At 39.7% G+C, this 144,179-nt stretch overlaps 1 protein-coding gene and 3 long non-coding RNA genes across 4 annotated transcripts in view; all 4 read left to right on the top strand.

Annotated features, from left to right (window-relative positions):
* The window catches only part of DTWD2 (DTW domain containing 2), a 372,028-nt gene extending 352,139 nt beyond the window's left edge, over positions 1-19,889 (top strand). Inside the window, exon 22 of the mRNA XM_042982627.1 lies at positions 17,472-19,889. The gene's annotated coding sequence lies outside the window, so the exon portion shown is untranslated. The remainder of the gene's footprint in view (positions 1-17,471) is intronic.
* Positions 19,890-35,076: 15,187 nt separating this feature from the next.
* LOC122231254 lies at positions 35,077-111,144 on the top strand. Its single transcript, XR_006208442.1, has 5 exons — positions 35,077-35,162; positions 40,954-41,091; positions 105,715-105,889; positions 107,935-108,006; positions 111,107-111,144. It is a non-coding gene; the product is annotated as an uncharacterized LOC122231254 (long non-coding RNA).
* Positions 111,145-111,219: 75 nt separating this feature from the next.
* Positions 111,220-113,477, top strand: LOC122231252. The gene is made up of 4 exons (XR_006208441.1): positions 111,220-111,261; positions 112,201-112,371; positions 113,006-113,116; positions 113,387-113,477. It is a non-coding gene; the product is annotated as an uncharacterized LOC122231252 (long non-coding RNA).
* Positions 113,478-142,356: 28,879 nt separating this feature from the next.
* LOC122231249 overlaps positions 142,357-144,179 on the top strand; it is a 3,875-nt gene continuing 2,052 nt past the window's right edge. The window contains exon 1 of the long non-coding RNA XR_006208440.1: positions 142,357-142,408. This is a non-coding gene — a long non-coding RNA (uncharacterized LOC122231249). The remainder of the gene's footprint in view (positions 142,409-144,179) is intronic.

Below are 144,179 nucleotides of genomic sequence, written 5' to 3'. Positions count from 1 at the left end.
CTCGATACAAGTTAGTTGTTCCTGTATTTATCATTGTTATGGCCACAGGTCTGGGTCCTGAGTGAGGAAGGACTGCAGCTGAAGGTGGGATTCCTTCAGCTAGGCTGGGTCATTTTTTATAGATCCAAGAGGCAATGAGGGGCTGCCCTTAATCCATGTGCTAAGTGGCTGTAGCCAAGAATAGTTACTTATATAGTATGGGCTGAAATGTGTTCCTCCCACACTTAAGAAGGTACATGTGTGTTATGGAGGGAGGGAAGAGAGTCACCAGCCCAAGCAGACAGGTCAGCCTAGAGGCGTGGCAGCTGTCCTAGTTAGAGGGTCCCCCAACCCTTATCTCAACATCTAAAAACACAGCGCTCTTCCAGAGCCCCATTCAGGACCGGTGTTGAAATGTTAGTAGGTCAGAACCTTCTGGAGCCTATGATTTCCAGCTCAAGCTTCTGGCTGTTATGTCAGTGGGCAGGGGAACTTCTTTCCTCCCCATACCCTACAACCAATCTTACTATTTTTTCTTCCATTGTTTATTGTTTAAAATACGAGGAAACGAGTATACATAGATTTCTTTCCCAGCCCTTCTTGTCACATAAATGTGGTATACTGTGCACAGATTTTCACTTTGCTTTTGTTTACCTAACAATATATTCTGCAAATGTCTTGGAAAAGTATGTATCAATCTTTCCTAATCCTTTTTACCATGGATTCCATTGAGTGGATGTACCATAGTATAGTCAACTAGTCCTCCAATTGATGGATATTTGGGAGGGCACTTTCTTTAATAAATAGCAGAGTCTGGATGGCAACTTAAACATCCTGCAGGCTCTAGTACTTTCTTGTTCCCCCTTCTTGCTCCTGGGGTTGTTTGCCCTCTAATGACTTAGCGGGTCCTCCTCAGAGATGATGGTCAAAAAATATGCGCTGAATGAAAGTGAATCACAAAGGAAAAATGGGTTTGTGTCTTTGTCTTAGTTCTCCTCTCTTCTGTTCCAAACCCCTTGGATTCTTCATCTGTAGCTTCAGAAATCCTAAAAATATGACAGAGAATTAAAACCAGAGGCAGACAGTGATATATGTCAGTTGTTTCTTAATAAAACTAGAAGAAAAGAAAAAAAACACCTCAAAGGCAGAAATAGATGCATGGTGTCATAAAATTTTAAAGAATCGCATGAGTGCTCAACATTTTAAAGTAATTAAAAAAATGAAGCGATGTAGAATAGTGTGTGGCTCCAAGGAGTTAATGAAAAACTTGAAATTATAATTTTAATACCCATCTTTACTTTAATGCTCAATGTCTTCATCTGGCAAATGAAAATCATACTGGCTGTTACTTCTCTTGGGGACAGAGAGTAGTGGCCACTAGATTATCAGAAAGTATTTTGTAAATATGAAATGCAAAACCACAGTAGTAATTTGCATGGTGATGATCTTCATACCTCATTGGCATAAGTGATTAGCAAGAAGATTAGTCAGGACCATGCATTCTTGGGATCCTTCCTAACAAGGCGTGCAAATCTTCTTACCTGAGGCCGAAGTAAAGTAATCTCAGACTGTATGAACATTGTTGCATGTGGACATTGTCCCACTGGGAAGAACTTATGCTTTGATCCAATCCAGTAGCAACTTTCCTCTTTGGGGAGGCCAGGCATTGCCCCCTGACATCCCCGACCTTTGTGACTACCCTTCTTGTTTATCTGGCTCCTTCCCGCTTCTTGTGTTTGTTTATATTGTCCCCGAGCTAAGAATTGGCTCTTTTTTGTGCTCCATCATGGCAGATCTTGCACTGAGAACCCATCTTCAAACCAGTTCGACCTAGTGTTACAAACTCTTGTGTGGCATGGAGACTGGTACACCTGGCAGCGGGACCTTGGGTCCATTTTCTTAACTTCCACGAGGCTCAGCTTCATGGTCTGCAAAACACGGAGTATTGATGATATTTACATCTCCAGATTAAATTTAGTTCTACTCTGTGATACTCTCTTTGATGAGTCTGCCCTTCTAATGACACACCACTTTTGGTTAGGATGCCTGTTACATTTATGAGACTTCAGTCTCTGACACACATCTTGATACTTGACAAGAATGGCTTTGCATTGTCATCCTGCTGTGTTATAGGCATAAAAAGTTTACATCCCATAGTTTTCAGATTTCCTTCCAGAGAGCAGAGGCTAAGTTTTTATTGAGCATCTATTGAGAGTCAAAATAAGGCTTGCAGGTTTTTAGAACTAGAAAGGTTCCAAAGTCCTGACCCACAGAACCCATATGCATAGTAAAATCGTTGATGTTTTATGCCACCAAATTTAAGGTAGTTTGTTGGACCACAAAGATAATTGGAACAAGTGATCACAATTTGAGTACCTTGTTGTGGAGATTACATAGGCTTAGAGAGGTTAAATAAATCGTTTTATTCAAACAAGGGCTTAGTGGTGGGTTTCTGTCTTGAAACCCCATGCCCTCATGATTCCTTGTGTCATATACCTTTCTAGCTCTTGATGTCAGCCCCATGTATTAGCAAAGTTAAAACTTGACTTCAGGCCCCTGTCCTCCAGAGATAATACATTTTAAGATGTACTCTATTCATACAGTAAGCAATGAGGCAATGAATTACATTATAAGCCTAGCATGTAGGAGTCTATTGCAGACTTTAGGTAGTGAGACATATTGGGAGCTCCTAGAGAAGGGACAAGGACAAAGAAATGGAAAAGGAGAGGTGACACAGTCTGCTGAAGTTGGAGCCTTGCAGGGGAGGGAGTGGGAAGCAGCACAGCAGGATTACGATCACGAGGCACTGGTGGGGAAAGAAGGGTTGAAATTGCTTCAACTTTATTGAGGCAAGCAACTGTGTGCTGACAAGTTGAAGGTTGATGAGCAGCTTTAGCCAACCTCTTGCTGTCTACAGCTAGAGGGGAAGTGAGCAGGGGGCGGCACATGGAGCCAGAAGGAGCAGAAGGGGGCAGCAGGGGAGGGGAGAGAATGCTGCAGGGGGATGGGGAGATACTCAGCAAGTCTATGGAAGCAACCTGGTGAGGTCTACTGAGGAGAGACATGGGGAGCCCAAGAAAAGAATTGGGGAACAGTTGGCCCTAAGCGTGCAAAAAGAACAGGAAGAATTGGAGATGGTGGGAGATGATGAAGGGAATAAAAGCACCAATAAAAGATGTTCAAAAAGAACATTGGGAATGGAGTTCAAAGGCAGTTGAAGAGTATCTGGAAATAGATGGGAAAAATGGTGATTGAAACCTGTTTTGGGTGAAAATAGTCAGTTGATTCAGTTTTTGATAAAAGACAATAGTTTGGCTAAGAATTTAAGTGGCATGGCGTATTTTAAATACCTTGCATACAAAGAAGGCCATATTGTATTTCTAAGATGTCCCCCAAAGTGAGGTGGTACATGTTGTTTTATTATAAGAGAAATTATATGTAGGTAAAATTTTTCAGTAGATGGGCTGAGAATTGCATTTTCTTGGATTACTCGGAGAAAGAAATAACATTAAGAATAAAAGCCTATAATTGTAATGACAGAATAAAAAAATCAGTAAGAGAGAGAGTTTATTGTCTAACCAGTGCCTGTATTTGAGACTAAAGAAACAAAACCATAAGGAGGTAATTGGTCTAGTTCATACTCTGGAGTTCTTCCTAATAATCAGAGACCTTCTGGTCCTTATATATTGACTTCAACTATGAAATCTTGTTGATGACGATGATGTTGATGAGGATGGTCATTATCGATGGTGGTGGTAAGGATGATGGTGCTTCCTATATGCCAGGCACTGTTTTAACTGCTTTACATATATTAACTAATTTAACTAATTTAATATATGGATGAGTATACCAAAGCACGGTTCTCTTCTTTTTTCTTCATCCTATTCATGTCTATTTCTACCTAAGTAATTGGGTAGGATTAGAAAAAAACCCTATACATGATAAATAAAAAGCAGTTGTCTGCAAGATCCTGCTTATCTCAGAACCTTGTCAACTCCCTTCACTGAGGCTCTGCTTAGGAGTAAATCATGTGTCTCTGTGTTCCATACTGCTAAGGTATTTGCTTATCAATGGAATGACTAATATTGTCAATGGAGTGTTTGTTTTTTCTGATGGTGGGAAAGTGGAACATTATGAGACTGGGGTTTTATTCTTTACTGGCTCTCTGATATAAAGGAAATAATAGGAACTCTGGAAATGGACAAGGCTTCACATTTGAATCTTGGCTCCACTTCTCATTAACTGTTTGACTTTGGAAAATTTATTTATCGTCTTTCTATTGGCTTGTAAAATGGCAGGGTCTTTTTGAAGATTAAGTGAAATGAGATATGAAGTGCCTAGGAAGCTGCTTGAGAATTAGTAAGGGTTCAGAATTGTATTCTGCTTTTTTGCTTTTTTATATAATTGGTAAGTGGTGATTGCAGGTATCTGATATTAATCAAATCAAATGTTGCTAAGTCCTTTGTAGGTGAGGCTGAAAACTTCAAATTTTCATATGCCCAAGGATTATGTTTCTCCATTATGAAATGATCACTGAATGAAGGGCTAGAAAATAATGATGAGTTTTAGGCACATGAGAAAAGAACACCCAAGAGAGAAAATTGTAAGTGTCTTTTAATTTCAAGAACATTTCTGCAGTAGACAGAATAATGACTTCCCAAATGTGTCCACATCATAATTCAAGGACTCTGTGAATATGTTACCTTACATAGCAAGGGGAAATTTACAGATGAGATTGAGTTAAAGTCCTAGAGATGGAGAGATTATCTTGGATACTCTGAGTGGGCCCAGTCTAATCACTTGGATCTCTCGAATCAGAGAATTTTTCAGTCAGTGATCAGAGCAAGAGATGTGAGGGGAAAGATAGCCCGAGAGATGTAACATGGCCAGTGCTGAAAATGGAGAAAGGAACTATGAGTCAAGGAATGTGGGTAGCTTCTGAAAGATACACAAGGCAAGAAAATGTATCCTCCCCTAGATTCTCCTGAAAGGAACACTACCCTGCTGACACCTCAATTTTACCCTGGTGACAGCCATGTTGGACTTCTGATCTACAGAATTTTAAGGTAATAAATGTGTGTATATAAGTGGTATAGTGATGCCTACTGGAAATAATCTTAAGTATGGCAGTTTCTTAGCCTTTATAATAAGGGCCTTCCTCTGGATAGAGTCCTTTTTGAAGATATGATATATTAGACTATTAGGCCCCTTTGGAGTGACTTAATGTGACCTCCTTTTTCTGCACCCTGTCCCCTTTTGACTTAGATGAACCACTCACAGTCACGTTTGCTCTTTGGGATTGCCCACTTGATCACAGTTAATTTGAACAGAAGAGTTATGTGGCTTAACGTGGGCCAATGAGCATCGCTTTCCCAGGAGTGTGGATTGGGTTGAGGCAGGTGTTAGTCACAGCCTCTGCATGTGGCTTGGACTGAAATGATGGTGTGAACTTGGGGGCTGGGTGGTGGCTGTGGGCATGGAGAAAGGAAAAATCAGGTCTGTGGGAAGAGGAGATTGAGCCTGCTAGACAGTAAAGATGAGGGTGAGGGTATGAAGAAAAGGCCAAGAAGGTTATGGCCTTGTTCCTACTGGCTCTTAGTCAACATTTTTACCCCTACTGGGGTTCGGGTATATATCTCTGCCCCAGATTCCACAAGACAACATTTTACCATTAAACAAGAAGTCCTTTTTCTCCCCTTAACCTTGCTAAGAGGTTTTCTGTTCCTTGCAAACAAGAGCCTTGACAAAAGCACCTACTATGATAAGGATGAATCAAGACGATGGAAGGAGGTTCCATTAATGTCATTTTGGGTTCTCTTTCATGCTTTATTCCAAGGAAGCTTTATAGAAAGATTTAGAGCAGTATGATTATGCCATAAGCCAAGGAGCATTTTGCACTTCTACAGCTATAGCTGGAGCTTGTGACAGGGCTTGCCTTATAGGCTTTGAGACCCCTGGTTGTAGAGTGCTTCTTTAGTCTCTGGTCAAACACATCTGAAGTTCACATACAAAATTAATGTTGGTAGAGGGGTGTTTTTAAATCAGGATTTTGAAATTCCAGGTGACTTTCCTGCAGCAAGTTTCAACATGTAGACATAGCACTTTGAAACCCAATCTTAGTGCTTTTCTGTAGTTAACTTGATTTTGAGAACATGCCTGGAAGAGATTTTGGTTTCTTGGTGGAGAACTTGCAGCCAGAAATGGCAGTTTTCCTATTCATCATCATCAACTCATAGAATTTAAAAAGTAATCATAAAAATCAAGTTATTCAACTTTTTAGTTAGGGAGACAAGGAAATATCCTCAGAAGGGTTAAATGGCTTATTTTATGATCTTGACAGGGTCTGTACATGTATATGTATACAGAATTATGAAACTCATGATTATCCAGAGAATGAATTAAGTATCAGAGAACTCAGAAATCTTTGGACTGAAATATTTCTATGAATACCAAGTAATTTTTTGATAATGCATAGAAAATATTACCTTTCTTTTTATGAACTGGAATTATTTCTATAAACTCGAGTGTGCCCAAAGAAATACAATTTCTTTTATGAACTGCATGTTATTAACAAGAAGTTATATAGCCCTAGAGATAAAGTATCCATGCATTCATTCATCTTCCTTCTCTTTTTCCTTCCTTCCTCCCTTCCTCCCTTCTACTCTTCTTTCCTTCCTTCCTTCCTTCCTTCCTTCCCTCCTTCCTTCCTTCCTTCCTTCCCTCCCTCCTTCCTTCCTTCCTTCCTTCCTTCCCTCTTTCTTTTTTTCCTTGTAATTATTAATTATTGAGTGGCTATCATATACCTAACAATTTCTAAAATCCAAAATCTTGAGATACAACAGTAAAATAGTATGCCCTAGTGAGATTCTCTTCTCATGGAGCTCCTACCTTCATGGAGCTTACATTTGAGCTGGGGAAAATAGGCAAAAACCCACACAAATACATATATAAGATAATTTTGGATAATGATAAAGTGCTATAAGAAAATAAAAAGTAGTAATGTAATAGAAATAAATAGGCTAGGGTAACATAGGGTATGATTTTTTAGGGTGAGGAGGTAATAGTTAACTGATCTATTTATTCTATCTATCTATCTATCTATCTATCTACCTACCTTATCCTGTCCTATCCTATCCTATCCTATCCTATCCTATCCTATCCTATCCTATCCTATCCTATCTTCTCTGATTACATAAAACAACATGTTTATCTGTTGATTCTCAGTAAACAGAGATTAAGTCACCTTCTCAAATCACAGAGTTCATGATTTTAAATCTAGTTTTCTTTCCCTTGCTTCTACTGCCTCCTCAAAAGGGGACTGGCTTGAGAATCTTTTCTCAAAAATTTCAGATTCAACTTGGAGGGAAAACACAAATATGGGATGATATTTGAAAGTACCAATTGATTTCTTCCTCTTCTCTATAATCCTTGAAAAATCCCTTCCCTTGTATCCCAAGGATTTCTTCTATTATTCCCACTTGCTCCCCTAGAACCCCCAAACATAGACATGGGACAGATAAGAAGCAAATCCTACCAAGACTCAACTATTCTTTTGGAAAGCTGCTGGTCAGTGTGAAGGGAAAGATTCAGATGCACACTTTTACATTTGTTTTTCCTGATCTCAGAGTCTAGACTATAAAAACTCTACTGTTAAAAAATAATAATGATGGCAAAAATTAAAAACTCTACTGTTACTGAAGCTCTAAGGAAGCTGAATCACCACACACTTACTGCTTTCATTGCTTGACCTTGAACATCACCAGGAGTCTGCTCCAGTCATCCAGTGGGGACTTGTGGTTGCCTGTATGAGAAAGTCTTTCCTGATATGACCTGTTCTATTGACTAACCAGGAGCATGCAAACTCCACAGTTGGGACGGTAGAGGGACAGTGGTGACATGAAGGGGAAACTTCAGTTTTGACCAAGATGGGGCTAGGTAATCTCTGAAATCACTTCTTGTATTGTGATTTGCCATATTTATTGTCTGTTGCCACAATAAAGCCTTATAACAAACCACCCCGCATATCAGTGGCTAAAAACAATAAGCATTTATTTACTTAGTCTGTGGGTTGGTGATGTAGGCTGAACTTGGCTGACTTCTTCTGGTCTCAGCTAGGCCCATTCCTATTTCTGGTGTTGGGCTTTTGGCTGATCTAAGAATGCCCCTGCCTGAATGACTGGGGACACTCAGTTCTTCATATGTCTCTCAACCAGTAGGCCAGCCTATGCAAGCTGTCATGGCACTATAGAAGAGTGAGAGCAGTCAAGGCTGATTACATGAGTGCTTTTTAAAGCATCTTATTGGCTAAACAAGTCTCATGACCAAGGCCAGAGTCAGAATGGAATGGAACCACAGATTTGCATGGCAAAGAACATGACATGTAGATTCAAGGACAGGTGAAAAATTGGGATCATTAATACAATCATAATAGCATGACTTCTTCAGGATCAGAATGTTAAAGGTTACTTATTTGCCAAGTAAACCGGGCATAGTTTGAAGGGTAGATTGGAACAGGCAGATATTGGAGGTGGGAAACACAGACAGAAACCAGTGCAGGGAAACAACAGCAATGCCTGAATCTGGGGTGACTGGGACAATTGGAGGGGACTGGTGGGAGATTTTGCCCAACATGGCTGTGCTGTGGTTGTGGAAGGTGCGAAGGAGATGGAGGAAGCAAGGTGGACCTTGGAGTCACTGATCTGGAGGGTGATAGTGACCATAATAGGCAGATAACCCACTATGCCTAGTAAATGAAGGCCTGGGAATATCTTATGAAAGAAAAGGGAAGCTTGGTGACGTGAGTAGGTCGGGTATGTGAGAGACAGAGCAGCAGAAAAGCAACATGGCGGGAGGGTTGTCTGATTAGAGCTTCAAGACACGTTGAGAGAGTAATGGCCGTGAGTACTGGAGGTGTGCAGAGGCAAAGGAGTCAGGGAGCTTGAAGTTCATGGACAATAATTTGATTCATTATGTTTGAGAATTGGGAGTTTGCCAGGGCTCTGAGGATGGTGTGCATCTCTTGCTGGGTTACCCTCCAGTGTTCCTAAGATACCTTATCTAAAGGGTCACACTCAAGGAGACCCCCGAGTAGGTGGGGATGTGTACCCACATCATGACTCCCTGCTCTCCCCCGCCCACAGTTGCTGGGCTCTGCTGCAGGTCTGATCAATTACATTGGCTTAACTTTGTCCCCAGCCACCTGTCCCAGCTCACATTCAGGAGCTCCCTGAACATGTCTCTTTCTTTTATCCTATCTAGCTCAATAAACAATTGTAAAACCTGGCAATCAGGATGAAGCCAAGCATTCTAAATCTTAACTTATTTTTCTGTTTTTCCAATAAAAAGCTCTTTTCAAGACACCCAAAGTGGAAAGTATTTTGAATTACTTGCTTTGACTGACTGTTCTTGAATTCCTCAGGATCGCTGTCGATAACATTCAGAATGATTTCTGGGACACAGCACTGGGCTTAAAATAGTTTGAAGGCTTCTGGGGCAACCGCTTGATATGAGAGATGTGATTTGTTGTCCATGTTAAGGAAGAATCAGATGTCATGTTATGCAAGGTTAATGAGCAGCAACTTGGTTTCATAGCTTGAGCATGGCCCATACCACCTACCCTGGTTTTTGCCCATTCCAGAGAGAGTCCCAGTGTTGTAGGCAAAATAGAAGTTATTAAATATGGATGTTATTTTTGTCTAGGTCTTAGATCCACTCAATCAATCTTTGTCTCCTTTGCCCTTGTGAGGCAACTCCTGCCATTTAAAGGAAGAAAGTCTCTGTGAAGGGCCTGGTTGCTTTTGCATTGTCAAGGAGACCAGAAAATAGAACCTGGTTGGCAAAACAAACCCTTTGTGGGAGTGGGTGTTGCTTGGATGTGAAAATCTGAAACCACATAGTTTTCCTGCTCCTTCCCAGAGCTGACTTCTTCTGAGGTTTTGTGAGGGGGCTGTCAGAAGACTGATGCATTTCTCCTCTCTCCAATCTAACATTAAGCAGCCATTGTGTAGCCACCAGTCATGAAATAACTGTGGTTGTAAGTCGATATTTCACAGAGTATGGTCTGTGGGCCTGTGGCGTCAGAATCACTTGTGAAAATACCTCCGCATTTGGCTGTGGGAAATCTATGTATTTTTTTAGCATGCATCCTAGGTAATCTCAGACTCCTTGATGGATAAGAATCCACTGTCCTTGGGGACAAGTGCCCATTTATTTGTTATTATTCAAAAGAACACATAGTAGCAGCAAATAATTAAAAATAATAAAAAAAATACTTGTGGCTATGCAGAACAGTCTAAGTTGACCTCTGACTTTAAGGAATTATCTTACAGTTACTTACCCTTCATTGGTTGCTTTAGTAGGGTGTGATAGAGTTGACCAGTTATTCATTGACAATTCATGCTCTCCTTTCCATGCAACACAGAATTGCTCCTAGACTACTTGGCCCACTCAAATCCAGGAATGGCCTGGATGACTAGCTCAATGAGTAGGTCTTTGGTGGAATAGAGCTGACATGGTGTGGGCCTATTTCTTTCCCTTCTGCCTGGGTAACAGGATTCTGAGGCCCAAGTAAGGATGAATGGAGCCCGGATCCTTAAATTACCAGGTGCGAAGGGTACTTGGTTGGACTTTTACCTAAGTAAGAAGTAAGATTTATAGTGCTGAGTCTGAGGTTTTGAGGTATCAATAGCTTTTGTTACCCAAAGTAATTCATGGAGGTTGACCTCTTACTTAGTTTTAGCTGAAAACTGTGTTCTTTGCCAGCGCAGATTCAAAATACAAAGGGTTTCCTCAAACAAACCTAGTAATCTTCTGAAAAGTAGAGAATCATAGTAGACAGAGCACTGGTCTTAGAATTAGGAAAGTGGATCCAAATCCCACTTCTGCCACTTACTGGCTCTGCAGTTTTAGACAAATCATTCAATTACTCTGAGCCTCGGCTCCTTTCATTATTTAGTGAGAATAATAATATGGTATTATTTGCCTCTCAAGGTGTGTGTGAAGGTCATGGTTTTGTTCATGAAAACACTTCAGAAATTATAAAGCACTCTTCTACAAATGAGAGGGATGAGTTGGCTCTTGTTTTTACAGAGCTGGAGCAAAATGCTATTTTCCAGCTTTGATATTTCCAGTAGCTTCCCAAGTCTCATTTTGTTTCCTTCGGAAAATGGGGATAATAAAGCTTCCTTGGATTATTGTGAAAATAAAAATGCGATAATGTATGTGATGGTGTCTAGCACAAGATCCAGCTTATTGCAGGAATATGGGAAAATATTAGCTCCCTTCCCTGCAGCTCTATGTGCTTGAGGGAGGTGATTCAAGAAGAGTCCATTTGGCTGATGATAAATATGAGCTGAGATCTTCCATTGCTTGTATTTTACTCCCCTCTGCTAACCGGTGAGATGATTTCCACAGTATCATGTGGCTCATTCTTCCCCATGCTTGATGGTGGCCCCAGAGCAGCAGGAAAGATGGCCACAAAGGAGCCTGTAGTGTTACCTGCTTCTCTTCCTTCTCCTGCAAAGATGGAAACTCTAGTCTTTGTGAGTCTCACGGAGCACTTACTGAAGCCTCTTGCTAGTCGGACCCTGACACTCAGACCCTGCTATTCCCAAGTGCTTTCTCATGCATGGCCATTACTTGAAACTCATCCTCTTCTTTCCCTGTTTTGTCTTCAATTGGGTTATTCTTTATCCCCGAGTCCTCTTTACTTGGATTTTCTTCAAGCTAGTCTGCTTGATTAAAAGTTCACAATGCAGAAAACTGGCTCTAAGATAAGTTGTTTTGATGACAGGAATGGTAATTCTTGCAATTTATTTGTATGCCGTGTTACCATTTTCAATGTACCTTCATCTGAGTTATCTTGTTTGTTCACTGTTGGTTTTCACAGACTCATAGCAGCCTTTTATTTTTGCTTATCTCGGGTGCATTTATTGGGCAGAATACCATGGAAGACCACTGGGAGGATGGTGTGGAGGGTAGAAGGGACAGAGAGCTAATATTGATCAATTATGCTTTTGGGGGGGTCAAGTTAGTTTTAATGGAAGTTACCTAATTTAATTGTAATAATTTTGCGGAGGAATCACCAGTGCCTAGCCCAATACTCGTGAGTGTTTAAAGTTTTATCAACTGTAAAATTCCATCAGGAGGTTGAAAAACTTGTCCAAAGTCAAAAAGCAATGTGGTGATGGGGATGGGATTTAAATTCTGGTCTCACTGGTTCCAAAGTGCATGCATTCCCTGGTGTTATGATCTCTAGCAGTTGGATCAACAGAGATAAGTAGTTGCTGACCAAACAGTCCTGCGTCTAGTTACTTGGGGAACAAAGATACAAACATTTTAGTAGAAAGATAGGGGAGCATTCTTCTTGTCCTTCTTCTTCTCCCTCACTTCTGTAACATTTATTATCTGTACTGTGGCACCCAAGATTCCAGACTCTGGGGTACAACATCCCCCATCTGTAGCTACCAGTCTAATGTACAAGACAGATAAACTGATGAACGGCTAGACAAAGAATTTAATGTGTGGTAATGACAACTGCTGAGAAGAAAGCAGGGCGAGGGGGTAAACAGTGATGGAGCTTGTACATTAGATGTGGTGGTCAGGGAAGGTGACATTTGGGTAGGTGACACCTGAGTTGATGGTATTTGAGCAGACCTGCTCAAAGAGGAAGGCTTCGAGGGGCTGGGGTGGGGTGGAGAAGGGAAGAGCATGTGCGAAGCCCAAGGCAGGAGTGGGCTTCCTGTTCAGAGTTGGAGTAAGCTCAGGAGGGTGGTGGGGTGAAGCTGGAAAACTCAGGAGAGGCTTGAGGGCCTTGGTGAAGCATTTAGATTTTATGCTGAGTTAGGTGGGAAGCCTTTAGAGCTATGAACAAAGAAATGATAGGATCTGACTTAACATTTAAAAAGAAGTGCTGTGGGGGCGCCTGGGTGGCTCAGTTGGTTGAACCTATGACTTCACCTCAGGTCATGATCTCCTGGTTTGTGAGTTCCAGCCCTGCTTTGGGCTCTGTGCTGACAGCTCAGAGCCTGGAGCCTGCTTCGGATTCTGTGTCTCTCTCTCTGCCCCTTCCCCACTCGTGCTCTGTCTCTCTCTCTCTCTCAAAAAAGAAACAAACTTTAAAAAAGGTTTTTTAAAAAGAATCACTGTGGATACTGTGTGCAGATTAGATTTTAGAGACAGGGAGCACAGCTCAGTCAATGGAGGTTGACCATACTTGAGAAAACCCAACAGGAATGGTATGAAAAACAAGTATTGCAACATTTCATTCCTTCACTTCTGTTCTTATATTTGGATTTTTTATTTCAATTCTTTGTAGTTCTCTTTAAATTAAGTTCCCACTATGATCAAGGTACTGTGAAAACTGCCGTTTGTGTCTCTATCTCCTTCTTTAAACCTCTTCCTACAATCTGGATTTTTTTTTTTTTTTTTTTTTTTACCTAAACCAAATTACACATTGTTCCACTTATCTCAACAGAGGTAGAAAGAAATCAATTACTTTGGTTTTTCTGATAGCACAAACCTAGCTGCAGATCTGAAGCGAAATGAAGTCGCATCACAGATAGCAGGCCAGCCTGCCGACAGTGCCCCTTCTCAGTGACAGCAAGCTGCTGCTGCAAACGGTCAGGACAAAGGCTGGAGCTTGTAATGAACTTCACACTTGGACCATATCCCATTTGGGTAGCGCTTGCTCTCCTCCAGCTGAAGTGGGTGATTGGATTGAGACTCTCACACATCAAATGCCACAAGAGCTATTAATATGGGTGGAATAATTGAGCAGCCAGACTTATTGGAGAATGTAACTACTTTACACATCATTGCAAATTGTTTTCTAGGCCATGCTGGCCTCCCTTCAGCCATGAAGACATTCAGATGTAAAAAGGAAAAAAAAAAAAAAGATGCATCTTGAACACTTAACCATAAAAGTAGAGGAGATTGCTTTAGACTTCTCTGTAACATTTAAACCATCCACACCTGGAAAAAATTACCAACTCTGTGTTTGTTTAAATGTCAGTAGATGTTGTCATGCCAGCCTTGCTGTCTGGTAGCATAATGCTTACTTTTGTACAAAGGAGTAAATAGCCCCATGCTCCTCAACATCATTTTTTGGAACATTCTTTCACTGAAGAATGGGTCTCTCCTAAGTACATAAGCTGATTTTATGTCTCCTCTCTAATTTGAACTATTCTTGGATTTTGAAGCTGGGTTATGTTCCTGTATGATTACTTTCACATTGCAATGAGGGGCTGAACTATGGGACCGACTCGGCATCTTGGGTATATCTGGGAAGAGCTTGACACAGGTCAGAACCTTTGTGGTGAGCTATTTCCATGTATGGATGGTGCTTTCTATCAAAAGCCATCCAAAATCTTCCTGGCTTAAAGGTCAAGCTCAAATCTCACCTTCTTTAAGAAGCTGTGCTCGAGTCATTTAGCACATATAATCGCTGTCACTTCTCAGAGAAAAGGGGCAAAAATGGATATTTTCTTAGCACCTGCTGTGTTGGGTTCTCACATATCTCATCTGATCTTCACACAAGTACTCTGTGAGGTGGGCGCTGTTATCCTGGCTCAGCACAGGGAAAGGACCTGACGGATCCATGGTCACAGGGTCAGAGGTGAAGGGTCAGGGTGTGCATTCAGGTCTGTCTGACAGCAGAACGCTTCCCAACATGCCACGTGACTTCTTAGGGCATTCTGGGTGCTTCGGGGAAGATATACGTTCCTTAGCACGTCATCAAACACCGTTGCTTGGTATTTGCAGCTGTTGCACGTGTAGGTTTTCTAGTCCCAGTGATGTTGCAATGTCCTCAAAGGCAGTTCCAGGAGACACAAAGAGGGCCTGGCCTCTGCCTTATGGGAGTGTGACACAGAGTTACAGACTTGAGAAGCAAGATGTTTCCTAACCCATTACAGGGAGGCTGATGGGACTCTACAGGGGATACTCAGGTGATGCAAAGGAAGGGGATGGTCTTTTGTGCCTGTCGAGGTTGGGGTAAGGGTGCGGGGAGTGGAAAAGGTTTTGTAGAGAGATGAAACTTCAATCTCTTCAGATGACCAGGTGTTTGTCAGGCACCTGGAATAGTTGGACCAGGGGGAGGCTCAAAAGGGAAAACATCCCAGGCACAAAGAAGTCCCCAAGCTAGGAAATGCAGCCGGGTGTGGCACATAATGGTAAATAGCTCTCAGGGTGGGTTAGATCTCGAATAAAAAGAGCAAGAGAGAGGGATGCCTGGGTGGCTCAGTTGGTTAAGTGGGTAAGTATCTGACTCTTGATTTCGATTCAGGCCATGATTTCAAGGTTCCTGAGACTGGGCCCTGCATCCAGTTCCACACTGACAGTACAGAGCCTGCTTGGGATTGTCTCTCTCCCTCTCTCTGTGCCCCCTCCCCACTCGCTGTCTCAAAAGAAAAACAAAAACAAAAAACAAGACAAAACAAAAAACTGAAAAAGAAAAGGGCAAGAGGGAGACCCAGAGAAGAGGCTAGAGGGTGAGGTGGGCAGAGACCAGGACATGAGTTTCTTGAATACTTACTGAGTTTGGATTTCATTTATTATTTCTCATGCCATGGAAAGATTTTAAGCAAGGGCACAATGCAATCCAAAACAAAACATCCTGTTTAAGGCTGTTTGTGATAGGGGAATTACTTGGCAGGTATTTGAAGAGTAGACAGGAGGGCAGTTAGGAGACTGTTGGAATTATCTAGGCAAGAGATGATGAGGTCCTGGGTTTGTGTCCTCCTAGGTGAGCAGCGATTGAAGGGAAGGTAGTCTACAGACACATGAAGTCTGGTTTTCTGCTGTGGGCAACCTTGAATGCTTCTTCTTCTTTCTTTTTTTCTTTAAAAAAAAATTTTTTTTTTAACATTTACTTATTTTTGAGAGACAGAGAGAGACAGAACATGAGCTGGGAAGGGGCAGAGAGAAAAGGAGACACAGAATCTGAAGCAGGCTCCAGGCTCTGAGCTGTCAGCCCAGAACCCTACACGGACGGGACTTGAACCCACAATCCATGAGATCATGACCTGAGCAGAAGTCGGATGCTTAACTGACTGAGCCATCCAGGCACCACCCCCCCACTTAAAAAAAACAATTTTTTTTAACGCAACCTTGAATGCTTTTTGTGAGCAGGAGGTTCCCCTCCTAATCAGTTGCCCTTTACCACACAGTCCCAAGCACGTGAATTCCATTTTTTATAAGCCTGCAATGCTAAGAGCTTTATCTGCTATAATAATAATGAAAAGAATGTAAGTGAAGGTGACTGTAAAGTACGGAAGTCCTGCTGCAAAATAAGGGGTGAAATTGAGCTCTCTTTTCTGTGGTGTCCCCATGTGGACAGAATTAGTATCATCATTAGGTTGGCATTGGTTCATAGATGAGCCAGTGATTCATAGATGAAGCAGTGATTCATAGATGAAAATAACTTTAGAACTTTTAAGAAAAGCCAGGAGGAAAATAAAAAAAAAAAATCAGAATTATTACCGAATAATTTTCCTAGCAGAAAAATTCTGGCCGTTTATCTTTTCATCTAAGTGGAGCTCAACTATATTAGCAAGAGGTAAAGCAATTTAAGTGTTCTTAACTGTGTGTCCTTGAAGACTATAATATTTGTGGGAGGTAGTTCCACTGCTGTAAATCTATGTTGACAGGTGTAAATTTACACTAATAAATTAATAACACAAGTAAGAAAAACAAACCCCAATTCACAGGATGCTGGATTAGTGACAGAACTAATGGTATCAAGAAAACACAGATCAAATGCCTGCTGATTGATTTTTCCTCTTGACTGGTCTAAGATTTGTGCAGATGAAATTGTAACGCTTGGTATTTTTCTCACCTGTGTTTTTCACTTATTAAACGTGTTCATCACAGCTCTCTACCATTTCTATAGCCAGAGTTCTGCTTTAAAGATGAGCTAAAAAATTAAATAAATACACAGTATCTTTCATGGTATGGAGTTTTCTGCTCTCCCTGTGTGCTGTGACATCTTGGACCTCTGCAAACTGTTTATCTTACAGTTTCCAGTTTCTAGGTTTTTCCTCAAGATTTGTGACAGCTCAGTAAATGAGTGTTTTCTGGTTTGGGGTCCTCCACACTGCATTTCTTAATCTCCTTATAAGAAGGGATTTAATCTTGTTCAGCTTTGATCATCTCCAGTTCCTAATAAAATGTCTTGGCACCTAATAGGGGCCACTTAATTTATGCTGGATGAATAAGGACAAATGTCTGCCCTTCTGGAAAAGGGAATAATTGTTGTTGGGGTGACACTGGGTGGAAGAAGGAGATACTAGTAAACTAAATTGATATAAATCATTGAGAAAATGGGAAAATACCTGCCATGACATATGATATGTTGAATTTTACATATGCCGAGTTCGCCAAAAATATGGCCTTCTACCAAACCATTTTGGTATGGATCTTAAGGATTTTTGACTTTGTCGGCTCTGAACCCAGAATAATTCTTTTTAAATAATGGTATCCCCTTAAAAATTCAGGTGCAGAACAAGGATGTACTTCTTTCTTAAAAAAAGAGAAACCCTATAAAACCCTACAAATTCTTCATGGTATATACAGATGGCTGTGGTCACATTGCTATCTCTACCTCTACGAGTTGGACACCTTCAGTCACCTGGGCTGCTCTGCGTCTTCAGACTGACTGACTGGACAGGATGTTCCCTCCTCTCCCGCTGCAGCACAGGTGGTCTGCCCGTGCTGGTTTCCTATTGCCGCCATCACAGTCACCACAAATATGCTGGCTTAAAACAACACCTACAGTCTGTGGATCAAAATATTTGTGGGGTCAACTGGGTCCTCCGCTCAGGGTCTCACAAGGCCAAAAGCAAGGTGTTGGCCAGTCTGGGCTCTTATCTAGAGGCACGGGTGAAGAATCCACTTCCATTTGTCAGCAGAATCCATTATTGGCCATTGTAGGACTGACATTCCTGTTTCCTTACTGGCTGGTAGCCAGGATCCACTCTCTGCTCCCAGGGCCCCCTGCATTCTTTCCCAGGGGCCCCCTCCATTAGAAATTCTGTCTATCGCACTTAACAAAAACAGAGAAAGCTTTGCCAGATGGGGGCTAGTCAGTCCTCTGTAGAAGATATCTGTAGCTAACAGTCCATTAACAAAACACTGTCACTTTGCATATAGCCCCAACAAATTATCTTTACATCTGTTTTGGAGCATAGTTTCTGAAATCGAGATGGTCTGTTTGATTTCTAGCAAAAGAAACGAGGTGACCAACAATAAGAGGACCAAACCTTGGGACATGTTTCATGTGCATGGAAGAATTTACCCATATACAGATGGTATCAGTTCATCTCAGGGTCATTCAGCCACATTACTGATACTGGTAGTACCATATGTCATGTAAATGCCTTTGAAAATACATATCATAGTGTGTTGCAGCACTGAATGAGAATGTGAATGCAGATAATTGTCAAATCCCAGGTAGTATGATTATGTCGTGGAAACTACTACTCTTTTGGATAGAGTAGTATCCAAAAGATACTTTGGATACTTTGCTCCTCCCAAGCTTGGACAGGCTTGTAGGAACAATTCACATGTCATGAAGGACTCTCATTGTATATTTGCCACCATTGCCAGCTTCCAGGTCATTTGCAAGAGAAGGTATGTAACTTTTAGTAACTAATTCAATAAAGAATTGCAATCGGCCAACAAATTTAATATAATCTTCCAAACTGTGGGAAGTCCAGATTAAGCCCTGGAAATTATACCATCAGTCCTGAAGTTGCTAAGTAAGAAAAGATTTGAAAGAATGGCTTGTGAACAGTGTGTTATCTTGATGCTGTAAAAACGTGTTGATGTCAAAAGTGGTGCTGGAGAAACTTTCGGCTTTAGAATTGGAAGAGCACATATGCTCAAACTGATTTTATGCTGAAGAATAAAGGGGTTACTATTTAGTATTTGTCCCCCAAAACGTGTTGTTGAGTTGATATTACCATTGCTGGAAACTGAGAATTGAGAGAATCAGAGAACACAAAACCACACATCGAAAGTACTCTCAAAGACAGATGCAGATAGTCAATATCTATTTAAGATGCCTATTTGATACATTTCCCCCCTGCTGTCTGTTTTTCAGGTTTGTATGTTTGTTTTTTAGAGAATGCACTTTTATGGAAGAAAAACATGCCATAATTTGGGATGGGAGAGGAATGTTATAAGAGTAAAGAAGGCATTAACTAGATTTATTACCATTTAAAGATAAATGCGTAGTGGAGTAATATGGATGATTGAATAGTGATCTGAGAAGCAATTTCCATACATCATTTCTGGTGACATCGTCTGATATTATGACCATTGGTGAGATACCAAATTCTGCAGACATTTCTGGGTCTTTAACCCGAGGATGATGGAATCTTCCCTGTATTTCCCCCTGTGTGACCACTTGTAAAAGCAAAGCTGATTGATGCGTATTGCATGTACTGAGCTCCTTTGTAGGGCACCTTTTAAAGCACTATTTTGATATAACCAATGATCGACTGCATTCCTGAGTTTGGGAAATCAAATTTTAACAGGAACTTGCACATAGCTCCACCGCTTCGCCCATAATTCATATCCCAGCAACCTTCGCCAAAGCAGGAAGCAGAGTCATGGTGTTGCCATGAACATTGTTTCAAGAGCTCAGAAATCCTCCAGGGATCCTGTTATCACTGCTTTTCAAAGAAGCCTTTATTCCTCTCTTCTCTTTCTTGCAAAGGGGGTTGTGTCCAATACCCGAGGGCACGGCGAAGCCAAAAAGGACCTGAAGGCTCCTCCAGGACTATGATCTTCTGAATTGTGAAATCCGCCATTCTGATCGCTATCCTTTCTTCCCACATTGTAATAAACGCTACTGTTCTGTGAAACTTTACTGTGTAATAAACCTGCCTTTTCTTTTTTTAAAGGACTGAGCTCCCAGGACCACTGGCATTTGTTTTAAGTCTTCTGTGTAAAGGTCCATCAAATTCTCATAAAAGTAACATTTTTTTTTGGACTGTATTATCTACTTGAAGATCATTTTACTGTATTTCATTTTCTTTATGTTTCAATTCCAGCATAGTTAATATGTAGTGGTATGGTAGTTTCAGGTGTACAATATATGATTCAACAATTCTATACACTACTCAGTGCTCATCATCTAAGTATACACTTAATCCCCATCACCTGTTTCACCCATCTCCCTACCCACCCCCTATCCTCCACCCCCCGGTTATCATCAGTTTCTTCTCTATAGTTAACAGTCTGTTTGTTTCTCGCTCTCTCTCTCCATACAGTTTTCCTTATTGCTAGGCACCAAAAGGTATCTTAATCTAAGTAAGTAAAATTGACCTTTATGACAAATATGTTATGCTTAGTTTTTTTTTTCCCTCTGAAAGATATAGAGGCCAGAGATGAAATAGTAAAAGGGAGAGAAAAAAGTTTGTATTTATATTACTAATTACAGATATGAATGTAGATCCAGAGTTAATATGTGAATTTAATGTGTTTTCAGTAAGGTTAGGACTAAAAATTGTATCATGTATTTTGTCTTATTTGAGGTAGCTGGGAATTACCATTTTCCTTTTAAAAGGAAAAATAGGAGCTTTTCAGCTTCACAACATTCTGAGGGAAACACAGATGTCCGATTTTATAGGGGACATGGAGAAAGAAAAAGTAAGGTAGACTTTTAAGAAGCCTAAAGATGGCAGGCATTGTGAAACATATTTATATTGAATCCCATAGATCATACGATTTTCTTCTGAAAATATATTAACCTCAGTTTACATCTACATGCATTATCAGACTAGGGTCTGAGTATGTGCTGGGGAACATGGATGTACCTGTGTATTGAAAGTGTATGAACCCACAGAACAGTCTAAGTCCATATTCTTACAGTGGCTACTGTTTCTACTTGATGGGATATAATTAAATATTTTTAAATGCAATATCAATGTATTTTATCCACGTATATATAGATAAAATTATATCTATCTATATATGTCTATCTATAACCATACCTATCTATCTATCTATCTATGGTGAGATAAAAGCTAAATTTGTATTTATTTTTAAGATAGAACACTGGAATTCAAGACAGCTCATGGGGAAGCAAGTCTGACCCATGATGTATATATTCTCCTCTGAAAAAGGGCTCTTTCAGTGACAAAGCTGGAGAATTCTCATCTGGATGGTGGGGAAATTAGTGTTTGGACAAGAAATAAACTGATGTGTTCTTTTATGGTCTAAAGACAAAAATAATACTTGGTGCCAGGTATTTAGCTGTACTGCACAGATCCAGGCTTACAGCGAGATTCCCATTTTCCCATTTTCAATTATTTGAGGGTACAAAACCAAAACAAATAAATACCTCCACTGAGTATCTGCCAAGTTCAAGCCAGAACTGTATGTAGTGAAGTGGCCGGGACGGGAAGCCTTCATGGTCATGGTTAGGGCAGGCCCTGGCCAAGCTTCAGGGAAGCTGGAAGGGTCTAGTCAGGTGGGTGCATCAGAATGTGCATTACGTGTTAAAAATGGCAAGTGGCGACAGGTGGTGTCTTACCAAGGCAGAAGCCTCCAACCAGTCTAAAAGAATATATTGACAGGCAGGTGGTACAAAGCAATGAAATGTCCAGGAGGAAGCCTTTGGAGAACAGCGAGGAACTCTGGTTGCAGGTAGGAAAACCGAGTCCTCGGGGACTGGAGAGGGCGAGGGGGCAATACTTGTACTTGAGCAGAGTAGAGGACTAGGGCACACTGCCAACCTGAGATTCATTCTGTGGGGACCTACCAGGGACCAAGCCTGTTTATGGTTCTCAGGAGCCTGACTGGCATTGTGCTGAGGCTGACAGCAAGCACGATTCAATGCTGAGGTCTCGCTACTGACTTGAGTGGCTCATGACAGTTACCCAGCCTCAGAAGGGACCAATTCCAGAATTCACACACAATAGGGAAGAAAATGCAGATGATGGTCATAGATCCTCAGGTAAAGAGCAAAGAAAGTCACTGGCACTTCTCCAATTGTTTTGCAGGTGCAAAAATCATCTCATTTTCTCTTTGTGTCTTGAATGAATATTTAGTGGCATAAACACAATAAACACATTCAAATTAAATGTCACTACGTACCTTAATGTTTTAATCAATGTATGTACTAAATAATTTGAGTTTGTAAAGAAATTATGGAAACAGAATCCGACTTCAAGCTTGGCAGGAAATTAATATTTGGATAACGAATGCTGGTGCATTTGTTATAGCATATACTCAGATTTAGAAAAAAAATGCTGTTGTTTTTTCAAACCCATCTAGGGATATAAAACTAAATCTAGTTAGAATGAGGATATTAAATTACAAATAAGTTTGTTAGAATGGAATTCAGACCTTCCATGTAGAGCTGTGGGAAGAAGCACAGTCATCAGTTACCCATAAGAACAAACACCAGCCTTGACACAGGGAACATTGGAGAATTTGGTCCAGCAAGGACAGAGGTACAGTTAAGAACGGCCCTGGAAAACAAGACCTCTGACAGTTTTTTTTTAACATTTTTTTATTTTGAGAGAGAGTGATGAGTGGAGGAGGGGCAGAGAGAGAGAGGGAAAGACTCCCACGCAGGTTCTGCGCTGTCAGCACAGAGCCTGATGCAGGGCTCAATCTCACAAACCATGAGATCATGACCTGAGCCGAAACCAAGAGTTGGATGCTCAACCACGTGAGGCACTCAGGAGCCCCTGACAGTTCTTATTAGAGCTCTACTGGTAGTAACCATACAGTTGCTTATGCTAAACATGAGCTTTGTGTGAAGTCAGGATCTGGACACCACACCTCCCCCCTTCCCTGCCTATTCGGTTGCTGTTTGGGGGGCTTAGCATGCTGCCTGCTCACATGAGTCTCTGTTTTGTCTATGCCTGGCAATCGCTGCTTGGAAGCTCGCCTCTGGCAGCTAATGATTTCAAGTACCCAGACCTGTCATGATGCTCTCCAGGAGAGGCATCAGGCTGTCATCATCTATTAGGCAGCCTCCGGCTGACACACAAGGCCTTTCCATGAGGGCCCCTCTCTCTTCCGCTTTTGAATTGCATCTTTTGATAGGAGTTAAGGTAAGAAACCAGTTCAGAATCCAAATGGAGACCTTCAGTCAGTCTCCTACCCACTTGGCCTAATTTGTTTAGTCACTAGTTTGTGGTTTGGGCAGTTTGCATAGTTTTCACAATTTCAAGACTTTAGATGTAGCCACTGATTTTTTGGGGGGACTGTTCCACAGGTCGTGGAAACTTAGCAGCTGGGCACTTTCTTCCCATCCTCAACATTGCCAAGGAAATGAAAAGACCAAGGATTTAACGACACTGTGCGAAGCTAAAGTTTCTTTCTCTGAACCCAGCTCAAGCCCACTCCATTCTTCAGCAGAAGAATGTCAGGCCCTGCCTCTCTGAGGTGTTTCTCTTGTCACAGATAGGATGACGTGACCATATCATTACCAGACACTAAGACAGATTTGACCCCAGCATGTGGCATTTACAGAATTTGATCCAAGTCTCTTGTTGCTATTACTCTGCTACTGATCTCTGCCTCTTTTGTAATAACTAGGATTCAACCTTGTTACCAATTTTGATGAAATCATTTTTCTCTCCTGCTTTCCTGGGTGCTCCTGTCTTTGTTTCCTGTCCACATGTGCCCCCTTTTTTTTGGTAACGAGGATCCAAAATGCTTGTGTGCACCTGTTTACTCATGGCTCTCCCCTAATGATTTTACTTTCTTTGGTAATCTCACCCCAGATTTCTCCAGGATCCACACATTCCCCACTTGCAGGTATAGAATACTTGAACCCCTGGGGCACCTGGGTGGCTCAGTTGGTTGAGCGTCCAACTCCAGCTTGGGTCATGATCTCACGGTCTGTGAGTTGAGCCCCGCGTCGGGCTCTGTGCTGACAGCTTGGAGCCTGTTTGGAGCCTGCTTTGGATTCTGTGTCTCTCTCTCTCTGCCCCTCCCCTGCTGATGCTCTGTCTCTCTGTCAAAAATAAATAAACATTAAAAAAAAAAAAGACAGAAAAGAATACATGACCCAGTTTTAAGTGACCCATGCTTCGCTAGCTCTTTGCATTGGTTAAAGGCCAAACATGTTACTCAAGCAGGGTCTATCAGAGCGAGAAAAAGAGCACTTTTATAGACTCGGCCAGAAAGCACATGCTGAAGTCTTAGGCTAAGATCTAAGAAGCTGTAAGGTAGGCCTAAGGTCTAAAACTCCAGCAACCACTTTATGGGCCACTGGGAGGTGACTGTGTTAAAAAAGGAAGCTAATATGAAGAGGAGAGCAGAGCTAAGTCGAGATGACAGGTGGAACCACATGGTCTCTGGTGACATCTTTTGAGTCCTTTTAAACAGCTGTCTTAAGCCAATTCTGAGTTAGTTTATTTTTTACTTTGCTTCAACAAGTTTGTGTTGGATTTTCTGTAGCCTTTTTTTTTTTTAATTAAAAAATTTTTTTAATGTTTATTTTTGACAGAGAGAGACAGAGCACGAGTGGGGGAGGGGCAGAGAGAGAGGGAGACACAGAATCCAAAGCAGGCTCCAGGCTCCGAGCTGTCAGCACAGAGCCCGACGCGGGGCTCGAACTCACAGACTGCAAGATCATGACCCGAGCCGGAGCTGGACGCTCAACCGACTGAGCCACCCAGGTGCCCCTTTTTAAAAATTTTTTAAAAGTGACTGACAGTTTCAGTCTAATGGTTGGGATTGGCTACTTGCTGACAGCCTTCTTGATGTCGTCTGTGGCCTACATCTGTGACCGTCTCCATCCACCTTCATACTTTCTGGGCTGGGTTTACCCTCCTGTTGGGACATGCCGATACTTGATATTCAATCCTGATGCTCTTTTTTAGACTGGATGAAATTTCAAGATATAGCAACTGTGTTTTCCCACTTGAGGATGTCAGGAAAACTTAATGACTCAAATAAACCATCTCTTTAATCACTGGAAGGGGGGAGGAGGCTTCAAGGAATTTCACAAAACTGACCTGTGGCTATATAAATATATTAAGGTCAGTGGTGCTTTAGTTTTTCTTTTTCTGTTGTGGACATGGTTATATTATTTTACTTTCTTTGGTAGTGACCTTTGTGACATTTTTACCTGGCTGGCAGGTGACTTTATCTGACTGGCAAGTGCGCATAAAGGGAAGGGAAGAGATTCTGTAATAGATTTTACTACATAATGGGATCAGAAGGACAGGAAAGGCAAAGACATAGTTAGAGGCAAGGCAACCTCATGGTTCTCACTACCATGCATCTCATGGTTTTCTGGGAAACTGAAAATGACCTGAGGAGTGGGGTTGAAACAAGTGTATACTGAGATCAGTAAACTCTTAAGACTTCAGTCATTCACTGGGCAGAGACAGGCCTAGGGATCTTCTCCTCTACACATCCCATGGAGTATGTGAGAGTGGAGGTTGGTTCTGGGCATTGTACTGAAGCCCAGCATGTGTTCCAAACTCAGGGTCAACCTTATGCTTTTTAGGAATACTAAAAACGCCCTTTGGGAAAAGTTCCTGTTCTACTCCTAGGGGATATAGTACCTCTTTCAATTATAATTTTTTCTTTGGAAATTTCTCCCGAGCTCTTCTTTTTGATGGCTCATTCTGTGCTGAGGGGATAGAGAGGTATCTTGGGTCAAAACAAAATAAAACAAAACATAACTTCCACAGTAAATTGAGAAGCAACCGAAGTCCTCTCCATTCCTTGGCCCTTTTTTGCCTTGTTCCCTTCCAGTTCTCCTTCTCTTTCCCTTCCCCTAAGATCCTCTTCCTCCTTTGTGACTCTGATCCATTAGGTCAAACATTTTAGCCTTGGTGCTAAGAAAGTAGCCAGGAAATAGGCCTACAATATGCGGGGCAGAGAGGTTCCTGGGGTAGGAGGGCTGACAAGGGCTTGATGCTCTTAGTTTGGAAACTCTTCAAAAATGAGGTAGATTATAAGCAGTTATGAAAAAGTGTCATCATGGTTTAAGTAAAGAAAATATAAGGATTACTAGGAAGGTAGGCCAGCTTGACAAGAGAGTCTACCTTTGTCAGTTAGAGTTAGATTTGGCTGCTAATAGGAAAAACTAGTAGCAATTTTTTTTAGCAATTTAGTAAACACCAGTTAGTCCATATGTTGATATTACACACTGAACAGTGGTTTCAGTGCTTTCTGATCATCAGGGACCCAGTCTCCTCTCCTTTTTCTCTTATCATCTAATGGCATGGCTTCCAATCTAAAAGGTATTACCTCTTGGTCCAAAATGAGTATTGAAGTTCCAGTCATCCAATTTGTTTTGTAGTCAGGCAGGTGGAAGAAGGACAAAGGGGAAAAGAAGCTTTTCCCCAGTTGATTTGGTTTCCTTTATAGTGATTACCCAGAATTCCCATGTGAGACTCTGCTTATCACATTGGCCAGAGCTTAGTCACATGATCACATCCATCTGGCTGCAAGAGTGTTTGGAAAATGTAGTCTTTTAGGTGGCCACAGGGAGTGACACCCCAAATAAAATTTGGGTTTTCTAAGGGAGGATGAAAAAAATGACTCTTAGCAACTTGTAGTTTCTGCTTCAAAGATTCTTGAAATCCATGATTGCTTCTTTAGAAGATGTGCTCAGTTGTTAGAAGTTTTATAGACTTGTAAGGAATATTGGTGTTCTTTTTTTTTAATGTTTATTTTTTTCCCCATAATACATTTTTATTTTTTTCTTTAAACAATCATTTGACTTTTAAAGAATTTTTAGAAAGAAAATTTCTTTCACATTTTACCATCCATCATTTCCAGTTCTTGCCTTTCTTTTCTTTAAAATTTGTTTCACTTTATTTTTATTATGTTCCTATGCTATGTTTTTTTTATTTTAACTTGTTTTATTTTTAATTTTTTTAAATTTACATCCAAATTAGCATATAGTGCAACAATGATTTCAGGAGTAGATTCCTTAGTGCCCCTTACCCATTTAGCCCATCCCCCCTCCCACAACCCCTCCAGTAACTCTCAGTTTGTTCTCCATATTTATGTCTCTTCTGTTTTGTCCCCCTCCCTGTTTTTATATTATTTTTGTTTCCCTTCCCTTATGTTCATCTGTTTTGTCTCTTAAAGTCCTCATATGAGTGAAGTGATAATGATTTTTGTCTTTCTCTGACTGACTAATTTCACTTAGCATCATACCCTCCGGTTCCATCCACATAGTTGCAAATGGCAAGATTTCCTTCTTTTTGATTGCTGAGTAATACTCCATTGGATATATATATATATATACCACATCTTCTTTATTCATTTGGTGTTCTTATTTTCAGTGTAATTGGTTAGGGAGAGTCTTATTCAGAATATTGGCCTTGGATATAATGACCTGCAATTTCTGAGAAGGTGTCAATAGCGTGTGATTATGAGTGAATTATGGAAGGAGTTAAAAACAAGTTTCTAAAGTCTTTGGGACTCAGCTATGACAAAAATGGTCAAACAGAAGTTATAAAGAGATGGATAGCCCACAGTAAAAGATATGAGTTTATTTAACACTGAAGAGTTTGAGGTAGATTTCAAATGTTATGCTTATGGGTCTGGATGAGGTGGGAGAAGACCTGAAATAATGAACTCCAGTTATGGAAGTCAAACCAGTGCATTTTTGTTCTCACCTCAGCCCTCTGGTTAAGAAGCAAGTCATGTAAAGTCTTGTAATAGGTGAAGGGGAATACTTGTAGCACAGTAGGGGATACTGGGAATTGTAGGGAAAAATCTGGAGGGGCAGCTACTTCTTGTCTGCAGCCAATTATTGCCATCACAGGAATCAGGCTGAGATCTTCCACCTTTTCAAGAGAAGCCAGAAATCCAGAATTTTACCAAACATTCCACATTTAAAAATCATTATGCAGGCCAAGCAAATATGTCTAAAGCCTGAATTTGTCCAAATAACTACCAGGTTGCAACTTTTGGTCTAGTTTAACATCTTTATTTTACTGAGACTGGGAGAGATCAAGCGACTTGCTCAGGATCACATAGCTAATTAACGACAGGGCTGGGACGCAAACCCTGCCTGACGACCCCCAGGTGTCTTCCTCCTGCCCCACATTCAGCATTGCTTGTTGAGAGAGCTAACACAGTCGGGTGGAATGTTTAGTGGAAAGAAATAATCAGAGGAATTAGGCTCTTTGCATAAAATCAACAGTTAACTCTTTAAGTGCCTGACAGTGCTTAGCATTTAGGGGGCATCAGTCAATGTTAGCTCAATCTCTATGTAAATTGTTAAAGTCATGGAAGGTAATGAATAAAATAGAGGGAAAGAAAAAGAAGTGAAAGAATCATTGTCAAACCTTGGGGAGCCCCCATAATTAACAATGGAATCAAGATAATGAATTAGCAAAGAAGGCATCCAAGGAGCAGTCAGAAGCAGCCAAGATTGCTTTGAGAATCTCTTGCCTTTACCTTTGCCCTAATTACAGCTTTAGGCTGTAAATGTTTTAATTTGAGGATAATTTCCAGCCCTTTAATAAATTTCTTTCCAATTATACTGCTGTCTTAAACTTATAGCCTCATAAGGAAATGTGGTCTTCAGAGGACATTTCTTCTCCCCTTAGTAGAAATTAGATAGATTGATTAATTTTGGCTTAACTTTCTAAAAATGTGCAGTTGTATCATGAGATTATCCCACCATTAGTGGTTAAGCATCTCCAGAATAAGTAATAATTGTCACTTAAAAATTAGTTTCACCAGTAGAAATGTCCTCTGAAAATCCCCTTTTTGGTATAAATGTATCTTTATGCAATACCGAAATTTGTTGGATTATCTCAGCACCATAGATCACAGGGTAATAATTTTTGAAGTGATTGATTCTCCTTTAGGTTTTAATGTGCATAGTGAAATGCATTTGAAGGCACTGTTTAAAGTTCTGAGAGGTCTCTGGAAACTAGAAATTTTGATTTAGTGCTTGTTAGAATCTTGATTAGTAAACACAATGGAAAGACGATGGGGGATCTGGTGGATTCCTTAGGCAATTTATCTCAGAATTAACTGTTTTTGCAGTGCATTTTACTTACAGTGGTAGCGGCCTATATTCATAATTTGTTCTCTTGGCAGTTATGACAACAGAACTGAGACAACTACAAGGTCAATGGTGCTAGACTAAGGTTCATACTGGTAACTCTTGTGTATTTAATTGGATTTATCCTTATAATACTCCAACTGAACAGTGCTGAAATGAGTTGGAATGTGGTCATTAAAAAGAGAAGAAAAAGGGTCTTTTAATCATATGATGTTTAACCATAGCCTTGAGCTTTTATTCTTCTCATTTTAGGTCCAAAGCACATGAATTGTGCCTATAGAGCTCAGCAAGAAAATGGGACGTTTCTCGCTATCACCCAAAGCTGCTGTGACCATAAAACTAATAAATCACTAAAAAAACAAACAAACAAAAAAACCTCCTTGCCCATAAATAATGCCCACAAGAGCAAGTCTAGTATCTTATCTCTCCATCCAGATGGTCCTTGTTGCTAAATACACAGAGCCTGATTTTACAGCCTTTGCTCAACTATGGTTTCCACTATTTTCACTGGGGGGAAAACTCATATGAAACGTTCAGAAAGATGCAAACATGGGCTGTGTTTTTGTCACTTGCATTTATTGTCATTTGGGATCCATTCAAATTCTTTTGGGCCCCATGCTACCAGACTAGGGGGAGGAAGGAGAGAAAGTGTGGCCCCATCACTGGGATGGGAGTTTCTTTTCTTTTCCTTTTTTAAATATTTATTTATTTATTTTTGTGAGGGAGAGTGTGAGCTGGGTAAGGGCAGAGAGAGAGGGAGAGAGAGAGAGTCCTGAGCAGGCTCTGCACTGTTAGCTATGGGATCATGACCTGAGTCGAAATCTAGAGTCGGATGCTTAACCGACTAAGCCACCCAGTGCCCCTGGATGGGAGTTTCTGACATTGCAAGGGCAGAGATTCTGGAGATACAGAATATTCTTGATCATAGATCTTTGAAAGCAACTCTAAAGTTCTCAGAGTGGACAACAGAGGCCTTTACCATCTCCATGAGTCCTGAGAAATGAGATGTATATTTGAGATGCAGCAAGAAGTTTCTTAACTTTCTTGGTGTCACATGCTCCTTTGACAATATGATGAATATTATGAACATTTCCTCTGAAACAATAGCCATAAAGGCACACACATAGAATTTTGAAAACTTGTGGATTTACTTATAAAAATTTGAAAGCATTTATTCCCTAAATCCTTCTTTGGATTGTTTAGGAGTCCTGGAACCCAGGTTAAGAATCCTTGGAACTCTGAGAATGGTTGTGTGAATGTGCCTTGACATGTATCGTGTCTGTCTGCCAATTCAGGAACTCTACCTCCTGCAATATCCTTTTCATTTTCTCAAGTAATTGTATCTGGAAGTCCTCAAGACATTTCAGTTGTGTTTATAAATAAGTCACAGGGTTTCCTCTGGGTCCTGATACCTTTGCAGGACACTGATGTCCTCTCTGTTGGATAACCTCTTCTTGCTCTGAGTAGTGACTGCCCCCTGTGTCCGGCACTGAGGCTCAGCCTGCACATCATTGCTCCTTTGCTGGGGTCCATGGTGTTCACCTTCTGCTGATGCACTGGAGCCCTTGAGGGTCCAAGGCTGCTGTGTCTTCTCTAGAATTTCAGTGATTCCAGGCACTATGTCACAGAGAATGCGTTACTCTCTTCTGTGAAACTGTTATTACAATTAGATGGCTTCTAATGAGTTCTGGTTTGAGGGTCTTTACCACGATTTATCTTTAACTTTTATGTCTAATCTTTCCCTTCTTGGGATGAAGGGAAAAGCCAAGTGGTCCTGGATGATACTCAGAATCCTCAAACCTCTCCTTTGATTGAAGTCTGTCTCTGGTCCAGGCTTATTTGCCTGACTCATTCTCCCTTTGGGAGCTCCTCATGCAAATGCCATTCTCAGGGCCTGCCCGCCATTTTGTCTCAAATGCTCAGAATTGCTGCCCAGCAAGGAATGAATCCAGCATTGATTTAAACTAGGAAATGTAAGAACATCAATATTTAAGAAAAATATAGACTAAAGTGTGAACTTTGGGGCTTTGGCATATTATTTGTAGGGGCTATTTTTGAAGAACTTTTTCAGACCTCTGTGGTAGCCTTCCAAAGACAACCTCTTTGTAATTCAACTCTGTCCTACAGCCAAGCCAGTGCAATATCGTGAAAATAGCATTAACAAAATTCTAGGCTCTTCCTGGAAACAAACACCTTCTTTATTGTAAATAACTCCATACAGCATCTGTAATAAGTTAGAGTCAGAATGATCTCTCTGTCATGATTCCATGTTTTTATACAACTCATATACCTCAAGTTCCACAGGAGTCAATAAAATATGATTCGGAAGTAATACTGAATTTTAAAGCTTAGTATGCAGTGTATGGAAAAAATGCCTCACCATATTTCTTGCTGTCTTTTGAAGGCTTAGGCGTAGACAGATTCATCACAACATTGGAAGCACATTTTTGAAAATGTCGATATCTACTTCAGTTATAGATTTGTTATAATTGATGCTGACAGCTCCCGCGGTACCATTGTGTGATTCACTCACACCCTTGGTCCTCTCTTTGACACTCTGGACTGTGTTCACCCACCTCAGTGTGCTTTCTCCCCAGGATTCTGTAAACTCTCACCTTCAACTTCTTGCCTCATCCACTGGCCATCCTCAGACCAAACAAAGGAAATTTCCAAACGGGTCTTCATCCTTACATGTCCCATGAACTTTCTTTCCCTTCATGCCCATTGCATTTTCTCTCATAAGCTATAATATTGAAGATATATGTGTGTGTGTGTGTGTGTGTGTGTGTGTATGTGTGTATTTATATATATGTAGTATACATATGTGTATATGTATGTATATATATGTAATATTTGGGGAGAATCTTAGAAATGTAGCAGGTCAAGTTGGATGTGAAAATAAGACGGAATGTTGTCTTTCCTGCAATTGATGATTTCCTCATGAGAGTCGTCTCCTTGGGTATATATAGGGTAGAAGAGGGCAATTGTCAAGTTGCAAATGAATCCCTGACTCCTTAAAGATGTCCTGTCTGGCATTCTCTTTCAGGTAAATGCTCAGTTCTTGTGTTTTCTCTCCCTCCTCAGCTTCTTTCTGAGATGGCAACTTGCCGTATGGAGGAAGGCCTGATGTCACCCACTAGTGTTGGGGCAGGGAGCCTCCTTGTCTGCCAGGCATCCTCTATATCTTCTCTGTTCCGATCAGCCTAGAGTGCCCTGAGGGACATCTGACCCCACCTGGACTCTTGGAAATGTGTCCTGTTGCTGGCTGCTGAAGCCTGTGCCCTTGGCCATTTTGTTTTGATCAAGAAATCCCTGCATGCTGCAGCCCGATGGGACTCCATGCCTCTTGCCAGCCCAGCAGTTCACTCAGTGCCTCTGCTTCTCTTCACACGGCACTCCGTGAGCCCTCAAAGCCGGGTGAAGGTGGAGGAAAGCCAGAAGAACCTCAGACTCACCTGCTTTCCCACCTCCTCCTGCCAGGGCTGCTTCACTCCCGTGCACGGTAGATGTGGCACGGAGCCACGTGCTGAGCTATTCCTAGAAGGTTACAGGTTTTCCAGGCTACCTCTGAGAAGGCCAACTATCGCCTGGACGTCCTTGTATTCCCCTCACCTCACTCTCACCACTGCCTTCTAGAATTCTCACCGAGGGCTGGAGGTAGGAAATTTCTGTCTAGCCATCTCTCCCTCCTTACCTCCTCTCCCTCCACTTTCCATAAAGGTTTTCCTTTGTTTCCTCTTCCCGTCTGGAAGGACATTTCATTGGGCTCATGATGGCAGAGAGGCTGCCAGGCATCTCGATTCCAGGTGGTGGTGAAGGGAGGGGAGAAAAATAGGAAACACATCATTTAGAAAAATTTCGAAATCTCACCCCTGGAAACAAAATTATACACTGTCTGTAACTTCTGTTTCCTCAAACTACATATCGTCCCTAAAGAAAGATGGGGATTGACGTGAATGGTGGTAAGTACTGTTGTTTTGGGTCTCATCTTTATCTTCTATTTGGGGATTCTAGTCCCCCTTGAAGTTTTCTGCATTTATTGCTGTGACTCTTACTCATGCATTTGTCTAAGTGGTGTGAGTGGATGACTAATCCTTCTCTGTAGCCTCTGCTCTCTGGGAAACCCCGTACATCCATGGTTAGCCACCATTGACAGCAAGGGTGATGATGCTCAGGCCAAGGGCATTGTCTCCAGTTATCCTGGTGCCCTTTGCTGCTCCTGAAGTGCTTGGTGTGGGGTCCCTGGGGAACGTGAATGCCGTGGTTGTGCATCTCCTGTGGGGAGGGCCGTGCTTCCTGGTTTCTTCTGGTCCTGCTCTGACCACATTCACGAGGTGCAGAACCCTCCCCACCCTGGGCTGTGAGGAAGTGACAAGAAAGTTTCTCTCCTGATAATATTAGTCACACTTCTTGAAGTCTCTCAAGGAATTTTTGAAGGTTCAAAAGCTGATTCACTATTAACTTGCCACTCTGCTGTAGTGGCACGAGGGGCTAGGACAGAGCCGACTAATCTAACCTCGTTGCTTCTCTTTCAGTGACTGGAGGGTTGCTATTGGGTAAAGCCTGTAACCCTTATTTCCGCTTTTGGGATACTTTTTGTGTGTTTGGGAGTTTGTCTTTAGGACTTTCCTCAATTTCCAATGCAAATGCGTAGTTTGTAGGCTTTCCCAACCAGTTTTCCAGACACTATATCACTGTGGTAGTAAAATTTATTCTTAATCTGGGGCTCCTACCTCCACATATAACTTAAATAAATTACAGATTTACAACTTTCTGTTTAAATCTGTAAACGTTCCAAGCAGTCCCTTGTAAATCTTTTGGTCTCTTACTTCCTGGGTTGCCAAATGGTTTCAACAAATTAAAGAAACGCTTGAAATGTTTGCATCTTGTCCCCCACTCCTGCACTGTTCCATGGTAATGAATGGATGTAAATGATTAAACAATCTCTTGGTGTGAGAGCTCTGTTCCAGGTAAAGGCTTGCTGTCTTTGGGTCTGTCTCCTCCTCCTGCATTTTCCAAAGATGTTCCTTGTATCTCCTCTCTTACACTGGATTGTATGACTCTTTGAAAAGCCTTTTGCTTTCAAATTGGGGAAAAGTAAATTAAATGTAGTGAGGTGGAAGGAAACGACACTTCCTCCACCCACCCACCCCACCCCATTAGGATCCAAAATAATCTTTTGGGAAACTGTGCCATCCATTCTGGTCGACTCAGAACCATTCTTAGTTAACATGCGGGCTTCTGGTAATAAAAGCAGGAACAAGTAGGAGTCAAATGTTCATTTAGTAAAATGATGTCAGGTATTTCTCAAACGTTTCAAGAAGCAGCTTTTAAAATTGTCTTAACATGTTTCCTTCATGTGAGACCAGTAAACTGAACCTCCCTAGGATAATGAATCAATTAATTAACTGGTAACTAACGAATTCCTACTGTGATGAGATGTGCTTGCCTTTAGTCATGGAGGAACTTAGCACCAGGCTTCTATGGAAATAAACAAAGACCAACCAAATGACAAGGAGCAAAGGCTATTTATTCAGAGCTTGCAAGGTTGTCAGCCACCCTCACTTTTGTTTTGTCAGTGTCAAAGGCAGCCAGAGGACTGGGGAAACGTTACAGTGGAAAAAAAGGAAGGCTTCATATATGCCCTGCTTGGAGGGAAGGTACAGGCGGGCTAACTGGAAACCGGCACTTTGTGATTGGTACCCATTGATTAGGGGTACATATTTGGCTTTCTCTCGTTGGCCCTAAGTTGGGTGAGGGCACAAAAATGTAAAAATTCATCAGTTATTAATCAAGTTCTGGCTATATGGGGCTGAATGTTACATGAATTATTGTTTGCCTTCCTAGGTTTGTTGCTAGAAAAAGTGGTCTGACTTCCTCCAGGTCTGACATAGTAGGCTGGCTTCCTGCACTGGTTACTACAGATAATGGGTTGGCAGTTGCTACAGATGGTGGGTCAGAGTTCTGTTTTGCTCTGTGGTCTGGCCATTGTCTATTTGTATATTTAGTGTTTCACTTTATTCATAGAGTTAACCAAAATCAGGCTATATACTATTTCCGTCCACACATTTACAGTACAAGAGCTCAGCCACCCTTTGAAGCCAACAGGAGCCTTAGGAAGAATAAAACCTACATAAACTTCTGGCTGAAGTTGAAGCCACATGAATTTGTAAGAAACAATTAGGAATGGGGGGCTGGCACTGCTGAAATGGTGGAGGGTGGGACTTTCTGGAGGAGAAAGGTAGAATGCTGGCCGGGAGACAGTTGCTTATAGGCAGGCTGGGGGACGATGATGGGGGACAGTTGGGAAGATGAGGGAATTAGTAAGGGAAGAAGCCTCCACATGGGGCAACCTCCCACGGCCCAAATTCTAACCTCTTGGGTCCTCCTTGAGTCGCCCTGAGAAAATGGGCTGGGAAGAGAGCCATGGTTCTCAATATTCTTTTTTGGATTTGCTTTGTGATGCATGTCTGATGCCTCAGTGAAAAAACTGCTCTGCCTGTATGTCGTTGTGGGCTCAGTGGGAGGATGGGATGTGGTGCTGGAGGACAGTCAGCTGCTTGGGCCTTGATGAGTGAGGGTCAAGGGGACTCCTCAGCTCCTCAACCAATGAAGACTGGCAGATGGGAAGAGCTTCAGGCAGGTGGGCATCACTCTGTGAAGACAGCAAGCTCACTTCCCCTGATCTTACTCTGCGGCTCTTTGGCAAAGCAGAGGGAAGCCCGGACCCACCTGGGCAATGTAAACACTAACCCTCATCCCCCTCCCCCAACAAACAATGAGAGGATCAAAACAAAGCAAAAGAAAATCAAAGCTAGCTTAAAGATAAAACCTTCACAAATTGTGACTCAGCTCTTACCTGAGTGTAGATTGCCCATATAATCATACGCATAAAGAATGTCTCTACTCTGGCTTTGATTTAGCAGTGGAAACAAAACATTGAGCTGGATTCATTGACTTTTGATAGGTAGGTTTTCTTTGCCGAGGATATTTTTTACAGATCAAAAAATAGCTTCCCTTAAGGAGAGTGGTTGTAATATCTAAGGCATCCAACTTCTTGATGTGGAAATGTTGGGGTACAGTTCAGAGCCCCTGGCCAAGAAAGAGTTCTGGAGACATCTTTGGTCTAAAAAAGGTGGTTTTATTAAAGCACAGGACAGGACCCGTGGGCAGTGAGAGCTGCTCTAGGATTGAGACAGGTGATTGATTATATACCTTCAGGTTGGGAGGGGGTTAGGGCTAGCAGTAAGTCTCTAAGGAGTTTGGAAGCAAAGTTTCTAGGACCTTTAGGGGGGCTAGCTGTTGTTAGGGAAAGGTCATTTATTACTGTTTAGTAAAACCTTAGTCATGAGACCCTTCAGATGTGTATCAGGGGGCCATATGCTTGGGGTATGATTGCCAGCATATATCTTGGAGGGATAGAGATAAAGGAAGTTTCCAAAGGAACTTTTATATGTTAAAGTAGACTCACAGGATCCTGGAGGTCGGGATAACGTTAAGCTAAGATTGCCGTTTGCCCCCAGCAAAGTGTCATCATCAAGGCAGCTGAGCTCCTAGGTCATTCTGCCAGTTTCAAGGACTTGTCAGTGGGCTGTAGGCAGTAAGGGAATTTAATTTTTTTTTCTTTTGCCTTTGTTGCCCACATCACTTCTCACAGATAGATTTTGTAGGATGATCTTTTTCATGGTGAAGACATTCACATTTGATTTACTTAATCAAAAGAAGATTTCTTAGGATTAGTCATATTGAAGTCTTTTAGGGTGTGAAACAGTGAATTATAAAAAAGAAACTGGTTTTCAGATATTTGGAGGCTCGTGTTTATACTTTCAGTTCTGAAATACAATGATTAACTTACATAGTCCTATAATGTGTATATATTATATATACTGTGATTATACACACACACACACACACACACACACACACACACACAAACACATACATACTGTTTTTGGACTCAGGGTTTTTTTAATGTTTATTTTTAAGAGAGAGAGAGAGAGAGCGCATGTGTGCAAGAGCAAGCAGGGAAGAGGCAGAAAGAGAGGGAGACAGAAGATCTGAAGGAGGCTCTGTGAGCCTGATGTGGGGCTTGAACTCACGAGCTGTGAAATCATGACCTGAGCCAAAGTCAGACGCTTAACTGACTGAGCCACCCAGGTGCCCTCATGGAGTTTTGATACTAGATTAAATAAAGTTTAATTTAAAAGATGAATTTGAAACTAAGAAGAAGACAATCTTGTTTGAATAGTACCTTCAGAAAGGGCACTATTTCCTATGTCTTTATGGAATCTGTATTTGGGACTCATCAGTGCAAGTTTACCAAAAATAGCTGGGGACCCAGATATAAGGATCTGTGGCCAGGACTGGACCTGCAGCTCTAAAGAATTTCACCAGGGAAGGAGAAGGCAAAACCTCAGACCAAATGGCCTGGCTTGGGTGGCTGAGTCCCACAGAAGAAAGCCAGTGTCTTCTCAATCAAGTGTCCTCTGCATATGAAGTCAAAATAAAAAGGGCCACACAGCTGAGGTGAAGCACTGAGCCACAGCGTTATTAGCTTGGAGCCCTTTAAATTCTATCTGCTTTTATGACAGTACTGGATCCAGAGTCTGGTATAAGATCAAACACACAGGTGAGCACAGAGGTCCCAGTTTCCAAGACTAAGGGGGTGTCAGGGCCTGAAGCCAAGCAGATCTGAGAAGATGGGAGTGTTTGGGGAGAGGATGATGGATTGAATGGGATGTTTGCCTCAGAGAAACTAACAGCCTAAAACAAGGGTAAATGTTAACCCGAGTTTCCAAAAGGAGAGTCAGAGTACCTTGTTTTAAACCAGAGATTTGCGTGTCTTTACAAATGCAGTATTATTAATTGGGGCACATGTATGGGATGCATGTGTCCACTATTATTAAAAAGTTTCAATTTTGGGGTGCCTGGGTGGCTGGGTCGGTTAAGCGTCCCACTCTTGGTTGTCGCTCAGGTCATGATCTCACGATTTCATGAGTTCAAGCCCTGCGATGGGCTCTGCGCTGGCAACATGGAGCCTGCTTGGGATTCTCTCTCTTTCTCTCTCTCTGCTCCTCCCCCACTTGTGCTCTCTGTGTCTCTCAAAATAAAGAAATAAACAAACTTAAAACAAAAGTTTCATTACCATGCTAACGCATGACTTTGGCAAGAACATTTCCTTCTATTTTCGAAACAATTTTTATAGGTTGCTAACCGATTGGCGGCATGGACGTGAGTTTGCACCTTACCAGGTTCCCCAACAGCACATGCATTTGTATGTGGCCTTCAGTGAGCACACCCGAGTTGTTCTGAGTTCGTGAGGTCATCACTTATCAGGCAGGCAGGACAAGTGACCACTGTTCTCCTCTCTTATGTCCAGTCCCACCAAGCTAACCCTCTGATTATTTTGAAACTCTGGTTTCCTCATCCCCAACACATCACCTCCCTGTTTTCTACCCTCGCTTTCAGATTCTGATGACACAGTCCAAAGAGGCTGGTTAAACTTTAATACTGTTCACAGCCATCCCATTAGTTCCTAATCATTCGCTTAATATGCCTGTTTAATTTGCCCTTTGCCATATTCCTACTGGACCAACTAGAACACTTGTCTAATAACTTGTCGTATTGCACTTAGATTATCACAGTCCCCTAGCAGGTCCTGCTGCTGGCAGTATCTCTCTTCCTGAAACCACTTTTTAAAGGATATTTCCTGCATAGGGTCTACAGTTGTTGTGGGCTCAGTCATGCCTTGTATTCTAGATCCCTCACCAGTACCCCACTGCCTCCCCTGCTCTGTTTCCATGCTTCCCCCATCCTGATCCTGTATCTGGATAAACACTTCTCCTGACTCCATTCCCATGGCCTGAGATAATCCCCCCTCTGCTCTGCCACTCTGATCCCGCCTGCCAGGCAAAGCCCAACCCAACACTCATATTCACTAAGGTGTTTCTCCACTTGAACTCTAATCCACAGTGATATTCTCTGTACACCAATTTTCTATTTTCTCATAAAACGCATTGTAAGGGAGCTTCTCCAATTTGAAAAATACATTTTCATATACAGTCTGTGTACTGTTGAGTATAGTCTCTTAAGTTAGTATCCATTAGGCCTGTTTTCTTACCCCAATGGTCAAGCTTTTTTTTTTTCTTTCCAATTATTAATTTTATTTTAGTTGGAGAGACTTTCTACATTTTGGGTTGAGACTAATGGTCAGTGCAGGGCTAGTCTCAGATTGGATTTTGAACTGAGTTTTCAAGGAAAATGTGTTCTTCAGCTGGAGATAAGAGATTCAATTGGTGACAGAAATGAGAATAGAACAGTTTTATGTAAGGACAGGAATAAATTGAGCTAAATTATTATACTTGGATCACATTACTGAACCTCAGGAAAAAAATGTAAACTGTATTAAATCAACAGTGACAAAATACATCATGAATTCTCTGTCTCACGGATTAGAAAATGATTCAATTGGATTATTTTGCTTTGTTTTGAGAACATATGACAAGCAATAATTTTCTGTTTGTGAAAGATAGTGAGCTCTGAACTTTTTGATTTATTTGCTCATAGGTTTGTAAACATATGTCTGTTGGCTTGGTTGAAAAAACACTGAGGAAGTTTTCGTTCAAAAAGGGTTTCTCTTGATAATACATTAGGACATAGACATAGGAAAATATTTTATCATCTTTTAAAAACAGCCCTGTGAAAATCTGGAGGTCTGATCAAAGAAGTCTCTATTTTAAAGTTTCTAAAAAAAAATTATGTTGGGCTATTCCATTGTTGCAAGGAATATAACACCACTAATGTATCTCACACAGTAGACATTTTAGAAAGGATAGCTACAGAAATAAAGGAGGAATGAATTATTTCTACAACTACAGGTGAGCCCCAAGCAGAACCAGGACATTGAGCAGGCTACAGCAGCTGCAGGCATGCTCTCCATTTAAGATGTCTCTTCAACTTTGTCTCTGCCAGTCACTATGGGCCAGCACCTCTCAGTTCTTTCTACCTAATGGGTTCTACTGTCTTATGACTTCTGCTGCCATATTGTCTTTCTGGCCTCTTGGCTTCTATCTACTGCATTCTCTCTGTATCTTTCCACTGTTATCCATCCTGATGTCTCTTGGCTCTTGGAAGTTATGTCGAATTTTCCTAAGGAAAAGCTAACAGATTCTGTATTTTTGTCACAGACTTCTTATGTCAAGGCTCTCTATAGTCTGCTATGGTTTGGAGAAATCCATGGTCCACTTAGGTGTGGTCAGAGTAGGAGGCGTCACGTTGTTCAAAGTCAGCCCTTACCAGCTTGCATTTTATTGGTACCTTTATCCTGGGCCAGAGTTGGCTTTGCAAGACCAGGAAATTTGTCATATCAGGGCCCCAGAATAAATAGATATGGAGATATTGCAACCGTACACTAATAAACGCATGAGACTCATCTGAAAGCCAGAATAGCAGGTTATTTACTTAAAATGAGAAATTTAACTATCATGCATATTAGATATTTGTGACTACCGGGCTGTTATGTCCAGAATTCGTGATCCCCAAAGACCACCAGGGAGCTGAGTCCAATGCAAAAGCAAAGAGCCTTTATTTGAGCTAGCTCGAGCTCAATCCCCTACCTGCACCGACGCAGATGCCGGGGAGAGAGAGAGTTTCAAAAGCACAAAGGTTTTATAGGGGTCTAGGGGCAGTTGGTGAGGTAATGGCTGTGGCCTCAGCTGATTGTCTGGGGAAGGGTCGGAGTCCTGTTACCCAGGTCGCCGGGCATGTTTTGATTGGGAAGTTTGAACGGGTGAGCAGGAGGTTACTCAAGGGGAGGAGGTGTGGTCTGAGGTTTCCGTGATTTTCCTGGAGAGGGGGCATGTCGGGGACATAGTCACTCAAGGTAGAGGACACAGAACAAGATGGAGTCGGCTGGCATAGGTCCACCCTTTCACGGGCCAATTCATTTTTCCTCCCCATAGGCAGAGCTGAACCATGGGGCAGATTCACCAGACAACTGGCCAGAATACCAAGCGATGAGATGTTTGAAACACTTTTGGATTTCCACATATAATCCCTCACATGACTGGCCAAATGGAATTGGCTCCAGTTCTGATTCAGTAAGTTTGTACGTAGTAGAGATTTATTGAATGTGAAAGTTCTTTACTGCACCTTTTGGTGGAAGTAAAAATCAGTCCTTGCCAGTGCCAATCTATCTCCTTGAGTTCTTTTTCAAAATAAACAACCATGTTGCATTCTGGACCAGGAGACAGAAGCCCAAGTGCTAAGCCTCCTGGTCTCTTGACATATAAAACAATAACCATTTGACTGACCTTTTACCATCTCTTATCTTGGGACAGAGCTACCCTCCTCCAACTGCCTCAGGCATTCTGACTTTACCTTTGTTAACACCTTCATCCAAATTAAGGGCTGCCTAAAAGCCTGTTCTAGGATGGTAGGTGGTGGTAACTCAAAATCAATTGCTCCCCAAAAGGCTTGAGACATTAATTTAATAGTACCATTAATTTAACATTAACAACCTCATCCTAGACATTTATTTGAGATTTTTATTCTCTCACAACACCTTAAATCAATCATACATTTCTAACCTGGGAGCCTTTCTACTATTTTTTTAAATATATATTTTTTAATGTTTATTTATTTTTGAGAGAGAGAAGCAGAGCGTGAGCAGGGGTGGGGCAGAGAGGGAGAGTGGGAGACACAGAATCTGAAGCAGGCTCCAGGCTCTGAGCGGGCAGCACATAGCCCGATGTGGGGCTTGAACTCACGAATTGTGAGATCATGACCTGAGCCGAAGTTGGATACTTAACCGACTGAGCCACCCAGGTGCCCCATTTTTAAGAGGAATTTACGTATTTCTGATGTAATCCATTATCCATTGATTTAGCATTCACATGGTGCCCTGGAAAATTATTCAGATTTGAAGCCCTGTGTTAATCATAAGGCCTAATTCTTGGATAGCCAAACTTTCCCCCAGTTTTCCACAATTACACTTTTCTGTCTCTCCTTCTAAGTCTTGAAGCCTTGCTGGAGTCTTAGTGCCAGGACCCAGCACTCTGTCTGACACGTGGCTGGGACTTAGTTGAGGTTTACTGAATCTGAAAGTTCTGTGTTGCTAACATATCCTGGCGATTTCTACAGTAACTGCCTCTAGATGCAAATTGAAGGTAGAGCTAAGGAATTACGGAACGTGGCAGAGGAGTCAACTTAAATCCCTTAATGTACAGACTTAACGCCATCACTGTGAGAAGCACATCTTCCCTTTTCTGTTAAGGATATGATTTCAATATTGATTCAACTTCCTATTTGAGAGTAAATTGACAGAGTGTCAGCCTACACTGTGAGAAGATGTTAGAGTATATTGCTTAAGTATTTGGGTTTGAACATTCTATCGAGAAGTATGAAATGATCACCAGGCCAGCTAATGTCATGCTCTGTCATGTACTGTGATTCAACAAGCACACAAAAGGGATAAGACTCTTTTGACATATTTGCTCTTGATGTGGATATATTTGCTCTTTGTGTGTGGTGACGATTTATCCCAATCCGAGATTCACTTCATTTCTAGAGAGATGATGATGCCCTTTGCTTTTCATAAGAGAGCTTTACTGTGACACCTTTCAGTGAATTCAAATATCTATCTATGTATAAATCTATAAATCTAAATGTATATACTTTATATGTATTTTTATATATACACACATTATATCTATATCTATATCTATATCTATATCTATATCTGTATCTATCTGTATGTATGTATGTGTACACACACACACACACACACACACACACATTTCTTCTCTTTAACCATCAAAGAGTCAAGCAATTGCTCTCTCTTTTGGAGAGCCATTACCTACTATTAGCTGCAGTACAAAGTATGCTCTTATATATTATCTGGTACACTAATTAAATTGAATGGGGTAGTGAGAACGTATTCACAGTGTTGGAGCTAATGACCCAGTGCATTAGTAGTGATAGAGAAAGCACACTGGAAGACAAATGTCTTGTTTTAATTGCACTATTGTACCATTTGAATAAAGAGAGTGACATTTCTTTCAAATTGTCTGTAAGTAAAGTCTGTCATTATATGAATGGTAAAGTATCATCTCTGCCTCCAGACTAACTAATGTTTAGTAAACAGTTTTCCTTTGTTGATTATATGCATTCGGGGACTGTAAAATCAGTGCTGCTAATGTAATTCTAAATGGGTATTGATACCAATTATGGTTATTATACTGTTGAAAAATTAGGCAGGGTGAGAGCCTCAGAATTGCGTTAGAAAAGCTAGTCTACGTGCACTTTCAAAAAAGTCACAGTACCAACTAACAACAAAAGCCTGTGTTCAGGACCCCATGACAGAATAGACATAGAAATACATAGCATCATCTAGGAATGTGGGCTTCCCAAGAGTGGGGTTCTGTTCACTTTGTGAGCAGCTTTGTCTCTAGCATGCAGAACGCCTGGCACGTAGCACCTTATCAATATGTATTTGTTGAATGAGTACAAGTCATATATGGTCTCCTATGATTCATTTTCTCATGAGTACCTAAGATTTATTTCTTTCTCAGTGCATTTAGGCTGCTGTAGCAGAAATGCCATAGATTGGGAGGCTTTCACAACAGAAATTTATTTCTCATAGTTCTGGAGGCTGGACGTCCAAGATAAGGGTACCAGCAAATCGCCTATCTGGTGCTTCTTGGTGACTTAGGTGGCCATTTTTTTTTTCCTCTGACCTCACATGTCAGAAAGGGTGAGGGAGCTTGCTGTTTTGTTGTTGTTGTTGTTGTTTGTTTGTTTGTTTTTTAATAAAGGCATTAATCCTATTCATGAGGGCTCCACCCTTATGATCTAATCGAAAGATCCCGCCTCCAAATATGGTCACACTGGGGTGTAGGTTTCAACATATAAATATTGTGAAGACACAAATACGGTAAAATCTTGGTTTGCAAGCATCGTTCGTTCCAGAAACATGTTTGTAATCCAAAGCACTTGTATGTCAAAGTGAATTTCCCCATAAGAAATAATGGAAACTCAAATGATTCATTCTACAACCCAAAAATATTTACATAAAAATGATTGCAATACTGTAATATAATATAAAATAATAAAGAAAATACAAATATAAAGAAAAATAATAAAATTGGCTTGCACTTACCTTTGGAAATCTTTGTGGCTAGTATGAGGGAGACAAGCGAGAGGAGGATTATTGTGGAGGATGACTTTCACTATCACCAATGGAATGGCTGCTGTTGGCTCAATGAACCTTTTTCTGTACGGGGGTCATTGTGTACGCTCACACAGATGTTGACTACGGTACAGTTTTAATGAACTCTTATCATCTACTGTATTTAGTGTAACTGGCAATAAGGCAGCAGAGGAGGAAAAGGTCTATATCTGCAGGCAGCTGACCTAGAATGAAGCAAAGCATTCCTAATCTTACTCTTGTATGGAAAAGCAAAGGACTGTCCACAGGTGCTTTGAAGTGACAAAAATACACTAGTGCCAGTTGTGGGCACTGTCCAATGTTCTGAAAAATCACTGATTTCTGCCAGAAACTGTGGCCTGAGACAAAGCATCTCGGCATGGGAGACGATTACCCACAATCCAGAGAGAGAGAGAGAGAGAGACAGAGAGAACCATTGGCTCAGTTGTGATCATGTGACATTCAGCATCCCATACAGCTCGTATTGCAAGAGGTTGCTTGTTTATCAAGTTAAAATTTATTAGAAATGTTAGCTCGTCTTGTGGAACACTCACAGAACAAGTTACTCACCAGCTCGTATTGCAAGAGGTTGCTTGTTTATCAAGTTAAAATTTATTAGAAATGTGAGCTCATCTTGTGGAACACTCACAGAACAAGTTACTCACAATCCAAAGTTTTACAGTATTCAGGCTATGGCAGTTTCCAAACTATTTACTGTCTTAGTTTATTAGGATTGGACTTGAAATATAGTCCAATCCATTCAACTCCCTGAGTGCCTCTTCTCAAATAAATGTTAAGCAGGAACTCTTCAGTGTTATTTGAGAAACTAGGTTGTAAGAAGTTAGGAAATTTGGCCACGGTTGTATGGCTGTGACACAACATGGCTGTTTTGCCCTCTTCCTCACGCTTTCAGCTTCTACCTCCCCTGGGCAACATCGTCCACCCATAGCTATAGTAGTAATAATGTCGTGGCTCCATTCCTATAAGAAATAGAATCAGAACAGCAGTATGCAGGTAACTAGTAAGTTTAATCAAACTGCAAGCTAGGTTTGTATTATTACAATTTTATACATTAAAGAGAGAGATAATTTGTTTCCAATAAACAGAACTCTAAAACATCATGAAAAGAGACTTTTTTTAAAGTTTATTTATTTGAGAGAGAGAGTGCAAGAGTGAGTGGGGGATGAGCAGAGAGAGGAAGAGAGAGAGAGAATTCCAAGCAGGCTTTGCATTGTCAGCACAGAGCCTGCTGCGGGACTCGAACTCATGAAACAGTGAGATAATGCCCTGAGCTGAAACCAAGAGTTGTACGCTTAACTGACCGAACCACCCAGGTGCCCTGAAAAGAGACTTTAGGTACTGGTATCTGTTGTAGCCTTCAGGTGTCAGTGTATTTAGTGATTACACTGACAATCTGATATCTGAAACACTAGGCCTGATGGAGAGGAATTCATTTATCTGAGTTGATTTGAGTCCCTAGATTTTTCTAGGTTCTGTTGCAGCTGTTGACAAGTGATCCGACATCTCTACAGGTTTCAACAGTCTTTATGTGGCACATTCCGCTGATGCATAGGCTAGAGAAACAACCCCAGGATCAAAGAACAGTCCCTATCTGGGACCTACCTTCCTCTAGGCAGAAGGAAAGGAGCAAGAGAGGCAACAAAAACACCCAGTGGTTCTTGAAGCTTCTGCTCTGGTGTGGCAGACAGTATTTCCATTCACCTTCTCTTGGCTAAGGCAAGTCATGCGGTCAAGTTCAAGTCTCTAGTGGCGTGGTGAGGTATATTCACCACCATAACATAACTCCTGTCTCTTCCTGGGCAGTCTCCATAGTATAGCCAAATCTATTTATTTATTCGTCAATAATCTGATCATATCACTAGCATTCATAAAACCCATTAATGGCTGAGCTCTCCCAACAGGAGGACAATGAGACAAGAGGCATCAGAAGCCTCTGTTCTTGAGTTGTGGGATTTGTCCAAGGGGAGAAGTACAGAAAGCATCTGATTCCATCCACAAGCCCAGCAGGAGGCTCCTTAAATCTGAGGAGAAGGGCCTGTCTCATATTGTTTTTTCTTGATGATTCTTTTAAGGGAGTTCAAAAATCCTGGATGGCGGCTTGGAATAATTAAGGGGAGTCTGAATAGAAACAGGGCACTGAGGTGGGAAGATGTGGTTTGGGGAAGCAAGAACGGTATTATCTCTGAGATGTGCAGCATTCTTGCTCCGTGGTAGGGTTTAGCAGGGTCACTGGAAAACTAATTTCTAGTTTTCACTTGGTTAAATGTTTGGTATTGTCCAACCCAAACAAAAAGCAACAAAGGATTTTTTTCATTGGACAATTATACCTAGAGCCTGGTATCCACTCCAGAGAAATACTTCAAGAATGAAACAGACCAAAGCGTTTGGCCTCCAGGCATACTCTCCTAACAATGAAACTGGCTGCCTTGCAAGCTATTTCAAAGACATTTCCTGTTTGAAGCAGTCTGCCCACTCTGTGTGAGAGGATGTAGCTGATTATCTTCCTCTAAACAAGGGAAAGACCTCAGGTGGTCTGACTTGGAAGGGAAACCTGGCCGTGGGAGAGAGGAGCCTCCAGGGCTAAGAGAAAAGGCGTGAGAGGAAGCCAGAGGAAGGAGATTTAAAGCATAAAATGAACAGGAAGCAATCCACACAAGGTGCGCTGGGAAGGTACTGCTAGCGTTCCTCATTCTGGGAATGCTCGGCCCTTCTCTGGTTGAAGGACTCAGGCAGCTTATCTCATCGACACAAACCGGTGCTGTGTGCCATGCAGGAAAATGTCAGATCTGAGGGCACGCCAGCAAAACATGGTACTGTACAAGTTTTGACTATTTTGTGTAGCGCCTGGTTTTCTAAAGCAGAATATAAAGGAGAGGTTAACTCGCGATACCAAAGAAAGAAAAATGCACTGGATGTAGTTGAACAGGCCTGAAAGAGTAGGATTGAGAGGTTGAACTGAACTCCCCTGAAACAAAGGACAGGAGTGTTTTAAGTGCTGAGGTGAGCTGGCGGCAATTACTGGAAGATGCCCTGGGGGGAGGTCCTCAACGTGACTAGGTCATGTGAGTTTGCTAATTGGTGTTGACTAAGCTCCTACCAGTTCTTAGAGACTGGCAGAGGGGGACACTATTTCCCGGGCTTAATGTTTCAAAGGGATGGCTCTCAGGTCCTCCAGACATTCCTGGGTTATAAAACTGGCAAGAGGCTTTTAAAAAGATTTACGTCTCATGGAGCAGACAAAGAACTGACATTAGAGAATTTTCTCAAGTAAGTTCTCTGAGAAAGATCAGGATCTTTGGTCAGAAAGAAATATGCCTGAAGTTCAGGGAAGTTGGGGGGAATGTGAAGCCCCACTTGGTCAACAAAGGTTAGGGGTCTGATGGTGTGTTTTAAGAGGTCAGTGAGAGCAGGTAAAGGTATTGGTTGCTTCTCTAAAAGGCAACTCACTGAATTCATAAAGAGAATGTATTGTTTTATGTCATGAAAACTTCTGGGTAAAGTTTGATTTGATACAGAGCAGAAGTTTCCTTTTTCAATATCTCTGCTTTGTTTCCTTGACCGCGACACCAGTGTGAGGGAGGTTTTCCCTGTAGGGTTTCAAGTTGGCTGCCCTTTCAAGGGCTAGAGCATGCTTCTCTACTTCCAACAGGAAAAGGGAGTTTTGTCAGAAACTCAGGAAAAAGAAGAAGGCGGTTTTCTTACCCAGAAGCCCAAAAATATCTCCTTAAGTCCTGTTTGTTGGCTCTTGTGGAGTCACACGTGTATCCCTTAAGGCAATCCCGTGGCCAGGTAGATGGATGTTGCTGATTTCCTTGAATTAGAGGTTGATGGTATCCTACCCAAAGAATTTGGCTGAACATAAGGAGGGTATGTGTATTGGTTTGCTTGGGCTGATGTAACAAAGTACCACAAACTGGGAGGCTTAAAAATAATATAGATGTATTCTTTCACAGTTTTGGAGGATGGAAGTCTTAATCAAAGTATTGGTAGCACGATGATCTCTTGGAAGTTTAGGGGAGAATTTGTTTTATGTCTTTCTCTTAGCTTTTTGGTGCTCCCCACAGTCTTTAGCATTCCTTGGCTTGTAGCTGCATAATGCTGATCTGTGACTTTGTGACCGTGTCATTCTCTATGGGTCTGTGTCCAGATTTCCTTCTATTAACAAGGACATTGGTTTTATTGGATTAGGCCTTACCTTAATGGCCTCATCCTGTTTGATGATATCTGTAAAGACCCCCTTTCCAATTAAGTCATATTTACAGGTACTGGGGTGTTGAGACTTCACCGTAGCTGCTTTTGTGGACCCAATTCAACCACACACAGGATGGATTCCCTTAATAAGGCTTCTTTTGTTTTGAAAAGGGGAACAAATGTTGCACAGGCCATTGAAAAATAACCATACATTGTTGTTAGAAATAATTGTGATTTTAGGCATCCTGCTCCCTGATTGCCATCTCCTATTTTAACATCCCTCTTTCTCTAAAATACCTACTCTAGTAATTCTGTTCCCCTCAAAGGATCTCCCCTCCATCAACCTGGTCCCCTCACTTCCCTCCCTACTTGGCTTGGATTGCTAAATTCTCATTATAATGGCTCTCTTGCTCATACCCTCAACACATTCATTCTCCTAACCTTGGTGCAATGCATTATACAAAACTGTGACCCTAGCGAAATCTCCCTCTTGGAAAAGGACACTTAAATGCTGACTGGTCTCATTTAAAATTTATGACCATAAATCTCGAATGGCCTCTCAATATTGCATCCTATTATATATATGAAGACATATAAATATATATGTATCTTCCCTTTTCTTCAACCCTCCTACAGTCCTCTCACATTCCGGATGCCCACTGATGCCCTTGTTTCTTATTTTAGTGATAAAACAGGAAACAAAATAGAGCCCTTTTAATCCACCAATCACAAAATCTACTAAAGGGCCCCTGACTGTACTCATATACTGTACAGTCCTTCCTGTAGCAGTGGGTGCCTGGACTCCCACCCCAAGTAATAAACCTATCTAGCAAAGCTACCCTCTGCTTCTGGCGTTCCTCTCTCCCCAGCAGTATTTCCCTCCATCTACAGGGTCATTTCCATAAGTATATAATATGCTGTCATATCTCTATTATTTGAAAAGTTATTGCCTGTCTTCGTATCTCTCTAAAGCTCTTTGCTCATTTTTCCTCTTCCTTGTAGAGCAAAATTCCATGAAAGAATTGTCTTTAGTCACTAGTGTCAGCCTCCTACTGCAGCCGGGTTCTCATTTCCAAGACTCTACATGAACAGTTCTTGTATGGTCCCCAGTGATCTCTACCGTGCCAAAACCACTGGCCAGTCTTAGTCCTTGTCTTACCGCCCTCTTGCAATGTATTTGATACATTTGTTTGCCTTTTTCCTTTGGACAGGCATTCTGGGAATCACACCTTTGTAGTTAAACCACAGATCTGGGAAGAACACCTCGTCAGTGTCTACTCCTCTTCCTGACATCATATGTTCAAGTGCCCTGGAGCATGGCCCTCAGCCTTCCACTCTCTCTCCAGCTCTCCCCTCACGTCCTTGATCATCTCATTCCCTGCATGACTTATATGTCATCTAAATGCTCACGACTCCAAAATACATGTCTCCGGCCCTTACCTCTACATTGAACTCTAAACTCTTGCGTCTAACGGCCTCCTTTGCATTTCCATTTAGATATCTGCTAAGTGTCACAAAATTATCATCTCAAACAGAAGTCTTGATTTCTACCTCCAATCCTTTTCCTTTCTCTGTCAGCCTCACCTTATATGACAGCAGCGTTCATCCATCTGTCTGGAATCATGCTTGATTGGTCCCATCCTGTTCTGCTTCACATTCTGTCTACCATCTGAACTTGCCAGGTCTAACACCAGAAGATAGCCTGAATCCAATCGCTCTGACCATGTCCACTGTGAGTCGACCCTAAGCTACCGCACTGTTACCTCTCTTCTGTGTAATTTTGACACTCACTGATCAGCTTTTTGCTTCCACTCTTTCCCCCTTATGGTCTATTCCCCTCACATAGCTGCAGCCAAAATTTTTTTTTAAGGTTGTTAATCAGATCGAATTATTCCTTGATTATCACCCAAAGTGCTTATCATAAGCCCATGAGGCTTCACATGATTTAGCACCTGTTCTTTCTAATTTCATCTACCCTCCTCCTACCACTAGCCTTGGCTCCCTCCATCACTTGAACCTACTACTTTGTTTTTCATAGCACCCAACACTTCCTGAATACTATACTATGTATGTATTTGTTCACTGCTGTATCCTTAGCACTTAGAACCATGCCTGGCCAGTAGAAGGTGCTCTATAAACATGGGTTGAATGCTAGTAACACTATTACCGACAGCTCATAGTTCAGCATTTTATATATGCTACGCCCTTGCCGTTCCACACGGGTTATTTCATTTAGTAATGACAACAGCTCTCTAATGTAGGTTCTATTATTATGTCCATGTAAAGGATTAGACACTGAGTCGGATGCCATGTCATACCGCATCTCAATGGTAGAGACTGAATTTAAACCCTGGCTGTTGGTGTTCAGAGCTTTGTTCTGGAATGTTCTGCCTCTCCCAATGCCATACTCTCCATCCTACATTTCAAATCCGGGTATAAACTCAGAGACATTCGCAGCTCTGTTTTGGAAGACCAAGTGGAGATGAATCACATAAGCACCTGCCTGATCTCCACATGATGTCCGAGCTTCCCCTTCCTACCCTAATCTCCAGGTCCTTCTGGAAGCATTTACTCCCTGAAGGCATTTCACCCCCATGACCCTGAGACAGCCTGTTAAGTCTTTTAGGAGTTTTTGTGCATTTCATCTCCCAGGTGAAAAACCGATTCTCATTTGCCCACTCCTATAATATTTTCATTGCCACAGGGATACAAACACATACTTTTAGGCACATGAGAGTGCCCTGAGATGAAAGGAGTTGAGTTACCATAAATAATTAGGCATTGAGTATAGCTAAAAAGATATTAGGCCTGTCCTGGAGACTCAGTCAGTATTTGATTAATTAGTAAAGGACTACCAAGAACAAGAATATTGTTGCTTTCCATTTTTAGAAAATGAATTTAATATAATTATTGCTTTGAGAATTACCTTACCTGGAGTGCCCCCTGGCTTGGTCAGTTAAGTGTCCGACGCTTGGTACCAGCTCAGGTCACAATCTTGAGGTCATGAGATTGAGCCCTGAGTCAGGCTTCACGCTGAGTGTGCAGCCTGATTAAGATTCTCTCTCGGGGCGCCTGCATGGCTCAGTCGGTTAAGCTTCCAACTTCAGCTCCGGTCATGATCTCGCGGTCTGTGAGTTCAAGCCCTGCGTCGGGCTCTGTGCTGACAGCTCAGAGCCTGGAGCCTGTTTCTGATTCTGTCTCCCTCTCTCTCTGACCCTCCCCCGTTCATGCTCTGTCTCTGTCTCAAAAATAAATAAACATTAAAAAGAAAAAAAAAGATTCTCTCTCAATTTCTTCCTCTGCCCCTCCCTTGCTCACACACACACACTATCTCTCTCAAAATAAATAAATAAACATTAAAAAAAGGAATTGCTATCCCTGTGCATAATAGAGCTTGATGTATATGTTTTAATTGCCAAAAATATATTTTTAACTTTATTTATTTTTGACAGAGACAGAGACAGCACGAGTGGGAGAGGAGCAGAGACAGAGAGAGAGAGAGAGAGAGAGAGAGAATTCCAAGTAGGCTCCATGCTGTCAGTGCAGAGCCTGACACGGGGCTTGAACCCACAAAACTGTGAGATCATAACAAGAAAAGAGTTGGACACTTAACTGACTGAGCCACCCACATGCTCTGCCAAAAATAATTTTTTTTGTGTATGACTATCACTCCTAAGAAGGTACAAGAGTGAATTGGAAGAAATTTTCTCTCCTACCTGTGTCTGAAATTTTATTTTTTAGGAAGAGCTACAGTGGAGGGATCAGGCAGCTTATTATAAGAGAGGGCTATTACTTCCTTCAATACTTGTCTTCCTACAGAATGTGTTGTGTAATTCTGCTCCGTGCTTGCTTACCTTGAGTGTTTAACTTTAATCCACTTACCAACCTGTAGAATGTTCACTACCTATGTGTTTTATTTCGTAGCTGGAAAATAATCCTTTAGGCTGTTTTTTTAAAAATAACACATTCACTTAAAAAAAATTTATTGACATTTATTTATTTTTGAGAGACAGAATGAGACAGAGCATGAGCAGAGGAGGGACAGAGAGGAGACACAGACTCTGAAGCAGGCTCCAGGCCCTGAGTGAGCATTCAACACAGAGCCCGATGTGGGGCTCAAACCCACAAACTGTGAGATCATGACCTGAGCCGAAGTCAGACACCTAACCGACTGAGCCACCCAGGTGCCCCCTAACACATTCACTTTAACCTGAAGTCAGCTCACTTATTCTTATTTATGCTGAAAACCTCTTCTTTCAGAGAACTCTCTCCTGATACTCGAATATTCAAATAACTGGTTTTGCTTCCTGCTTTTTGGACCTGGAGGCTTGCACTGATTCCGTAGTAGATTTTGATGCTGATCATAAGATAAAACCAGTTTTTATTATTATTTATTATGCTTTCATGATTATTACTATTATTTTTATTTGAGAGAGAGAGTACATGCACGTGTGCACATATGAGTGGGGGAGAGGGGCAGAAGGAGAGAGAGAATCTTAAGCAGGCTCCGTGGCAAGCGTGGAGCCCCACGCGGGGCTCAATCCCACAACCCTGGGATTATGACTTGAGCCAAAATCAGGAGTCAGATGCTCAACCCACTGAACCACCCAAGCACCCCTTCTTATTCCCCCCTCAAGAGGAGGTGCCTGGGATATTATTGGAAAAAGCAAACCAGTGACTGTCTTCTAAAGAAATGGTTCTCTTGGTCTTGGCCCACCATGGCTTATTTTCTCAGGACTGGCCACTGTTAACCCACTTTGTTCCCTAAAAAATGATGTTCTCACATGTTCTCCTGGCAACACACAAGAATCACCGTCCAGTGAGCAGCACACACACGCGCACATTCACACACTCAGGAATATGACTCTCCTCCTGACACATGGGGCCAAAGTTGAGAATGAATTGCTTGGAATCACTTTCCCAACAACAGGGACAAGAAATTTGCTGATTCGCTCAGTTCTTGAGGAAAAATCAATTGTGTCAAATCATCTTGTGGTACGATCGGAAACATGGTGAGCACAAGTCAATTCGATATTAATTTAGTACTTTGTATTTGACACTGCTTGACATGGAGCTGAATCTGACTGTCCTGCCCCATAAAGCAGGCACGATGGGCTGTACCTTGATCATTTTACTACCGTCTACCCCTATTTATACTACCATCACTGTAATAGCTACTGTCGCTGTTTCTACAACTCCCAGGAAACTTATATTAGGCACTCAGTTTATGACAGGCACTGTTCTGATTATTTTCGCTTAATACAACAGCTCTGTGCCATAAGAACTATTAAGATGTCTAGGGGCACCTGGGTGGCTCAGTGGGTTGAGTGTCCGATTTCGTCTCAGGTCATGATCTCACAGTTTGTGGGTTCCAGCCCCATGTCGGGCTCTGTGCTGACAGCTCAGAGCCTGGAGCCTGCTTCGGATTCTGTGTCTCCCTCTCTCTCCCTCTGCCCCTCCCTCCCCCTCTCAAAAATAAATAAACATCAAAAAAAAAAAAAAAAGAAAAGAACTATTAATATGTCTATTTTATAAATGCACAAATCCCGTCACAAAGCAGTTAAACAGCTTGCTCAAAGTCACATAGCTACTAAGTGGCAGAATGGGGGTATAAATTCTAGCTCCAGAATGTTGCACTACCCTGTACTCAGCGTCTAATTAACAATAGCATGCAGGGTGGATGCTTCAAAGGAACATTTACTTTGTATATTTTAATATGTTAGTGTAAGTACTCTGAATGATTTGCCAGTATGGCCTGCATATGTGATCCTATTGTTTTATTTTTTTAATTAATTGCATGAGATCAACCCACTTTTATGGGCTATCTATCTTGGTACTATCTTCTTGAAGCTTTCTCTCCCCTCTTTCCCTAAATGTCCAAGAACCTAGAAGGTCTACTTAGTCCCGTAGGGATGGTTCACCTTCCAGGTGGACAGGGGGTTACCTGCTCAGTTCTCTCCTACTTGCCTTTCCTCCTCAATGCCCCATGGTGTTGCTCTTGATGACTGGTCCCCCATCACGCTATAGAGCACGATTCAGTCTTTTGCTATAATTATGTCTTAACAGTTCATTCATTGTACTCTTTTTAGTGACCACATATCATGTACCTGGCCCTGTGCTGTGCTACCAGCTAAATTACAAAGAAGATAAAGAGACAACAATGCCCTCTTTATGGAGCTTACATTCTAGTGGGAAAGGCTGACAATAAAAAAGGAAGCCAACGGGTGCCTGGGAGATTCAGTTGGTTGAGCATGTGACTCTTGATTTTGGCTCAGGTCGTGGTCTCATGGTTCGTGGGTTCGGGCCTCGCATGGGGCAATGCGCTGTCAGCTTGGTATTCTCTGTCTTATTCTCTCTCTGCTCTCTGCCCCTCTCTGGTTCACATTCTTCACACCACCCCTCCCCCCCAAAGGAAGCCAGTAACTAAATATACATCATTATTAGTGCTTGAAGAAAAGAAGAAAGAAATAAAGGGTGTGGGTCTATTACAGATAATCAGGGAGGACAGCTGTAAGGAAGTGCCTTTTAAGCTGAGAGCCACAATTATACAAATGCTCTAAAACTAGATTATGTGGTGGTTTCACAACTCTGTGAACATCCAAAAAACATTGAATTGTATACCTTAGTCTGGTGAACATTATGTTATATAAGTCATGTGTCAATAAAAATGTTAAAAACAAAACCAAAACGCTGACATGCAGAGATATGACCAGAGGTACTCTCCTCTATATCTGCTGCTTTTGTACCTTTTGAGGATTCTATTGTATGAATTGGGAAAATTCTTAGTTATCCACATTGATTGAAAATTTGGCTTTCTTGGGGTCCCCGGGTGGTTTGGTCGGTGAAGCGTCTAACTCTTGATTTTGGCTCATGTCCTGATCTCCGCATTGTGAGATGGAGCCCTGTGTCAGGCTCTGCACTGAGTGTGGAGCCTGCTTGGGATTCTCTCTTTCCCTCTGCCCCTATCCCACTCATGTGCATGCACGCACGCGTATGCTCTCTTGCTTTCAAAAATAATGAAATAAAATAAAACAAAGTAAAATAAAGTAAAAATTGGGCTTTCTTGAGTGGGTTGTCATTTGTCCATCTGCATTAGCTCTTTTACTTCTACTGGTATTTTCTCTTTGTTGCTCCCTATCCCAGTGAGTTTATGCCCTTAAAAAAATTTTCTCTGCTATGGTTTTGGTGAAGTTCAAAAGAAAGCAAAATTGGATGGATTTATTCAATCTGTAATCTGAGCTAAGAACTCCCATTATATTTTCTAAACGGTTAACGTGTATATAGCTGAGGGGTGTTGTTCTGTATGCCAGCCACCATACTTAATTTTCTTATCATTTCTAATAGTTTTTTCAGTCAATTTTCTTGTGTTTTTGAGTATATAATTATATCAAGTGCATATGATAATCATGCCTATATCTTGCCGATATTTATGTTTTATTTCTCTTGGCAATTGCATTCACTTTTAGAAAAAGTGAAATGATAATGGTGATAATGGTAGTCTTTGATTTGTTTTCCCTGAATGTTAATGGAAATGCTTCAAAGGTTTCATCATAAAGCATGGTGATTTGGTTTGAAACACATCTTTAGAAATAAAACAAAATAAAACAAAACAAAGAACACAACAACAGCAAACCTGAATGTTGGAAGAAGCCAGTCACCCAGAGAGGCATCATTGAGTGATGTGTCAAGAAGACTTGGAGACCAGTGTGGCAGAGCTTGGTGAGCATGGGGAAGAGCAGACAGGATGGGTTGTTGACATGGGCATGCCTGGCATGTAGTGATTTCTAGAATGCTGGATCTGTGTAGACAGAGGTAACAGTTCCTTGTCATTTCTGCTTCAAGCTTGGCTTTTATGATGTCTTCGAATCTGCACGAGTCACTTCTGCTTCTAGCGAGTGGCTCCACCATTTCCACTGTCCATCTGTACCTCTGTACAGATGGATTAACTGTAGTATAGTAGTGGAGGTTGGGGAAGAAAGCACTGATATTTCTCTGCTTGAACAATCTGCCTTGTGGTTTTCAGCTGCACAGTTACTTTGTCTTTTGCCAAGGGGTTATTCTCCCTACTCACCGTCTCCCTTGCTGTCCTGAGTGAGCTCATAGCCAGTACCCTCATCTGTCTTCTGCACTGTCCTTGGAACGTGCAGGAACATCTGAATCCCACTGTTCAATAGATAATATTATTTCACTTAATTATGTTACATGGCAATTTCTCCTTCACTGTTACTCTGTTTCACTGTGAGCCTTTTCCTAAGGCATGTGATACTTGTCTAAGTTATTCTTTAGGAAGTGAGGTAAGCTCCCTGCTTGGCGACTTTTCCAGAATTCTATGACTGTTTTTAATATCACTATCCTGGATTTTCAACCTAGAATATGAGGGTGAATGCGGGAAGCCAGGCAAACCATTTGATCTTAGCCTCATCTGTCTGTATCCTACAGGACTTCTTAGTCATCCAGGAAGGTGTTTCCCACTTTTTTCCACCATCTGCCTCTCTACCCTAAAGTGTCCAGGGAAATTCTCTGCTCAGACCTCCTTGCTTTGGATACATGGAGTGAAGCTTTGAGGATTTTGAGGACCCTGTCCTTTCTCAACCGTGTTGGCTATGTTATCAACAATAATCTGAGTGGAAGCACCAAATCGAGACATGACTTCTAAGTTCGAGGCTGGGCCCAGCCTTTGCTATGGAGAAGTCATGCTCTTGTTTCGATGGGTGAGTAGCTATAGGGAGTAGGGCAAAATGATTTACCTGGAATGAAACATTTATCAGTTTAACATTGAAAGCATTCTTCCTATTCTGTGTGGAGAAGGTTTTGAGGCTGAGCCAGGCTAACAGGTGGCATGCTGGGCTTGATGAGTACAGTGAGTCACTGGCATAGAACTTCAGTGGGCTTTTGGTGCTTACCTAAATTCTCTTCCAGTCTACCAGAACCCACAGGTATTCAGGTGTCTGCTCTTTCCCACTTGGCTGTTGGAACTCAAGAGGAAACTGAGCCCCCCTCCCCCATCTCCCACTGCAAGAAGAGATATTAGTTTTATTCAGTCCTCGTGATTACATTCCAGCTGTCAATAATCTAGTCCTGAGGGAATCTTTACATTTCTCCAGGTGAATTTCATTGGTAAAGGGTTTCCATATGCCCTAACTTGACCTAATCACACTCAACGGAAGTTCTTTTATTTCATGACTGGCAAAGAATCCCTCTCTTTTTTTGGATGTGCCGAAGAAGCCTGTGTGACCCCGGCTGCTTCTGAAAGCCTTCTTGTGAGTAAGGTAAAACAGCCTTGGGGTGAAGCAGTTCCTGTAAATGCAGAAAAAAGAGAGACAACGAGCCAGGGTAAGCCGAACATCTCTGAGGTCTCCTCTCCCTTTGAACTTGCTATGCAAGACAATACATTTCCCCATTGTTTAAGACAATTTGACACTGGATTTCTGCTTTGGTTTTGTTTTGCAAGCCCAAATCTTTTATCTGGCACAAATGGGTTGGAGAGAGTAGTAGCTTGGCATCAAGTAAGTGACATTCCTTCTAGAGACATTGAGACACTGAATTAGAAACCCAGAGGAAACCGAGGATAGTTTGGGGAGGTGTGTAAAGATACCTTTTATCTCAAGTACGGTGGCAACAGTAGGTTGGTAATGTTGTACAGTTGCCACGGGGTGTGGAGAGAGTAGGTGCAGGTAGTGTCTGGGTTAGAGGAGGAGAAGGAATAAAAGTAACTAACATTGAGAACATTGGTTCTTGGCACTGATTTCCCTTTTGGATACACAATCATATTTTTTGCTTTTCAACAGAGATAGATGTTTAGAGAGAGAAACCTGAGATTCTGAGATACTAGGTAACATTCCTGTGATAGTATAGCTGTATGATCTCATTCCATTCAAGCTTGCCTGGCATCCATGGTGCTTTCTATATTCCTCAGCATCTATGGTATGGTTTAATAATTTAAGGAAGCAACAAAGCCCAGAATACTTTTATTTTTTGTGTCTCTTAAATCTTACTGATTTTATTAATTTATTTTCAGTTGTATTGTTGAGATAAAATATTGTATTAGTTTCAGCGATCTGACTTTTAAAAAATGTGTATTTATTTTTGAGAGAGAGAGACAGAGCATGAGTGGGGGAGAGAGCAAGGGAGACCCAGAATCAAAAGCAGGCTCCAGGCTCTGAGCTGTCAGCACAGAGCCCAACACGGGGATGTGAGATCACGACCTGAGCCAAAGTCGGATGCTTAACTGACTGAGCCACCCAGGCACCCCTTGACATTTGTATAAATTGCAAAATGCCCACCTTCTGTCAGCATACAAAGTTATGACAGCATTATTGACTATATTCCCTGTGCTGTACTTGACATGTTTTAAAATGATTATTTGTTGGGGCGCCTGGGTGGCGCAGTCGGTTGGGCGTCCGACTTCAGCCAGGTCACGATCTCGCACTCTGTGAGTTCGAGCCCCGCGTCAGGCTCTGGGCTGATGGCTCAGAGCCTGGAGCCTGTTTCCGATTCTGTGTCTCCCTCTCTCTCTGCCCCTCCCCCGTTCATGCTCTGTCTCTCTCTGTCCCAAAAATAAATAAATGTTGAAAAAAAAAATTAAAAAAAAAAATGATTATTTGTTTTGAGAGAGAGAGAGCATGAGCAGGGGAAGGGCAGAGGGGGAGAGAGAGGGAGAGAGGGAGAGAAGGAGAGAGAGAGAGAGAGAGAGAGAGAGAGAGAAAATGAATGAACCCCAAGCAGGCTCCATGCTCAGTGCAGAGCCCAACACGGGGCTTTGATCTTAAGACTGTGAAATCATGAACTGAGCAGAAATCAAGAGTGGGACTCTCAACTGACTGAGCCCCTATACTTCACATTAAAATTTTTCTTTTTATGTTTTATTTATTTTTGAGAGAGAGAGACAGAGACAGAAAGTGAGCAGAGGATGGGCAGAGAGAGGGGGGACACAGAATCTGAAGCAGGCTCCAGGCTCTGGGCTGTCAGCACAGAGGGGGCTCAAACTCACAAACCGGGAGATCATGACCTGAGCCGAAGTCAGATGCTTAACTGACTAAGCCAACCAGGTGCCTCAATATACTTCACATTTTTAAAAGAGGTCTATCAAAAGTGATAACATGAAGAGGAGACATGTCTCCCAGCTTTAAGGAGCATTGGCTAACTCAGAATAGATTCAGAATAACTCATTTCTTGAGGTTTTAGATTCTTTATGCTAATTGTTTCAATGTTCTGAGGGCAGAACACTCTGAGCTTTTAAATCCTTAACCACAAGCCTGAAAAACAACTCAGTCATCTGAAAGATGTCAGCACAACAATCCATAGATCCTAGGACTTTGGGGAAGCTGTTTTACCTCTCTTATGCAGCCAATACCACAAAGCCAGGCGGAAGGCGCCCCACAGAGCCCTGCTGTTCAATGTTTCTCCAAATGTTGCTGGAATTATTGAGAAGATAGACGAAGTGGGTGAATTTAGGGCATATGCATTGTGTAATGTTATCATCTATCGTCCTTTCTGATCCTTCTCTCCTTCAGATCCTTGCTTTTAAAGGTGAGTGAGAAGAGACAAATCCTGTAGGGTTCTGGGCAAGGAGAGTTAGGATGGTTTTGGTTGCATTTTCTGTTACGTTGTTTCCCTCCCCCCAACCCAGAAGCATTTTCTTTTTTACTAGGAATCTTTTTCCTTGGATCAAGATGACATACAATGAACTTCTTTCTCCTCTGCTAGTTTAGCCCGACAGGCCAGAGCCCCATTCTTCTGGGAAATCCTACATTGGATTTGGAGGAATTCTGATACCTTTTCCCTTAGGGAGAGTAATGAATTACCCGTAATATGTAATTACACAGAAGTTTTCCTATTCAATTTCTATCTTAAATATTCAGTTTCTTCTCCCTAGTAGCTTATCTTAAACATCTGGCTGGTTCTGGGAGAAGATTTCACATGAAACTACTTTTCTTATTCATTAGCTCTGCCTTGATAATTCAGAGAGACCCTCAAGGTATATGTGATTATTATGAATAGTTGAAAAATGGAACTCTTTTTTTAAAATTTTTTTATTGTTTATTATTTTTGGCAGAGAGAGAGAAAAAGAGAGAGAGAGAGAGACAGACAGACAGACAGAGAGAGACAGAGAGCAAGCAGGGAAGGGGCAGAAAGGGAGACACAGAACCTGAAAGCAGGCTCTGAGCTATCAGCACAGAGCCCTACGCGGGGCTCAAACTCACAAACCGTGAGATTATGAACTGAGCTGTAGGTGGCCGCCCAACTGACTGAGCCACCCAGGTGCCCCCAAAATGGAATTCTTTTTTTAAATTAAGTGGTATGTTTGCTTTTGGCTTTTGCGTTTCAGAGGTAGGAGGTGAGGAGCTTGAACTTTCCATTTGTGTAGGCCAAAAATGATCAGATGCTAGCAACTTTGTTAGGTTCACCCTAATTCCATGTGTTCACATTCTGCATGAAGTTGTTCTCTCATAAATATTTCCTCTTCTTTCTCTCATACATTTTCTGATTGAAAAAAAAAAAACCTGAAAATGAATTCCTTTTTAAGTTTCTGAGGAAAGTCATTTACATTGAATATTTCCTTGCAAATGAATCAGCTGCTGTGTTTTACCCGTCTTTTATGTGAAAGCATATCTTCACAGTTCTTTTCTACCAAAGAATTCATGCTGCAGTTCCATGAAAACTCCTATAACAAAAGTAAAATATCTGTCTTGATATTATTTATAAGGAACATTAGTGGAGTTAAACTTGAATGCATTGCAAAATAGAACTAATTGAAACAGAATAAGTATCTTCCTGCCTTCTTGTGCCAATACCTCTTACTTGATTTAAACCTATGTTCATAAAGTGACCAAAAGTAAATCACATAATCTATTAAGAGGGAAAGAGGGTAAAATTTTGAAACTATATAACCAAAAGCTAGATTTTCATTTTGCTGCGAATATGGTTACTTAGTATTATAATTACGGAGAGTAGATACTTTTTTTAAAATTTATTTTTAATGTTTATTTTTGAAGGAGAGAGAGTGCAAATGGGGGAGGGGCATGCACACACACACACACACACACACACACACACACACACACAGAATCCGAAGCAGGCTCCAGGCTCTGAGCTGTCAGCACAGAGCCCTACACGGGACTCAAACCCATGAGCCATGAGATCATGACCTGAGCCAAAGTCAGACGTTTAACTGATTGAGCCATCCAGGTGCTCTGAGTAGATACTTCTTTTTTTAAACATTTATTTATTTATTTTGAGATGGGGGGGGGGGGAGAGGGAGAGTGAGCAGGGGAGAGGCAGAGAGAGAGAGAATCTCCAGCAGACTCTGCACTTTCACACTGTCAGTGTGGAGCCCAACGTGGGGCTTGAACTCAAAAACCATGAGATCATGACCTGAGCTGAAATCAAGAAGTCAGATGCTTAACCAACTGAGCCACCCAGATGCCTTGAGAGTAGATACTTAATAAAAATTTTCAGCCCTCTCAAAACAAAACAAAATAAAACAAAACAATTCTTTTGATTGGACATTAGTTTTTATTGAGGCCAGCAAATGTAAAGAACTGAAATCAATGAATTTTACTTTTAACTTTGGTTATTTTTAGGAACTCAAGGTTTAACACATTATATTTTCACCTGTGGAAACTGGATGCACAGTCACCCTGATAATGCTCGTCTTCATGGGAATGGGTAGAATGTTTCCTTGGTTACTGAAAATGAGGCAATCACAAGAACACCTGCCCCCAAAGAGTAACTATTCTTGGAAAATCCCCCTAGGGCTGTTCTGTCTGCACACTGGTGTGTTAGAAGTCTCTTGTTTTCACTTCACCTCCCTCAGTCCCGAGGGACCCAACAGGTGTAATTTGGGGAGGAGGGGGATGGTGGGGGGTATTCTCTTTTGTCCACCTCTCTGCTGACTCTTTTCATTCTCTAACTTTGTAGGGAGGTGCAGGGCATTGCTAAATGGGGCACGCTCACTGACTGGGCAGTGTTAGGGAAGATGGGAGGAGAATTAGGACAAAATTTTGAGGTTTGTTGTCATTAGTGTGAAACACATCCAGATGGCAGGGATCTTACATCCTTTTCTTTCTTTTCTCCTGTTTTCTTTTTGTTCCTCCTCCTCTTCTCCCCCTTTCTTTAATGCCTCCTTCCTCTCCCTTCACCCCAGTTCCCTCTTGTCTTCAGTTTCCTCAAAATTACTTGGTAAACTGGTTTGGTGTGTGGAGTGTGTTTTCCATAAAATGATACTGTAAATGACGGTTAGATTCTGTGCCAGTTCATGAGCTTTAATTCTTAGTGTTGTTAAAATATTATATTGAGATTACAAAATCACATTGTTGCAATATTGGTAATTAAACCCAACAGAAGACATTTAATTAAAAGTAGACATTTAGTGTACAAGGATAATTTTTAATCCTATTTTATATTTCACTTCATTTGCTCTCATTTTAACTTAATTTTAGGGTTCACTATAACTTCCAATTCAGTTCTGAGATTTTAATTTATTAAATCACTTAATTCATTTTTTTCCCCATTTAACTTGACTTAGAGAAGATGTCTGTGATAAAATCGAATCAATACTCTTCCATTGAAGACATAAAGAAATTAAGAAGAGTAAATGCTTGAGTCAATGATTCTCATCATTAATTAAGTGAGGCAGAATTTTTTTTTTTTAAATTGTGTTACACTAGTCATTTTCTCCTCCTTTACCCATGTTACCTAGTTGGTAGCAGCATCTTTTCAAGACTTCCAAGCCAGAGATTTCAAAGACATTATATAGTGATCTGATATCTCCTATCATTACTAAAACACACGTGAGCTTTTAACTTTTTAAACTTTTGCTACAACTGAACTCAGTTTCTGTTTTGAGCAACTCATTTCCCTGGAGTGGCAGAAAATTTGTTCTGATGAGGGTTTCCCTCACTTCTTCCAAATGGAACTTAAATCCTAGGAGGTCTCCGTGGAGCCATAGTGTTTCTGACGGTGGGGTGCGTCTATTAGACCCGCAGTGCCTTCTGGATGTGCTGGCATCTTTAGTCCTACTACCGTCTGTCTTGTCCTTGGTCACTGGAGCCCACAAGCTACTGAACAGAGCCCCAAGTTCTTGTTGTCAAGGCTCTAGCCACACCACCATGTCTCTCTGCTACTTGTGTGCACTCTTGGACATATAGGAGCCACCACATTTCATCACGTTGAGTTCTTAGGAACTCCTATTGTTGACCAAGGTCTTGTTGGTTCTGTAAGGTCATACTGCTCTTTTTTCATCTGAGGACTCCCTGCATTTTTCTATTATGATACGGGCCACTGGTCCTTCAGGTCCCACCTCCTACAAAATGTCCTGGGAGTACTGGGGACAGTCACAATACAGGGCCCATTTCTCAGTAGCCAATCAGTGTCTTGGTTCTGATGAATAATTTTCTAACTCTCTCTTGTCCCAGCCTTTGGGGAATTGTGGTATGAAAGAAATGTGTTATGGGAAGGCTGTAGGCTGACTTTTTCTTTTCTTGGTTTCTTCCAAACCTATTGAGATTTGAGTTTGTCCAAGGCTCTGGCTTTTGAAACTTGAAGCAGGAGGAAAGTCTAGCCAAGAGGGGATGTGGGTAAGAAAGTACTAAGAGGTAACAGAAAATGGGGATGGAGACAAGCATTAGTTATTCAGAAAATATCCCACGGTGCATCATTAATTCTTTACCCTCACTTACCATATCCAATTAGTCATATGTTTTATGGATATGAACACTATACGATTTTAGGAATTCATCTTGTCTTCTCCAGGGAAGGTTTAGGGAAAACTTCAGTGGCTTCATAGTTCCTGCCAGGTAAAGCCAAACTTCTTAAAGTTCATAGCATTCAGATTTCTTCAAAAGTGGATCCCATGACAACATTTGCTGGGCCTTTTCTTGCCTCCTACCCACCTGTTCCTGTATTATTTCATTTCTTCACAACATCATTTATGTTGCCACCTTTCATCTTTGCTCACCTAGAATCTTTTTTCTGCCTTTTGAAAGACGATTCATATGTATTTCCACAAGGTCCAGTTTATTTTATTTTATTTTTTGATTTCACTTCTATGTGTAATTTATTTTTATTTTATTTTATTTTTAATATATGAGATTTATTGTCAAAATGGTTTCCGTACAACACCCAGTGCTCATCCCAAAAGGTGTCCTCCTTGATACCCATCACCCACCCTCCCCTCCCTCCCACCCCCCATCAGCCCTCAGTTTGTTCTCACTTTTTTTTTTAAATTTTTTTTTCAACGTTTTTTATTTATTTTTGGGACAGAGAGAGACAGAGCATGAACGGGGGAGGGGCAGAGAGAGAGGGAGACACAGAATCGGAAACAGGCTGCAGGTTCCGAGCCATCAGCCCAGAGCCCGACGCGGGGCTCGAACTCACGGACCGCGAGATCGTGACCTGGCTGAAGTCGGACGCTTAACCGACTGCGCCACCCAGGCGCCCCTGTTCTCAGTTTTTAAGAGTCTGTTTTGCTTTGGCTCTCTCCCACTCTAATCTCTTTTTTTTTCCCCCTTCCCCCCCCCCCCCCAAAGGGTTTCTGTTAAGTTTCTCAGGATCCACATAAGAGTGAAAACATATGGTATCTGTCTTTCTCTGTATGGCTTATTTCACTTAGCATCACACTCTCCAGTTCCATCCACGTTGCTACAAAGGGCCATATTTCATTCCTTCTCATTGCCACGTAGTACTCCATTTTGTATATAAACCACAGTTTCTTTATCCATTTATCAGTTGATGGACATTTAGGCTCTTTCCATAGTTTGGCTATTGTTGAGAGTGCTGCTATAAACATTGGGGTACAAGTGCCCCTATGCATCAGTACTCCTGTATCCCTTGGGTAAATTCCTAGCAGTGCTACTGTTGGGTCATAGGGTAGGTCTATTTTTAATTTTTTGAGGAACCTCCACACTGTTTTCCAGAGTGGCTGTACCAGTTTGCATTCCCACCAACAGTGCAAGAGGGTTCCCGTTTCTCCACATCCTCTCCAGCATCTATAGTCTCCTGATTTGTTCATTTTGGCCACTCTGACTGGCGTGAGGTGATATCTGAGTGTGGTTTTGATTTGTATTTCCCTGATGAGGAGCGACGTTGAGCATCTTTTCATGTGCCTGTTGGCCATCCGGATGTCTTCCTTAGAGAAGTGTTTATTCATGTTTTCTGCCCATTTCTTCACTGGATTATTTGTTTTTTGGGTGTGGAGTTTGGTGAGCTCTTATAGATTTTGGATACCAGCCCTTTGTCCGATATGTCATTTGCAAATATCTTTTCCCATTCCCTCCGTTGCCTTTTAGTTAGTTGATTGTCTCCTTTGCTGTGCAGAAGCTTTTTATCTTCATGAGGTCCCAATAGTTCATTTTTGCTTTTAATTCCCTTGCCTTTGGGGATGTGTCAAGTAAGAAATTGCTACGGCTAAGGTCAGAGTGGTCTTTTCCTGCTTTCTCCTCTAGGGTTTTGATGGTTTCCTGTCTCACATTCAGGTCCTTTTATCCATTTTGAGTTTATTTTTGTGAATGGTGTAAGAGAGCGGTCTAGTTTCAACCTTCTGCATGTTGCTGTCCAGTTCTCCCAGCACCATTTGTTAAAGAGACTGTATTTTTTCCATTGGATGTTCTTTCCTGCTTTGTCAAAGATTAGTTGGCCATACTTTTGCGGGTCTAGTTCTGGGGTTTCTATTCTATTCCATTGGTCTATGTGTCTGTTTTTGTGCCAATACCATGCTGTCTTGATGATTACAGCTTTGTAGTAGAGGCTAAAGTCTGGGATTGTGATGCCTTCTGCTTTGGTCTTCTTCTTCAAAATTACTTTGGCTATTCGGTCCACATGGCCCTGTTTAAATGCTACCTGTTCCAAGAAGCCTTCTTGGATTTCTCCAAACAAGTACTGGCTTTTCTTTTTGATCACCTTGACCCACTGGTTATTTTATATTTTATTTTATTTTATTTTATTTTATTTTATTTTATTTTATTTTATTTTATTTTATTCTATTTATTTTATTTTATTTTATTTTATTTTATTTTATTCTATTCTATTTTATTTTATTCTATTTTATTTTATTTTATTTTATTTTATTTTATTTTATTTTATGTTTCCAAGCATTGAATACAATTCTGCCTTAATTAGAGGATTAAGAGATATAAACTTTTAAAAATAAGTAAGTCATGGGAATGAGAGGTAGAGCATAGGGAATATAGTCAATAATATTGTAATAAGTTCATATGGTGACAGATGGGAACTGCTGAGCATTGTGGAGTGTCTAGAATTGCCGAATCACTATGTTGTATACTTGAAAGCCATATAACATCAAATGTCAACTACCCTTTAATAAAAACATAAATGAAAACTATTTGTTTTTATGTTCAGCTTTTAGATACCTTGAAGGAAATAATTGAGTCTTGTTCTGAAATTTAACAAGGATTTCTGATGTTTTTCTGTTGATTTTTATCATTTACCCTTTCAGCTAGCTGCTCTAACAAAGGCAAAAAGTTCCATTTGGTAACTCAGTCACTCTTGATATGATTTCCATCTTATACTCTCAGATTAGGGTGACCACAAGACCTTGAAACAGTAGGAGCAAATGTGAGCATCTTAGATAAACCAGTCGATATGGTCACTCTGTCTCACTTGGCTTTTCCTTTCAAAGGGATGAAAAGTAGGGCGCTGCAAAGAGAAGGAGAAGGCGAGCTTCCGGGAGGTGTACTTGTCACTTTCATTACGTCTCAGAAGACAGACTGTAGTCCCAGAGGTGCACTTAACTGCCAGAGAAGCTGGGGATAAATGTCCAGGTTCCATATTCCCAGTTAAACTCAGAGCTTATTAGTACAAGGAAGGAGGGGAGACTGGACATGGGGCAGAAAATAATCTCTACACAGACTGAATCTGAACATTTCCCTTTAAGTCAGACAGTTAGGTAACTCAAATTTCTCCCAACTTTTTCAAGCGCTTTCCTTTGGGAGACTGAGGAAATTGACTATTTTTCACTCTTGCATTTCATAAGTAGACCATCTCTTTTTCAAAACCATGTACCGAATAAGAATTTCTGAGAAAAGTGTTTTGAGCAAGTAGCTCAGGAAATGTAATATGTTTGTCTTTGGTATTTTTAGGATAGGCTTTGTTATGGGATTAGCCGAAAGATGATATTCAACGGGCTGTCCTGGTAAATAGAGTTGAGAGGAAACTGGTGAGGAAAACTTTTAATGAAACTCAGGGTTTTTATTTTTTATTTTTTGAAACTCAGGGTTTTATAGCTAGGTAATACCAGCTCGGTTTTCCAGCTCTGCTCTGGTGAAGCTGAGGTTTCACGCTGGCGTTACATGCAGTTGGGCTGTATCTTCAACTTCCTTCACTAATTAGCCACACCATCCAGTGGGCAAACCCAGTTGGGAGGAATTTCGCCATAGGCACCCTCTGTGTGCCCACAGCAGGAAAGGGTGGGCCAGCACATCTCCAAGAGATTTTTTTTTTTAAGATTTCAGAGGAGGTGATGCCTCTTTTTAATCACTGGTAACCTCAAGATATCATCTCACATTTTTGAAAGGAATCTGTGAAATGCAACAGCTATTCCTTAAATTTGAATGTATACTTTGTCCTCTCTCTCTGCAACCCCCAATTTTGCTCTCAGTCATGGTTGCTAATATCCCCGCTGTCTTCAGCCTAGGTGCCCACTCTGTCAGTTACTGAAATATTGTTTATGCAGGACCGATTTATATTTTAGAGAGATGAAAAGCAGACTGCAAAGCAGACCCTTGCCAACTTGTTGTAATGCATTCCAGAGCAGAACACTTCAATATAATTTTTGAATGATTATTTATTATTTTGTGTTGATTGGGTAAAGGGTTTCTTGAATAATTGATTGATAAAAAAAATCATACTATGCCTGGAATAATTACCAGTGCTCCTTTATTTGTGTTTGAAGATGTCTAAGTATATATTCTGGAAAATATTAAACATGGAAAGGATGAATTGACATTGGTGAAGTATGACAAGCTTTTGTCATGTAACATGTGTCCTGGTCATTTACGTACAGAAGCATATTTTAATGTATTTTTCATCTTATTTTTTAACAACTTATTTGTTTCCAAATAACGTTTTACATTCATCACTGTTTGAAACAACCTTATAAGAATGCAGGTAAGGCACAAAGGGCTTTATTCAGTGGCCTCTCTCTATGTCTTGGAAGAGACAAACAGTAACAAACATTTCTACTTTAGAGCACGTTGAGCTTTGTAGGGAAGAAAATGATGCTTAAAATTGGATTTTCTGCCTTTGATTTATTTCTCTTCCTTTTTTCCATCACGTAATGTGTTGTTTTCCTTTTGGTCTCCCTCTCTTTCATCATCTCCCCACCTCTCCCAATTTTCTCTCTGTCTCTGTCTTTCAGTTGAAGGATAGTTGACACAATGTTATACTAGTTTCAGGTGTACAACACAGTGATTTAACAAGTCTATATTTATGCTGTGCTCACCACAAGCGTAGCTACCATCTGTCACCATACGACTCTCTTCCTGGTGCTTTACCTTTTATTCCCTGACTTCTTCATTCCATAACTGGAAGTCTGTATCTTTCATTCCCCCTCACCCATTTTGTCCATCCCCCCAACCCACCTTCCCTCTGGCAACCAGCAGCTTGTTCTCTGTATTTATGGGTCTGTTTCTATTTTTTGTTTGTTCATTTTTGGTTTTTAGATTCCACATATAAGCGAAACTATGTGGTATTTGTCTTTCTCTGTTGGTGCATGGATGTTGTTGCAAATGGCAAGATTGCTTTCTTTTTTATGGCTGAGTAATACACACACACACACACACACACACACACACACACACACACACTAAATCTCACATCTTCCTTATCCATTCATCTAGACATGGACATTTGTGTTGTTTGCATATGTTGACTATTGTAAATGATGCTGTGGTAAACATAGGGGTGCCTACATCTTTTCTATTCTTTTTCTCTTTATTATGTTATGATATTTTTTTCCTCTGTGATTCTCTCTGTCTGTAACTTCATGTGAAACTTAGGGAAGTTAAAAGTTATTTCTCATTTTCAGCATTGATTATCTCAGAAAATTATTACCTTACTCTCTAACGACTATTCCATACTTAGGATACATAAAGTGTTGCTCAGTTTTAACTCAGATAGCATAACTAGAAAGTGTCAGTGACTTTCCAGCTCTCCGACTTTCTCATTTTCTATTGATCTATTCTATTTTGTATTTTATAAATAGAATAATATCAAAGATCATTATAAATATCCTTAAGAAAAAAGAAAAACAATAGCCAGAACCTTGTATTTCAGAATAATGGTTATTAATTCTGCTTTAGGCATAGTGGCCATTGTTCAGTTTGACCTCCATTAACTTGTTGAATAAATTCTATTAAAAAGTTACATACTTTTTATTATTTGACTGAAAACGCAGCTAACTTACATGCTATTTAGACTAAACCTCCATTTTTCATTGAGTTTATACCAAATGGCAAAATGCGGACTCTCCTTTTTTCTGAACAGAATGAAAAAAAGAACTCCCCACCCCTGCTTTTTACAGTAAAATTGTTTAAAAAATACTTAAAGGAATTTTAAAAACCTTCCTAAATAAAAAACATAGCACAAACATTTCAGAAACGAATTTTCAGTCTTATTGTTTGATGCAAAGTTTTCTGAGTGCTGTGTAATAATCACAGTGATCCTGAGAAACTAAGCTGTGGTAAAGTCTTTGCGACTGCACTTTTTTACTGGCTGTTTAATATAATTACAGTAATTACTTTTATGTATACTGAGAAGTTTATATACTACAGAAAACAAGTGTCTTGTAATGTTCACTATTTGGCTTTTTGTTATTTTATATGACCTGTAAAACATCATCCTGTATTGCAATACCTATAGCAATGGTAGGCAAATCACCTTAGTATATAGTCTGTGGTATAATTTAGTGTCTAGGTTTGTTCAGGAATCAAGTGCATGATTAAGTAGTTATTACAGAAAATAAATTTATTTTTATTCTTCTGAATGTATAAATTGAACTTTATTTTAAATCTCCAATGGTCATTTGGGACAATTATAAACTCAGTAATATATGCTGCTATTAGAAAGAGTGAAACAAACTTACCATTTCATGTTTTCCCATCGAATGGTGTACATTGCTCTCTAATTATGCACTGTGTCCTTCCCTGAAATAAAGTGTGATGGGTGATAATGACACTGCTGTAAATAAATGAACAGCGTAATGGTGAGCACGCCTGTTTTGAAGCTACGACTCATTTAGACTTAAAACTTGATTCTTTGTATGGATGTACATATATGTCCCAGTTACTGGCTAGCCAGTAGTCTTAGGTATGTAGATGTCCCAGAAAGTGGAAGTCCCATGATACAGTAAATTTACTTGGTCAGGTATCTAAGTGAACCCTCCTAAGTAAGGGATAGAAGAAATAGAGGGATGGACTGCAAATAAAAGAGGACAAATTTTTAGGATTGACTGCATAGTAGCAATGGACGCTTGGTAAGGTCCTAAGAATTTATTGCCTTTGCAACTGTAATAACTTAGCTAGCTTCCCTGCCCACAGTGTGGCTCTTGCCAATACATTCTTCACACAGTTTTCATCCTCAGATGCAAACTGATCATAACACACTGTGACTTAGATTCCCTCATTGATCCATCTCACCCACGGGATAGTCTGTGCTCGCTGGTGTGCTGGGCAGGGCCCTCCACGTGTGGGCCTGGCCACCAGCACGGTCAGTTTCACTCTCCCTCACCTGTCTGCCAAGATGCCCTCATTGTCTAGATGTGCCAGGCTTTCCCTTGACCTTGAGCCTTTAATATGTCCTCCCCCACCTCGAACTGCATCCACTGATTTGCATCTTGCTCTTGTGTTTCTGGGCCCAGCTCAGTGTCAACATTTCTGGGAAGTCTTCCTTAATCCTACCCCCCAAAATCTAGGAGCCTGGAGCTGCTACACTCTTCCAAATACTCTGGGCATAATGTTACTATGTCATTCATTTACTTACCTGTCTCACCACTAACCAGAGTGGGACTACATTTGTGTCATGGTTATCAGTCAAAATGGCTTTGAGATCCCAGTAGAATGGGTGTCTTATAGCATATCCATGGGGAGTTTTCTCTTCTTCTTGGTCTCTGAGATACTCTGGAAAGTGGGGGATTTCTCTATTCTTCTTAGTCTCTGAGGTATTCTGGAAAGTAGGGGCTAGTGTTCTCCTTACATTCCTCTCTGGTATTGAGGCAGGTTGGCAACCTTTTCTAGATTTACCCTTTCAGTTACTGCAAGAGGAAAATAAAAAGGTTATTTTTCTATGGATATAAATTATCTATACTATATAGAAGGCAATAACAGCTAAAGGATGGTTGGAGAAAACCTTCTCTTTAAAACAAAGGAAGAAGTAAACATACCAATGAGTACATACATTAGGGATTCATAACATACTATATTGACTTGAACACTCATACCTATCAGCAACCTATTCATTTCTGATTGGACTATACAAAATTATGTTGTTAGTTCTGGTGATATATCGAATGTTGGTTCATTTGTTTATTTAATTTATCACCCAATTATTAGCTGCTTACCATGTACCAAGAACTGTGTCAGGTACAGGTAGTGACTAAAACATGATCTCTGTTCTCAGAGAGGTGGTAGTCGGAGAAGAGAGAATTTTCACCTCCCTTCAAGAGGACTGGGATATAATTCAAACAGATCTGATAGTAATGGTTCTGAGAAGTATCTTGTTTCTTTTTTTTAAATGTAGAAGACCTGTTTTGGTAGTATTTACTGAATAAATAAATTGGAAACTAAAATTTTCTAATTTGAAAACAAAACCGAAGATGGCCAATCTTGAGTAAACAATGTGGTATATTCATTTTCGTTGAATGATGGCAAAGCTGTGTTCTATTGATCAATGGAAATAATACCCTGAAACAGAGGAACTTCTACAGAAAAGAAATTTAAACTCCTTTTTCACTTGATTATTTGTTAATAGCTTCATATTTCACAGGTACCAGAGGATATTACTTTAGTGACATTCAATAAATCTAAGGCAGCAATAGAAATAATTAATAATCTATTCATAGAAATCATGATAAAATACTAGGAAAACACAATCCGATTATGGTAGTAATAGAAAATAAAATGGCACAGTATGAAAACAGTGACAAATAAATAAATACTAATATATGCCCCTGTACTTGCCGTTTTTATTTTTAAATGGGTGAATCTCTTTAAAATGGCTAATTGCATTTAGTTTTAGAAAATTATATTTACAACATTTTACATTCTTGGTTTAAAATATTTGAGTTTCTGTTCACCAAATTTCACATCAAGGAGGTTTTGTGACAAATTCTGCTCACTGTGCAGTTTCCAAATATTGAATGAGTTAGGATTTAGAAAGTAACCTTGAAAATTCTGGCCCTCATGCACATCAGCTTGTGGTGTTTTCCTTCCACTTGATCTGTAAAGAGAAGAAATGTGTATCAATGGACCATGATCCCTGTTTGTGTGATCCTGATGGCTGTTCAGGAATCTTTGATCCACCTTACTTCTCTTGTCATCTGGCAAGAGTTTTTAGGTCTAGCTGTTTGATTCTCCGCTTCTTGTAAGTCATTAACCCCTGTACTAAACTACAGGAAAGGTGGGGGAGGAGGAGGTGGTTGGAAACAAAAGAGGGGATGGAGTGGGCAGAGGTTGGAGCTGGGGTTATGGACCTGATTCTGGGCTTCAAGTGTTTTCTTAGTCCCTGTTTAACAAGTACTCAAGAAGGACATTGTGCAGCTTTGGCAAAAAGTGTGGATTGATGTCTTCCTGTGAATGCTGTGCTTTGTAACAGACCCTGGCGGTCAGTTAGAGGTATCTGGGTTTCTGGAGAGACCGTTTGATTTGTAGCCAGCCTATAGGCATGGGAGTGAAGGGTGGTCACTGCTTCTTCTTCTGCCAGGCTGGGAAGAAACTTGGTTCCCAGGATGTTGGAGTTTGAGTTGGTTTAAGGGGGTTGCCTGTAAAAGATTTCCAGAATGAATTCAAATGGTCTCTGTCAAAGGAATTGGGCCCTGTGGATCTGTTAACTGAAAAGTGTGCAGCTGCCTAGTGATGTGGGTAGATGGATACATAAAGGAAAGTGAAAAGAATCGCGGCACTTGTAAGAACAAGATGATTATACAGTCCCTTTGTTTCTGCAGCCATGTCAGCTGACATCAGGTTTCTTATTAACTCTGATGCTAAGAAGCCTCCAGAGAGGCTGTGTGGAACAGTCTGCACTGGCAAGTAGTTTCTTTTCTTTAAAGGAGAAAATTTCATAGAGAAATGTGTGGAAGGAGATATACAAAAGTTCTATCACTCCTGACCTTGTGAGTGGGGTGCAAGTGGGGATATAGAGGGGTGGTGGTGATCTCGAGCTTCTTTATGTGTGTATTTCTTGCTGTTTGAATATCAAAGAATTAAAGTAACCATAAAGGATTTTCATGTTATTCCAAGAAGATTCACTACTGTATCATTGGGATTATATAACCACAATACTCTTAACCTAAAAAGAGTGGAATATTGAAATGCATGGACATAAAATTATGGTTAAAAAATAATAGTAACAGGCATCTCTCAGTTAATGAAACACAGCCATCTCCAGAATGTGTGCCTTCCAGTGAGTTCTTACTGCTTTCTGGTCTTGTCTTTTTTTGTTGTTATTGCATTTCTGAGCAGAGGGAAAGGTGCAGATAGGCTTGTTTCCATTTTAGGAGGAGAAAAATGTTAAGATGGCAAGTTGCCTACTGAGAATAGTTGAATAAATTATGGAATGTTCACATAACGCATTAAAAGAGATGGATATATTTTGACTTGGGAAGATGTCTGCAGTATGTTGTTAAATGAAGAAAATAACAAAATAAACACCCGAAATGAAAACACAGGAAACACAGGAAACACAGGAAACACTCACAAACCCCCATAGAAATACTGTCGTGATAAAAGGGATTCTATCTGTGGGATGATATTCTACATGATTGTCACTTCTTGCTTCAATTTTTATTGTGAAATATAAATGTACAAATATAATACACATATGGGTACATACATACACCATATACATCTATACACATTTTATAAATGTACAAAATTACAAGAAGACTTGCCCATGTAGGCCATGAATCTGTCCCTTTACAAATGCATCTGCTCTCACTGTGCCTTCTCTTCTCCAGGTAACCACTAGCTGTCTTTTGCCTGACTCATTTCCTTGCTTTAAAAGATGATTTGTGGGGTACCTGTGTGGCTCAGTTGGTTAAGCATCCAACTCCTGATTTTGACTCACATCATGATCTCACAGGTTTTGTGGGTTTGAGCCCCGCTCCAGTGCAGAGCCTGCTTGGGATTCTCTCTCTCTCCCTCTCTCTGTCCCTCCCCCACTCATGCTGTCTTTGTCTCTCTCAAAATAAACAAATAAAGCTTAAAATAAATAAAAGATGATTTGCTTTCTATGTATTTTATCTAAACAAAATATTGCTTGGTCTGGAAAAACCAAGAAGCATGCACAAGTCTATTACCTTTAGATGAAGACTCCCAGGAGAAAATGAAATGAACAGTCTCTGATTCATTGGCTTTGGGCATCTTTATAGTTTCCAAGAGTCCTTTCTCAGAACAGTCAGTCTACAAGGTTCTTTGAGTCCTGGGAAAGTGGGGCTCATACACTAAGCAGGGCATCTATCACGATTCGTATAGGATACCCAAAAGAAAAGTACTCAGAGGGAGTAGACTGATTTATGTTTTCTTGTTTTAAGGGCATGACAGTCTACTTTTCAAGTCTCAGGACTATCTAAAGACAGAAGAGTTCTGCGAGGTGAAATGAGTGAACTTGCTTGCTTCAGGGTGCAGTGCATTTAGAGAAGAATAGGAGCTTCATCGACACATAAATAATTGAGACAAACAAGGCATACAGGTAATCCATGCATCCTATATCCAGGCATTCTGGCATCAGGTACATCAGGTATATATCATCTTTGGGTGACACAACTTCAGTCAGGGCTGGTAGCCACATATCCCTGTGCTCAGTTGCCACCCTGCTATATCTCTTTCCTGTTTTGAGGATCCCTTTTGCTTCTTTGCCTTTCTCCTGGGCTGGATCCCCTTATTTTCTGATACTAATGTCCTTTAGTTTGTTCTCCCTTTTTTTGTTAACAAACATTTCCTAGCAGATTTTTGAGAAAGGATGAGAAGGATATGTATATTAAAAAGACATTTTGGGGCATCTGGGTAGCTCAGTCGGTTAAGCATCCGTCTTTGGCTCAGGTCACTATCTCATAGTTTGTGGGTTCGAGCCCCGCATTGGTTTCTGTGCTGACAGCTGAGAGCCTGGAGCCTGGTTCAGATTCTGTGTCTCCCTCTCTCTCTGCCCCTCCCCCACTTGCACCCTGTCTCGTCTCTCTCTCAAAAATAAATAAAACATTAAAAAAAAACTTAAAGACGTTTCAAGTCTGAGAATGTCTTTATTTTATCTCCATACTGATTGGTAATTTAGCTGGGTGTAGGATTCTGTTTTGGATAACATCCTTCCGAATTTTGAGATGTTTCTTTACTACTATCTCCTGGCTTTCAGGATGGCTATTGAGATATCCAAAGCCATCTGATTCCTTATACTGTCAACATGATGTGTTCTTCCCCATTCTTCTTCACTTTGCCAGAAATACATATAATTTTTTCTTTGTCACCAATATTCTGAAAAACTGAATTATACTTTGATACAAGTGATTTTTGATCCATTGCTCTGGGTACTCAGTGAACCATTTCAATATGGCAATTCAGGTTGAATGCTTTTATTGGTAATTTCTTTCCATATTCTCTGTTTTCTTCGGAAAACCTAATTATTTGGATACTGTATTTGAGGAACAATTTCTCTTATTTTTTCATAGCCATTTTCTTTCTGTTGGTCTTTTGTTCTATCAGTAAAAGTTTCTTGACCTATTAGTGCTTGTATTGGGGTTTTCATTTCTGCCATCATGTGTTTTAATTTTCAAAGGTTTTTTTAAATTTTACTCTAGACATTCTTCACGTGTCTAGGTTGTCTTACAATATCCTCTTTCCTCTCTTTGAAAAGACTGATGAAACTTATTTAATATTGTCTTCAAAGTCACTCTATGTAAGTTTTTTTGGATTCTACATTCTAGGTTAAAGTTTTTTTCTGGTTATTTTGGACTATGTGCTAATGATGAAGATATTATGTTCTCCCTCCCCCACCCAATTTGTGGGGCCTATTGATATTATGCTTTGTTGTAGGATAACTTGGGTGGCCTATTTGTAGTGTAGGGGCAACTTCTAATGGCACCATCTCTAGGTGTTTCTTTCTGAGTTGGACAGATGCTCTACAGGTATAAGCTTGTAGTCTCCTGCTTGAAGGATAAAAGTCTGCTTGCTTGAATTCAAGAAGTGAAGTTGCACCTTTTTTTTTTTTTTCAGAATTGGGAATGAATATAGAAACACAGTTTCAAATTAAAGATAGGTACTGGGAGGGGCCAAGATGATGCAGCAGCATGGATGTTCTCTGCTTCTCTCATCCTTGAAATGCAGCTAGATCAGCATAAAACTGTTTTACACACCTAGAAAATTGATCTGAGGATCAACACAACAATCTGCATAACTTGGACCACAGAACTCAGCAGGTTCATGGTGTGGAGAGGTGAACTGAAGGAGGGAGAAGTCGCAGAGGGTACAGAGCAGTATTTGCAGAGAGAGGACAGAGGAAGGGGGAAGAGTACATGAAAAGCACTCCGCCAAAAAGTAGCTAAAAAGAAAGAGAAAGAGTGGAAACACCCACAAGTGACTGAACAAGAAATGGAGAGAGGAGAAGGGAGAGGGTTTCAATACCATTAGGACTCAGTAAACATGACAAAGCAGTGTCAGAAATTCTGCAGCCCCATACCTGGCTGGTGGAAAGTGTGAATCCCCAGGAGCTGGCAATGAGGTCCAAGGAGTCTGTTGGCCACATGGGGAGAAGCAGTTCTGCTGATAGGAGGGCATTTGGTAGAAGCCATATGGCCTCCCCACAGGCAAAGGTCCCAACAGACCCTGGAGAACACAATTGCTGGTATTGGAACAAAGATGTCAGGGTTCAGTGAAACTTGGTGCGGGTTATGTATTGTGTTGTGATTTATGATAATCCCTGAGCCACTGCCACTATGTGATTACAAAAACTTATTCTGGGGCAAGCTAGCACCCGGCCAAAACCTCTGAGCCTCTATAGCAGCATGATTGCAGGAACATTCCCAGGGGCTAGCCGGCACCCAGCCATTGCTTGGTGACACCCTCCTTCAGAGAGTTGGAGAGGGTCCAAAATGCAGGGCCCTCGGAAGTGAGAGGTTTGGAAACACAGCCCCCTGTGACATAAAATTTGGGAGGGAGGTGCTGCCTGGCAGGCTGGTGGCTTGGACACAGTGTAGCAGCAAGGAGTGGATAGAAGCTGGAGACAAAAGAGGGGTGCTTGAGTGCCACTGGGGGAAAGGACAGAGTTCTGGACCTAAAGACTGTGAAGCTGGGTGACACTATTTCACCTCTCCTGCATATGCGCATACATTGATACAACCCAGTAAGCTAAGCAGCACCACCTAGTGAAGAATGGAGCCATTATACCAAGCCCAATCCAACTACACCAACCAAGTTGTAGAGGACCACCACAAGTCTCTCTGCCTGCTTAGTGTATGGACTATAAATTGCTTCATAGTTTGACTTCTAGAGGAAACTGGGTGAAATTTCATTTGGATTTCATTCTGTTCACTGAGACGTCTATTCGTTTCTTTTCTTATTCTTGGATACAGAAACAGAAAAAAATTATTTTATATTCCATTTTTACATAAAAGTTTAAAAATTACTACATTTTAATTTTTTTGTAAATATATTTTTTATTCTATTTTACCTTCTTCGGTTCATTTTGTTCTATTTTATTGTATAAATTTTAAAATTTTAAAATTTTTTCTTACTTTTTTTTTCTTTTTCCTTTTTCTTTTCTTTTCTTTCCATTTTTTCTCTATTCAGTCAAGCTTCTTTAAATAACCAGGCCAAATATACCTAGGAACTAGCTTGCTTTATTTGATTTTCTTGTGTTGTTTTTAATCTTTTTAATTTTTGTTTTTTATTTTATTATTTTTTTCTTCCTCCAAAATGACAAAACAAAGGAATCACCCCAAAAGAAAGAACAGGAAGAAATGACAGCCAAGAGCTTAATCAACATGATATAAGCAAGATGTCTGAATTAGAATTTAGAATCACGATAAGAATACTAGCTGGGGTTGAAAAAAACATAGAATTCCTTTCTGCAGAGATAAAAGAAGTAAAATGTAGTAAAGATGAAATTTAAAAACTAGCTATAACTGAAATGCAATTTCAAATGGATGCCATGGCAGCAAGGATGCATGAAGCAGAGCAGCAAATCAGCAATATAGAAGACAAAATTATGGAGAATAATGAGTAGGAAAAATAGAGGGAAACTAAGGCAAAAGGGCATGATATAAGAATTATAGAGCCCGGTGACTCACTAAAAAGGGATATATCTGAATCATAAGAGTCCCAGAAGATGAAAGGAGAGAAAAATCAGTAGAAGATGTATGCAAGCAAATCGTAGCAGAAAACTTTCCTAACCTGGGGAAAGACACAGACATCAAAATCCAAGAAGCACAGAGAAGTATCATTAGATTCAACAAAAACTGGCCATCAAGAAGGCATATAATGGTTAGATTCATAAAATACACAGACAAGGAAAGAATTATGAAAGCAGCAAAGGAAAAAAAAGACCTTTAACCTACAAGTGAAGACAGATCAGGTTAGCAGTAGACCTATCCACAGAAACTTGGCAGGCCAGAAAGGAGTGGCAAGATATATTCAATGTGCTGAATCAGAAAAATATACAGCCAAGAATTCTTTATCCAACAAAGGTGTCATTCAAAATAGAAGGAGAAATAAGACATTTCACAGACAAACAAAAACTAAAGGAGTTTGTGACCACTAAATCAGCCCTGCAAGAAATTTTAAGGGGCACTCGCCAAGGGGAGAAAAGATGAAACAAAGCAAAAAAGGCCAAAAGTAACAAAGACTAGAAAGGACCAGAGGATACCACCAGAAATTCCAGCTCTATGGGCAACACAATGGTAATAAGTCCATATCTTTCAGTACTCACTCTAAATGTCAGTGGACTAAATGCTCCTACCAAAAGACAAAGGGTAACAGAATGGATAAGAAAACAAGATCCATCTATATGCTATTTACATGAAACTCATTTTAGACCTAAAGCCACCTTCTGATTGAAAGTAAGGGGGATGGAGAACCATCTATCATGCTAATGGTTGCCAAAAGAAAGCCAGAGTAGCCATACTTGTATTGGACAATCTAGATTTTAAAATAAAGACTGTAACAAGAGATTAAGAAGGGCATTATATCATATTTAAGGGGTCTATGCACCAAGAAGATCTAACAATTGTAAACATTTATGCCCCCATCATGAAGGAACCCAAATATGTAAATCAATTAATCACAAACATACAAAAACTCATTGATAATAATACCATAATAGTAGGGGACTGCAACACCCCACTTACAGCAACGGACAGATTATCTAAACAGAAAATCAATAAGGAAACAATGGCTTTGAATGATGTAGTGGACCAAATGGACTTAACAGATACATTCAGAACATTTCATCCTAAAGCAGCAGAATACATTCTTCTTGAGCGCACATGGAACATTCTCCAGAATAGATCACATACTGGGACAGAAATCAACTTTCACAAAGTTCAAAATGATTGAGATCATACTGTTCATATATTCAGACCACAATGGTATGAAACTGGAAATCAACCACAAGAAACAAATTCAGAAAGACAATGAATACTTGGAGGTTAAAGAACATCCTACTAAAGAATTAATGGGTCAACTAAAACATTAAAGAGGAAATAAAAAGTAAATGGAAGCCAATGAAATGATACCACCACAGGCCCAAACCTCCGTGATTCAGGAAAGGCAGTCATAAGAGGGAAGTATATAGCAATCCAAGCCTTCTGAAAGAAGGAAGAAAGATCTCAGATACACAACCTTACCTCGCACCTTAAAGAGATGGAAAAAGAATAGCAAATAAAACCCAAAACCAGGAGAAGATGGGAAATAATAAAGATTAGAGCAGAAATCAATGCTATCGAAACCAAAAAAAACAAAAAACAAAACCCAGTAGACAGCCCAATTAAACCAGGAGCTTGTTCTTTGAAGAATTAACAAAATTGTTAATGCCCTAGCCAGTTTGATCAAAAAGAAAAAGGAAAAGACCCAAATAAAGGAAAGCACAAATGAAAGAGGAGAGATCCCAACCAACACTGCACAAAAACAAACAATAAGAGAATATTATGAGCAATTATGTGCCAATAAATTGGGTAATCTGGAAGAAATGAACAAATTCCTAGAAACCTATAAACTACCAAAACTGAAACATGAAGAAATAGAAAATTTGAACAGACCCATAACCAGTGAAGAAATTGAATTAGTAATCAAAAATCTCCCAAAAAACAATGTCCAGGGTCAGGTGGCTTTCCCAGGGGAGTTTTTCCAAACATTTAAAGAAGAGTTAACACCTATTCTTTTACGCTGTTTCAGAAAATAGGAATGGAGGGAAAACTTCCAAACTCAGTCTCTGAGGCCAACATTACCTTGATTCCAAAACCATACAAAGACCCCACTAAAAAGGAGAACTATAGACCAGTTTTGCTGATGAACATGGATATAAAAATTCTCAACAAAATATTAGCCAACCAGATCCAACAATACATTGAAAGAATTATTTACCACGACCAAGTGAGATTTATACCTGGGATGCAGGGTTGGTTCAATACCCACAAATCAATCAGTATGATACATCGCATCAATAAAAGAAAGAACAAGAACCACGTGATCCTTCCAATAGATGCAGAGAAAACATTTGACAAAATACAGCATCCTTTCTTGATAAAAATCCTCAAGAAAGTAGGGCTAGAAGGATCATACCTCAAGATCAGAAAAGGCATATATGAAAGATCCACTGCTAATATCATCCTCAATAGGAGAAAGCTGAGAGCTTTTTCCCTAAGGTCAGGAACATGACAGGGATGTCCACTCTCACCACTTTTATTCAACATAGTGTTGGAAGTCTTAGCCTCAGCAATCAGACAACACTAAGAAGCCCCTCCATCTAAATCTTCAAGGAGGAAGTCAAACTATCACTTTTTGCAGATGACATGATACTCTATATGGAAAACCCAAAAGGTTCCACCAAAAAAGTTCTAGAACTGATCCATGAATTCAGCAAAGTTTCAGGGTATAAATCCAATGCACAGAAATTGTTTGCATTTCTATACTCCAATAATGAAGGAACAGAAAGAGAAATCAAGGAATCCATCCCATTTACAATTGCACCAAAACCCATAAAATACCTAGGAATAAACCTAACCAAAGAGGTGAAAAATATACACTTAAAACTATAGAAAGCTTATGAAAGAAATTGAAGAAGACACAATAAATGGAAAAATATTCCAAACTTATGTATTAGAGGAACAAATATTGTTAAAATGTCAACACTACCCAAAGGTATCTACACATTCAATACAATACCTATCAAAATAACACCAGCATTATTCACACAGCTATAATAGACAATCCAAAAATTTGTTTGAAACCAAAACATTAAAAACACAAAAAATGTGGGGGGCACCTGGGTGGCTCAGTTGCTTGAGCGTCCAACTTCGGCTCAGGTTGATATCACAGTTCGTGGGTTTGAGCCCTGTGTGGGGCTATGTGCTGACAGCTCAGAGCCTGGAGCCTCCTGTGGATTCTGTGTCTCCCTCTCTCTCTGCCCCTCCCCTGCTCATGCTCTGTCTCTCAAAAATAAATAAACATTAAAAAAAATTGTATGGAACCAGAAAAGACCCCGAATAGCCAAAGCAATCCTGAAAAAGAAAACCAAAGCTGGAGATATCACAATTCCATACTTCAAGATGCATTACAAAGCTGTAATCATCAAGACAGTATAGTACTGGCCCCAAAACAGGCACTTAGATCAATGGAACAGAATAGAGAACCCAGAAATGGACCCACAAACATATGGCCAACTCATCTTTGACAAAGCAGAAAAGAATATCCAATAGAATAAAGACAGTCTCTCTCTTCAGCAAATGATGTTGGGAATACTGGACAGTAACATGCACAAGAATGTGCCTGGACCACTTACACCATACACAAAAATAAACTCAAAATTGATGAAAGACCTAAACGTAAGATGGAAGCCATCAAAATCCTCGAGGAGAAAGCAGACAAAAACCTCTTTGATGTTGGCTGTAGCAACTTCTTACTCAACATGTCTCTGGAGGCAAGGGAAACAAAAGCAAAAATGAACCACTGGGATCTTATCGAGATAAAAAGCTTCTGCACAGCAAAGGAAACAATCAGCAAAACTAAAAGGCAACCGACGGAATGGGAGAAGATATTTGCAAATGACATATCAGATAAAGGGTTGGTATCCCAAATCTATAAGGAACTTATCAAACTCAACACCCAAAAAGCAAATAATCTGGTGAAGAAATGGGCAAAAGACATGAATAGACACTTTTCCAAAGAAGACATCCACATGGCTAATAGAAAATGAAAAAATGCTCAATATCACTCATCATCAGGGAAATACAAGTCAAAACCACAATGAGACACTACCTCACACCAGTCAGAATGGCTAAAATGAAAAACTCCGGCAACAACAAATGTTGGCCAAGATGCAGAGAAAGGAACCCTTATGCAATGCTGGTGGGAATGGAAACTGGTGCAGTCACTCTGGAATACAGTATGGAGGTTCCTCAAAAACTTAAAAATAGAACTACTCTAAGACCCAGAAATTGCACATGAGGTAATTATCCAAAGGATACGCATGTGCTGTTTTGAATGGGCATATGCATCCCAATGTTTATAGCAGCACTATCGACAATAGCCAAAGTATGGAAAGAGCTCAAATGTCCATCAACAGATGAGTGGATACAGAAGATGTGGTCTATATATATAATGGAGTATTACTTGGCAATCAAAGAGAATGAAATCTTGCCATTTGCAACTATGTGGATAGAGCTAGAGGATACTATGCTAAGTGAAATTAGTCTGTCAGAGAAAGACAAATATCATATGACTTCACTCATATGTGGAAATTTAGATATGAAACAATTGAACATGAGGGAAGGAAAGCAAAAATAATATGAAAACCGGGAGGGGGACAAAACATAAGAGACTCTTAAATACAGAGAACAAATTGAGAGTAGCTGGCAGGGTTGTGGGTGGGGGGATGGGCTAAATGGGCAAGGGACAATAAGGAAGATATTTGTTGGGATGAATCATGGGATTCTACTCCTGAAATCATTATTGTACTATATACTAACTTGGATGTAAATTAAAAATAAATAAGTATATTAAATAAATAAATACATAAATACATAAATAAATATAGGTATTTTGCCTCTCAACTGTGTATGACATCCCTCCAGCCAGAGAGCCTAGGAAATTAAATCCATAGATGTCTGCTGAGAGAAGGGAAGTTGTCCAGCAACATGGCGCACAGGGTGTGATTACCAATCTACTACTTCTCTATCATCCCCTAGTTGTTAAATAATTTAATAAGTAGCCCCTCTCCCCAATTATTTGCTACCTCCAGAGGCACCAAGAGCTGCCAGAGTCTCAGCTTGTAAGAATTTTTGTGATGTTAAAGAAGGTTATTTCATAATTTTTTCGTTTAGTGGTAGGGAATTTAGTTTCCTTCTGTCTACGAAATCAGATGTAGTTTCCTCTGTCTATTAAATCGCTTACTACACATCCATGTCCTTGGCAGAATCCAGTGCTTTATTAATATCCTTTCCCTAACGGTTTGTGTCTTAAAAAAAAAATCCCCTTTACTCTGATGTCAGTGGAGTTTTGAAAGAAAACAAATTTTAACCAGTGAATTTGGCCCTGTTGAACTAGAATGACTTACTTTTTAAAGTTCTTCATATTCTCCATGTGTGTTTAATGATTAATATATATTTCTCTAATCATCCTAAAATTACCTAAAGCCATGTTCATTTCAACCAAAAAATGATAAGCGTTATGGTAATAAGAAAAATAGGAGATAATAAAGAAAAATAGAAGATAATAAGAAAAAAGGAACTGAATATTTTTGTCTGTCTTTCCAATATTTACATAGGCTGTTGAGAAACCAAGAAATTTCTCCCAATTCCTTGTGGACGAGTTAAATGAGTCCATCAGAAGATTGGCATAGTTTTGAGTGGCCTGGATGGCAAAAGTTGTAGATAATGACTTATGACACATGTGCCTATAATATGTATGTATTTAAGTATATATGTATATATATTGCATACACATATATTTAAGAGAATAGATGATATTGTGAAGATTTATTTTATTAAAAAATTTTTTTTACATTTATTTATTTTTGAGAAACAGAGTGAGACAAAGCATGAGTGGGGGAGGGGCAGAGAGAGAAGGAGACACAGAATCTGAAGCAGACTCCAGGCTCTGAGCAAGAGGTCAGCATAGAGCCTGATGCGGGGCTCAAACCCACAAACTGTGAAATCATGACCTGAGCCGAAGTCAGATGCTCTATCGACTGAGCCACCCATGCGCCCCTGTGAAGATTTATTTTAGATGGTGAACAGATTTGTAGAGAAGCTCAGAGCTGCTAAACAAAATCCAGGAGTAGGGACTACACATGCAGGCCTCCAGAGTACACACTCAGTATCTGTGGGTCAGGTTCACTCTCTCCAGCATGTAGTGTAGATTGTTGCTTCCCCAACATGTCCAGAATTTCCATACTTTCTCATGGAACCCCATGCCTATGGCTTCAGGATCTTTTCTGCTCTGTCATTCAGAAACAAATATTGCTACAATTTCCAGGGTTGTCAGTGATTTAATATATTACTATTCATGGTTTACAGATTTGTAAGTTACCCGGGAATCCCTGGAAATGATATGTCAAAACTTAGATTATCTCCAATGGTATTCAGCTCATTTCAGGAGGCAATGGAGGATCGGCTAAAAGTGGGCTACCTTGGTATACTTTCAGAATCAATTCCAGCAGGCCTCGTGTTAACCTTCTGTCCTAATGGGTTAAAACATGTATCTCAGCATCACTGACTGTACTGAAAGTACACTTATGAACATTCTGGTACATGTGTTTTGGCAAATACATGTATTCATTTCGGTTGGGCATATACTTGGGAGTAGAATTGGTAGGCAATTTAGATATCTATATTTATAGCTTTAGAAGGTACTGCAAAGTGTTTTCTAAAGTGGTTGTACCAATTTACACTTGTATGCAGATGATCTTTTAGGGGGTTAGAAAATGTTGCAGACTTCCTTGGAAAGTGAGGAAATTCCTTTTTGATTACTCTCTCTAATATAAGTTAATTATTTTAAGTGATACTTACCTGTAGATTTTACCTGATGGAGGGTAGCAGCTTGGTTAGTTCTTGTTAAGCAATTCCTACTACTAATTTTCTTTTCTTCAATATTATTGATTTCGCTGTCCAAATAATTTTTCTGTTCTATTCCTTAGAAAAAAAACAAAGGCATCTTCAAATCTTCCAAATATCCCATGCTGTGGATTTCTGAGATCAAAAATGGCCCAATTCTAGTCTGTAAACTATTTTGGAATCTATTTTGGAATTATTTCAGATTTATGATGTTCTAAAGAACAGCATCTTCCTCCTTACCATTAAGTATTCTCTAAATTCGTGTAAGAGAAGAGAGAAAATCTTCTGCAGACCCATGAAATCTTATTTTTCAAAGAGAAGCATGATTAAGACAGAATTTGAAGTATATCTAATTCACTTTGGAAGCCCAAGGAAATTTGGAGAAGCAAAAGAAACTTGAGAAAATAAGACATGTAATACATGCCAATTAAATTTAAAGGAGAAGATGACTCATCTGGAATTAAAAAAAAAAAAAGGATAAAAGACATGCCCGAGTTGAGAGCCAGTCTTGCTCTTGGAGCACAAGAGAAGGGCACTTGGGGTAACACAGCTCAGAGGAACAAGCTTTAAATGCTCGTTAGAAAAATTCTTTTTTCCCCATCGATAGATATTCCTTTGAAATGTCCCAGAAATGTCCAGCTGTCAAACATAAATTAGCATAGTTGATTAAATTTAATCAGTAGCAATCCTATGTGCACTGTGGCAGAGGAAGGAAGAGGGAGACCCCCCTCACTTGTATCCACTTTCACTTTGCTGACCCACTGTGATTTGTAAGTCAAGGGCTAGCCATGTCAAGCAATTAATAATTCATAGACGTTGGCTTGTTTTTTTAAAATATTTTTCTCTTTATTAACACTCAGAGTTATAAACAGTTTATAAACACTCAGAGTTGTAGAGAGCATGGTTCAGTGACTCTGATAGACCTATCACCCAGCCTCAGCAGTGATCATGATTGTCTAATTTTGTTTTGCCTCTAGAGACCTTTACTTCACCTCGCCTCTACCCAAATAATGGTAATGCAAAGGCTGGACTCCATAACCATTTCACTTAAAAATGTTTCAGCACATCTTTCGAAGACAAAGAATTGCCGTATCATTACACACCTAAACACATTTCCTTGATCTGTTATATTAATCAGGGAAAATCTGAACGCAGGACTTGGCTCAAATAACCACGTCCTTTGCCTTAGAGTTTCCATTGCATTTCAGCACAAATGAACATGACATGTGTGTTCAAACCTGTTCAAGTGCATGGCAGAGGTTAGTTGAACAATGGCTTTCTTCAGTTTCTCTTCCTCTTAAATGACTATTTCTTCAATAGCAACATTTCTGTCTCAAATGGCATTGCCTATTGGAGCAGGTATCTGGTAGGTCCTGGTCTACCACGGCATAGGTGTCTTCATTATGGAGTATGCTGTCCTCCAGCTGTAAATAATTAGAAACAAATACAAATATGGGGTTTCATTCCTCATTTTCAAGTTGTTCCCATATGATGTCAGTAGACCTCTGGCAAGGGTACCTAAAGTGGTCTTCTTGTGCTTGATAGCAGGAATTCTCTAGATTAGATTAAATTCTCTTGAACCCAGAGTCCAGTGATACTATCAGATATCTCAGTATCACTAATAGTTCCAGTTAGTGCTTTGAAAAAAGTGAATGTGTGTGGGATAAAAAGTAATCAGTGGAAGGTACTCTAGTTGTACTCCTGTTATGAAAACCAATATGAGTAGTACTCTTGTTAGCCAAGCATATTCATGTTCTTTCAGAAAGGAATCATCCCCAGGGCCATGCTTGCTTTATCTAAAACCTATAGACGCTTCTAAGCACCTCAGGAACAGATGGGCAAAGCTTGCAATGAATACAAAGCAGTATATTTGGGCATTTTTAGGAAGAAAGAGGAGGTTCAGAATTATGTTAGAGCTTCTTTGTTCTCCTCTAAAGCAAGAAAGGACTATTTCCCCCTTCTACAGGCTGTAACTCAGGATATTATGTTGCATTTTGTAGCCATATTTGAAGGTCTTGAGACATTTCCCAGTTCCACTGGCTATTCCAGCAGCATGGATGCCTTTGAGGGAAGGCAGGTCTGTACCTCTTACTTAGCTCTCCAGCCCTCCATTGCCACTGGGTGGTGACCTCTTTCACTATCTCGTTTCATGCATATGTTGCCATTGTATCAGCTAAGAGATGTGATGTTATGCTACAGTACTAAAACCCCAGCATCTCAGAAGCTTACTTTGTACTCACATAGAATCCTCCGATGGTCAAAGCATCTCTCTGGGGAAGCTGTCCTCCGAGTATTGGTAGAGATATGTTCAGACTTATTTCTTTGAATGTTGCTTAAACTCTATGTTCACTGTTTTTTTGTGAGGAGACCAAAAAAAAAAAAAAAGCACTTTTTCTCCTTTTCGGTGTCTTTTTTTCTTTTTTTCTTTTTCTTTATAGCACCTCCCCATAAACTATGCTTCCACGAACTTCAGAAAAGAAAGCATGGGGGATGGTGTGCCAGGTCCTAAATGCTTTCACATTGAAGTGGCATGTATCCTTTCCCACTCACGTTGCTTTGGCCAATGCAAGCCACCCAGTCATGGCCAAGTTTATCAAGTACAAGGAGATGCAGTCCTTCAGTGTACTTAGAATGAAAGGAGAATTGAAAGTTGTTAGGAGCCTCATTGATGTCTATCACACCAGTTCTAGTCTGACTTCTTCTTTTTTAAAAACAATTAATGTTTTTATTTATTTTTGAGAGAGAGATAGTGAGAGACAGCAAGAGTGGGGGAGGGGCAGAGAGAGGGAGACACAGAATCCGAAGCAGGCTCCTGGCTCTGAGCTGTCAGCCCAGAGACCAACTCGGAGAGCGAACTCATGAACCATGAGATCTTGACCTGAGTCGAAGTCTGATGGTTAACTAACTGCACCACCCAGGCACCTCTGACTTATTTCTTTTAATAGCCCGCTACCTTTATGTTGACATTTTGACAAAACAGGACATCGCTTCTTTCCTTTTCTTTCTTTCCCTTCTTAACCAGGAGATTTTTCCTAAACATTGTGTACAACTATGTGATACCTTGATGGTGTCTCCTGCTTTGGGTGCATACAGATCACCTGCCATCTTGTTCCAGTCCAGATTTTGGTTCATTCAGCCTGAGGTGGGGCCCCAGATTCTGCATTTCTAACGGGATCCCAGGTGATGATACTGCAGGCCTGTTGAGCACACTTTGAAAAACAAGTTTTTGGACTATCTCTCTGTTCAAAGAGGGGGAAGCATCCTGACTTCAGTTGCATTCAAACAGAAATTTAGGCCATTATTATTTTTTCTCTCCCCTAAAATCTGAATGAAGGGCTGTGTCTCATGGCGATAGTTGTCAAACATGTACGATGACTGTCATTGCAACTCAAAAGCATACTTCTAAAAGATAATTGGCTTTGTGTTCATTCATATTGAAACACGACCGCTAGGAAGAAAGGAGACCTAATTGAACACTCAAGACATCCCACTAAAAGCCAGCATCTAATTATCGTGGCGCCCACACAGCAGGGACACTGAAGGGAAGAGGAGATACTGAAAACATCTTTATACTCTTTTGCTCTGAAGAGCCCTTCCTGAGATCAAATGCAATTTGTGCTAAGGAGGCAGCCACTGACAAGCTTTACCCCCAGCAAGCTTCTCAGAGACAGCCAGTCAGGGCACTTGTCACCATGCTTCGATTTTACCTAATTACTAATAGAACGCTTTTTTTCCCCCCCGATCCTTTACTAGTTAAGATTCTTGCATCTTTAAGCATTTCACTTAGCACTCAAGATTCCAGATGAATTGCCATTTGGCTCCAAGATGCATATTGGCATCAGAGGGCCATATTAACGTGGTGTGGATGTGCATGTGGAGAGAAATGAGGCTGGGCTGGGGAAGAGGACCGACAGGCACTTCTCATTTTATCCAGAGCCTGTTTTTTTTCCTTTTTTTTTTCTTACTTTGCTCATTTGTAATGCCAGCCCATGATGGTGAATGGGGGTATTGCCATAAATTAACAGCCATGTCTCATACTTCTTATTCTGGAGGTGTAATTCAAAGAACTGTCACAAGGAATAGCAAAGCTATATATTCTTCTTTACAGCAACCATCATAAAAAAAAAAATCCCAATTACTTTAAATTACCACAAAATGACTTTAGAATCAACCCCAGACCTGCTGCCCTTGATTTTCTTGTAATTAGTTCAAAGGGCAGGAGATAGAGCAGTAAGTTTTGGGGTATATTATATAGCAGTTACATTTTTCATGATCAAGGAACTTTTAGTTTACAGCTTCTTTCCTTTGAACTAATTCATTGAAGGAGATAATAATTCTAGATTCGTTTCCTTATTCTGCTGACACTCAATTTCTGGGACTTGGGCATATTTCACTTCCCTTTTATCATTAAAATATTTAAAACTCTAATTTAAAATCTTAGCCAATGCTTGGGTTTTACGTGATAAATGGAAACTCATTGGTATTAGCTCAGGGGATTCAGCAGTGCCCAAATCCTGCCCTGGCAGAGCCACTCTCTTTAAGAGGCCCTGATAGAGACAGACACACAATGGACAATTACAAGGGCAAATACTTCTTGGATCCACATGTCTAATCTGCCACCTCAGGATTCTCTGTGAAACCAGGCTGTAACAGACGGCTTCTGCTGCACATTTGAGAACTTTGCTCCGATCCCTAAAATTAAACCCGAGTTTTACTACCATCAACACATTGGCACAAGAGGAGAAACCAAAGAAATGAGAGCGTTTACCCCTGTGTAAGTAGATCAAATGAGTGCTATGTCACTGACTGATCTAGTGGGAAAGACTTGAGCACATTTACTTCTTGCACAGAGTGGAGTGTTGGCTCCCATGGATTTAGGCACTTTGGCAGGTTGCATTACTTTCTGGATGGTGTTCCTTACCATTTGCTAATTGCAAGCAAGGACATCAAGTTCTCATACAGATGTAGAAATTCCATCTATGGATCCATCTCTTCTTATCCATCTTATCCATCCATCTATCCATCCAACCTATCAAGAGAAAAATGGTGGGAAATGATGGTGTCCTCTTCAGACTAGAAGATCTGTTCTAGTGTTTTCCACTGTTCCCACAAAGACCAGTCATATGCACAGCAGCTTTAGCAATTATAAATATATTTTTTAAACATGTATTTGATTTATTTATTTAAAAAAATTTTTAGATGTTTATTCATTATTTAGAGATAGAGACAGAGCATGAACAGGGGTGGCGCAGAGAGAGGGGGTGACACAGAATCCGAAGCAGGCCCCAGGCTCCCAGCTGTCAGCACAAAGCCAGACTCAGGGCTCGAACTCACAAACTGTGAGATCATGACCTGAGCTGAAGTCGGACACCCAACCGACTGAGTCACCCAGATGCCCCTAAAACATGTATTTTAATGGGACATAGAATGGATGGCAAAGGGCACCAGATCAAATAATTTATTCAAAGCCCTGTATCCCCCAACTCCCACTCACTTGATTTCCTTCTCTATTTTCAGTGTTGGACTTATTATCCGTGCGTTTACTTTTTTGTAGTTATTCTTACCCCTTGTTCATCTCCATCCATATAAAAAGCATATGGAAATGGTCTATAAGTTTAAGTATTTTCCCCCCTTAATAGAACAATTTTAGGGAATTTCAACGGATGTTTTCCTCCTTAGATGTTATGAAGTATGTAATCTGATGCAAGTTTTTCTCGGGATAGGTTGCCTTTGGCCATTTTCTAGGTGCTTGTTTTGGTCATTCTGTCCTCGCCCCCGAGCCTGATATTACAAATCTTCTAAAAACTCCTGCTGAGAGCATTTGTAACACTGCCATGACACAGAGTTGACTTTGCTTAGGAAGCTTTCACATTTCATTATCTCGCTATTTTATGGGCAGCCTCTTCTGGTTAGCTGAATTCTTTTCTTTTCTTCTATATCCTGGTCATCTGAATGTGCCCTCATTCCTGTCCAGCCACCATACTATTTTTTCCTCTCCCATTAGCTATATACTATGCTTCCATTTCCTCACTCGACAGTCACCCAGTTGCCCAATTTAATGTGGCTTCTGGTCCATTACTCTGCTGAAACAGCTCTTTCTGAATTCGCTAAGGAGTTGTCTATTGCTAAACCCAAAGAATGTGCTTTGGTTTTAGGATGTAGGACTTAAAAAAAAAAAATCATGTATTTATTTTGAGAGAAAGAGAGAGAGAGAGTGAGCGCAGGAGAGGGGCAGAGAGAAAGGGAGAGAAGGAATCCCAAGCAGGCTCCGTGCTGCCACAGGGCTCGAACTCACAAACCACGAGATCATGGTCTGAACTGAAATCAAGAGTTGGAGGCTTAACTAACTGAGCCACTCAGGCGCCCCAAGATGTGGGACTTTTGAATTGCATTCAACATTGTCGGTCACTGTCTTCCTCTTGAAATAGTCTCTTAGCTTGCTTTCCATCATATTCTTTGAACCTGCCTATCAGGCTTCTTCGTGACATTCTTCTGTGGCTGCTCTAGTCCCCCTGGGTAAAAGCATTTATACTTAAGGCTTCCATCACTTCCTATAAATAAGTGACTTAGAAAGTTACATCTGCAGGCCAAAGCTCCTCTCCTGCTTCCAGATTATCCACTCTCTCTGCTTTCTTTAAAATTAAAAAAAAAATGTTTATTTATTTTTGAGAGATAGAGACAGAGAGTGAGCAGGAGAGGGGCAGAGAGAGAGGAAGACACAGAATCCAAAGCAGGCTCCAGGCTCTGAGCTGTCAGCACAGAGCCCGACTCAAGGATCGAACTCATGAACCACAAGGTCATGACTTGAGCCAGGCAGGCTCTTAACCGACTGAGCCACCCAGGGGCCAGATCTCTCTGCTTTCTGGACCACTTTCTTGCGTAAGTTACAGACATCTCAAAATCAGTGTGATTAAAACTAAACCTATGAACTTTAACTGAAGCCTGGCCTTACCAGGTTTTCTGTCTCCACATGGCATCCCCATTCATCAAAGATATGCCCTCTAGAATCTCAGGAATCATCCTTGACACCTCATTTCCCTTATCCTTGTATATGCTCATTCAACATTTCTTTCACAAATATTAAGTGCTATTATGTACCAGGTACTGTTTTTAGTGTGAGATACACATCATCAAATATATCCCCATTGAATCCATCATCCAGTCCTGTCACTTTACCTCTCATATATAACCTATTCTCTCCATCTCATCCATTCAGTCTCAAGTTCTCATCGTCTCTCACGCTACTGCCATAACCTATTCAGTCTGTCTACACTAAAACAAACTTTTCAAAGGCTGCCAGTGTAACCTTGCCCGCCCCCCCCCCCCCCCCGCTCTTGATTTAAACTTCCCAGTGCTCTTGGAATAAAATTCATTATTTGGACTTCATGGGCCATGACTGCTCTTATCCCTGCCATCTGTCCAGCTCGCCTAGCCTTAGGTTGACACTTGGTCTTTCCTTCCCCAGCTACTTTCCATCCCTTTTGCCACATGTTCTTTAAATATTGCTCCTTCCAGCTTTTGCAAAATCTCCTTTCATAGCTCGGCACAACCCTCCCTTGTACAACACCCTCCTTGCCTCTCCAGACTAGATGTGACGCCATTACTGTACCCTCGGGTGGAACACACCCAGCTCTTTGTTTTCTCCCCACAGAGTCTGCAATACTTCTGTACAGTGCCTGGCACATATTAGGGATTCATTAAAATTTATAAATAAGGAATAGTTCCTTACATCATTTTTATGAAAATGAGCTTCCCAGGCCTTTTGCACATTTGCTCATCATAATGGAATACTTTGGATTGCCTGGGCCTTTGGTGACGCTTTTCTTGGGCTCTACCTCGATTTTTGTCACTGTCCTGAAGTGACCTTTTAACCAGTTCCATGTGGACACTGTCGTCTCCAGTTATTTAAGATGTAGCAGAGAACTTCAGACCATTTATACCAAAGATAATTGCTGGGGAATATGTAAATTAACATCCATTACTTGCATTTATCAAAACTTTCATTTAAACTCATAGTTGAGCCGCACACAGTTGCATAAATTATTTTAAAAACTGATATCCTTAGGAGAGAACCTTGTAATTATGCTGAAGTGGAAAAATGACTGACAGAGAAGAAGATGGAACTATTTTTGTTGCTTAAAGTAATGTAGAAATTTGCCCACACGGTTCGGTTACGGTCTTGTGACTGCCAAAGTCAGATGCTGAACTTGGCATGTTCGAATTTATAGGTTGTTTTTTTTCCCCCCTTATCCTGCCTGTTTCCTGCAGTGCCTTTGAGAAGTGAGGAGGAGAAAAAAAGTGGGTCAAGCAAGCATGTGGAACCCGGATAAGGCACCGCATTAAAAGCGAACTCAAAGACAAAGAAAAGCTTTTTTTTTTTTTTTTTTCTTTTTAAGAAAACCACCTAGCTGCTGCTGCTATCTACAAGTGACATGCAATGGCAACATGGTCTTGGGAAGACCACTTTGCTTACCAATAAGATGGTCAGAAAGATTAAAGGGGAGGTCAGAAGGATTAAATGATTCTTAATCAAAGGAGGTCAGTTACTATATGTACATTATGTGTCATATACATATGCACACATACGTAGAGTGAGCAGGAGAGGGGCAGAGATATGCTATGTGTGTTAACACTGTGTAGACTGTCATACCACATGGTTTGCTCATATGAGGAGTGTTTCTCTTCATTGTGAATAACCACACTTCCTGGGATCCCTATGCCCAAGACTTTTCAAAAGGGCAAACACTTTTTAGTATGTTCTATGTGTCAGATGCTAAGTACCTTACAAATACTTATTCATTTAATACTCATAACAACTTGATCATGAAACAAATACTATTATTATCATCCTCAATGATGGATTAAGCAACTGAAGTAAAGGGAAGTTAAATAGTTTGCCCTAGGTTAGAATCACGTAAGTAGGAAGTGATGTCTTCATTTTGGAAAATAAATGACGTTTTTCTGTTTATTATTATTATTATTATTATTAATGTTTATTTATTTTTGAGAGTGAGAGGGCAAGTGCAAGTGGGAGAAGGGCGGAGAGAGAGGGAGACAGAAGATCTGAAACTGGCTCTGTGCTGAGAGCAGAGAGCCTGATGCGGGGCTCGAACCCGTGAGCCATGAGATCATGACCTGAGCTGACGCTTAACCAGCTGAGCCACCCAGTCACCCCAATAATGGCCTTATTGTAGAAAATTCCACATCTTGGCTAAAACTCTTCCCCTCCAACTTGCCTTTCACCTACAGGGTGGGAGCTCCATGTTTCAGTTGCTTGCCATGTGGGAAAATTCTCTTCTCCGTTTTCTGTTTGGATGTCCCAATGGCTTCACTTTGTATCTCATGTTGATGGTGTGATACAGGCTCTTATTCAAGATAGGATTTACTGTTTCACTTTATTTTTCTTCCAGGATACCATGCTAGGATGCCTTTGAAATTTTGTTATTCTCTGCATCGATGATTTGTCCTCTGAAATAGAGAAATAACATCTGTCATTCTGACATTTGGAGATCTAGATTGTGCCATTTGTCCCTTTTTAGTTTTGTTTTAGGTAGTAAATCAGGCAAGGTGTGGGCTACTTTGCTTAGAGAGTAGATATTATCTGTAAAAAGAGTCTCTTGGTCTTGGCATGTTGTGGATAGAAGATTGGGGATTTTTTTTCATGACATTTTTACTTCATGCAGAAATGTTGTTTTTCATTTCTTAGATTTTTTTTTTTTAAATTTTTTCTTCTTCCCATAAATGGAAAGGACTTCAGTTTCGCTATTGGGGTCTTAGCTCTTTGGACATAATATCAAGAGTATCTATATTTATTCATCTCTATAATTTCCCCAAGGTGACTTTGGGGGTACAAGTCTTAGAACTAATGATTGATTGGATTTGACTTTAAGGGTAATGAAAGTATCTCTTGATTAATTTTTGTTGTATAGGCCATAGAATTAATTTTTTCAGTTATCAATTAATTAATTATCTCTTGATTAATTTTTGTTGTATAGGCCATGTATTTCATATATGTGTGTGTTTTAAATTTAGTAAACAGTTTCAAGAATCACTTAACTTAAATTTGAGCAGATTCGGAATCTCAAAGCCAAATCCTAAAGGTATGTTTATGAGAACGGTAGGTTATTTTTTTTTTTTCAATATTGATTTTGAACTGTGGTAAGAATCCTATTTTTAGTTACATGAGAACATTGTTTAGGAATGGAAAAATGTTTAACTTTGTCTAAATTTCTACTTCTCTTTCGTGCTTTGGATATTCTTGGATCATTCTATGTTTGACATAATTAGGTTGGTGAATATAAAGAAGGCAATTCTTTCATGCTTCATATATAAAAACACTGGGAAACAGTGAGAGATAAATAATGTGTTGCTCTTTTTGCTTTCTGAAACCCTGAACTAGGGTTGCCAGATAAATAGAGGACACCTAGTTTTATTTGAATTTCAGATGAACAGTGAATTTTTTTAATGTAAGTATTTACCAAATATTGCATGGGACATATTTATACTAAATTTTTTTTTTTAAAGTTATCATTTATTGTGTAACAGGACATCCTGTATTTTTTTATTCACTGAATTTGACAACTCTTAGTTCTGGTTGGTACTATCATTGTTCCTGTTGGACACTGATTTTCCTCTCAGGGCCTCTAATTTCATCGTTTCTAAAACTCACATGGGTCCCAAAGTGGGACTTAAAGCCATCATGGAAATACACAGATAAATAAATACATAAAGGAGGGCTATGCAAGGATTGCGTTTAATCCATTTCCATCTGCTTAAGGTGCATGAGGAAAGACAATCAAATCCCTACTCCCCCCATTCCAGATCTGTCCTGGAGACAGGTAGCAGGCCAGAGGAGTATCCAGTAGGGCTTATCCCTACAGCATGGCTACTCCACCCAGTCAATATAGAAGGTCTCAGACTGGGGCAGCAGTGTCACACAGGATCTGAAAGCAACTCAAATGCTCTGTTGCTACCAGCAAATTCTGCATTCAGTACACTTCCTTCCTCTTGTTATCTCACTTCCTTCCTGTCCCACCTGGTGTCCCTTCTCAGCCCATTCAAGTAGATTCTGCCACAGCCATTGCGCATTGCTGAAAGACATAATCCACTCCCTAACTCACCCCTGATACTTAGCACAATGTTTTGGACCTTGTAGATATCAAAATGTTGTTACACAGATCAAAATGCTATATAATCCTATCACAACAAAGGCCAAAAACCAAAACAAACAAACAAACAAAACCCAACTGTCCAGATCCTATTTAGGATGTTAGATTAAAAAAAATTATTTGAGAAAATCCTAATGGAAAAATGTTGACTGGGCTTATAATTGTATTTGCTGTGATTAGCGTTGGCTGCTTTTATGGCAATGGGTGTTTGTGTTTATTTTTTATTTTAAAGTTTTTGTTTATTTATTTTGAGAGAGAGAGAGAGAGAGAAAGCGTGATCAGGGAGGGGCAGAGAGAGAGAGAAGAGAGGGAGAATCTCAAGCAGGCTCCGCCCCATCAGCGTTGAGCCAGATGTGAGCTCGAACTCACTAACTGCAAGATCATGACCTGAGCTGAAGCTGGACGCTTAACCGACTGAGCCACCCAGGTGCCCCAGCAATGGATCTTTGTATGAACTCTAAATTATATAACAATCCCATGCTAATTTATGTGAACAATAACATTATTAAGTGCATGATAAATATACACTTCCTCTCTTAAACACTAATTAGAGTGCAAGTGCCTTCATCAGGAATAAGAAAAACGGTGAAGTCTATTTTTTTTATTAAAGTGTAGTGCATGTACAATATTATATTAATTTTAAGTGCGCACCACAGTGATGCAGCATTTATATACATTAGGAAGTGATTACCACAATAAATCTAGCCGCCATCTGTCACCACACAAAGTCATTACCTATCGTGAACTATATTCCCTGTGATGTACAATGCATTCTTTTTTCTTATTAATCTTTTAAGTGGAAGTATGTACTTTTTAATTCTCTTACCCTATTTCATCCATCCCCCTTTCCCTTCCTCCCCTCTGGCACTCACCAGATTGTTCTCTGTGTCTTTGAGTCTCTTTCAGTTGTGTTTTCTTTATCTGTTTGTTCTGTTTTTTAGATACCACATATAGTGAAATCATATGATATTTGTCTATCTCTGTATGCCTTATTTCACTTCTCATAATACCCTCAAGTTCCATCCATGATGTTGCAAATGACAAGGTGTCATTCCTTTTCATGTCTGAGTAATATTTCATTGTGTATGTGTATATATACCACATTTTCTTTATCCATTCATCTACTGATGGATATTTAGTTGCTTCTACATCTTGGCTATTATTTTTTTAAACATTTTTTAATGGTTATTTATTTTTAAGAGAGAGAGACAGACAGACACATAGACAGAGTGTGAGAGGGGAAGAGACAGAATCCAAAGAAGGCTCCAGGCTCTGAGCTATCAGCCCGGAGCCCAGTGCAGGGCATATACTGTGAGATCACAACCTGAGCTGAAGTTGGATGCTTACCTGGCTGAGCCACCCAGGCCCTGGTATGTCTTCGCTATTATAATGCTATAGTGAAACTAAGGGTGCATATATCTTTTTGAATTAATATTTCCATTTTTTTAATAAATACTCAGAAGTGGAATTTCTTGATTATACGTTAATTCTATTTGTAGTTTTTTGACGAATCTCCATACTGATTTCCATAGTGACTGTACCCAATTGTATTCCCCAAAACAACAACACATGAGAGCTCCCTTTTCTTCACATCCTTGCCAATACTTATTTATCTTTTTTCATGTTTATTTATTTATTTTTGAGAGACAGGGAGTGTGAGTGAGGGAGGGGCAGAGAGAGAAAGGAGACAGAGAATCCCAAGCAGGCTCTGTGCTGTCAGCAACAGTCTAATGTGGGGCTTGAACTGAGGAACCATGAGATCATGACCTGAGCTGAAATCTAGAGTCAGATGTTTAACTAATTGAGCCACCCCACTGCCCCTCTTGTCTTTTTGATACTAGCCATTCTGCCAGGTGTGAGGTGACATCTCATTATGGTTTTGATTGCATTTCTGTGGTAATTAGTGATGTTGAGCATTTTTTCATGTACCATGGCCCATTTGTAGGTCTTCTTTTGAGCAATGTCTCTTCAGGTTCTCTGCCCATTTTTTAATCAAACTACTTGCTTTTTTGATACTGAGTTATAGGAGTTCTTTATGTATTTTGGATATCAACCCCTTTATATATTTTGTATATCATTTGTAAGGTGCAGTCTATTTAATTTTATTCACTTTCTCTATTTCTTCTTTGGTTTACATCAGATACTTTTCTTACAATGTTTCCAAGCTTTATATTTCACTTTCTCTAGCTTTGGCCTAATCTGTTGAAAAAACAAAAAAAGATAAACTAAAACTGTCTTGACATAAAAGAGGTGTAATTTCATTTGGTGGATTTCATTTCATTTATATCTTTTTGTAATTTATAAAGTGTCATTCTTCTGTGGCTAAACCAAAGTGGTATTTATTTGAGCTTTGATCCAGACATGGGCATTCAAACCTCAGTATTCTTTAAAAAAAATTTTTTTTAACATTGTTTATTTTTGGAGAGAAGGAGAGTTCAAGAGGGGGAGCGGCAGACACAGAGGGAGACACAGAATCGGAAGCAGGCTCCAGGCTCTGAGCTGTCAGCACAGAGCCCAGTGCTGGGCTCGAACTCAGGAATCATGAGATCATGACCTGAGCCCAAGTCAGATGCTTAATCGCCTGAACCACCCAGGCACCCCCAAACCTCAGAATTCTTAATTAAATCTGGAAATGAGGTTACCAGGTGGGATTTTTTTTCTCCTGCCTTATAAACTTATTAAGAATACTGTTGATCCAAGGACACCTGGGTGGCTCAGTCAGGTAAGCGTCCAACTTCGTCTCAGGTCATGATCTTAAGGTTTGTGGGTTCAAGCCTCGTGTCAGGCTCTGTGCTGACAGTGCAGATTCTGTTTGGATTTTCTGTCTCCCTCTCTCTATCCCCCTCCCTTGCTCGTGTTCTCTCTCTCTCTCTCTCTCTCTCTCTCTCAAAATTAAATAAACATTTAAAAATTAAAAAAAATAATATAGTCAATGCAGATATTTCGGTTATCTGTAACTCTTTTCTGAAAAAGAAAAGATTGTTGATGGAAGAAGAAACTTCTTAGAAAACTGGGTCTCTGTGTCAGCTCCAGAAATGACTTGCCACTTACTGAAAAAACTGGAGGTAAGGGCAATATATTCAGAATACTGACAGTTCAGTCAGAATTGTTATTCTAACAGTAACATGTTTGAACTCTAGGCAGGGGCTTTGACCCTGTGCTCTTCTCCCCAAAAGTGCTGTCTTGCTGTCAGATACTCAGATAACTTTTCCATCCTATGACAGCTCTTGCAGTGGATGTGACAGTCTGTCTACACTGGGACAACATGTGGCTGCTTGATGTAGTGTAGCAGAGGGGACGTCACTGTTTTTCTAGGGTTCTCGTATGTGACTGGTTAAATGAATAAGAAAGTAAGGTACAATCCAGTCACTCCCCGGAGACCGGACGCTTTACGACAACGCACTTTTGTTCAAATCAGCTGAGGTAATGGCAAACAGAGAACCCTCTGACTTCAGCTACTCTCAGAGTCCTTCTGTTCACAGCGTTACTTTGTGCTGGACACCCGGGTGAGTAGTGTTCCCATTTCATTGCCTCACATTTGAAGGTAGGTTTGAGTGGCTGAGAGAAAGAATCTATTTCATGGTCAGTATTCTGTCAGTCTTGTTTTTGGTTAGAAATGCCCCACCGTTCAAACGGTTTCTAATCTTTCCCTCTTTAAGGCAGTATATATTTGGCCAGAATCATCATCCTTACCATATTTATTTGAATCATTATTTTGTACAAAGCACAGTGCTAGTTCCATTGTGAATTTTCCAATTTTTGGTCACACCGTCCTTAGGAAGGTCAAAGTGAATCTAACCCGCTCAGCTCTCTTGTGGTTCTGAATTTGAGCGCCATGAAGGACGGGACATTTGCAACTGGATACTGGTCTCACAACTGGAGACTAGGCTTCTTCTTGTGGGTTTGCCATTCTCTTCATATTTAATCTTGCAGAAACTTAACTGTAACCCTGATTTGCTTCATCATTTACCAACAAGAGGGGGCACCTGAATGCTTCGGAAAGCGTCCTCCAACTGCGCTTTAGCGACAACCTGTTACTCAAAGGGCTTCTCCCGATCATCATGAGAGTTAATGAATGACCTTCACTTCAGATCCTTGTATTTGATTTTGTTGTTGTTGTTGTTTTGCTTCATTCCCTGGGGACTGTGCTGGGCCTGCACATCTTTCTGGCAATAGACATACTCATAAACACCATTTTTCAGTTTGAGTCTAGAGATTCTGTCTTCTAAGCGTGATATTTGTGGTTCTGTCTCTCGAGCTCCAAAGGGCAATATTACTCAGAATGATTTACTCATAGATAGGCAGGGTTCAAAACACATATTTTTTTTTATAGACTATGCCTCTTTAGGGTTGCAGGCTGTTCCCAAATGCTTGTACCTTGGCTCTATTTTCCCCCAGAAAATGGCCTTGCTCGTCTTGTTGTTACTTTGAATAAGAAGGAAAACACCAAGCTGCTTAGACTGTTTCATTTGTGGAGAAAAGGAGGGGTAGGGATGCATGTGGGTGTGTTTGTGTGTGTGTGTGCAGTGTGCTTGGGGGGGTTCAGGGAGGAATATCATTTGTGGAATGTTTTCCCAGAGGAGCTGTGGAGAGTTTGTTTTGGTGTAAACTGAGCCAGAACTTTGAAAATAAGAAAGACTTCCTAAACGCTTGCTCTCTGTATAACTACCTTGTTAAATAAATGCAGCAGTTGGACCAATTCCGTTTTTCTAATTCCATTGTACACTGGGGATAGCAGAAGGCGTTTTGCATTATGCAGGATCTGGTGTTTGGTTATTTGGAAAGGCTGCTCTACCCACCAGGTCACAGTGAATGACTACAGATGCGGGGAGTATGTTGACAGTGTCAGCAGTCAAATCTTTGCCACACAGATTGTGAAAAATTACAGGAGGGCACGACATAATTTATTTTGCTAACGATCTTTTTCCCATCTGCAGTTTGTACCTGTTGAAGCTGAAAGTGCACTTCCTCGTGCTGATCGAATTCTCGCTTCCCCCTTCTTTTTCCTTTCTCTGACAGGCGTGCACTGCTTGAAGCCTTAAGTTCAGATGAGCATTATTAACAGCAACCTTTATAGTCTACCAGGGAATAATTTAAATTTTTTTTTGGTGTGTGTTTCTGCAATAGTTTCAAGATGCAGGAATGCAGATAGAGTTCTTGTTAAAAAAAAAAAAAAAAAGTTTAGACAGGTTGATTCATTTAACTACCCAGCAGGATCTGATTGCTTTTTCTAAAATTAAATTCCAACGAAGAAAATCTCACAGATGATCCCATCCACATCCACAAACACAGCACACAGTACACAGATAGATACACACAGTATGGTAGCCATGTTCAGGCCAGGAAGATATGCTTTCTTATGTGGAAACAGTTTAGGTTTTCATTAATTTTTAAAAGTGTTTTTCCTTTGGTCCATTTTCCCTTTGGATAAGCCGTGGCATATTAAATAGATATTTATGTGATTTTGTTCTTACTGAATCCTTATTTTTCAATCATTGGAGTCACTAGATTCTAGTGGAAATTAAGATGTTGTTTTCCATATACGTTGAGAAGGGGTGGGTGTATTTTATTTTACTTGTTTGATTGTAGCTGACACAGTTAGAACACTCTTTTGTCCTGCTTTTTCAAGCTGAACGTGAACTCTATTTCAATGCTGAATAGGTAGGTAGAGCTGTAAATTGTGGATGTGCTAATAATAAGTTATTCTTATGGCCTTTCCAAGAAATCATTCTGGAAGAAAGGCAGTGGGAAGTATGTCTTGCTGTTTTTGGAGCACACAGAGAGTGAATGATACTCAGAAAAAAATGAAAATGTTTAATTTTTGTACTTTCACCTTAGTTTGAAATGCAGATGAAAGTTGCATTTTTATTTATGGCTTGAAGGATGGCAAAGCCTGATAACAAATCATAAAGAAATATGGAAGCCCCAATAGCAAATTTCATGCTGAAAATTTCATCATTTGTCACATATCAGTTGCTAAAAAAAGAGAAAAAAAAAAGGCTGGGGGAGAGGAGGAATAAAACCTTGAATTCTTGAATTTGTGCAATACTTCAAGATCCAAACATAGCTGAAATCGTAATGTATGCTAGTCCATTAGAGAGCATGTGCAAAGCTCTGGGATTTTTTTTTTTTTTTTTTTTTTTTTTTAAGCACAGGGTATAAACATGGATTATCCTGGCTACTTTCTTTTATCAAAGATACATTGACCTCTTACAAAGATTTTCACTAGTACCCAATGCCTCTGGGTACTAGGTCCCACACTTTGCACAGAAAGACTGGGGTCAATAAGAGAGCTAGGGATATTGAATTAGTGAGTTTGGTGGTCTGGAGGTTAGAGGGCAAACAGCCGCAAGATTTCTCACGGTCACTTAATAGCGTTAATGCTCTGTAAAATTAACTCGATTTAGAGCAGCTGACCTCCAGGCCAATAATGAAGTAGGGGCCTTTGTACTGAGTATTTCATTTTAATTCTTTAAGACTATTTTTTCTCCTTCCTCTAGCCTCCAAATAATACTTAGCATCCCTGCCTGCCATCCATGAACACACACAAAAAAGTTTGGAGATCTTACCCATTTCTCTAGCTGATGTCTGTTGCCTTCTTTCAGTGAAACGTTACCTGATAGTAGACAGGTGACCCATGTCTTAGGTCGGCTGCGTTCCACAAGATTCTATGTCACATAAAGATAGAATAGTGCAGAAGATATTCTGGGCTGTATGGGGGTGGGGGTGGGTCTTTGCAAATAACTATCATACACATAGTAACTTTCTCCATGTGAAAGAATGACCATACTTAGTCAATCAGAGATTGATGGAGATAAAGACATGATAAATAAAAACAGAGCTTCTTCAAAAACAGAGGATTATATTTCTTAAAGTCCTTTGGGGGTTGTATTTCTTGTAGAATCTTTAAAAGCATTTTGGCAATAGAGACCTGAAGGAAGAGAAACAAGTGAAAAACACTTCACTTCTAGATGTTAATTTTTATGGCTATGCTGTAATACATTGAAGGACAGGTCTAAATATAGACATTGGAATCAGATGGCCCAGGCTTTTATTTCACTTCCACCTTTTATTATCTGGGTGATCTTGGGCAAGTTGTCCAGTCTGTTTATACATGAGCTTCTTTGATTATTAGGTAGGAATGACTGTCAAAGTGCCCTAACAGGATGGCACACGTGTAAATCCACATGAACATGGAAGGTATGTGGACATGTTAGTTGTCATTTAATAAGACATAGTTCCCCTTTTTAGAAACATTGTCTGCTGGTGAGTTAATTAAAAAACTATTAACTGTGATATGTGTAGTGGAAAGAAAAGCGAGAAGGGAGTGGCGAAGCAGATTTCTAAAAGAGTGGGGCAATTATGTAAATAGCTAGAATTTATTGATTTAATGCTAATTATTTTTAGCTTGAGTAAGTTTGTCAGACATATAATGTTACATTAATATGTCTTAGCTGGTTGGATTGGCTTAATTTTCCATGTAATTTTCCAGGCAGTATTGAACAGCCAATCACTATCATGTGGGATATTAGAGAACATTGCAGTTACTTTACACTAAAGAGTCATCATTTTGGGCAGCAGTTTTAGAGAAGAGTATAGCAATAAATGCACTCTTAGATTTACATTTATGCATTCCATTGGAAGAGTTTCCAAAGAAAAGAAAATTTATATCCAAAACCCTAATGAAATTAAGTTTTATTTCAATGATTTGTGTATATATCTTTCATTCTTAATACTATAATGAAGGGAGAACAGTAGAAACCTACTGTTGAAAGAAGTCTGTTGAAGGGTGTAAAACTCCCTTGGTTGGAAACAGAAGAGCCACTTATCATATACAGTAAATGGTGCCCACAATATCTTAGACCAATATTCATAGAAACTAGTGACCACACTCTCTTGCCAGAATGTGTGAATGATTCATAAGATTTCTGGAAATCCCTGGGTATCAGGGAAGCATATGTGGCCTAGGAGAAGTAAGGAGAAATAAAAGTAAACTGTTTCTGTGACCAAAAGAGGAATTTTTAGAGAAGCCCATGAAGGCTGTAATTCATCATGAGACACCAAGCTGGGGTACCCAGGAAATTGTCTCATTGACCTCCAAGGTACATACAGTGTTTTTACCTTTCTGCAGTTCCCAAATATGTGCAATGCCATGTGGCTGGATTCCTATGGAAGTTGGTGAAAGGAACATTCCTAAGGAACATTCCTTAGCAATTGAAGGGTCTTTAGTGCCATCTGGTTTAACCTTCTTGCTTGGATGAGATCACAGCAGTTTGTCTGGGTTGTTGCACAAATACTCACTGCCCAAAGGAAAAGTGTGAGGGTAATATATGTGTTATTTTCCAGTATATTCTATATCACAAAGCTATATTTGGGTGTTATTATACCTCTTTCACAGATGAGAAAATTAAGGCTCAGTAAGGATAAGAAGCTTGAATACAATTCACTTACTGGTAGTTTGTAGGATTTGAACCCAGAAGGTTCTCACCTTTCCACTACGTCACACTATCCTCTAAGTACCGTAATTAATTATAACAACAACAATAGAAAATAGAAAAGAGGCTCTTTAAATAGAAAAGAGCCTAAAAACACTGATAAAGATGATAATCCATCCTGATTTTAAAACAATGACTTCTTTTTCTCTTGAATTAAGATTTGCTGCTTAAGTGCTGAACATGTTCAGACAAGAAGGAAGAAATTGTTCAAAAAGGAGATGGGAAGAAAAACAATTCTCTGAAGATGGAGGAGTATCCGTGTCAGGATGAAGAAATTGGCAAGTGGATAAATGTGACAAAACAGAAAAAGAGAAGGAAAGAAAATTCACTAGGGTAGGAGCTATGGAAAGGCCTGTGAGCCTACAAAATTAAGCTGTACCTTTACTGGAAGATACAAAATACTAGGCCAGGTGAAATCCTAATGATGCAAGAAACACATGCACACTGCTAAGTAGAATAACCACAGTTGTAACTCTTGGGAAATAACAATGGTTAATACCTTTTGAACTGGGGCTCCAGAAAAAGGTAAATTGACATGCTTATCCAGGAGCTGAGCAGTTTTCTGGGGGCATAAATCTCAGCCATAAATGAGACCTGCTTGGACTCATTAAACCCACTAATCATTAACTCCAGCTGGGAGGGAAGGAACAAAGGAGAAATTTGTTCCCAAACCATGTTCCAAAAGAAGGGAAAAAAGGCTCTGTGCTGAGTTAAGCTCAGGCAGTGTCATATGCTAAATCTTTGCTTCTGGAGAGTCTCAGGAAATCAAACTGGTAGACTTAGTTTAGCTTAAACTTTTCCAAAGATATTTGCCCATGGTATACTTTTTCAGTAACATATACATTAAAGTATGGAACAAACTTTTTGTGAATGTATGATTCTTGAATATCTGGTAATGCTCATTGGCCTGTCAAGTGATTTGATATTTACAGAGGAAAAAAAAAAAGAAAGAAATACTTTTATTTGTACATATTTCACAGCTTTGAAATAGAAGATTCTTAGATTTTCAGAAATTCAGTTATTTTCTTATAATCTTGTGTGTGCTACACATACTATATCATCTGTTCATCCTGCCTTCGATTCAGTTATTAGAAAATAGATGGTTTTGGCTGAAGTATTTTCTAACTGCTTGCTTATTGCATAAGCTAAGTTCATGTTTTCTTTTTATAGTTGCTATGCATTTTAGCCCCAGTTGATGAAAATTGATTAAAATGTTGTACAATAGAATAAACACCATGATAAATATTGTAAAGGGAATGTATCTTCTCAAAAATAATAGTGTGGATATAGAACACAAATCTGCATTGTCTCAGAAAAATAATCACTCGTAACATATTCACCTGAGTGGCCAAAAAAGAAAACTACATGTAAAAGGTACATTGAATATTCAGATGGATACACTGAGGTGCAATTTTATAGGATCTACGATCTATTTCTAGAATTCTGTCACATACAAACAAACTCCGTTTATTATGCTCTTTTCAAAGTGCTGACAAATCAGTCAATCAAATCGATCTAGATTCTTCTAAAATAGGAATCGGAATAAAATTATGTTTATTCAGAGAACTGCTGGGATCTCCAAGTTGTCACAGCACAGCAACCACAAACTTCAGGGCCAAGAAAGGGAAGGAAAAGGGGGAAAAAATTAATGAGCTGGAAAGCTGGAGAAACTCCAAAATCTTTGGGAAATAGAAAAAATTTACATGACATAGGAAATTCTTGAATCATGTTATTAAGTCAGGAAGACACAACATTTACTGTGGGATTTTTTTGATCCTACATTCCTCAAAAAAAGAAAAAGTACGTCGTGCTATTGCCAGAAAGATGATAAACTAGCGTAATTAAAGTTGAGAAAGAAAAGAAAATTTGCAGGTTACAATTTTTGAGTCAAGTAATATTGTAGAGCGTTGCCTAATATCAAGGATATATGATTTACAAAGGCAGTTCCCATCACACACTTACTAAATACTTAGCAATTTCAGTTGGACAAAACCAGTGATGTGCTCGCCATGAACACATTCTCTGCAAAGATGCAGTCCATTTGAGAAAGAAAAGTGCTCAATGACTGTCTCTGTTGGTCATCACTAAATATAATGCTAACAGAGAAATTAAAAAAATTGTTAATAATGATAATAAAAAAAATTGTTCAAAAAATGTTAATTGTTAATTGAGTTGTACTGCAGACTCGAAAAGGTGTTCTGAGATAGGCATGGGAGAGCATGTGCTACTTGTACAGGAAGGAATGGCCTTAGTGGGTAGATTGCTTTGAATGCCAGGAACCAACAGCTTTAGTCACAGAAAATGTTTGATTGGAAACAGTTTCTCTTTACAATTACAAAAACAACCACATTATTGTGAGCGTTCATTCTTCTTTTCAGTGTGTTTGATTGAACAGCTTGTATGAGACTGATTTTTTTTACTGGAGTCTTCCAGCTGTCGGTGAAAAACAGGTATACGCTCACTGGTTTTTAAAATAAAGATGATAAAAATATTTTTCTTGAAACATGTTATGGCCAATAATTTCAAGGTTTATTTAAATGATGATATGTTTGAATCTTGAAAAGGCTAAACTTAGTGCGTAAAAGCATATAGATCATGACTGTCTTGCTGAATCAAAGTATTCCATGATTTAAAATAAGACTGTATTATAGAGCATTTTGGCTCATATTATGAGTTTGATTCTTATTCAGTGCTTGATGATTTTCTTCTCTCATCAGAGAAAAAGATTGATAATGTGTCATGATTATGTTTTACACCAATATCTAAATGCTGCCACAAAATTACTTTCCAGGGCCAAATACAATGTAGCAAACAAAAGTCTATTTGCAAGAACCTTCCAAATTAAAACATTTTAATATGCTTTGGTTTTCAATTTATATTCTGGAGGCCCATTAAAGATAGTGTTTGATGTGGAGTTTCTTCATAATTTTTGGGTCAGTGTTTAACTTTTTAAAACTATGGAAGTTTACTGCCATTATGCTTGACTTATAAGACTAAGAATATAAATCAACTCAACCTGTACCTATTACTTAATCTATACCTAATCTCCCTATTTATTTCTGGCATTATGTTGAGATCTTGGTGTAAGATTAGAAGTGATATTTTCCTTATGACTGATCAGAAATGAATGAAAATGCCAATTTCAACATAGGCTTTATTTTTATAACTTAAAATCATAACGCTTAAAGTTTACCCAGAGTTAGTGATAGGGATTTTTGTTAAATAACTAGGACATGTGTTGTAGATAAAATGTTTGAGAAACCTTGGTGTAGAGGAGTATTTTGGAAAATGTTAGATGAGAAACTCAAGGGTTTGGAGGCATGGAACACGGAAACCATTAACAAAGAAAAGGGCATTGTTTATTTCTTTTTTTTCTTTTTTAAAGTAGGTGTCATGTACACTGCAGGGCTTGAACTCATGACCCTGAGATCAAGAGTCATATGCTTAACCAACTGAGCCACCCAGGCACCTGATGCCATTGTTTCTAAAACCAAACTTGAATAAGACAAGAGGGAGTCTGATGTTCAAGTAATTCTATAAAACAGAGTTTTGTCCACAAGAACAGATATGACTGAAAAAAAAAAAAACATACTGGAGAAATACCAGTGGTAATCAGGAAATTAGAAAGAACGAAGGGAAAAATGAACTTGGGTGCTGATTCTTGATTTGTTCATCCAGTTAATAATACAAAAATATTTTCTGAAGCTAGAAATATTTTCGTAGCTAGTTGCTATGGAACTGAGTTAGGTTTCTGAGATAAGACTAGATCCCACGTCTGTTGGAATCATAACCTAGTCTCTGGACCTCTGGTGACTGCCATTGACTGTATAATACAACCAGCAAGGACTACTTTTTGAAGAAATATCATGAGTTGGATTTTATTTGAGTGAAATCAAGGGCCTGTGAAATATCTGCCCAGGATATCAATTGTGCGGTTGGACATAAAGGTGTGACATTCAGAGGAGCTGTCTGAGCTACAGGCTTCAGATTAGGTGTCATTGTACTGTATACAAGTTGATACGACTTTACCTCAAACATTTTATCTGCAAAACTTGTACTTAGTCATTTAACAAGTGGAGGATTTAAATAGAAAAGAGCCTAAAAACACCTGATATTTAAAAGTTAGATAAAAATCCCAATATTGGCGGGTTAGATGGAAGAGAAGCAATTAGAGAAGACCAAGAAGGAATGATGAGTCAGAAGCGAAGGAAACCAGTGGGGTGTGATGTCACAGGATTCAAAGGAAGAGAATGTATGTGAGGAGAAAGTCCACTATGTGGAAGTCTGCTGGGAAGTCAAGAAAAATAAAGAAAATCCCCAGAAGCTTTAATGCAGAGCAGTATTGTAGAGGTTCCCAAGTCAGTGGAATATTTAAAAACAAAGCACTGAGCATAGGTCCTAAAAAGAAAGTATGAGTGCTGATTGCGAATTTAGACTCCTGATTCCAGCGGAAGTTGCCCATGGCATCTGAATATAGGCAGGTTTAAATGAGTTTGGGTTGTCAGTGGAAACTTTGGAGTTCTCCACTGAAGAGTGACTGGGGGAGTAAAGACACGCATGGTCTTTAGCATTGTAGATACCCAACATTTGTCTTTTGGTCCTATAAGCACAAGTTCAAATGAGGTTGATTTGCCCTTTGTGCCTCTTCTCTTTGGTTTCCTTTCACACATCAATCTCCTCTTATGTCACTTTCCTCTGTGGGATGTGTGTGTGTGTGTTGGGGGGGGGAGGGCACAGTTCAAGGGAACATGGAATAATCTTAATGTTGAAATGTGGAATTAAGAAACGAGGTATATCCAAGCTATTCTGTGGGACAACATAATTGAATTTAAAAGCAAATCATGGGAGTCATTGTCATAGATGAATAACACGCTTTATAATTTGATGAGGAGGGTATTTAATATTATGATAAAATTGTAAACAACCATGCCAAGTTCCGATTTCAAAAGGATGTTTAGTTATAGAAAAACAATTGCTACAGGGCCATTTCTGCAAAACTATTGTGTGGAAAATAGTAGTAAAAAAATCGCTCTTTTTGACCATTTTACTATAATATGTGAATAAGGATTTACTTAATGTTGTATTATATTTTATGAAATGAAGTTAATATTACAAATGGAAGAACTGGTTGGGGAAAAGGACCCTTCTAATTCATTAGGAAGTTTTTCTCTTTTTGTAAAAAAAAAAAACAAAAACAGCTTTGCTTTTTCATCAATTCTTTTTGAAATATAGAACACCATAGAAACAGTGGCATCTTCTATTAGGGGTACAAACTGGCAGATCATTTATTTTGTCTGATTTCTTAATTACTGAGCCTGCTGTATATGGTACCAAAATTTATAGACTTTGCCAGAGTCATTTTGTCGTTTTGCCCAAGATTTGTATAATTTATTTTTGATGTGGTGGACATGATACTGCATTCAATTATCTGTGCATCTATTTCCTAAAGTAACTTGAATGTAATAAATAAGTATTTTGGTTTCAAAAGAAATAAATCCTGTTTAAATTTATTTAAAAATGTGTTAATGTTTTTATTTATTTTTGAGAAAGAGAGAGAGAGAAAGCATGAGCCAGGGAGTGGCAGAAAGAGATGGAGACACAGAATCTGAGTTGTCAGCACAGAGCCTGACGCGGGACTGGGACCCATGAACCGTGAGATCATGACCTGTGCCGAAGTCCGACGCTTGACCAACTGAGCCACGCAGGTGCCCCAATTCTGGTTGCATTTAAATGGAAAGGCTAGTTGTTTTGAAGAATTCATTCATTGCTTTCCTTATTCAACAAATCCACACTTAGGACTTATTGTGAGCTAAGTCCTGCTCTGAAGTTAGGGGTAGATCAGAGAACAGAGCCAAGTTCCTGTTTTCAAGAAGCTTATATATCTACTAGGGAAGAAAGACACCAAATAAACAGAAATATAATATGTTGAATGGCAAAAAATAATATAAAGAAAAATTAGAGTGTTTGGAAATTGGAACTGATGAGAAGAACATGAGTTGGGCTCTCAAAAATGGTGATCATGGGAGCTTAACAATTATGGCCATAGCCAGAATAGTCCGGGAGAGACATTGCTAGCTCTTCCTTAGACCCCATTGGCACTGGGACTCTGGAAGTTGGCTTCTGCCAGTGTGTGTACAAGTATACAAGTCTGCTTCTATACTTTGCTCCAGAGTCAGAGACTGGGCAGGGAATGGCAGAGTGTAGGTCGCACACCCAGACCTGAACTTTGCAGAGAGATCACTTGCTCCCCTGCATCATTTCTAATGGAAATGTGACCCTGTCCACCCACCAATCTTGGGTTTTCCCTAGTTTGGGGATGTAATTATAAAATTCAGGATAAGTGAAGTTGAATTTTAGATAAATACTAGTTAATGTTTTAGTATAAGTATGCTCAAATTTAATTGAGTGCCCTGTGGTTGTTTTTGCTAATTCTGACAACTCTACCCCAAACAGGAAAAGTGTTGTTTGCTGACAGCCCCAAAAATGACAAAACACCCATTCAAATCCACTAAAGGTGAAGATTTAAGAAAGACTGATACATAACACCAGACTCATAAAACAGTGTACTCAGTACTATAATTAGGAGTGAATATACAAATCTGTGGGAGAGCATCTAAGAAAGCAACTTATTTTTTTCTGCCTAGGAGTTGGATGGAGAGTTTCACCAAGCCACAAATTTTTGAGCTGAGTTTTGAGCTGGATCTCAAGATGAGTAGGAATTTACCAAGGGAGAAAAAAAAAAAAAAAAAAAAGGAGAGAGAAGAGAGTGCTTCACCAGCAGAGAAAGCAAGCAGCATGGACCACAGGGTCATCAAGTGAGCATCATCAATTTGGTGTGGTTTGCATGAAAGGGTTCTTGTGTATCAGAAGTGATTGGGGACGAGCGTGGAGAAGGGCTTTGTGTGAGATGGAGAAGGTGTCTTTTTTTAATAAAAAAAATATATTAATTTTTATTTATTTTTGAGACAGAGAGAGACAGAGAATGAACAGGGGAGGGGCAGAGAGAGAGGGAGACACAGAATCCAAAGTAGGCTCCAGGATCTGAGCTGTCAGCACAGAGTCTGATGCAAGGCTCAAACCCATGGGTCCTGAGATCATAACCTGAACTGAAGTCGGATGCTTAACCAACTGAGCCACCCAAGCACTCCCAAGAAGGGTCATACACACTAGAAAAAAGAGGGAGAAGAACTGAGTTTGGAAAGCTTGCTGTAGCTGCAGAGCTGCTATACATGACTTAACTTCGGTTTTATAGGTTTGGTTTTATGTATTTATATCTTGAGCCCCCAAGAGAAAAAAAAATACCTTAAGTTACTGAGTTATTATTACAAGGGTACTTGTTGGCTGGCAAGAGACTCTCCGTGTTTGGTTTGTGGGGCTCTGGAAGGGGGACATAAAGCCAGTACAGATGGTAACTCATGGAGTGAATTACGGTGTTGGGTGTCAGTACAGGTGAACACTGATGAGGCCACAACCGTGCTACTGGTCCAATGCACTGAGACGGCCATTAGCCCATCCGGTGAAACTGAATGTAAGACCAGAAAGGAACCTTGGAGGTGACAAGTGAGTGACGGTGCATTAGATGTATTGCAAGTTCCTGATTTTACGAGTGAGTAAATGTACAGATGTGCCTGGACTTTTCCTTCATCAGGGCATTAATCTCCTTTCCCTGTGCCACTCAAAGAAAAGGTGAAGCCTTGAAATTAAATCATAGATTTTCTTCAAAGGGAAAGTTTGTTATGGCCAAGTACATAGTAACTTTTTTATTACTATGAGAGTTTTGAATTCAGAGAACACAGACACCTATGGACTTGGGTAACTGTGTTTCTTCAGGATATGATATCGTAAGAGATTTTTGATTCGCTGTGCATGTCAAGACATGCTCATTTGTCGCCCAGTTGGCTCAAAGTCTTGAAGATGTGAATCAAATAGAAGTGAAATCTCAAAAATTTTTTTCTCATGGCTTAAGGTAACTTTCACCCACTTCCGTTTTTGCTTCTTTGACCTGTTCATTTCATTGTTTTTTAAGGCACATCTCCGACATTTTGAATCACATGAAGTTGGAAGACTTTTTTTTTTTTAAGTAATAAAAAACCAGCCTGGAGGGGGGAACAAACATGGAGGGAAATCACTCAGAAGTCACACTGTCCTAACACCTCTGGGCCACACAGCGAAGAGCAAAATCATTCCCCTGAAAATTGGGCAGACTTTGTGCATCCAAGAAGGTTTGGGGGGATAGATGTAGAAGGGACCATCACATCATAGTGGGGGTGAAATGGGGGTGTGCTGGATCCCAAGCTGGCTCTTCACAAAACTTCTTCTCTAGGAGTGGAGTTCCTGGCCACCAGGCTCAGTTTTATATGTGCCTGCCCTGGGTAAAACTTTCATCACAGAGGTTGAGGGCAAGATTGTCAGCAGTGAGATAGGTATGGTTCTGTGATGTGGCATTTGTCTTGGAGATATTCCTGGCTGCCTGGATCTTGTGTAGCGTGACATAGTCAGGGTTCTTGCTCACAGCATCTCCAGGGTGAGCAGGTTGGGGTTGAGGGTTCACACAAGGCCTGGTCTCAACCTGGCTCTGGCCCCATGCCTACTCCTCTAGCCCTTCTCTGGGCTGTCAGATCCTGCAAAACTTTTTGCTATATCAAATTAAATACTTTACTAACTTCACCTTAATTTTTTTTGCATATTCTATATCTTTGGCAGATATATATATATATATATATATATATATATATATATATAATTTTACCTTTAGGAAGATACATACTATTAGAGAAAGAGAAAGCAGAGACAAAACAATAGCATGATGGTTTTTAAAAAGTTGTTGAGAAACTGTACTTGACTGCTTGTAAATTTCATTATTTCTAAATCTGCCTCTGCCTCCCACATTAATGTGAATAATGGGAAGTTTCTGTAGAAAAATTCTGCATAGGCCCTCTAGTTATGCATGTAATAAATTAATATCACTGTGTTGTAGAAGATACATAAATGCATATACGCTTCTATAAACTAACAGAGCAAATTTGCATTTCTGGAATTCATTTTTTGTAAACAGTCAATAATTAGTGTTGAGCACAAATAATAGAAGGATATATGAACGAAGACCAACTTTGCCGAAGATTAGGAAGTGTGCATTGGGACAAGGGAAGATTAAATAGAGGTAAAACCAACCAACCAACAAACAAAAAACAACCAACCAACCAAACGAAAAAACAAAGCAAGACAAAAACACCAAAACCTGAACATAGTGAGAGGAAATGTTGAGAAATATTCGGTCTAATATGACTTAGCTGGGTTTCTGGAAACACAGACTTTCTTCCAAAGGAGTAACCTGGGAAACCAGTGGATAAGTAGGGGAAATAGAGGACCATTTCGAGGAAGCCAGAGGGGTGCCAGAACTGCATTTTGGCCCAGTGCAAAGGATTGTAGCCATTACGTGACCAGAAAGGACTCTATTTTCTTCTTCCTTCCTTCCTTTCTTTCTTTCTTTCTTTCTTTCTTTCTTTCTTTCTTTCTTTCTTTCTTTCTTTCTTTCTTTCTTTCTCTCTCTCTCTCTCTCTCTCTCCCTCCCTCCCTCCCTCCCTCCTTCCCTCCTTTCCTCCTTTTTTCTTTCTCTGAAAACCTGATTTCTAGAACCTCACAGACCCTGGAGCAGAGTGTTCTGGAGATTTAGAAGAGAGTTGGCTTATGTTAGATAAAACTGTTCATTTCTGTAATGTTCTCCAGTTTCATTGTGGAGACCGTGAATACCTTTTGGTTCACCTGTTCTTTGGTATTTAGCTTTGTATTCTTTGATGCTAATGCCAAATGATGTCTTCATCTTTTAATTAAATTTTCTAGTTGTTTGCTGTTCTTGTATAGACTTGCAACTGACTGTGTATTTAGCCACACTGTCAATAGATCAATAATTTTGTGTTTATGCAATTGATTACATCATTTACAAATATAACAGCTTTTTCTCCTCAGTTCTAGTCTTTTATGTTTCTCATCTCTTTCTATTGTGCTAGTTATGGCCTCTAACTCAATATTGAATGGAAATAGTAATGACCAGTATTCTTGTACCATTCCTGACTTTATTATTACTTTCCAAATGTTTACTGGTGTAAGAACACTTAACAAGAGATATACTCTTTGAAATTAAAAAAAAAAAAATTAACGTTTATTTATTTTTGAGAGAGACATCAGGTGGTGGAAGGGCAGAGAGAGACTCACACACACAGAGTCCGAGGCAGACTCCAGGCTCTGAGCTGTCAGTGCAGAGCCCTATGTGGGGCTTGAATCCATGAGCCATGAGATCATGGCCTGAGCTGAAGTCGAAAGCTCAACCGACTGAGCCACCCAGGTGCCCCCACCCTCTGATAATTTTAAATTGTATAGTACAAAATCTTTGTTTAAATATTTACTTATTATTTGGGAGAGTGCAAGTGGAAGAGGGGCAGAGAGAGCAGGACAGAGGATCTGAAGCAGGCTCTGCACTGACAGGCTGACAGCAGTTAGCCAAAGCGGGGCTTGAACTCCCGAACCATGAGATCATGACCTGAGCTGAAGTCGGATGCTTAACCGACTGAGCCACCCAGGTGCTCCTGGTACAGTATCTTTAAATACAGGCACAGTGTTGTATAACAGATCTCTGTAACTTACTCATGTTGCATAACCAAAACTTTTTGCCCATTAATTAACACCTCCTGTTTTCCTATCCTCTTGGCCCTGAGTGACCACCATACTATTCCCTGATTCTATGAGTTTGACTATTTTAGATTCCTTGTATAAATGGAATCGTGCATTATTTGTCTTTCTGTGACAGGCTTATTTCATGTACCATAATGTCTTCAAAATTCATTCATATTGTTGCATATTGCACAGTTTCTTTCCTTCTGAAGGCTGAATAATATTCCATTATATGTATATATACTTTTTTAATTAATTCACCCATCCATGGGCATCTACTTGCTTCCTTATCTTGGCTATCGAACATGAGAATGCTACCTATCTCTTCGAGATCCTTATTCCAATGATTTTCAATAAATACCCAGAAGTGGGATTGTTGGATCATAATGATAGTTCTATTCATATTCTTTACATTTTTTTTAACATTTATGTATTTTTGAGGACAGAAAGAGACAGAGCACAAGCAGGAGAGGAGCAGAGAAAGGGAGACACAGAATCCAAAGCAGGCTCCAGGCTCTGAGCTGTCAACCCAGAGCCCAATGCAGGGCTTGAACTCACAGACTGCGAGATCATGACCCGAGTCAAAGTCGGATGCTTAACCAAGTGAGCCACCCAGGCGCCCCTAGTTCTATTTTTATTCTTTAAAGGCATCACCATACTGTTTTTCATAGCAGCCGTACAATTTTGCATTCCCACTGACAGTGTACAGGGTTCCCATTTCCCCATATCCTTCTCCACACTTGCTGTCTTTTGTTGTTTTGATAATTATCACCCTGATAGGCAGAAAGTGAAATCTCATTGTGGTTTTCATTTGCCTCTTTTCATTTGGTTATTAACACTGACCATCTTTACATATACATGTCAGTTATTTGTATGTCTTTTTTGGAGAAATGTCTCTCTAAATCTTTAGCCCATTCTTAAATTCTCAAAAATTTTATTAGTGTATTTGTTGTTGAGTTCTCAGAGTTCCCTATATATTTTGGAAATACACCCCTTATCAGATAAACTGGTTTGGAAACATTTTGTCCCATTCTGTAGGTTGACTTTGTTGATTGTTTTCTTTGCAGAAGTATTTAGTTTGATATAGTCTGATTTTTCTGTTTTTGGTTCTTTGGGTATGTGTTTAGCATCATATCCATGAAATCATTACCAGGACCCATGTCCTGAAGCTTCCCCCAATGTTTCCCTCTCTCTGTTTTATAGTTTGAGGTCTTAAGTTTAAGTTTTTAATCCATTTTGAGTTTTTGTTTTGTTTTTGTTTTTGTTTTTAGTTTTTTGGTATTGTGTGAAATGGGACTCCATTTTAATTCCTTTGCTTCTGGCTATTTAGTTTTCCCAACTCCATTCACTCAAGAGACTGTCCTTTCCCCATTGTATATTTTTGGCTGCTTTTTTGGAATGAATTTACCATATAACATAGGTTTACTTCTGAGCTGTTTATTCTGTTCCATTGATCTGTGTCTGTTTTTCTGCCAATACCATACTGTTTTGATTACTGTAGCTTTGTAATGATGGTTGAAGTCAGTCACTGTGATGCCTTCAGCTTTGATCTTCTTGTTCAAGACTGACTGGCCTATTCACAGTCCTTTGTGGTTCCATATAAGCTTCAGAATTGGTTTTTCTATTTATGTAAAATGTGCCGTTGGGATTTTGATAAAGATTGCATTGAATCTGTAGATAGCTTTGGGTAGTATGGACTTCTTAATAATAGTATGTCTGACAATTCATAGATACAAGATGATTTTCTATTTCTTTGTATCTTAATTTCTGTCATCATTGCTTTGTAGTTTTTGACATGTTGGTCTTCACCTCCTCAGTTAAATTAATTCTTTTTGGTGCTCTTGTAAATAGGACTGTTTCCCTTATTTCCTTTATGGTAGTTCATTGTTTGTGTATAGAAATACAACCAGTTGTGTATATTGATTTTGTATCTGAAAGTTTACTAAATTTGTTTGTTACTTATAATAGTTTTTTACAGAGTCTTTAGTTTTCTATATAAGATTATGTCATCTGCAAACAAGGGCAATATTACCTTTTCCTTTCTAATTTGGATGCCTTTTATTTATTTTTCTTATCTAGTTGGTCTGGCTGGATCTTCAATACTATATTGACTAGAAGTGGTGACACTGAGTATCCTTGCTTTGTGCTGGACTTAAAGGAAAGGCTTTCAGGTTTTCACTGTTGAGTATGATGTTAGCTGTGGACTTTGTATATATTGCCTTTATTATGCTGTGGTAATCCACTTCTGTTCTTAGTTTTTTGAAAGATTTTATCATGAAAGGGTATTGAATTTGCCAAATGCCTCAATTTAGATGATTTATGTGATTTTTACCCTTTTTTTATAATATATGTGGTAAATCATATTAACTGACTTTCATATGTTGAAATCGTCATTACCTCTCAGGGATCATCCACTTGGTCATGGTGTAAGATTTCTTGAATGTGCTGTTTAATTCAGTTTCCTAGTATTATGTTGAGAATTTATGCAACTATATTTATCATAGATATTGTCCTGTAGTTTTCTTTTCCTGTGATGTCTTTGCTGGGTTTTTGTATTATGGTAATACAATTCCTCAAAAATAAATCTGGAACCATTTTCTCCTTTTCACTTTTTTGGAGGATTTTGAGGATTGGGAATAATTTTTCTTTAAATGTTTGGTAGAATTCACTGGTGAGGCCATCTAGTCCTTGGCTTTTGTTTTGGGGGGGTTTATTCAGTCTCTTTACTAGTAATTTGTTCAGATTTCCAATTTCTAAATGATTCACTGTTGGTAGGTTATGTCTCTAGGAATTTATTCATTTATAGTTTGTTGGCATAAAATTGTTCATACTAATCTTTTATGATCCTTTGTATTACTGTGGCATCAGTTGAATGTCTCCTCTTTCATTCATAATTAATTTTATTTGTGTCCTCTCTTTTTTTTCTTGGTAAGTATAGCTAAAGGTTTGTCTAGTTGGGTATGTTTTAAAAAAAACAGCACTGATTTCATTAATGTTTTCTATTATCTTTTTTGTCTCCATTTCATTTATTGGTAGTTTGATCTTTATTATTTCTTTCCTTTTACTAATTTTAGATTTCATTTGTTCTTTTTCTAATTCCTTGGGATGTAAAATTAGGTTGTTTATTTGAGCCTTATCTTTTTTTCTTAAGGTAGGCATTAATTGCTATGAACTTGACTTATAGAACTACTTTTGCTGCATCCCATAAGTTTCAGTATGTTGTATTTGCATTTTAATTTCTCTGAAAATATTTTTGATTTCTCTTTTGATTTATTCTTTCACTCATTGGTTGTTCAGTATCATGTTATTTAATTTCCACATGTTTGTGACTTTTCTTTTCTTCTTATAATTGATTTTGTACCTTTGTGCTATGACAAGGAGATGAGCATCTTCCCCTGTGCCCTCCAAACTGAGCCCTGAGTGGGTAGCCGTGGTGAGTGCTTGCACACCTATTAAAACCTGCTACTTTTTTGCTAGACGTGGGGTTTTATGGAAACAAGCTTCATTGGCTTTCAAGAGCTAGGGATTTTAGAGGCCTTTGCCTTGGATGAGAGTCTTTGATGTTGAAGTATTAAATTTGAGGTCAAACCCTTTGCTTTTCAGACAGAAGCTCAGAGTTGAGAGTTACTTCCTGATTGTATGGCGTAGTGCCAGGAGTTGAGTTTATGGCGCACTCTGTCTCAGCTTTTCAAAACTGTTTCCCTGTGGATATTTTCTTATTTGCCTGTTGTGTGGGAACCTTTCAGCTACTTTCTGGATTTTTTTCAGAAGAAGTTGCTTGGTGTGTCAGTGGTTGGAGAGGAGTTCAGGAGCCTTCTGAGCCACCATCTTGGTTGACCTATACACTTGTATTTTAAATTGTTACATTCTTTTGATAAATTGAGGCCTTTTTCATCATGTAATGATCATCTCCATTCTTAATAGAACTGTTTATCTTAAAAGGTCCTTTATCTGACATTAAGATAGCTATTCTAGTTTTATTTTCATTAAGATTTCTGAGATAAGTCATGTTCTACCATTTTCTCCCTATACTTCCATGTCCTTATGTTTTCAGTAAATTATAAGCATATACCTATAACTCCTTAACACTTAATTTTCTAATTTAGTATATTTATATAGATTGTCATTATTGATACGCTTGGGCTTATTTTTACTAACTTTACCAATTTATTAGTTGGTTCTTTCTTTGTCTGTTTCTTTTTAATTCTTTATTACTTTTATGATTTGAGTTGATATTTATACTGCTCTCCCAGTAAGGCAAGAACTTAGTACTTTGTCTACCAATGGATTTTCCACCCCTAAACCCAGATCATTGCCACTCCCCATCCCGAAGCCTTCTACTTAGACATATGTAAACACTAGTTCAAACTAGTTCCACATAATTCTGGGGATTTCACAGTTCTCTGAATTTTCACACTGCACTTCTTTCAGGGTTGATTTTGGCCAAGGGATCCAAGCTAGTTTTACTAGATTTATATCTTATCAGAACTGGAGCCTGATTTTTTAGAGTTGCTATTTATTCTACAGCTATTTCCAACTATAATTTGCATACTTTTCTATAGTTGGTTTTTGAGACTACTAATGCCACCATTATGTAGATTCGGAATTACTAACAGTATACTTTGTGTTTTGCTTACCTGAAGCACTTCGGATAAAGGGTACAAGTGCTCTAATTATTTTCTTCGTGGGGGTAGGAATTGTTTGTTAAAGTTTAACATAAACTTTTTTTCAAGGCTAAAGTTTAAAATTTAAATTAAATTTAAAATTTAAATTTAAAATTTCTCATAATTTGTTTTTAATGACTGATGTTTATTTTAAATGTTGGAGAGATAGGCCAATTTGGACATGGTCATTCCTCCTCCACTTAATGGTATTTGGAGAAATATTCATGGCTATTCAAAATCATTGGTGTAGTTTATGTTATGTTATTTATTTATTTATTATTTTTTTAATGTTTGCTTATTTTTGAAAGGAGAGAGACAGAGAGCAAATGGGGGGAGGAGGGACAGAGAGGGAGGGAGACACAGAATTTGAAGCAGGCTCCAGGCTCCAAGCTCCATGTCAGCACAGAGCCCAACATGGGACTTGAACCTACAAACCTCGAGATCATGACCTGAGCCAAAGTTGGACGCTCAACCGACTGAGCCATTCAGGCACCCCAAGACCATTGGTGTAGTTTAGATGCACAACCCTTCTTAGGTCAGTGTTGTTTTCAAGTTCTGTAACACATTTCATAGTTGGTGACATGGGTTTTTTCAACAGTATTTATTTGTTGTCATCCATTACCATGTTGAATTTTCCATTTTTCATTATCTGATACTTGACCTTATGGTCCTGAAATAGTGTCTCTTCTTCAAGAGACTTTTCAGAAGTGAACGCATTTTTACACCTCATCTTACAGCTGATATTTCAAGCCAGATTTTCTCGTTTGGCCATTTGTTAAACAAATATTGCTGCCATAGAGATTAGGTTGCCCTAAAGGTGTTTGGATTACACAATTCTTAAAATTTTTACAGTCAGAAAATATCTATCAAGACTGTGATAAGTCTCAGACTTTGCCCTGCTAGTGGAAGATTTAATGATAAATAAATCTATTCCTGCCTTTGAAAATGACAAACTTAGGGGATAGAGTTAATACCATGTAAGATTCAGACAATTTATTAATTTACTACACAGGATTAAGAAATTTGAAGTCTATAAGATCCTCATATTGTCTCTCCCTGTGGCCACATGAATATAATCAGCAGGTAGCTGGTGTGCATGGATTAACCAAGAGGACGTTTCACATATATTAACTCTAAGCCAATGGATATGGATTACAATCCTATTATTGTTATTTTCTGTCTTTCCATTTTTTATTTAAAATAGGGATGTGAGAATGATCACTTTCAATATATATCTTGATTAATCTTCTCAAATAGAGTTCACTTTTCTTTAGACAGCAGGTCAGGTGATAATCCAGTTTCACTGGCTTTGGGGTCATTCTGCTTCATTAGATAAATTTGTGTCTGAACTTTTTTTGATCTTTTTGTTAACAGTTGGTCTTAGATAGTAATGGTATCTTTCAAGAGGCCACTCTCATTTCTGTTTTCCAGGGTTTTTTTTTTTCAGGGGACATCACCTTACTATAGATAAAAAGTACAGATGATAAATTTTAATATTTTCTATATTATTTCAAAAGTGCTTGTAATTTTACGCTTGATTCATAATAAATGTCTCTCAACTGGAGTTGTAATTTAAATTATTTTGAATTACTTTGGTATTTACAATTTATTTTTGTCTTTGAATTTTTGATAAGCTAATAGAATGCTCTCTGTAATGAGTTCTGGGTGTGCTGGTTTCCCGATAAGGTGTTTGCAAATGTGATGCATCTATATATGGATTAAAATTTGCAATTTATTCCTTTCCATACGTTAATTCCAGAAACTAAATATGTAGGATATCTGGTATTGCCAGGCACTTGTTTGTAGGCCTGATGTAGTCTAATTAGTTCTGTGAATATTCTGGCTAGTATTAAAATACAGAAATATTAAAATATAGCCATAACATGCTACTACTGACATACTGTTTTTAGTTAGGTTAAGAATATATATGGGGCGCCTGGGTGGCTCAGTCGGTTGAGTGTCCGACTCTTGGTTTTGGCTAAGGTCATGGACTCATGGACCATGACATTGAGCTGGGGATGGGGCTCTGTGCTGACAGCGTGGAGCCTGCTTGGGATTCCCTCTTTCCCTTTCTCTCTGTCCCTCCCTCTCTCTCTTTCTCTCTCAAATAAATAAATAAACTTTGAAAAAAAAAAGAATATATATGAACACCTTTGGTTTAGAGCAAATGATGTTTTACTTTATTCTGCTGAAATTAGGGGCTGAACTGTTAAGGAAGACCCTTTGTCAGAGCATCAGATTTGGTGGGTACAGTCAGAGGCTTTTGCCCTATGACTGGGTGAAAAACCTCATTTATTAACTGAAACAAAATCCTCATGAACACTTGAAAACAGATACAGTAGAACCAAAATCTGTCAGGATTTGATGGCTAAGCTCATGAAAAAGTAACCTGTGGATAAAAGTTTCTTTCTTTCTTTCTTTCTTTCTTTCTTTCTTTCTTTCTTTCTTTCTTTCTTTCTTTCTTCCTGTCTGTCTTTTTTCTTTTTCAAAAAATGGACTTATAGTGTGCATCTAACTTCAGTAGTGGCTCATAAAAGGAAAACTAGTTTTTCTGTGCTTGAGTGAAATGGGAAAGAGCAAGTTAGGGAATTCTGTTTAATAGAAACTTTATGAGGAATGAAACTGAGATTGGTAGCCCTCATTTGCACACCTTCCAGAGAATTTACAGTGAAGAGAAACAAAGTAGAACAAAAGAAAGCATTCGAGGTCCATTCAGACAAGTCAGGATGCTGAAGAAACACAACCATCTGGACCACGCTAGGAAGCTGGGTGGAACTCGGCCTCTTCTGCCAAGCGCTAACATGACCTTGACTTGCAGAGCCTGTGTCCCCTCCTGCCATCTCTACTGATGGTTGATAGATACACCATGTTGTTTAAATTCAGTTTGACCATAATCTCTTGGTGAAAATTTGCAATTAGAACAGAGATGATCCCTTGAGGTGCACAGATGGCAGGGGAGAAAGCCTATCACGAATTCCAGAGCTGTTTTTCAACCCCCAATGTTGAGGGTGGAGTCTCTTCTGAAGTTGCCTCTTGAAAGATCAAAAGAAGTGAGACTTGAAGTAGTGAATGTCTTCCCTGTTTGCCGTCATCTGCTTTATGTACAAATATCTATATTGACACTGACAGGATTATCTGGAGAGACATGTTGTATGTGTGTGTTAGTGAAAATAAAATTGGGAAATAGAGAAAGAGCTTCAATGTTTAGCTTTTGATAAATACCTGCTTGTTTTCAAGATGTACGTAACATATATCCTGTTAAAATGCTAGACATTTGTGTGTTTAGGGTTTACCAAAGACATTTGTATATGGAAGCCTTGCCCTGTGAAAAGAATCTATAAGGTCCTTAGATCAAACAGTCCCTTCATGGCTTTGAACCTCAGTTTTCTTGCCTTAGCCAATTCTTTTCCTAGATTAAGTCTCCAGGAGGAACTGACATATTCTAAGTGAAGTGTATCACTTCTGTCTATAAGCCTGTCTTTCATCGACTATGTCTTCTGCAAGCCTGAGAAGGCCCCCATCCCCTGTCTTGCACACACATAGTTCTTTCTCCATCTTCCAGTTCTCTTGCCATCTTCTCTCACACTGCCAGACTTTAAGCTCAAGCGTCACATGGGAAAGCTAGCCAAACCCTCAAAACTCCATTTATTGTGGGGAAATCAGAGGACACAAAACCCGTGAGAAAATCTCATTGCAAAGATGAGCCCCACCTATTTGAGATGTTTCCAGTTTCAGGAAGTACTGAGGTTGGATGAGGATGATGAAGACCATACAGCCCAGCCTCAGAAATTGGTGAATGTCCTGGAAAAATATAGAGGCATCCAAGCATATATTGGTTCTGGAGATCAAGTGACTTCTGTGATGGGTAACACAGGAGGCAGGGGCTGTGAGGTGACTGACCTGACGCACATGAAAGTATATCACACTGGAAATAGGGACAAGAGGTGGCTTTAGCTAGAGAAGAGGGTGGGCTTGAGATTGTGGAGGGCTTGTGCAGACTGGGAACTGAACGAGTTCCTCCTCATATCTGAAAGCTCCCAACACTCCCTACAGAACTGCACACTGATGAAAACACACCTTTGCGATCACTTTAGGATGTGGCTGCCCAGTCTTGGCTGCTTCTGTGTGAGGGTGCAGATATCACTGGCTGATAGGTATCATGGAACAGGGATTAGGGAGATGCTGGAAAATTTCAGAGGGATATCATTCTAGGATGTGCAATGGATGTGAAACTGTCCACTTGCTAGGTTCTTTTATTCATGAATGGTGATAGGCCTTTTGGACCTACTCTAAAACCTAATGAGTAGAGTTGCTAGGTATAACATTTTTTAAAGTGTATTTATTTATTTTGAGAGAGAGAGCATGCACAAGTGGGGAAAGGACAGAGAGAGAGGGAGAGAGAAAATCTCAAGCAACTTCCACACCATCACACAGAGCCTGATGTGGGGCTCGAACTCACAAACTGTGAGATCATGAGCTGAGCTGAAAACAAGAGTTGACACTAAACCAATTGAGCCACCCAGGTTTCCCTCAGTTACAACATTTTAACTTTGATCATAAGGTGGTTCCATTTTATGTATGTATGTATGTATGTATGTATGTATCTATCATCTATCAAAAGAACATAGTTATACCTTTATTTATTTACTTTTAAGCAAGTTTAAATCCTTGAGGGATACAGCATCACATGGATTCCATGGCCAATGGCTTTTACAGGAAGAGTGCTTCGGAATTTGGCATGGACCATGAGTTACTTTCCCTAGGATTATTCTGGTTTTGTTCAGCTTGCCACCAGGAGTCACTGTGTTGTTCTTTGCTCTGTATACATAAGCACTTCTCTTGCCTTGATAGATTTCAATTTCACCTTGAGCATAAACACATTCAGTTTTGAGAATAGCTGTGTACTTCCCCTGATTCCAGGGACCCCACTTATAGCCAGCAAAAATGGCCTTGGACTGTAGCCTTCCAGCCATATTTGTTGTTTTAGGAGTCCTATTCCCAGCAAGCCTCCCCAGGCTCCAAGATGGCAAAAGAGCTCTTTGTATCTATTTTCAAAGGCTTTGTTGTAGTTCTGTATTTTTAATACTGAATGTAAAGGTATATTCTTCCATAAAAGCTGGCTGACATCTTTGTTGAATCAACTTTTTAATTTTTTTGCATTCTCATGAATTCTCAATGAATGTTCTATAACCAGATATATTGTCTAGTTTTCTGTCTAATTTTTATCTCTCTCCCATTGTGGAAAATGAACCAAGGTGATGTGATAAATTATTTTTTTTTCTACAAATAATCACTTGGAGCTCCTGATATGAAACAAAAGACCTTCTATAAAAACATTCTCTTTCTTTGAGAAAAGGGCAGCATCTGCTGTGGGGTGACAAGAAAGGGTTTTTTGTCTTCTAGCCAAGGAGTTTCCTGTGCTGATAGATGATTACACCAGCTCCCTGGGACTCTGCTCAGCCTTTCAAATGCAATTCCTCCCTTTGCCCTTCTAGTCTAGTGTATTGAGGGTAGAGTGAATAAGTGAAACACTGTATGTATCTAACCAGTCAGCATGGTGGGTGCCCGAGGGCTTCTCTTACTCCCCACATATCCCACTACAAGCATATGTGACCCTCCGCAAAGACATTCCCATCTTTTTTGGTAAAATGACTTGCAAGCCCTTTAAGTTGTGCTTTCCTATTTCATATATTCTCTGTCTTCCTGTTTTCAGAGATTCCTCAACATTTCTCAGTTCCTTTGACACTTCTTGATCTGGGTAAGGGGCTGGTAAAGAGTTCATTTGTATATAATTCAATGTCATCTCTAGAGAGGCTGATGAGAGAGAGAAAGGTGGGTGTGCTCAGGTCATTACTTTACTCCTAGCTTGTAGATAAGATGAACTGTGTTTTTCTAGATGGAAGTCGTTTTTCATTGAAACAGGTTTCTGTTTCCAGTAATGTCATAGTGCTCTCATATTTACATTTGCTATTGTTATTTTGTTTTGTCTATCTTTGACCTCTTTCTCCAGTCTGATTGGAAAGAGAATTACCCACATTATTTTCACTTGTCTAAGGAACAAGTGTCTAAGGAACACTTGTCTAGTAAAGAAACAGAACTGAAAGACCAAATAGCCATTTGTCTTCTGAGTCATTTCTATTCTGTTTATTTCTCCATTTGCTCAATTTCTTTGAGTACCCATGAGGCCGAACTCGCATGTCATCAGGTAAGCAGCCACCGAAAAATAGATGGCATTTTCATTTTGGGTCAGCAGAAGTACATATTCTAGATCAGCTATCAATCTGGAGTCAAATAGTATGGTGTTTTGTTAGGGTTGATTTAGTAGTCTTCAAATCAAAATAATCTTTTGCATACTGAAAGTACATTATTGCAGAATTCATTTTATGCAATAATCTCATTAAGTTTTTTTTTTTTTTTTTTTTTTACATTCTTACCAACTGACCTTATTTGTCCAGGACTTAATTTTCTGTGTCCCGCAAGCCCCTCAGTGTATCCAGTGGTAACTGCCACTTTTAATTTACCTGAGACTTAGCTACTTTGATTTTAGTCTTGGACAAGTTTTGTGAAAATGTCTTGTCTGTAATCCATTTCCTTAATGTATATCAGGTAGTGACAGAGAAAAAGAGTTAGAGTTATAGAAGCACAAGGCTGAATTATCCATTAGTTTGGGAATTCGAATTCTCTACTTTTTGTTGTTGTTGTTATATATTAGATTGTAGGAGGTGAAATAGATGGACAATAAAATCTTTGTTTTTGTAGTTTTGAAAAAATAATACTGACAGATTGTGAGATGGTAAAATTGCTGCAAGCTAGCACTTCAGAATTTGTCTTTTTTCTCAAAATTTGAAAGTTTTTTATTTTGGCCTGTTGTTTCTTTCTCTTTGTCTTTTGGTGTTAGAGAACACAGCACCAGGCTGTGTGCATACTTTTCAGATGTGTGCTTTTCTGTAAGATTATCTATTCATTGCTTTATCATCTTTTACTCGTGGGCTTGAAATTTTTCAACTACATTGAAATGATGTTACACTTTTTGATTTGTCAGTTGCCAAACATTTTTTATTTTGATGCCTTATTTTCTTAACCCCCCACTTCTTTTTTTTTTTTTTTTTAATTTTTTTTTTCAACGTTTTTTATTTATTTTTGGGACAGAGAGAGACAGAGCATGAACGGGGGAGGGGCAGAGAGAGGGAGACACAGAATCGGAAACAGGCTCCAGGCTCCGAGCCGTCAGCCCAGAGCCTGACGCGGGGCTCGAACTCACAGACCGCGAGATCGTGACCTGGCTGAAGTCGGACGCTTAACCGACTGCGCCACCCAGGCGCCCCTACCCCCCACTTCTAACCATCCAGACTATCAAAAGTATCTCTCCCATCCCTGTATAATAGTTACTATTTGTTTAATGCTTACAGTGAGCCACACAGTGTGTTACTAGCTTTATGTACTTAATCTCCTGTAACCATTTGTGCATGATCACACAGAAAGGATGGGTGTAGTTGGGATTTTCCTCACTGAAGTTTGCTCTGCTGTTGGGTCATCCTCCCAATGAATCCAATCCCATTTTAGTTGAGTATTTTGGCACTGTGCAACACACACTTGATGATTGACCAACTGATGAGTGCTGTTGACGCAGAAGTCCAATGCGACTTTGACATCATCTCTGTTCCTTATTTAACCCTTCCTCTCTGCCCATTTTAACCCAATAAATCTAGTAAAGTTTACTGCCCAGCTTTGGCAGGCCCTGAAAATCAAATTGGAGAGTAGGCCTGAAAGATAGGTAGTTTCAGCGTTTGGGGCTATGTAAAAGTGATCACAAGTGATGCTTGTGATCCCATTTCTAGGAACCTAGTTAGTTCCCTCTTGAAATGTCTCTAATTCTCATTTCAGGATATGTAGCCTCTTAACTCATGACCTACTGGTTCTTCTGTATCAACCATTCTGTCATGACAGTTCAGTTCATAGCGCTGACAATCAGATAGTAACAAATTTGTGATTGAGAATCTGTGGGTTCAGTCAGAATAGTAAAGCTTTCTGTACAGTGGACTTAGTAAATATTTGTTTTGAGCACACATACGTGTGATCATTCGTGTGCGTCATGGGTTTTTCATTAATCTCTACCTCTGCTTGGAGCACACTTTGTTCACTGTACACCTAAAAGTGAAAAAGCATTAGATTCTCTAAGTAGATTGGATTTACCATGTATACGTTTTATTTTTTTCTCTCAGATGTTCATAGACATAGCAGTAGAGATGGCTTATCTATAATATCAGGCAAGTGCAGATCCTGACTAAATATTATACAGTAGAGTATTCCTTGTTGAACATAAAAGATGGTGTGAAGTGTATTTATGTAATGGTGATTAAGATTCTTATTTTTTCCAAATCCTACTGGGCAATCAATTTTTCTAGAATAAATACCATCACCCCTCACCCCCACTTTTTTTGGATCAGTGTATTTGCATAACGGGATTTCAAGTTAACAAAGAAAATATACTGACTCGGTTTAATCACATGGGAATATGGTCTTCTGGATTTAATGAAGATGCTTTCAGAAGTTAAAAATAATCTGAAAATAAAGATGGGAGTCATGATATATTTCAGAACTAAGGAGATCTCTTCATGAAGGCTGGCCAGTGACAGTTCAATTTCTGTCAAGTCTAACCACATGCTATCATGCTATTAAATCAAAAACAATAAACACAGTTCAGTTACACAGATAATGGAGAGAAAATGGCAGGGTCCAGATGCACTTTTGCTTATGTGTTGTGTTATCTGTATAATTTCTAAATTTTTCCAGACATCAGGAGAGTTAAAGAGTCTGCGGCTTTAAGTATCCTGTTGAGTAGCTATAAGGGCAGTTGGAAGACATGGAATCTTTGAGTTCCTGGTGGGCATTTTCCACCACAGACTTCACAATTTCATTACAGGCTGAATGATATGAATGAGTAGTAGCTCAACCAGCCGCAGAAATAAAAGCATACATACCCTGAATCCTCCCTTTCTCCCCTGTCATCAGAAATAGTCATTTGAAGTGACATGATGTTGTTTTTGAGCATCTCGTGGTGTCGAGGAATTGCGTGGAAACCAAGCATATCAGCTTCTTCCAGTTTGAGTGAAATTAATTTTAGTAGGCTCCGGAGTTTGGCAAATTTAATTCTAACCCCTGTAAGGCTTTAACTTCTATCCTATAGTGGTATACACAGTAGTCATCCTGTATTAAGATAACAACTACCCAGAAGAGATCATTCATCTGATCTACATTTCTGTTTCCTTATCTGGAAAACAGGGATGATAGTATCACTTAGTTTACAGGGTTGTTGAGAGGATTTTAAAAGCTAAATTTAATCAAGTGCTCAGCAGAATGTAATTTGGTTGGTCTCATTTCTGTGGTCTCCGCCATCTCTTTGGTAAAGCTCTTTCTATTATTTTCAGGCACTTAGGTGACTGTTTTATTGACCTCCTACTGAAGAGTGCATTAGAAGAGATCTCAGAGCAGTTTAGATACGTTATCTTATTTAGTCCCAGATCCTGTTACTGAGATCACAGGCAATATTTACACTGGGTCATGAATTTATTTGGTTGGGATAAAGTATCAAAGAAACATGGTTAAAAATTTCATTTTTCTTTGGAATGATCACCCATGAGGGCACATTTCAAACTTACCAATCAATCATCTATTATGTGCCAGTCATTGCCTAAGGTGTTTTAATTTTGTACTTGATCTCAGGTGAGACTCATGACTTTTTTTGCAAGATAAGGAGCTGAAGTTCAAAAGGTGAAGCTCTGTTAAGTGAAACAGTTAATAAGCAGTAAAGCCTAAATTCAAACCCGGATCTTACTCATTTCAGAAGCCCTTATTCTGCACAGTATACTCCCCAAAGTATACCCTAACAAACTGGAATTAGCAGTCTCATATGCTGGGTGCCTGGGTGGTTCTGTTGGTTGAGCGTCTGACTCTTGGTTTGGCTCAGGTCATGATCTCGTGGTTCCTTGGTTCGAGCCCCACGTGGGGATCTGTGCTGTCTGTACAGGGCCTGCTGGGGACTCTCTCTCTCTCTCTCTCTCTCTCTCTCTCTCTCTGCCTCTCCCCCACTCACTCTCTCTCTAAAAATAAATAAAAAAAATCTTGTATGCTCTCTTACAATTGCAAGTTATTTAGCACAAAGGAAACTGTGTAACAATGTGGAAGGGCCTGGATGGATGTTTAGATGTTTGAATCTAAAATAGAGCCTATTGCAAATCCTATACAAGAAAGTTCCATCAATTCATTTTCTGATGCTCTTCCCTTCTCTGTCAGAGAATTCATTGATCTGTTTGCTGGTAAGAGTCCATATTACAAGTCTCAGAAGAAATCTGAAATAACTTTAAAATGAATCATTAAACAATCCATTTAAATTTTGAAATTATTAAGTTTGAAACATTTTGTTCAAAGTGAGGACAATTCTTCCTATATTACAAGTGTACAAATTAGATATAAAAGAATTACCTTTAGTGAAAATGATATAAAAAATCTAAAGAATTGGGGCGCCTGGGTGGCTCAGTCGTTAAGCGTCTGACTTCGGCTCAGGTCATGATCTCACGGTTCGTGGGTTCAAATCCCACTTCGGGCTCTGTGCTGATTGTGCAGAGCCTGCTTGGGATTATCTCTGTCATCCTTTCTCTCTGCCCCTCCTGGACTCATGCATTCTCTCTCTCAAAATAAATAAATAAACTTTAAAAAATCTAAAGAACTATACTATGTATATATGTATACATATATATGTATGTATGTTACATGTGCCTACATACATATATATGTATGTTACAAACTTAATTTTTTTCCTTACTTTTGTTTCTCGTTTGAAAGTTAAAGAGCATGTGTACTAATCAGTGAGCTCCCAAATTTTATAGCCTGAATTGCCCTCTGTCTTTAGACTCTCTGTCTCCTACTAGGGGTCATAAGCCATAGGCAAGGGTCTCCACCCATCATTGTGCAGTTTAAAAAGGATTCAACCCAGATTCAGGGCTTTGTGGCAGTACTGGTTCCTCATGATTTGCCTTTACTGCAGTTGTATTCTGAAATGCTGTCTAATTGCACCTGACAAATACATGCAGCCTCTCTTAGCTTGGTGGATTCCACGTGAAGTGTGTGAAATACTTGTCTTGTGCTTATACTGTTCTTTTTGTCCTGTGGTCCCCCATCCGACTTTCTTACTCAGCCTTATTTCTTATGTAGAAATCTCTCTAAGTTTTATGAGAGCCTTGCATCGTTGATGGCATATGTAGGTGGGGGTAAGTATGTGAGCAACCACTCAAAAGCCAAGTGATGCAGCAGTAGGGGGCCTATTCCTAGGCTAAGCTTGAAATCTTGAAAGAAATAAAAAATGAAAATTGTATTCAAATGAGGTTTCCCAGTTTCTTCTTTGATATTAAACTGATGAGGTAAATTGCTTTCAGAAGTTAAAATAGAGATCTAAAGGTTATAATAATATCAATGCAAAAATAGCCCAGAGAAATGAAGAGACGGAGAGTTCATTTAAATATGTGAATGACTTGTGGAGATGTAATGGCCCTATTAATATTAATTAAGCCATTATCATTCACTGCTCTCCAAATGGAAAATTGCCAGTCCATGTATCACTGGCAGAGACCTGAAATGTAAATACAAGTTGACAACTTCGCTTCTGTGCATACAGGTCACCCATGTTCCTAGTTGAAAACATCATAACTAATCTAATCTCGAAGCAGTCTAAGTTGGGCAGAAAAACTCAGGAAGTGAAGGTTTTGCAACTTCTAAATGTTGATTGTCATGGTACCTTGGGCTTGGTCTTCCACCAGTTGAAGTCCTGACGTCTGGCCAGTACCAAAGTGCTGGTTTCAGGTTCTGGTTTATCTCTCCTGGGTCTGCATACCCCCCTTAGGAAGGTGGTGGGGAAGAACCCCTATGGAGGTGTTCTTCATAGTGAGGATATGGCCAAGGGATGGTCTGTTTTTGATGACCTGGGATACAGGGGATGGCTTGTTTCAAAAACCATTATTTACACCCAAAGTTTTTCTTTATTTGGGGATGAATAAGGGTGAAGATGTTATGCCTGAAAAACTATCTCATCAGAGAGAGAGAGAGAGGTTAGCCTTTTAACTCTGCACACTGGTGCTTTTTTATTGAAGCAATTGGCATTTAATGAGGAAGATAACACCATTTTGAAGGTTGTATTTATTTATTTTTAAACACTGTGACTGTCCTAGTGTTTAGAAGATAATGTTTTTATGTGTGGTTGAAAATGGTTGGTATCAAGTTGAGTCCTGCACAGATACATTTCATTAAATTCCCAAGACTTCGGTTTTCACCCCATTAAGCTCCATTATCAAAATTGCCAGGCAATCCCTTAAAAGCCTAAAAGTTAGATTTCTAATAATTGCCCAGGTCTCTTCCCTCTTGTTCAAGTGTAACATGCTATTTTAAATGAGTCAGAGTATGTGTTTAGCTGCCAGTTTGAATCCCCACATCTGGGAATCGTCCCAAGATCACACGCTTCCTGTCTGGAGGAAGGAGCATCCTCAGTATGAACAATCACCAGCAGTGATTTGAGGCAGCCGTAAAAGGAGACATCCCGGGTGAGTCCATGTGATAAAATATGGAAAAGGGAGCTGTGGATGTCTTGGGTCCTTGACATGTGAAGGTAATTAAACCTCTAGATTCGAATTCTTCCTCTCCTCTTTATAACCATGCCTGGCCTAAGGAAAAAAAAAAAAAAAAGATTTGAAATATGGGCAGAGGGGTGTGGTGCCATATGGCAGCCTGAAACAAAATTACCCAAACACTTCAAAAACAAGCAGGGTGCGTTTCTCCCTCTGTTCAGTCACCATATGTGAGCTCAACACGTGAGAAGCTCCCTTCAAGTCGATTCAAACAGACTCTTTGTATTTTGGCCTCCAAGTGTGTTTCCTTGAAACAAAAACCAGAGGAGCTTGGAGAGACGTTCCAGTGAGGTCCCCGCAGGGTCTGAATCCAACACTGCAAAGCTTGTAGAACTATTTTTGAAGTGAAAAAATTTTAGGAAGAAGGAAGATGATGGGGGGAAAAAAGAATCCTTGCCTTCAAGAGGCAAGCTCGCTTTTAACATTAGACTCCTCTGGGAGTTGTTGATAGAAAATGAGAGGGATATGTTCCTGCCCTGATCATCGGAGAAGGGCTTTTGGTTGTTACAAACAATGAGCACAGAGATATCTTTACAAAATCACGAGAATGAATTGATTGAATGAAGAAGCAGTGAACTAAACCGGAAATATTAGTAAAATGTGATTTAGGTTGTTGGTGAGTCCTTGACTGCCTACTTCTTGAATCCAACCTTTCCTTTTCTTGTACAGCCACTAACTGTACATGTTTGCTTGTTAACTTTTATCACAACACCTCTTTCCACCTTCTACTTTGAAGTTACCACTTGGCTTATTTAAAACATGCATACTGCCTTGGGACTAGGAAACCTCGTGATGTCTTTGGGATTGAGTATATTGTATGATATATAAACAAAGTGCTCAAAATGTAATTGCGAATACAATGAAATCATAGGAAAGAAAATCCTGAGCAGAATTTACCAGAAGAAATCAGCATCAGACAAATCTAAAGGTCTAGAAATGCATCTGATGAGTCTGAGAGGGAGACATTTAGACATTTCAAAGGATCTTATGTTAGATCTAGATTCCAATTCAAGTACTTAATACAGCACCACTGATGTTTTTTTATGTGTATTTTGAGAGAGAGTGTGAATGGGGGAGGGGCAGAGAGAGAGAGAGATTGAGAGAGAATCCCAAGCAGGTTCTGGCCTGTCAGCACAGAGCCCGATGCGGGGCTCGAGCTCACGAACTGTGAGATCATGACCTGAGCCAAAATCAGGAGTCAGAAGCATCAGTCACCCGACTGAGCCATACAGACAGACGCTCCCACCACTGATTTTCAGTTAAAGTCACTGTGTTGAATTGAGTAGTTGGCAAAAGCTTTTGGTGAAGGCCAAATTGATGAATGGCTGGGTGATTCAGTAAACATTTTTGAATACCTGGTACGTATTACCAACCAGTCTGGTCAACATTCTTACTGGCCTGGCTATAGGGCACTTTGAACACAATAAGAGTGCTAGTACCTTTATTTTTGTTATCTGCACAGTATGCCAGGTATTTAATCCTTTTTGGAGTTTTCATTATACACATTTTAATGTTCCGAAGTTTTTGAGCTTTTGACACCACTAATTAATCTCCAGTTCTTTATTTAGTGTGTAACATTATACTAGTTATCAAAATAATAATTGGGTTGCTGGAACACAGTATTATCAAAAGGTCAGACTCTTGGAGATCTCAGTTCTATTTAGATTTATAATAGTGTTTAGATTTGGGTTTCAAAGTATATCCACACACTCGCACAGTGTCACACATATCCGTTCACATGTTCAAATCTTGTCTTATTAACTGCATGGAGAGGACGTTATCTAAACATCAAGAGCAAAAGGAACTTTGGAATGCCTGCTGGTCCATAATATGAATCACTAAATGCCTATTTCCTTTTCCACATTTCTTGCATCATCCCTGAGAAGGTAGCGAATGTTCTGGCATCTGTCGCATACCATAACCGTAAGCTTGCTGGAACACAGTGTTAGGTCCTTGTGGAGTCAAAGAAGCACGTGTGACTTTTGGACGCCGCAGGGTAGCTGGATCCCAGAAACACACCTTTCTTCCCTTGCCTGGTTGTTTTTTAAAAATTTCTTTGTAGAAATCAAAATTTGCCACTGCCCAAGTGGTTCAGTAGCTCGCTAATCTATAGTTCATTTCAATTGATCTTAAAGCTCAGGAGATAACATTTTTCTCAGTGGCTGGCCCCCATTTATATGTCGACACAGATCAGTGTTGATCACACAAGTGACCCAGAGCTCTGAAGGGAAGAGTTGTGCTGGTCATCTAAAAAGTTATTGGAACAGACTTGCCCTTTGGTAGAAATGCATTGGGATGGAATAATGTCTCTTTTGCCAGAAGACAAGCACTCAAGTGATGTCAGTCGTGCTTGAAGAGGGCATTTAAGCATCTTCTATTTAAACAAATGGAGACACAGATTCTAATAGCAAAACAAAGTTACTTTCTAGGGCTCCAGTACACTTTCTTGACGGATGTTCCATAGTTTGCTTCACTTAAGATTATTTACTGATAGGACTTTCAGTATGACTTGAAAATGTTCTATATGTGTTAATTGATTTTTTAAATTAGGCATTTTTGATATTAATTTCACTTTGGGAAAAGCAAGATAGAACATTATACAACTCATTACATTGTCCAACTATGAAAGGCCTGCAGCAATGAATTAATTTGCAAAATACTGTTTCTAAGTCATAGACTTAATGGACAAGACCCTGGGGAATTAAAATGATGATGGGTTCTAGGGATTGCCTGAATTGATAAAATAGTGCAATCCAGGTCACTTGCAGCTCTTTTTTTTTTTTTTAAGTTTATTTATTTATTTTGAGAAAGAGAGCATGAGCAGGGAAGGAGCAGGGAGGGAGAGAGAGAATCATAAGCAGGCTCTATGCTGTCAGTGCAGAGCCCCACATGGAGCTCATACTCATGAATCTGAGCTCATGACCTGAGCCAAAATCAAGAGTTGGACACTTAACCGACTGAGCCACCCAAGCATCCCCAGGTCATTTGCAGCTTTAACTACAACTTCAGGGTATGACAACTTCATCTGTATCACTTGATCTCAAAATAGCTTATTTGAAAATAAGTTGTATTTACTAAGGTAGTTGAAAGAAGTTTCTCTGGTTTGGGGGCGTTAGAAGGGTGCTGAGGACTTTGATGGTAGACCACTAATTAAATAGCAGAGGCCTCTCCTTTTAAAGTTAAGCTTCATTTTGCTAACCTTACTATAGGCTGTTGCCCTCTTGGTTAGAATTTAAGGAAAATACATTTTACTGTGCTTTGATTACTCCACAAATGCATAAAAGTTAAAAAGGTTCGTAAAAAAAAAAAAGGATAAAAAGAAAGGCGTTAGAAATGAGAGAGGGCTTAAAACGTCGTCGAGGCCCCTTAATTTATTATCTGCCGTTGTTCCTTTATGACTTACTGTTCTTTGAAACCGCTTCCTTGAAAGCAGTTTATTATGTACTTAATTGGCCTGACCCTCAGAGTTGTGCTTGTGTGTTTATACAGATGGCAGACTGCAATCCATAAGTCTCTCTACATCAAGAATCTCTGACTTCTTGTGAATTTACATTGAATTTCTAAAATAAGTGAGTTTTCTGCTTTCATTTTTGTTTCCCCAAATCGTCCACCTTTCTCAGGGGCAAGGAGGCTAGTTTTCCCCTATGACCATAGTTATACAATATCATTCTTTTTTTTTTTTGTTTTTTTAGAGAGAGAGTGAGTTAGGACAGAGACTGAGCAGGGGAGAGGGGCAGAGGGACAGAGAGAAAATAGAAAATCTTAAGCAGGCTCCAGCTGAGCATGGAGCTTCATCCCACAACCCTGGGATCGTGACCTGAGCCCAAATCAAGAGTTGGACACTCAACCAACTGAGCCACCCAGGTGCCCCTTCATCTTGCTCTTAATTCCTTCAAAATCGTTTGCTATGAAGCCGCCAGAATAATTTTTTTTTTGAAACAATAAAAAAGCTTAAAATGCTCCCAATGATTTTCCATTGTATACGAGATAAACAGATACAGTAAAAATAAAATAAACAGATACAGATAAAGTAGAATATTCCTTTATGTTTAAATGCATAATTATTTTTAGAGTGAGAGAGAGAGGACATGAGCAGGAAGGCACAGAGAGAGAGAGAGGGAGACAGAGAATCCCAAGCAGCCTCTGCACTGTCAACACAGAGCCTGATGCAGGGCTTGAGCTCATGAACTGTGAGATCATGACCTGAGCTGAAATCAAGAGTCTGATGCCTAACTGACTGAGCCACCCAGGCACCCCTAAGGTAGAATATTCTTAACCCAGCTTTTTAGGCTCTGTGCGGTCTGATCCCTTTCTACTTTTCTGTGTTTACCTTTAGCCATTCTCCCCTTTGACTAATTGCCTTCTTTTAAATATACTGGTTTTAATTTAGTTCCCCCAAAGAGACAAAGCTCATTCCCATCTAAGAACCTTTCTAGCTGGTGCCCCCTCTGGTAGAAACACATTTTCCCCTACTTTTTTCGTCCCTAGCCTTCACTCTCAGATTAAGTGCTATTTTCACCTTAAGGGGATCTTGGAAGGAAGTTTCAAATAGAGGATTTTGGTGTGACTAATGGGAACTACATGAGAAGCAAAACAATGCACACAGAATTGTTTAGGTTGGCTTAAGAAACCAAAATGACAGTGTTGTGTATTAGATATCCAGAATTTATTCACCTTGCATAATGGAAACTTTATACCCTTTGACCAATATCTCCTTATTTCATTCTCCCCCCAACACCTCCCTCCTGCCTCTGGAAACCACTATTATCCTTTCCGCTTCTATAGGTCTGACTATTTTAGATTCCATATGTAAGTGAGATCATGCAGGATTCATCTTTCTCTGCCTGGCTTATTTCACTTAGCCTAATGTTGTCCTTGTTTATCTATGTGGTTGCCTTAGTAGGGCTTCTTTTTTAAGGCTGAATACTATTTCATTCTATATCTCTTTTTCTATCTATATATATGTCTGCCATCTTTCTATCTCATGTTTTCTTGTCCATTTACCCATCCCTGAAATTTAGTTATTTCCTTACCGTGGCTATTGTGAGTAGGGCTGCAGTGACCATGGAGTCTTATCTCTTTGAAATCCTGATTTCAATACTTTTAGATAAATTCCTAGAAGTGGGATTGCTAGATGATATGGTTATATATTTTTTAATTTGGGGGGAGAATCTTCATACTATTTCCCATAGTTCTATATCAGTTAAATACCCATCAACAGTGTTCAAGGGTTCCCTTTTCTCCACATCCTCACCAACACTTGTTATCCTTTGTCCTTTTGGTAAAAGCCGTTCTAAGAGACATGAGGTGATAGCTCATTGTGGTTTTGCTTTGAATTTCCCTGGTGATTAGTTATGTTAAACTTATCTTTTTGGATACTGATTGGACATTTGCAGATCTTCTTTTGAGATATGTTTATTTAGGTCCCTTGCCTATTTTTCACTATTTTTTTGGAAATTAATCACTTGTCAGATAAATGGTTTGCAAATATTTTCTCCCATTCTTTAGGGTTGCCTTTTCATGCTGATGATTGTTTCCTTTGCTGTGCAAAAGCTTTTTAGTTTGGTGGCATCCCACTTTCCTATTTTTGCTTTTGTTTCCTGTGCTTTGGTGTCATATCCAAATAAATCATTTGCCTACACCAACATCAAGAAACTTTTCCCCTATGTTTTCTACTTGTAGTTTTACAGATTCAGCTGTTATGTTTAAGTGTTTAACCCATTTTGAGTTGACTTTTTACAGATGACATATGCTTAATTTCATTCTTCTAAATAAGGATATTCAGTTTTCCTAGCACCATTTACTGAAGAGACTGTCCTGCCTCCATTGTGTGTTATTGGTATATTTGTCAAAGATCATTTGAGTGTAGATATGTGGATTATTTATGGGTTATTGATTCTGTTCTATTGGTCTCTATGTCTGTTTTTATGCCCATGCCATACTCTTTTGATTATTATAACTTTGTAATATATTTTGAAATCAGGTGGTGTGATACTTCCAGCTTTGTTCTTGTTGCTGAAGATTTGTTTAAGTATTTGGGGTCTTTTATAGTTGCATATGAATTTAAAAAATTGTTTTCCTATTTTTCTAAAACACACCATTGGAATTTTGACAGAGATTGCATTGAAGATGAATACATTCTGGGGATATACTCTACAGCATTGTGACTCTAGTTAATAATGCTATATTGCATACTTGAAATTTGCTTAAGAGGGTAGTTATCAAGTGTTGTCACCTTAACAACATTTTTTTTTTTTTAATTTTTTTTTAATTTTTGGGACAGAGAGAGACAGAGCATGAACGGGGGAGGGGCAGAGAGAGAGGGAGACACAGAATCGGAAACAGGCTCCAGGCTCCGAGCCATCAGCCCAGAGCCTGACGCGGGGCTCGAACTCACGGACCGCGAGATCGTGACCTGGCTGAAGTCGGACGCTTAACCCACTGCGCCACCCAGGCGCCCCAATTGTTGTCACCTTAACAAACAAAGAAGACGACAACTATGTGAGATGATGGATATGTTAATTGGCTTGATTGTGGTGATTATTTTGTAATGTATAGGTATGTTAAATCATTGAGTTGTACACCTTCAATAAATGCAATTTAATTGTCAATTATATCTCAGTAAAGCTGGGGGAAAAAATAAAATGAGGCAGTAAGTGATGAGCTGTCACTGCAAGGAGAATTTGAAAGCTGTGAAGAGCATAATTAATTAAAGGGCTTTGCAACTTGCTCTTGACCCACATTTTAAATTGCAGAGAGTTAGTAAACCAGGACTAGAAATCTCCAAGGAATCAAGAGGACTAGACAAAACCTTGACTTATAAATAGAAAGAACAGCAGTGATGAAAAATTGGTTTAAGAGTTTAAGAGGTACCTTTGTAGTGACTGATCAGAAGTAGTCCACTATCCTACATGTCCTTACATTATCTCTGTGTTCTTCCCTTGTTTTGTAACACTTCTGTCATGGCTGGAAGGTGATGTGGGAGGAAGTAGATGATAGGAATCAGGGGCCTCTCAGAAACCAGTCATGATATGAATCTGATAACTGAAAGTGAGTACTCATTGCATAGATTCTATGCATGACTGCTTGGGATGCGTCCTGTAATGTTAATGTTAATATCATTCATTTTCCTAAACCTGACACAGTTTGTTGCATGAGTTGCAATGTTAATTTTCTGTCTGTGAAGCACAGGGGATTGAAGTGGCCCTGTGTGCTTTTTGTCTGCCTGGTACACACCCTCTTCTCATAAAGCAACCTGGTTTCTGATTGAGCATCTATCCTCCCCTGGCCATGGCCTGGGCGTGTGACATTTGCTGGTCCAATCTGACTAACACCTGGAAATTTAAATCTGGAGTAGAAATAACAGCCAGGAGCTGGTTTTCCCAGCTGCTAAACCATAAGACACTCATGACATTTTCCTATCTGTATTCTCAGAAATGCCCTAATTCTTCGACTTGTCTGAGGGAAAATAATTTCTTTGAATCACTGAGATACCAAGTACAGATGGAGCTAGAGCCTCAAGGTTGCAGAATGTTAATCTCTTACTGCTAGGACGATCCACCTAATGAATGAAGTGAGGCCTGGCTTGGGAAATGGTCGTGGGCTGATAGAAATGTGTTCATGCAGATTTATTATCATGGCCTTGTAATGTCCCTTATGGCAATAGTGCTTTTACTCTAATTAATACATGATCTATCACTGAAGCAAATGCTTCCCAGTATAATTTTCACTAAAAAATGGAATCTGGTTGCTCTTCTTCCACAGCAGAGTGAATTCAGTGAAATGAACTTCTGGGTTTTGGCTACTAAACCATGCTTTCCTTCCATTCATTCATTGTCATTCAATAAGCATTTTCAGATACTATAAACATTTCTATACTACATCGAGTACACTGAGCTGTGGGCTAATAGGGTTTCTTTCCAGAACATTTTTATGTGACCAAGGTGATCAGTTTTGCTAGAGAAAAATTTAAGAGACTTCAGGAACAAAGTGTCATTTCAGACAGACAGAGATCCATGAAGTTTGTAAAAACTTTGAAGAGATTGTGGGTCTATAAAACAACTATCCTTGTCAATGGCTGCAGGATATAGTCTAGTATTTAACCTCAGAAGATTTCAAAAAATTCTCTTATGAACTAACTAGAATTCTTCTCCTAAGATCCATTTATGCCTTCCACCCCATCTTTGCATCTATGGAATAGCCCATTCCTTATGATAACCCTTCACTTCATTAATAGAGTTCATGAAATCCTTTCTGTAGTTAAGATAGTTACTAAGTCACTTTTTAGCCTTTTTTCTTCTTCGGGCTGTCATCTAATTATGTCAACCTTTATACCATAATTAAACTAAAGAGTGCTGCAGAAGAATTGAATTTAATACTTCCTAATCAAACCAGGGGCCTGGAGAAGAGAACTGTGGTTAGTGGCCTAGTAAAGCTAAAGATGTTTCATGGTCTGTGCTGTTCTGTGCTTTAAGCCTCCATCTGGCAGAGGCTTGGAGGAAGCAAACAAAAAAGTCATTACAACCATTGTCTTTCAGTGGGCCTTGACCCATGGGTGAACTTGAAGTACCTGAAACAGGTATGAATCATGCCACCTTGATTAAAAAAAAAAGAAATCCCAAATACAGGAATACTCAGTGTGTTTACAGTAACATCCTAGAAGATCAGCTTCCGGATCTAGCAAGTTTGAATCTTAGATCTCCCAGTGGAAAGTACAGAACAACCTTAGAATTACCAGCTGTAAGTGATCTCATATGTACCTCACTATCACGTGTCTTCTGTCCTCTCCTGCGTTTAGGGGAGAGTGACGGCCCAGTGGTTCTATTGAGTCCACATATGTGCTTGCCGTGAGTATCTCTTTAGCCATAAATGTTCCTTTATTACCTTTAAAATGGCTGATAGATTTTAATATATTCTCTACATATTTTAGATAAAATATATGTTCCAAATAACTTCATGTCCATATGCCCTCTTTGACGTTTTTTTTTTTTTTTCTTTCTCTTCTGACTGCTATCTATACCTTAACATGAGGAGCAAGGAAGTTGGGAAATTACTCTGGTGGTCCCCCACTTTCCTTCCTCCTAACCTGAACATAAAGCTGACCTGCAATTTGAATCAGAAGCTATGTGATTTCTCAGTCTTAGCTCCTTCCAGGGCTGCTGTCTCTAACTGGATGTCCTCGGGCCAAAACTAGAGTGCACCAAGGGAGATGCCCAGGGTGCAACATTCAGAGAAGCACTTACTCTGAGTTCTCCAAGTGCTGGCTCTGAGTGCCTCCTGGCCTGGCCCTCCTAAGTCATTCCCAGTGAGATATGCAGTAGGCGTATAGACATGCTAGGATGTGGTTGGAGGACAGTTGCACTCTTTAGGTGCAATCCTAGAATAGTTTGACCCACATAGACATGGAATAAGAATTCTGTGGACCTGGGGTGGGGTGGGGGGATGGATCTTGAGTATTAACTTTCTGTGGCTAAATCAAGATCTCTATTCTGGTCCCTCTGAAACTTTTTTTCACCTCTCTTGACTTTGTGCTGATGTTATAGGCTGAATTGCATTCCCCCAAAATTGATAAGTTGAAGTACTAATCCAAGTACATCAGAATGTAACTGTATTTGGATGTAGGGACTTTAAAGTGTTAATTAAGAGTAAATGAGGTCATCTGGTGGGCCCTAATGCAATAAGTTGGGTGTGCTTATCAGAAGGGGTAGAGGGGCACCTGGGTGGCTCAGTCAGTTAAGTGTCTGACTTCAGCTCAGGTCATGATCCCGTGGTTTGTGGTTTCAAGCCCTGCGTCTGGCTCTGTGCTGACAGAGCCTGGAGCCTGCTTCAGATTCTGTGTCCCCCCTCTCTGTCTGCCCCTCCCCCTTTATGTTCTGTCTCTCTCTCAAAAATAAATAAATATTAAAAATTAAAAAAAAAGAAGAAGAGGTAGAGACCCAGGGAGGTATGTGGGGTAACAAGAAGCTGGCCATCTTGCAAGCCAAGGAGAATGGCCTCAGGAGACACCAAACCTTTCAATACCTGAATCTCAGACTTCCAGCTTCCAGCAGTATAAGAAAATAAATTTCTGTTGTTTAAGCTACCCAGTCTGTGGTATTTTGCTATGGTAGCCCAAGTAAGCAAATACAGCTGATCATATGGCCAGTGCAATGCCAGGAAAGTCCTAGTGTAGGAAAACTTTCCCTTTTTAGCTCTGAATATGACGTTCTGTGGCCCTCATATGGACGATTAGTTTTTACCATTTTATTCTTTACTCTAATGTTAAAGAAGCTATTCTTGGATTAAGAAATCCCTTTGTGAGTTATAATTAGGATTGGAGGCCAAGCCAAGAAAGACCTCTAGCGGCTTCTCTTTGCTCTAGGAATAGGATTGTAAATTTTAATGGATCGTCTCAATGTTCTCTGAGTTCGAGGCCGTGCCCAGTCCCTGCTGTTATTACCTTCAGTGGAAAAAAAATCGACTAGATGTCATTCTTGAATGATGGACTCTGCCTTCCTTCCAAACAAAACCTGGCTAATTTCCATAATGTACATTTAATGATCAGGACCATTTATTTGTCTCCCTAGTTCTTTTTCATTTAATTTAAGGTTAAGTCACATCTATTCTCTTCACTCTTAA

Source organism: Panthera tigris, chromosome A1 (assembly GCF_018350195.1).
Source record: "Panthera tigris isolate Pti1 chromosome A1, P.tigris_Pti1_mat1.1, whole genome shotgun sequence".
Taxonomy (NCBI): domain Eukaryota; kingdom Metazoa; phylum Chordata; class Mammalia; order Carnivora; family Felidae; genus Panthera; species Panthera tigris.
This window is presented reverse-complemented; position numbering and strand designations above follow the sequence as displayed.